A 121,896-nucleotide genomic window follows, 5' to 3' on the forward strand; every position below is an offset into this window, starting at 1 on the left:
ATTGGGCAGCTGGGTCCCGAGCCCTCCCGCCCATCTCGGCCCATGAAAAGAACCGTTTCATTGAGGACCAACTGGGCGAACTGGGCTCTGCAGTCACAGCTGAGCAGCGGCAGAATTTTGGACCCTGGCCACCCCAGGAAGCAGAGAGGAGAAGTGTGGAGGCAATGCATTCCTTTCTCCTTCAGTCTCCGGGCTTTCTCCTCAATGAGGCTCCTGTTATTTGGGAACGCTGCATGTGTGTTTGTGCGTGTATGTGTAGGAAGGGCTCCAAAATTTTGAATCCCTTGTAATGGGATATGCAACACAAAATATAATAGTCTGTAGGACACGATAATACGAAGGAGTCCTGTATCAGAATCGGGACCATGTTTAAGAAATCTCAGAACACTGGTAAACCACCATGATATCCCCAGAAAATGGTAGAAACAAGAGACTACTCTGAGTGTAGCAAATACCAGAAAGGGCAGGAGTAGCTTTGTTCTCTCAGTGCCGCAATCCCGTTTCGCCTTAGGAGAAAGGAATCAGACTTCATACACCATATACGCAAGGGGAATTTGATAAGTTTGACAGTTAAGTGCAACCTAAAACGTTAAAAAGATTCAGCCCTCAGGACAGACTCATTCAGGTGGGCTAATGTAAGGTGAGATCCAGAGACAGCAGAAACCCTCTGACTGCAGGACTCCAGCTTCAAACCGAAATTTGCAGGAAACTGAACGTACCCCAAATCTGCAGTGAGGAACAGCTTTTGTTCAGGTATCACATGTGCTCCAGCAACTCCCACACGCACCTCAAAGACTCCACACTCAACACACTAACATTCTCAGGAGATTGCAACAAAGTGACAACATGCTATAATGTTACAGAACCATTGCTAGACTATTGTATAGCTGTGGTTGCATATAATCAGTCACTGAAAGCATCACAGAAAGGCCAAAACTTTGCAAGACTGAGCAATTGCTCCAATAAGCCTCAAACAATGTAAATGCAGATTAAAAAGGAAAAAATAAAGTTTTTACTACATTTTAAGTGGCGTTAGGGAAAAAGGCACCAATATAGTTGCTGATTACTATCTTCAACATAGGTGGCAATTTTGGTAATGGCAATGAATGCACATGCACACCCCTTAAGCTGTAATATCACTGCATTTGTACTTGAACTAAATGAAATACAAATCAAGACATATTATTTAAATAGCTTCCTCTTTATTGACATGTAATGACAACACAAAGTTGCAGTTACACATACGCATCTGAACTTTAAACAGCTGGTACAACAACGAACATGAAGTCCCCAAAGAATATCCCCATCTCTCCAGGTGAAATAAAGCCTCTCCTCTCCTCACAGATCAGAGAATACACATCCACACACTTGTTCTTGCATACAGTACATATGTAAGTCATATTCCTTTATTCATACCTGTGCCTGTGTTTGTGCTTGTGAGCATGTGGAGGTCTGTGTATGCATGCTTTTGGGATCATACAACACAATCAATTCAAGCATACAACACTGTGCATTAAAATGCATCCCATGACAGCATTTAACATTTGCGCTTCAACAGAACCAAAACAGTTCAAAACTCCCTTTCTGTGTTGCCACAACAAATTCTTTCCAAGCTTATATCCCTTTCTATTGCCTCTCAAACTTGCAGCTCAGCCCTGGCCTCCTCTCTGCCCTCAGGGTTACAAGGGTGTGTAACTGTCACACTCTAACCTGAACAGACTCATACCTGCTCTCCAGCCACGGTCCTCGGCTACCCCACCCGTCCCCGACCCTCCTCTTCACTTCAACTACTTACGTCAGCCACCTGTTTACGACATTACATGACACTCTCTCAAAGCCGAACCACTCACAGGAAAACAAACAGCGAACACAAGGTTGCCTCTTTCAGAAACTGTCTACAAAAATAACCTTAAACTTTTGGGACATGAACTGAGTGTGTGTGCACGTCTGTGTTTGTGTGTGTGAGTGTGTGTGTGTCTGTCTGTGTGTGTAAGTCATCATGCGAAGAGATTGTGCTTTGTTGAAATGACATTCCAGACATACTTGGAGAATACACATGCACACTTGCACTGCAACTGCAACATAAACTGCATTAACAGTCTAAGCCCCAGGTTAAAAAAGTGAGTCTATAGAAACTGACCCTTGTTCACAGTATCCTTTTGGGTTTTTTTCCTCTTTCCTCCTCCACTAATCTACACAATCATGTGCGATCACTTGCTTCAAAACAGACAGCAGTACCTGGCCCACACTTGGGTAGGGAACCCAACAGCCGCACTGCTCAAAGGCAATTGTTTCCAGACAAGAACATTCATTCTCTCTCCACAGCAAGTTGTTCACACTTACTGGGCTGAAGGCTTTGTATCCCTTTCAACGTTGATTCAGTACCTATTGCGCTACTATCACTGATCGTTAGCATCTTCATTATTGCTTTCATTGCCAGTCTTTTCCCAGCTTTTTGCACAGAGTTCAGTTTGTTTGTTTCTCTTGAGGTTAGCAGTCATCGTCACACGCTGTGAGGAAGTGCTCCAGAGTTCCTCAGCGACAAAGACTTCTGCTTCAAAAGCGAGCCTAAATGGAAACTGGACATCACTGAACTAAACATAAAGGTGAGAGAAAAATAAACGTATCCCTCCGTCTTGCAACACAAATATACAAAAGAAAATATACAACTTTGAGCTTCTGAATGTCCGAGAGGTTATCACTTAATAAATAACAAATTAAAAAAAAAAATAGGTAGGAAAGAGTGAGTCTCTTGTTCCCTTGGCGCCCTGCGGTCTGTTCCAGCTGATGACAGGGGGAACTGGGCGGGGGGGGCTACACGTTGGAGACGCTGTGCGCGTCGCGCGCCTGACGGATGCCGTACAGCCACTTGATGACGCGCGCGTTCCTCTCGATGACGGAGATGCCGTAGGGCGCGCGCTCGGCGGGCGGGGCCTCGTCGTCCTGCCCCGGGCGGCTGTGCTGCGACGGGGCGCCGCACTCCGAGCTGGGCGTGCTGACGCTGCGCAGCTTCGACACCGACACGATGTCCGAGTTGGCGCGCGTGAAGTGCTCCACGCCCATGCCCTCCACCTCCTCCGGGTCCAGCCCGCAGTAGTTGAAGAAGCGCTCCAGGTCGGCCGTGGCCCGGGAGTAGCGGTCGCTCAGGTCCGACTTGGAGCGGTGCAGCGACGGGTGCTTGCGCACCGAGCCCGGGCCGTCCCGCCGGGAGCTGCGCGAGCTGGTGGAGGACAGGCGGGTGAAGGCGGGCGAGGCCGGCGGGATCATGCTGCGCAGAAGCAGGGGGCTGGAGGGCAGGCAGGACTGCGGGAGGGGAGGGGGCGGGACGGCGGGGACCGGGGACGCCTGCGCGGGAGCTGGTGCGGCAGGCTGGGGCTGGGGCGGGGGCGCCTGCGGCTGGGCCACCTGCCGTTTGGGAGGCTGCGGCTGCAGCGGAGTCCTCTGCGGCTTCCGCACCTCCTGAGGCCGTACGTCCACCCGGCGCACCGTCACTGTGTTGGGGGAGCCGCTCCCCGGGGAGCCGTACCCGCTGGGGACCGCCATCCTCACGGCCCGGGCGGGCACGGGAGGGGGGCGCTGGTTCTGGTCGTCCGGCATCTGTCTGTTGAGCGGAGAGGAGGAGGAGGACGAGCAGGAGGAAGAGTTGCCGGTGCGCTGCTGGAGATTCCTCTCCAGGCCGTGGGCGGGCTTGCTCTTGCTCGCGGACAGGGCCGAGGGGGAGGAGGGGGGAACGTCGCACACGTTGATGAGGTTGTTGAGGATCTCCAAGTTGAGGGGCGCCCCCCTGCGCCCGGCACCGCAGCTGCCCTCCGCCTCCCCGGGCCGGCGTGGGACCTTGCGGGCCGGGGGGCTGTTGATCTGGCACTGCAGCATCATGCTGGGCGACAGCAGGGGCTTGCGGATGATGGGCGGCTTCACCGGCTCCTGCTTGGTGCTGGCCACCTGCTGGCTCTTCACGTACTTGGCCTTGTCGGCCTCCAGGCGCTCCACCGCGCTGGGCTTGCGCGCCCCGGCCTCCGGCGCCCGCCGGAAGTAGTCGGGTCCCTTGTTGAGGATGCGGAAGGGCATGGCGGAGGTGAAGGGGGCGCCGGCCATGCGCCCGTCCGAGGGCCGCAAGGTTTCAACAGGCATGCTGGAGAGGGGATGGGGGGTTGGCTGACCCAAGTCCTTTTTGTGCTCAGAAATGTCCCAATTCAAAGGGGGCTCCGGTATTCTCTACTTTTCTTCCCAGGCTCTAAAAGTTTCTTATTGGCCTTTCTGCTGCCCCTTCTCTTCCTTTTATTCCTCTTCTTCTGGTCTATTATCTCGGTTCGTCCAGGCCTCCTTCACTGAAAGACTGCCCGTCTCACAGGGTCAGGAAGGGTCGCATTCCACATCAGTCGGGCTCAATGGCCTCGAGCACCAGAGGTTAACAGTGGCAGCTCCCTTTAAGAAAGCCGCCGGCGGACTCCGATGCCGATTAGGGCTGGTCGAATCTCCCACGGTCAGAGCCTGGTCTCCCTCAGCTCCTTTTCAAGATGCCGCGCTCTTCCGCTGGCTTGCTGGGGCTCGTCAGGCTCTCTCCTTGAGCGGCGGATACGGGCTGGAGCTCCTGTGGAGAAACAGAAGACGCTGTCAAGCAGGAGCCGAGCGGCACACTGAGCCCTCTGCCTCCACATTAACAAAGCACACTACAGCCCTTGACTGAAGACAGACACCCTTTTTAATATCAAGTCTGGCTCCTCCCCCTACACTCTCAGATCCTCCACATGCTGTGTGTATAGGCGACCAATCACACGGCTGCCACGACTTCTCAACGGCCGGCTTAGTGACTTAGGGGTGGGGGTTGGGGGGTAGGGGGCTGGAGCTGCCTTCCTATTGGCTGTGGCAAAAGGATTCCAACCAATTACACCCCCTCCCCCCACTGACAACAAACACTCCCACTGAATTTTCATTCAAATCAAATTCTTTGAAAGGCAGGAGCAAGAGAAAAAAGGAAAAGAGAAAGAGAAAGAAAAAAAGGGAAAACAGCTGTAGTTCTTTACATTGAGCTGTACCAACCTCTGCACGGTTAAGAAAACAATTATTCCGTACAAGAACATTCATTCTGTTACATTTTTTGAATGAGCTGTAACTGAGCAATCATATATTAACAGTTCAAGACAGTACATAATAAGCGCTTCAGAGTATGTTAATATATACTGTCTTGAACATGTTGCTAGAAGTCCCTCCACCCAGTCCCTCATATTCCTCTAACGGATGGGAGAATCAGCTGCCTCGCGTAGATGAACTATTTTTACTAAAGCCCCCTGGACCTTTTCCTTCACTATAAACAAAACAAAACTCTCTTCCTGCTTCTGTGTCAAGCGAGAGAGGGTAGATTAGACCTCTCAGCTCCATTTTGATCCCCGGCTTCAAGGGAATCAAGTGCCGTCTCGTTGCCGTTACACTATTAAACCTTCGGATTACATCAGACCCAGAGCTGCTCGAATTTTCATCATCCGTGCATTTTAATTAATCTTTTTATAGACTGTCGGTTTCCAAAGACCACAGCCCCCCCCATGAGGACAGGCAAAACAGCAATGACTCCATTTCATCTTCTGCGTGTGTGAGAAAGTGTTTTCAACACCTATATCAGGACTTGCTGCACCTCCTTGTCACCTTTTAAAAGTAGTACCTGAGTAGTATGACAGGACCCACAGAGTCAAAAACTATCCCTTCTTTTTTCAGTAGTATCTACATACAGTATATTTCCACTGCACCAGTATCAGATAAGCAAGCCAATTTTGGGTGGCTTTTAAACGTACAAAGTGTTTTTTCTGCCGCGCTCCCCTATGATCTAGGAGATAAATGATTCATCGCGGTAAACAAAGGCCCCTAATCTGCTCAGAGGCATTTTGAACACTGCGATGGTGTAAATAGGGTGGAATCTGGATCAGCGCTTGCTTCCCCTCCTCTACTGTTCCGGGCTAACCAGGTCAGCACACGCTCCCTGTATGTCTGCTGCGAGACTCCTGGCACAGAAACGCCACTTCAGAACCATTGTCGCAGCAGCGGCTTTTAATAGAAGCCGCAGTTGCTCCAGGCCGGCTGGGCTTTCGGGGGCGTCTGGGCCGCGCGGCGCGGGCCTCTATGTCGGCTGCTCCTTTTTGATGCCAGTGTCATGTTTTTTGCCCCCCTTCCCCCATGCTTCTTTTTTTAGTAGCACTTACGTTGAGCGCTACTATGGTGTCAGATGTGCCGATAATCTGATATAAACGACTTCCAAAAACTAACCGGGACTGCGTACCTCAACTTCATTCTCACTTCCTTCCCCCCTTTAAAACTCGCTGCTCCGTCATGCCAAACATGCTTAATCCCTCCACACCCTGTTTATAAACCTCCTGCGCAGTTTACCGCTACATGTGAGCTGCTGTGTGGTAAACACAGGATGTAATCATGTGTCCAACAGGACCCATTGTGCCAGTCATTCTGGTAAGCCAGCCCTGTTTTCAGTGTTTAACTAGGAAATGGACTCCCACACAATGCAACACAGCCTCCAAACCCTAAAATTAAATCACATGGTAGCTTTTGTTTTTGTCAGCTGCACTTGCATGACCCATGCATTTCAACCATGGCACACCAACAATAACAAATAAAAGTGCAAAACATTCCTCTGAATTGCTTCAGGTGCACTGTACCATTGTCATGTAAGAGGTCCTTTTAAGACACCCCCGCCCCCGCCCGCTTACCTTTTGGCCCAGTGCAGCCAACCACAGTGAGCAGGAATGCAGCCTGCGTTTGGGACCCTGGCAAACTGCGAATAGTGCTGTCACAGCCCTGCCCAGGCAGGAGAGGTGTGAACGGATCCAAATAAAGGCTCCAGCAAAGTGCCAACTGCACAAGAGGAGAACAGGAACGCTTTCCAGCGGAGACAAGTACACCTCCAATGTCATGCAAATACAGCCAAAAGTTTTGGAATGCCACTCCAACGTTCGACGATGTCGACAGAGGTCTGGTATGTCGGTGGGGCCACGAAGAGAGCCCGCAGCACCACAAAGCGTATGTGTGTGCACAAAGTTAAAAAATGATTCTGCAGTAATGTTTTCCAGTCTGTCTGTGAGCAAGGTTCACCGCTTTACCCATTTGACATCACGTGTAATGACACACCGAATGAGGTGCTCACGGGGAAAAATGACCAGCCACGTGCAACTCTTTTGCCACTCCAACCCTGGGAAATGCAGCCAATCCTACCACCCTTCAGCTGGAAAACTGCTGAGGGTATACCTCACCACAGGCCTCTGCTGGAGAAATGGGGAGTAAGAACTTATAATTAAAGGGAGCCGCACAACTGGAAGCAGTTTGCTGCTCTTATAATATCTATCTATTGCCGCCTGGACATGACACACACCAGGCACGGGCCCGCGACAAGGGGGAGGGGATGAGGGTAGATCAGGCGTGAGCTTTCATAGCCCACGGACTCGTTTCTTGCAGAATACAAGCAGAAGATGAAGTAAGCCTCTTCAGCAAATGCAATGCATTTGTTTTTGTAAAGCAATGCAGATGGAGTTGGCTGTGTGTGTGTGTGTGTGTGTGTGTGTGTGGGAGAAAGAGAGAGAGTGAGGTGGGCCACTCCTGCTGCCCATTGGAACACTGACCTCTCCAGGCTCTCACATGCAAAAGCAACCAAAACAAACACACACCATTAGGGCAGGAAACAGAGTGGGCTTCTGTGGCCAAGCTTCACTTCCAGTACAGTGCACCCCCCCCCCCCCCATCCCACCCATTCTTTTTTATTTCACCATGTTTGTATTTTACAGGGGTGAGGAGGGGGGGGGGGTTCATTTCTCAGATACAGGGCATGTGTTGGAGTCCGTGGGGGGTGGGTTATGAAGGACTGTTAGGGAAAACATGATATACACACTGTCAACCACAGCGACAGAGTGACTAAAAAACAAGCCCTTGGCAAACTGTGGAAATAAAATCACTTTTTGTGTTAATTAAAAACCAGCTTCTGGTGCTGTGGTGCTATATTAAATTAGCAGGTTCTCCAGGACTGCACTGTTTGACAGAGTGACTCTCTGCTGCGTGTGTGAACAAAGTCACGCCAACCGTGTGCAAGTCTGCTAGGAAAGTTCTTTTCGTTTTTCTCCCTTAACAGTAACGCTGGGTATCTGACCTCTGAGAAAATGACTTATCTGAACAGTGCATGATCCCAGCAGCAAGGCAGCATTTTGGACATGACTTCCCGTGAGGGATTCAGACCCGAGGTTCAGTGACCTAAGCGCCACTTTTCAAGGTCTCCAAAGGCCAGCAAGGTCATGTTTGGTGGCACATGAGCTGAGACTCTAGGCAAAAGGTCCTAAAGGTCTTCAGCTGTAGGAGGACCCAAACCAAACAGCAAAGGACAATGCAGCTGCTCCCTGGGACACCCCCACTCCCCCCAAAAACTAAACCCTCAACAGGACAAACTCACCTATGAAACGCAGTCATCTGACCACAAAGCTTGTTTTTGCAGCACAGAAACATCCCCCCCACCCCCAATTACTGTCTGCGTTTCTGGCCTCTGGACATCCTCAATATTCATTTTCTCTCACATTCATCATTAACCGCTCTGTGTGGTTCCCTGCAGAACCCGACAACTCGAGTCCCCTCCCCCTTCCTGGCCCCCCAGCCCACACAGGCACCCATTGGTCAGGCCTAACAGAGTCCTGCGTGCGCGACCCTGGACAACATGCTGCCTAAAGCTAACAAGATAATCAGATCCGAGCAGGTGGTGCTGCTGTCCCAAGGGAAATAAGTCACTTATCACAGACAAACGGACGCTCTCGTCTGCAGCGTGTTTACTTTTGGTCTACTTAATTGGAAGAGACGAAGAAATAATACAACAAAAATCCTGCGGGCATTCTGCACGTCGTCTCAGCCCACGGGCAGCGCAGCCATTACCTAACAGCACCTGAGAACCACACGGAAGTCGAGCACCTTTTCCCACGAGTCGGTCGGCCACGGCAACCGCACGAAAGCATTCTGTGCATTGCTCTCATTCCTCCCTCCCCCAACAACACAGTACTGGAGACAGGAGAGAACGACGGCATGGAGGGGGAGAGAGAGAAAGAGAGAGAGAAAGAGTGCAGCTGCGCTCTCAACAGGTTATTGATCCAATTTAATCGGATTACTCCACATAACTTATCGACAACTGGTCAATGACCACGGTCCTAATAGGATGTTGACCCAGCCGCTTTTTTTTTGTCCCTGCCTGGCACCTCTAGCTTCGGCATACAGACAGGGGGCTTCCACACGCCTCACCGAGCGAGGTCGTCCAGCGGATCTGTCTGACGACAGAGCTTTTCGGCCTGGAAAAACTCCCCCTGCTATTAATGCATTCCAAAGACACACGGGCGGGCGCATAAACACGCACGGCTGTGTGTACGTAGGCAGTGGCAATGTGTTGTTTTTGCCCCTTTCCCGCCCCCCTGCGCTCAATCTGCACCCAGTTTCTATGGAACGTGTCCACAGCAGTGGCAACAAAATCATTAACCCCTGGCCCGGGGCATAAGCTTTCTGCCACAGGCCGACTCCTTGTAAAGTCCGAAGTACCAGTCTGACAGCATGCTGGGAGCAGGCTGGTTTCGTTTGCTTTGCTGTCATCCAGAGGAGACACACTGGTGCAACCACCACAGCAGCAAAGGACAGGGGAAGTACAGAGCAGAGAGGACATGTTCAATCCAACATAACTTGTAACCATTTGTTCTTAGGTTACAGTTCCACAGTTTTGAACTAAAACAGCCACAATGTCTCTAGTGTTCCCCAAAACAGCAATACCAAAACTAGTCAAACTGGCACCAAAAATATTTAAGACAGCATTTATGAGAACTGCATTTCCACATTACCAGACATGGAAAATGCTGACATCAACATGACACTGAACACATATGTATAAACAAGACAAAAATGATTTTAAAAAGCCTTAATTCAGCAAGTGAGACTGTCCAATATTATCAAGGCCAGATGTACAGTATTTATAGATAGAAAAATTCCAACCTCAGGACCACAGGAGCCAGAGAAAAAGAAATTATGGCTGCATTATGCCAAGTACGATTTTTGTCACCTTAATTTTGAGAGGCAGTTGGGAACAAGTCTGTTTAGTCAGACTATGACAAATACTTCCCTTACCAAACATATGCAAGTACATACACCTACATGGCAACAGGAGACAAGAGTCAAGTCCCTACATGTGGAACATGTCAAAATTCCATAGCACTGTAACAAAAAACGAATGCCATGTCAGAATGTAAAATATATATATATACACATACAAATTTACATTCACACACACACACACACACACACTAATATTATATATATATATATATATATATATATATATATATATATACCTACATTATCAACATGTATACCCACACATACACATATAGATCTAGATACATAAATACAGACACACACATGCAAGTGATAGTTTTCTCAAGTCTTCATGAAGTTTGGAAGTGAGAAATAACACCCCATTACACATACACAGACACCATGCCAAACACCATGACACTGTTCAATTCACTCCTCCAGCTCTGACTTACTTGTGTGTGCGTGTGGAATCTTCAGCAAAGGAGGAGAATTCCAGAAAGGAACTCTTGCCCCTCAAGAGTCCACACTAGTTGACGAAAGCTCTTCGAAAAGCAGCGCCCTGGTGAGTGTTGAGCTTGTGTGTGCGCGTGTAAGTCTGTGGGAGAGAGAGCACACAAACCTGTACTACCCTGCAGGGCGCTCAGCTAAAATACTCCTCCTCCCCACTTCTGCCGAATCAGGAAGAACCACTCTGAGGCCAGGAAGCAGGTCCCTTCCCTCTAGTCACATGACTTTTTTTTTTTTCTCTTTTGGTGTGATTATGTAGTCCCTCCTTTACCTGCTACTATCGCGTGGGTTGAAGGGCTGTGAATAAGCAACTGTTCCAACATTCCACAGTCCAACCATGGTCAGTCATTGAACTCCCCCTTCCTCCCTGGTTCAAACACATGCACACTCACTTCCTGGCAGTCCTCTCCCGTATTTTTCAGAAACCTTTCCAACATGCGCACCTTCCTACCCTGAGGCAGGAAGTGCTGTAATTGTGGTCACTCTCCCCTGGCTGCGTAGTATAAACGCTACACTTCAAGTCCTGTATGGGGAGTGGGGCTTGGGCAGTGTGTGGGAGAAAGGAAAAAAAAAAAATCCAATCAAAGTGTCACTAAGGAAGCCACTAAGGAAATCCCCTCAGGAAGGCTTTTTATGACATACCTGGGAAACACAATAAAAGACTGCAGACAGTGTGTCCACCTAATTTACGGTCAGCTGTAAACAGGCAATGGTTTCCGAACACTGAGAATTACGGTATGCGTTTCCAATTTGGGGGTCATACTGTAACACTTAGATAAAGTTGACTGTGTGCATTTGCACAACATTGACAGGTGTAATGCCAATCTATTGCCTATGGCCCTTTTCAGCAGACTAAGTGAAAGTATAACATATGTGAATGAGCAAAGCGGTGACTCATTCCAAGGTTATTTTTTATACTATCAGAGTCTCAATATCCATTAGAGCATTAACAGAATGTAGAAAACTCATTTTAACATAGTACTACCTTTCATGATTCCAGTACTGCATCCATCTCTACAAACCTTCCTGTGAAGGAATTCAACCTAGCCTATAGTTATTACCATGGCTAATTTCCTGCTAAAAGCATGCCAACATCCTTACCTGGAAGCAATAATTTTCCCCGTTCAATCAAATTCCTTATTCAGCAGTAAGAGTAGTTTGAAACAGCTGCTGTCCAAGCACTACAAAGACAGGCCCCTCTCTAGGTAATCACAACAACAATGGATCAATAAGAGGGTGTCGCATTTAATGTACAGATGGCAGAGAGCAGCAACCTAGTGGTCCGTTTTGTGATCTGACCACATTATGAGGTTAATACAGCTTAATGTGTCCTACTATTTAAGGTGCTCATAGATACATCACTAAGGCTTATGAACCCCTCACGAGAGCGTTATAGTGAGAGATGATGTTGGTCCCATACACCCAGTGTACTCCTGGCTTGAGGACAAGTAAGCTTTTGCCTGTGAAAGACCAGCTGAATCCTGGGAAGAGTGAAGGTAATGGTGGTGTTCAGGTCAGTTACAGAAAGAGAAGCTTTAAGACAGTAGGCACATGTACTAGAGCACAATAATACAGGGGAAAAAAAAAAAAAACACGGGTAGGTGGAGAGGAGGGGGGGTTCAGAGACTAGAAAGGGAGGACTGCCATGGGCAGAAACTGGCGATAAGAATTGAGTCAGTCTGACATTGTGAAACTCTTAAGTTTTCCTTCTCCACTGACACACAGCAGAGGAAATACAGGACTTCCACTCTAACACACACACTAATCCTGTCTGGTCTGGCGCTTCCCCATCAGTTCGCATTAGTCACAGCACCCCGTCGGCACAGGACTTGTAGTGGCATCACAAACAGGAATCAGAGCCTTACTGGGAATGCCTCCCGACTCTAGACGGGATGGGCAACGATGATCCACTTTAAAGTTGTTTCTGCAACAACGGCAACATTGCCAGCTACTTGATAACACTGCAGAAACAGTCTGAATGATATATTCACCTCTCACGCCTGCAGCCACACATCCTTGTGTGATTTATGACAGATTAAAAGTGCGTGGAATTCAAGCACTGAATGCAAAAAATGAAAACTGAAGTTAAACTTAAGGGTGTTGAGCTCTGAATATTTTTTGCCCACTGTGCCTCCAATGTGCTCCTATTGCTAAGTTAAAGGGCATACTTCAAAAGGGAAATGCAATGTCCTTTGTCCATGTACCATTGTCATATGTTTCCGACATCCGCATTGTGCTACTGTTTGTTTTCGCCTCCTATGTCGTATCCATGTAATTAAAGCATTTTCAAGTTATTCTGTTGTAGGTCAAGCCCTAGTAAGGAGACGTCCAGCCAAACTGGCCCATAGCGGAAATGACTGACACACCCAAACGGCCCCACTATCCCACCACAACCTCAACCTGAAAAAACCTGTACACAATACAAACCTGTAGTGGATTAGGTGTGGGGCAATCTCCTCCTTTCCTTTGAAATGTGTACCACTGGCCTGTGGGAGCGGGTACTCCCCAAAAAGAATGACCCACTATCCCTTGATACCAACCCACAGCAGTAATACGCTGCCATAGGACACCCTGTAACTTTCTCTAATCATAGAAATAAGAAGTAAAAATAGGCAGGGGAAGACTGTGTATAGCAGGCCTCTAAAAACACCAAACAAGACCACATCAGCAATGCTCTGGGCTAGCTATACGGCAAATGCACATTACATCATAGTCGGTGACAAAATACAGAATTTCCAACCACCACAGGCGCCATGTACATTTCAGTGAGCCCAGTACAGGGAGTGCAATGTCATGGTACGCCACATCACCACTGGATACTCACAGAACAGAAGCCTGTTTCACATCCTTGTAAATAGTTCAGCATGAGTTACGTAAAACACAGTACATTCATTTGGTTCCATCTCTCCATTGGTCCACTGCTGCTCTTAAATCACCCTGAAGCGTGTTCACACACATCTCTCACTAATCTTATGCTTAAAAACCCCCAGCAGACCCCCGGGGTAATGAATCCCTCAAGGCCTTTGCACACCAAGTCTGTATTTTTCATATATATATATATATATATATATTTTTTTTTTTAATCCGTCATTTGATAAAAGTCGTTACGCACAGAAACCTTACACACTGGGTCCGATGTGTTTTATTATTCTATTCGTTGCGAAAATTCGCAATACGAGGCAAAATGGAGTCGTCAAGCAGTGAGGATGATTTTGTGGTCCTTTCACTTCTTGAAGAAGTAGAAAGTATTGGGTCCATCCAATCCTGAGAATGTGTCAAGAGGAGGGAGAGTTTCATCTGCTGATAAAGGAGCTGCGGAATTATCCCGATCGTATTTCAGGATGTCAGTGGTCCAGTTTGGTACGCTGCTACACTGGAACCAATTTCCGCAATCCAATTGATCCTGAACAGCGGCTGGCAGTATGTTGGGACACACACACACACACACACCCACACACATTCCTCATGAGTTTAATAGGCAATCCAAATTGTGGAATCGGAAAAGTGTGCGCTAGGTGATCAGCGTTTCGACTGGATCCGAAGTTATATTCAGGGCAAGGCCTCAAAACGCTGCAACATACAATATCATTGTTGTCAATGAATTTGATCGAAAAAACGCAGAAAATCAAACCTGTTCCGAAAACTTAAATGACGGACAAACGTTTCGGAGTCAGTGTGTAAATGCGATTGACACAACGCGAGGTCATATTTATTTTTAAATGTGCGACAATTTTGGATGGAAAATACGGACTTGGTGCGCCTTCATGATGTCTTTTCACCGCATCATTAAATGAAAGGTTTCAAAAGCATTTCACAAATGGTAAGAAGCTATGGGGAGGAGTCGAGGAGAAGAGTCAATTAAGTCTGAGACATCCACCATTAAAATGTTCAAGTGTCAGTGTTCCATTTCAAGATCTAGATTCCCACAAATGAACCATTGGAGCAGCAATTATTCATCAAACCTGGTGCCCATCAGAGGCTAGATCTGATGAAAAAAACGAAAAAGAGACATGATCTGCTCACTGCTCCCAGGGATGCCTTAGTAAGTAGATCCCCATTTGATCATTTTGATCATCTTGCACATCACCATGATCTGGGCTTGGTAGCTGTCTTGGTAGCGCTTTAGCTACCAAGGAGGAGCTGGGCTTGCGCCAGTCAGACACTAAGAAAGGTGTCATGACACGATAAATGGATGACGTGGCTGAATTTTGGCATCACCCTTTGTTGCTATGCATACCTCTATTGTCAACTTTTGTGAGAAATGTACACATCCTTCTGTTACTATGAACAATTGCTTGTTAACGGCACTGAGCTGAACTCGACTCCAGTCTAGGTAATCATTCCTTTCAAACTCTTGGTAGGAGAATTTAATGTAAAAATCTACTGGGGCAGAGAGCCAGTATCTGCTAGGTCCATAGATGCACGGGTAATGCAATTCTCCACAATGTTCACTTTAAAAAAAAAAAAAAAAACTTGGCAAACCAACCCAAGTCAAAAAGCACATCCATGGTTACTATCCATTTTGTGTGGTCTTTGGCCTCTCACATAAGAGTGCTGCTTTAGTTCCAAAACAACTGCAAACAACTCCCACCAGACCCCATAAAAAAAACTAAGTATCCTTCCGACTCCAATTAGGCTTTAGCTGCTCAAGGGAGCAAGAACTCCACATTAGAGATAAAAGTCGTCACTGGTTGCCTAAATTGCTGATGAAGGGATAAGCTGCATAAATAGTACTGTGGTAATATGCTTCTGTGCTGTATTACTTACACTGGAGTATCCATTTCAGTAAAGATACAACTGAGGTACAAAGATCTCTGAAAGATACAACTCTGAAATAACAGTCTCTGCAACTGAGGTCAGTCCCCCCCCACCAAAAAAAGATATTTGCTTAAACGGTTAGGATTTGTTTACAGACAGCTGATGAAGTGTGGCCACAGGAGAAAATTCAAATTTCGGGAAGATGATTCGGGAAGATTCGGGAACAGCACTTAAACAGAGTCACTGATACTTGTTCAGAAATGAGGTTATTTTGTTGCCACGAGCAGGACTACGTGGCAACTGGTCAGAAATTCAAATGTGTGATTCAGTCTTCCATTTCAGTCAGAAGACATGAATGCACCTGTAGACTAAAACAAACAAACCTGCACACGAGCACACGTGCCTGTGGGGCTGTTGCTCCACTCTGAAACGCCCATCACCTGAGGCAGAAAACTGAGGACAGCTTCCCCTCCCAAGGCCTCACACTGCTACAACACACTGAGGGGTCAGGAGGACTGAGGCCAGGAGTGCATTCTCACACCACAGACACAGAGCAGTCCTGGTTACAGGGCACTGAATGCATAAAGGGTAGAGAACGTGCAGAACAAAGGGAATCTCATCTACTGTCACTGTGTGGGTTTATCTAAATTCAGTGTCCCTCTTCAGCTGTTCCTCTTTGCCTTGATAAGCATTCACCTCAGATATTTAACCAGTTCAAATGAGATGCTGGTATGTCTACACTTTTAACTGAAAGTTCCGTTTTGGAATCTGCACTATACAGATGAAGGCAGATGTTCCTGAGTATTTATTAATAGCATTGCCTTTCTTTTGTTCTGACTTAACTCACACTGCCAATTCTTCAGAACTGCAATACATTCCAGGTTGCTCTGCCTGTGAATATTAACTGCGGCTATCACAGGGACAGTTACGCAATCACAGAGAGGACCGCAGTACAGACTTGCACTCTGGTCTCCAACTCATTGTTAAAGCACTAATTTACTGCAGGTCAGTGGTGGACTTCACCACCATTCAGTTGATTAATACATGATGAGACAACAGGTGCACTTGGTCTGTATCAAAGGGAAAAGGAAAAAAATTCTGCTGCTATTGCTGGCAACACTGTGTGCAGACTGGGATGTCTTTCTGCAGTTTGCATGTGCCTATAAACATGTATGTTAAGTCCTACATGTATGCGTGTATGTGTCTATGTGTGGGTATCTGAAAGCCTACATCACAAGTATGTGCATGTGAAGTCCTACATGCATTGTTCTTCTGTGCATGAAGTCCCCACATCTTGGTGGCACTTGTACATATCTACATTTTTGAGCACACAAGTGTGTCTTCACCAAAACACTTAAACCCTACTCCCACTCCCACTCCAACCAAAGGATTAATACTCATCCCTACTGATTTCAACTGCAGATATTCTGCAAAAAAGGAGGGTTAACAAGTCCAAATAAACCAATACTACTTGCCCCACAAAGTACACAACCACACTGCAGATCAATAACCTCAACAGGCCCAAAGAATGTATACAAAGTGAGACTGGCCTGCTGCCCTCTCATGTGCGCTCGGAAAGTGTGGCGCATAGGAGAGCCAGTTATTCACCAACCCACTGCCATTGTTTACCCTGTAAAAGCTAAGTGGAAAGGCATGAGAGATCTTGCTCACATTTCACCAGACCCGATGAGCTTGATAACCAGTGTGTGTCTACCAAACCATTGCAGCCCATATGGCAGATTGTTGCCTGTCTTTCTGTTATCACCTCCTGTGGAGTCCACTACTGGATTTAATCTTTGAACAACAGTGGACACAGTGGAAAAAAGTGGGAACTGGGGCAAAATCCACCTTCAAAAAATGGATTAAGAATGCAGTCTCTTCCTCCTCCCCATCCTCACTACTTCAAATTGTCTTCAAAAACATCACACAAAAAATGCCTGTTAAGATGATTTTTGCAGGTTTCTAGTTGAAGCTACCTTCAGGGATGACTGTACTTAACATTTTTTCCTGTAGTTAGATTTTTTTTTGTCAGAGCTGAGGTAGGTCAGTTTTCTTTTTGTTGGAAATTGCTTTCAACTGTAATCTCAAAACAATAAGCAGATTTGAAATTTTATCAACTTTCTAAATTTTGGCATTAGCATTTCTTGATGCACAGGAAATTACCTCCTGACAGAGAGGCATTCACAGGTGAAATGTTGGAGTTTGTATCACAGTTAAAAAGTTAAACACACTGCAACTAACAAAAAAAGTAAAAGTCCATTGTATCAAGCTGCAATAGTATTCTTTTCCAACACTCAAAACGAGCAATAACTGTGAATGGTATGCGTTATATTCTTAATCTTACTGGAAACAATGTTATATTCCAGGTCTTACTACAAACGATATATGCTAAATGTGCAAGTTGATACTGTGGTTCTGTATCATTTATATGCCTTTAAAAATAACTACACCATGAAAATAAGAAAATGAACATTTCTGAGTGTTGCCTTTGACATCAAATGTCAATGCAGCTAAAAAAAATCCAAGAACAAACTTCACTGTGTATTGTTAAACAATGGTATGTGTGTTTCCCTTCATATCTAGGGTCATGTTAAACTTTTACACCTGCAACCCAGTATGTCTGCTCACTTATATTGCTCAATATTTTTCAGGCTTCATAAAGTATTTGAGCTATGCAAATGCTGACCACTACAATGCAAGCGAGTTAGGCAATGTCATTCAGCAAGAGGAAAACCTGCATTTCAAATTTAGTAATGGACTAAGGAACACCTCTGAGCAATTGTAATTCACTTGTACATGTTATGTTGTGTGCATTACTTGATATGTCAGTGCGTAAGCAGAAGAGTCCACTGCCGGATGACCTACTGAGATATAAACACCATGTTCCAGAACACCTTTCCGTGCCCGCCTGCTGAACTGAAGTTACGGCATCGCTGGTTAAGCTTACCTCTGACTGACAAACACAGAGCAGCCTTTTGAATCTGCACCTTGGAGCACAACAGTAGAATTGTACAAGACGCTCTTCAGTCCTGGACACTGAGACACTGTACACCAACCGCTCAGTAGGTCAAACCACCGAGAGAGCCGACATGTAGGACTACAGAGTTGCAGTAACCGGATACCTGGTGGCCCGGACATTTGAGGGTGAAAGGAAGGGACAAGCAAGAGGGGACGAGGACCACGGGACCATGGCGTCGCCCCGCTGCTGACTCTGGAATATATATTAGCTCCACCTAAAAAAGCCCAGGGTGAACCTGAGCCTCTCAGAGCTGGGTCACCCACAGCCCCATCAGAAGGGAGGAAAAGGGGGGTCCCTATGTCATTTCAATAGCCTCATTTAACCACTTTACTTTTACAATAACAAATATAATAAATAAATTTGTTCAAAGTCCTACTACAGTCCAAACAGACTGAACACAATGTGTTTTGTGACAATCAATTTTGAGACTGAACCACCAATATCACAGCAGTGTATGGTGATGCCACACAGTTAAAGAACACAGGCAAAATCAGCACTGGTGTCATTGCAGGAATGAGTCAGTGCATAGTAAATTCCCCCTGGGGGTCTGTGGACTTCCCAAAACCCTTCCCACCCCTGTGACGTACCACTACGGTCCCTCTCTCTCTTACACACACACACATATACACTCACCCATTGTTTTCCAAGAAGGCAGACCAAAGTCCATGTTTACACTGGAGCAGCATGCACCCAAAATCCCTCCACCCCCCATCCCATAAACAACTCCTTGCTCTACCACAGGTTCTCAAACAAAGGTCAGTCTAGTTCAGGAACACAGTTCAGGAATACTGCTGATGTTGGAGATAAAAATATATTCTTACAGCCAAGGGAAGCCAAGTTTATGAGTACAAATGAATATGAATCCAAACCCACCTGTACAATGCTAGTCAACATTTCATTGCAGTACTCAGGAACTCACCACTTACTACATATAAATGCAAAATTGTTGAAGAAAATCAGGTATGTGTTGTTATAGTACAGCAGAAAATAAAACCAAAAGTAACATGTTCACTAAACAATATGGCTTATCTTCACCTGCTGGGGTGTGCACGAAGGTTGTTCCCTCAAATGCAAAGACAACGGAGCTTGCAGTTGGTCCAGAATGGAATTAAGGGTCACCCTACTGGTCCCTGCTTGGCAAGCTGCAATCCACTCTCCAATTACAGGTTCCCAAAACCGTGTGAGGACTTCCCTGGCAAAAATCCTTGTTTCACAGAGAGAAAGAGTGTGTACAAGTGAGACTGAAATGAAGACGAGGTAAACAAGTTGAATCATAGTCACTACAACTAAGCTACCTTTTGTGCCATGACTACGGCTTACCGTTCCTGTGCGATTTGCGCTCAATCTTGCAGAAAGAGGGTAAATCAGAGTGGTGTTCAGAACTGCTCTGTCTGATGTACCCAACTGTAAAACTTAAGCACACACCAATGACCTGTCAATTCCATAAATCCCTATCTGTCTTGTGCTGTGATGTCCACATGGTTTTAAATCCTTTTTTTTTTTTTATTTGGATTGCTCTCAGTACCAAATGCAACACTGAAGCATGATGCAGTCAGGCAAAGCAGATTATTATCCGGCTCAGTACTGCAGCACTGCCCAGGTTATTTAGAAAAAGAAGAATTTTTTTTTTTTTTTTTTTTTAATGTGACCCGTTTAGTCTATTTTTTTTTTATATACTTTTACGCAAGCCTGTCAAGGGTGACGTAAGCAGAGTGGAGTGCATAACTTTGCTCAGAGTGCAGTAACATCTGCTCTACTCTTTATTCAGATCTATTTCATGGGCTTTGGCAAAGACAGGCACCATCACTAAGAGACAGAACATATCACATCCAATTTGGGAAATGAGGGAGTGCTCAGGATATCCAATAGGGACTATGGACCTCTGAGCACGCCAACCAATTTCAGGTGCATGAAAACCTGCATGCAACAGCCGTTAGTATATCTGCATATATGCCAATTGCCTAGTTTGAAAAGAAAAAAAATAAATGAAAGGAACAGATACAGATGCTAAGTAAGCAAAATGCACCACCTCATACACCACAATAACAATGAAAGACTATGTTTTTACCACGTTGTTGTACTAGTATGATACAGATGGCTGTTCTCTGCTTTGATCACTTTTACACCTGATTAAAGATGTCTCATTTAAAAACTCATGGTGGAAGCCCTGAAGGCTTTTCAAAGGAAGGCAGGCCAGCAAACATGTCAATTCAGGAAAGGCCTGCAGTTTCTATGCCAATTTCTCCCGGGTCTGTGCTTCCTTCTTTATGGGAAACACCAGAATGTTAACACTTCCACAGAAGATCTTGTGTAAATACACCAGGGGGACAATGAGAAACGATCATTTATCTTACTGAAACAACATTTTTTTTTCCAAATGTTGAGGAAACATTCACACCTATGAGAGGAAGCTCCTTCTCTTGGCTAGCTTAATTGTTTCAGTCTGATGACATTTTGTGGAAACCAGTGGCTTTTTGAGGGTGTTTACTTCTGTTTCTGTTTTTAACAACTGATAACAGTGTTATTGTTCTACTACAGGTGAAGCGGCTATTTAGCTTTGGTTGCCATGAGAGCAGAGGGGTCATTAGGTTCCACGGTTTCCCCCTATCAAAATTAGCTCGTTTCGACCTGTTAAGAGCAGTTAAGTGCCTTACTATATGATATCGTACCAAGACATCAACTCACAACCTTGCATTATTTAAATATACCCTTGTGCTTTTTGCTACTGTATCACTATTCCTCCTTGCCCAATGCATTTCATTTAGTGGTCGTTACAGTGCTTCTACGATGCACCATGTGAGGCATCCCACGATGAGTGTATTTTTGGGAATCTTATCACGTGGCACAATACAAATTTTCGGTACCTAGTTACCTATAGGAATAGCTATGGCTACTATTGCATACGATAGTTACCTAGTTAGGTAGCTAGTTCGTTAAATCGTGAGTAATGAATAGCAACCGAACGTCTTTTGCAGACGAATTTCTTTTACAGAAGTTAAAACAGTTAACGTTTGTTGCCCAGTGGCTGAAATGAGTACATTCATGTTTGTACTCAACAAGCAAATAGATGCAACGTGCACCTGCTCTCCACATGCGGGACGGTCTAGATTGAAGAACATTCCCCGATTTAGTTACCGAACTAGTGTGTCTTTAACTAGGACCTAGTAAATCAATGCTTAACTTGCTAGGCAACTTAAGCCAGTCTTAACGGTTACTTTTCATATAAGCAAAAATTGCCCAGGATAAAACAAACCAGGACCCCGAGCAAAAACTTACCTAGCCTCGCTAGCTAACGTAACTAATTTAACCAGCTAGCTACGTCAGATAACGTCGCATACCTCAACAATAAAGCTGTTAACTTCCGTATAAACTGGGTGGATAATTAAAAAAAAATCGATAGCTAACATTATATTGCTTAAGGTTACGACAAACTTCAGTAAATCAGAAAAGACAATATTTTAAAAGTGCCTAACTGCAGAGAGTTAGCCATACAAATAAACAGCCAGCGAATTTCAAATGCCTGCCTTGATTTCTCATTTGCCATCTTACTAGCTAGATACTTACCTCCGGGCCGAGGCACAGGCAGAGACGGTTTATTTAGCTAATGCTGATACTTCTGTTTGCTTACGTTTACTTTTCTCTGATAAGGGGTCTGTACAGCACTGTAACGCCAGCTAAATCCTCTTGCATGAATCGCAGAAATTCAATTTCTGCGCGGGTGATACCAAAACGTGACTAAGGCATTGTAATTTAAAAACACAAACACTAGCTCTTTTGTATATTCATTTACCATATAAAGCATCTGTATTGACACTTCATAATGTCTAAGGTGTGAATTATATACAGATGTCTCTGAGTTGTATTGTTTCCCGGTATGTGTTTAACATATTTTTTCCCATACTGACAGCTTATTACACCCCTAACATCAGATGCGTATGGTAGGTGCAGTATCAAGCCATTGGTCCGTCCCAAGTTTGGAAGACGCCCGAAACCACGGCCCGAATCCTAGGAAACGCACGCTCACGTGTCTGGAAAATGAGCTGAATTTTGCACATGTAGCTCTTGCAGCTAATAGTCGCATGAACGGAATCAACCAAACATGAACAAACCAGTCCTGTCCAAGACTGTAAAAATTCCATCCTCTCTCCCTCTCCCTATTTGTGATTTCCAAACGAGTATTTAACGGGCTGTGGCTAGGTGGAATCCCTTCGTCGGACTCCAAACTAAATAAAAGTGACGTTATATCGCTATAATCATATCAAACGCAACCTTAACGCTTGTAATGGCACTTCATATGTACTGAAATGGCGTTGTGGTATTCAGTTATGCAACGACAATCTTAGGCACAGCAGTCACTGCTTAATTTGTGTGTGCCTGCAGGCGAAGTGAATAGTGCTGGCCTTAGGGAATATAGCAAGTAAACTCCCTTCTTCGCAACTAAAATACCGGACCCCAGGCTGTATCTATCTTCTCTGATCTTAGGTGGTTGCATAATTATGTGTGTGAATTCGTCGTTAGTTATTATATTATTGAAAAATTTACCTGATTTTGTTTGACGTATTTATGATACTTGATGTCTTCTACTTAATAAGAGCTTATTGGGGGAATTTCACACGCTAACTCTTCATATGTTCACTATAATGAAAATGTCTCCTTTGCAATGTTAAGGTTCAGAGAATATGGTCATTTTATTAAGTAACTCTTACATTTACATGTCTTTATCTATATATATATTTGGAAATGGGAGTAATGTCGGAAAACCCTTGAGAAAAGTATCTCCACATGGAATTGTTTTGGTTTAGGGTTTTGTCTACAACATCTAGCAGATTCAGAGACATTACATCTCTGTATGGACAAATTACACCATCTAACTTTTCTCAATCTGTCTTCCTACTCATGCTCTGAACTGAAACTCTGGGTTCAAGCAAATAAGGGGGGGGGGGGGGGGGGTTCACTAGATCAAGCAGGTTGTTAACTCACCATGTACCACAAATGTGACTGGAGGTTCATCTTTCCTACCAGTGCAGAGTGCACACACCACTGTTTCTTCCTGTTCCATACCAGCCAGAGGGAAGTAGGCCTAGGCTTGCCTGTCATGTCTTTCTATGCCTCCCTTAATTATCAGACTGAGCTCTGCATTAACGTTCAGCTGTAATTAAACTGCATAACTCTCTGGGTTTTCATTCCATTACCCGTTGGACAACAGCCAAGAAAACAGTGAAGATTAGCTGAGGCCAACATAGTTTTACCAATGGGGATGTCAGGAGTGCAGTGCGTTTTTTTAAGTATGTAATTTTCATATTAAATATAAGATCAGTTTAATTCCAGACTGCACAGCACATTATTTATCTAGTTTAAGACTTGATGATGCCGCAATAAATTTCTTCTTCGTGTGTCGGGGAGAACACTTGCTTCTCTGTCTCTCTGGGAACAGTAATATGATTTCTCTCAGCTGAAACCTCAGCATTTATTTTTATCATCGTCATTAAAAGGTTAGATCAGGGTAAAACATTTGGATGAGAGGGCTTGAGAGTGCATCACACTGAAAGATGATGCAATCAGAATGTGCGTCACATCAAAAGGATGACAGAGGTAAATGAGGGAAAGTACTGTATATGTGCGTTTGTGTCTGTGTGCAATGAGGAAGGTTCTAAGGTCACAGTTTATAACTCAGGAAGATAACTTAGGTCTCTCTTCCTTCTGGAAAAATGCAATAAATTTCATAAGAAGTTATGCCCTGAAAAAATGAATACCGAGAAGCAAAATGATACTCAAAAAAGTGATACTGGGGTGACAGTGTAGCATAGTGGTAAGGCACAGGACTCATAACCAAAAGGTTACTGGTTTGATTCCCTGCTGGGGCATTGCTGTTACACCCTTGGGCAGGGTACTTAACCCAGAATTGCCTCAGTAAATATCCTGCTGTATAAATGAATAATGTGTAAAAATTGTAAGTCACTCTGGGTAAGCATGTCTGCTAAATGTCTGTAATGTAAAAACCAGCTACAAACTCCTGTTTAGTGATCACAGACCTTGATGTCTGCCAAGAAAGTTTTGCCTCATTACCTTTTATCAAGTTCACAGATAAACCACTATAGGAAGAAATGAACCAAGAACAGTGAGTGATTAAGATAGGAGAGGGAGAGGAGACAGAGGAAAGAAAGATGGCTAGGCCCCCCTGCCCCCTCTTCCCCAGCAGTGAGCTTTTTAACCCCTCATTAGTGACACCCACCATGGCAGGAGCAACTGCTGCTGCCCCATTGTTCACAATTTAAACTGTCCCAATGAGCAGCCACACAGCCCCCTGGGCTCCACAACAGATAATGCACTCCCAGGGGCTTGCAAAAACCGGCTGACACTCTCTCCTTTTATCCCACCCCCACTCCACTCCAAGCTTGCTCCGTCTGTCTGGGGAGTTTCTGAGGAGCTTGGTGACAAATCAAAGCAAATCATCGTGGTCTGGCTTTTTGTATTGTACCCAAGAATGACTATTAAAGGAAAGTACAGCTGCTTAGAAAGGAAAAAAAACATCCTTGAGCTTACATATGAACTTCACTCACAGTGTTATATAATTTTATGGCCTTGGCATCATGATGATCTGAATGTGGTGGTAACTCCTCTTTGAGCAGTGGCAGAAGTGAGGACATGCAACACTCAGGTATTGCTGTGGAAGTGAGATGAATAATAAACCAAAATAACATGTCATAACATCTATGAAAAAAACATTGACTATTGCTCATTTCAGTTTTCCATTTGAGGCATGTACAGTTGTCCTGCTACCTATCATGTCAAGCAGTTTCTTAGGTATGAGTTTTCTCTCGCAACTGGCATGTAGTGGAGATTCATTAAAGGAGTTGTTTTGTTATTGTGAATCTAATTATTGCTGTAATGACTTCCAGTTAACTGGAGAGGCCCTCGTCTATCACGCTGACGTTGAGCCAAGCAAGCCTGGATCAGAGAAGAGGAAATTCCTGCTTGGCCCCCAACACCATGAAAGCTTCCTCCATTCCCCAGACATGGCAAGGTGCTTTAATTCTCACACACAATGACTTCTTATTCTCTCTATTCAGCAGCAGCAGAATATACCGCCCTCTTCTTCTCAGGAAATTCACTATAGGCCACGCCATTCATAATGACTAACAAAACAATCTTTTCCATATTTATCTGTTAATTTTATCAAGTCTGAAACAAATATTTAAACCCTGAGATAAAGTAAGGACAATAAAAGATACATTAGCATGTCTGTAAACATTTAGCAAGTTTCTTTGTTAACACACAGCTCGTTCCATCACAGATCTTCACCTGTAGTTTCTCTTTCTTTCTGCTTTTGGTACCAGTGATCTATTTCATCTGACAGTGCGTAAAGCGTGTCCGTGTATTGGTTTTACATTTATCACTTTCTCCTCTCAGGCTGTACTCTTTACTAAGTGGATATCTTAGACTAGATCTGTAACCATTTCAGTGTATTCTTATTCTTATTCATTTCACTGAACAAAATATTTTAAAATATTTAAATATTTTAAATATTTAATAATTTTTATGAATATTCATTACAGAAGTGACCAATATAAACATATGGGCAGTATAGCAATATATATATATATATATATATATATATATATATATATATATATATATATATATATATATATATACACATACATATATATATGTATATATATTTCCCTAAAAATGTGTTAACATAGGAAAGTGCCATACACTGTAAATGGCTTGTTTTCTACCCTCTCTTTCTATCTGTCACAATACTTTCCTCCAAATGATGCATGCCATTCCATCATGAGAGAATACAGCCCTTGATGCTTGACCATTAATCAATTAAGTGAAGCAAGGAGTGAAAAAAATTTCAACTTTCCATCTCTTCTTCTCCCTTTCTCAGGCATGTGGTATGACTACTTCTCCACACGCCCCCATGATTTTCAAGAGATGTAATTGAAAATACCTTAAAAAAGAACTTGTCAGATCAGTGCGCTCCGAGTGCGGTTTCTTCCTCTTTGTCTGTTTGTCGATGAACATGGTTCTATCTACCTCTTCAATCTCATGCAACTATTTATAAATCTGGCTTCCTTGTATTCACAGTGCATTCTGGCAGTAATGTGAAGGCCAGCCTGGGACATTGGTATTCAGTCTTTGCTGTCAGGCCTCTCGAGTCAGGCTTCCGTCTCATTCAGAGCATGGTTGTTTTTAACCCCCCCCCCCCCCCCCCCCCCCAACTATAGCTGATATTTATAGTGCTCATCTTCAGAACGACAGCTTTTCGTTTTGTTTTGGTTTTTTTGTGCAGTCATTTTGTTGAGGGAAATGGGACACAGTGTACTTTGAAAAAAAAAACTTTTTTAAAAAACAAAGTTCAAGATGACAATTCTGGTCTTCTTGATTTCTTTTTAGGAAGGACAGTTCTCAGTGGTTGTCAGCAGTAATCAGTCCACAGAAATTGAATGCAAGTCTGCATATAAAAGAGGCATGTCATTTTGTGTAAATTGTAGAGATCTGTTATTTCCAGTTAATGAAGTGGAAATGCTCTAACATTATCTCAGAATGAGGTAGGCATTATTGCCTCTTTGACAGGAAATAACAGATCTTTAAAGCCTCCTTTAAATGTCAGGATCCTTTTGTGTCCCTTTATACAGACTAATTTTACATCTTTTTGGTTTGATAAAGAAGTCCATGGATAGCTGTCCTTTCTCAGAGTAGCTGAGAAGGTCATAAACATCAGCCTCTGTAAAATGGCAATATAAACTGGGATATTTCAGGGAGATGTATTGTTGAGCAACGCAGGTACTGTTACTCTTCCTCTTTCCCTCTGAACTTCTTAAGGGGTCTGCACAAACTAACAGCAGAGTGGGGTCAGCAGATGTTGGGCCAAGGAGCTGCGTGCTGAATTAAGCAGGGCACTTATTCCCAATTGGCAGCGGCCGGACGCAGCGAGGATAGGGAGAGGGTGGAGGAGAGGCAGTCAGAGGGGCCGCGGAGGCTCGAGGGACCAGCAGGCACGCTCGTCAGGGTCGCCCGGGTCAAGGTCTCGGCAGCAGAAGGTCAGGTGACTGCTGAGCTGCGACAGATGGAGATTTACAGCCAGGATGCAACTGCTCTATGGCAGGTTTAGGTGGGACAGGCTGGGGTGGGGTGGGCTTCATCTGCTGGTACTGACAGGGATGGATGATGATGATGGGTCTTCTTCACTTCTATATCAGCAGTTCTGAGCAGCAAGCCTCCTCTTCCCCCCTCTCTCCTTTGGTTTATTTTCTTTTTCAAAACCAGTCAATCAATCAATCAATCAATCAAGATGTGGTATAGCCCCTTTTCAGTAGAACCACACTCACAGAACACTGAACAGAAAAAAATATTGCAGAAAAGATCAAAAAACTAAAACTTTAACATAATGATCAGATCATGCCAGAGATGGCAAAACATTACAAAACATTGCCGCTTTCATTTTCCCTCTTGGCTCATTTCTCTCCCTCAGGCTCCCCCCTGTCCACCTTTACTTCCTGTTTCCTCCAGACGACCAGCTGCTGTGGCTATCCCTCATTCTGAAAAACACCCTAAGGAGGAGGAGGAGGGTTGTAACAGGCAAGACAGAGGGAGGGATGCGTGAACGACTAGACGACGGGGGTCAGAGGTGAGGCCTGCATGCGCCAGGCTCATTGTACCATTCTCCAGTGATGTCACGCCCCCCCCCAACACACACACTCACTCCAACCGTCTCCCCCCCGCACTTATTACTGGGTCAATCATCAGCGAGAGAGATCAGAGCCCAGGGGAGCAGGCCCAGAACACAATGGAGGCCAGAGGAGATGGGGGTGTAATGATCATTGCCCACACCCCGCTTAATTCACTAGTCTGGGCCTGGTTACATGCAACACAGACGTGCCACACTGTTATTCTCTGTTTCTCCTCAATTTTTGTGACGTCTCCACAAGAAATGAACATAACAGAATTATGGATTATAATGTCTCTACCCTGAGGATGTGGTATCAGGACAAAGACTCTAAATCTGCACCACAAAGTGCACACCTTTCTGATTGCTGATTGGGCTGACATATTTAGGGTGTTGTGTTCAATTGTTTAAGTGTGAACCATGCACCCATTTCTATTCAGCATATTTACTGAAGCAATTTAAAGTACCTTGTTCAAGGACACAACACTTCAATGTCCCACAAGGTCCCATTCTGTGATCTGTTTTCAATGTTTTATTATGCACAGCACATGCAACGCACACATAAAACTGCTGAGTTGTAGCAATAATAGAGAAGTATTATGGAATAGTACAGAAGAATGTAAAACACCATGCACATAGATTGTATCAACAAATTAAGAGAAAATGTATCTCTCACTCGTTCCTTTCCTGCACTAGTGTACCTTGAAAAGACAGAGAGGATTGTGGCAGAGAGGGGTGGAGGCTTTTGCCGCTGCTAAATAAATACACAAGGGCACCAGTGTGGAGACTAGGACAGACAAGCCTTGCACAGAGTTGGCTGCTACAGTGAAATCTGAGACCATACCACCTGCAGGAGAAGTTACTGAGAAACTGGAGGTTGTCCTTAGCAGTTGTTAGTAAGAAGAATTATGAATGGGATACATACAGTATGGCAGAACTAAGCACATATGGGCCAGGCAGCTGGAATGGTTCAACAATCACAGCACTGGCAGAGGTAAGGGAGAGGTGCAGTTAGCATGACCAAAATCGAGGGCAGCAAGAACATTTGTCTCTGTCAGTGGGATGCAACACAGGCTGCGGCTGTCAAGTGACCTATAACAGTTTGAGATATAGTCAAATTTGGCAATTAATCCGAGAACACATGGAAAAAGGAAAACCCTCTGCTACTTTGAATTTTGAAGTAGTGAAATTGAACTGTGTATCACCACCCCTATTGCTTGACATCCACTTTAGTGCCGACCCCTGCCAATGACGGTTATGGTAACATTTAATGCATTATAACCAAATAGTCCACCTATTTGGTTATAATGCATTAAATGTTACCATAACCCCAGGACATACAGTCTCCTCAAGTGTTTCTTCCATGCTACCCAGCTATTTCTGTCCACTGAAGGTCCTTCTGTCATTTGTAGTGGTAGCTGTTTGCAAATGAATGAAGTAAACCCTCATGCTCTTGTCACAGCTCTCCTCTGCTTCTGTCCAGCTTGTATTTTTGGCTTGGCACTCATGCCATTTTACCATTATCCATGGCTCTCTCACTACTTTCTACATAATGAACTGGTCATGAATAATTTCATCGTTGAGATCCTAAAGGAATCAATTGCTGGCTAGTTGGAGGTATGAACGAAGAGCACCATCTTTGTATAAGTTAATGTCTGTGTGTGTGCGATGTGTGTGTATTTGCAGACTGGTGCTGTGCTGTGACGCTGCTGGACCGGTTCAGTAGGTTTTTCTTTGATCGTTGGCAGGGTCACGCCTCTTCTGTGGCTTTGTAGCCGCAGAGCTCTAGAACAGTCGGCAAGTGTTTTTTATTTCCCTCTTCAAACAAACAGCTCTTCATACTGCAGATGAAAGACAACTAATTCCCTCAGGGATTCCTCTGCCCTACATATCTGACACCTAATGGATTCGTTCCTCCAGTTGCAATGGATCCAGCAAAGGGTAAAGGTGCAGGCTGCCACAGAGTAAGCCTTACCTGGGCACCAGGGCAAAGAGACTATACCAGCCTGTAACTGGGGTTTCTGAACTATACAAGCAAAGCCTCTTCTTCATCACTCTGAGGCACAGCACAGAATCATACCTGAATAATTAATGCCACACTGTTTGAATTAACCAAGAGCTGTAACTGAATCAGCAGCATTCTGTAGGTAGAGTGTACATATATGTATACAGTACAGACCTGGGTTGGAAAGACTGCAAGTACCATTGACAGAGTGAAAGTCAGATATCAGTTCATGCTGACATGGGCCTCAAATTATTTCATGATCCAAAAGTGGAACAACTTGATTATTGACAGTTTTACATGTATAACCTCGTCTGCAATATTCTCTTTAGACCCAAGTCCCCTGATTGTTCCCCTGTCCCTGTAACATCCACTGGCACATTAATTATTATTAAAGTATCAGCTCATTATATCAATGGCCAGTACTCAAGACAACTTGCTAACAGTGCAACTAATACAGTATATAATGTAGAAAAGATAATGGTGCACACAGCCCATAGTTTAGCATACATGTAGTGAGGTAATGAGGCACAATGAGCACAACTCATATACCCCAACAGTAACCGCTATCGCCATGACGAATGCAGCTCTAAAAATCAGAGCCATTCTGAAAAATAGCGCAAGCATTTCACATCCACGGCTCAATCACTGAGACGTTCACACAGCTTAACAGCCCACATTTGTTTGCGGTCCATTACAGCCAATTCAGTAAAACCCCATTTAATTTTCTTCACGTTTGCTCCCCTAAGCCCCTAAAAACAAAGTGTGACAGAGAGAGCTTTGTCTTGTAGATTAATCGGGAATGAAGTTAATGTTGAGGACGGCTCTGGAGTGCTCCCCTCTCCGGCTATTGTGTTTCAGGTGATTTATCAGAGGAAGTGGGGTGCACTCAGACACCAAGAGGAAGGCCCAAAATTTTAGAGGCAACACAGGGCACACTCTACACTGACCATGACCAAGAGAAAAACAAACACCTTCTGACGAGAGATATATAACCAGTCTCTTATCTGTGTCTTTTCAATTTAACTTAAATAGGCCATTGTTCTTCAAATTATTTTTCTTGGCACTTTTTTTGTAATTTATTTGCAAAACAGGTTTGGCCTTTTTGATTGAATGTTACTGTTATTAGAAACAAATCTGAGCAGCGACTCAGCAAATGATAAACCATAGTAACAAAATGGTAATGAAGGACATCTGTTAAAAGCAGGCGGTTACAGGATAGAAATCATCCTATTTGTATGGACCCTCTTCACAACATGGTGCTCAAAGGCAGCCAGAGGAGGCAGAACTGGACACAAAAGCAGCAAAACTGCAACAAAAATAAGCCTCCTGCCCAGGAGCGAGGGAACCTGACCCATTTTCACTCCCAGCCCTATGTGGTTCCAGGGTAGCGGTTTGGGCACAATGGAGTTTAAGCTGACAAAAACAAGCCCAGCGAGAGATGAGCCAGCAAGCCTGGGCTTGTCTATTCCGTCAGGGCTATAGAAACAACAGGCCACACAGTCTTTCCATTTAACTCCTATCTCTGCAATTTACTTCCTTTTGCATTGTGCCCACAGCCCAAAACCACCCACTCACTCAATATCTGCCTCAACACACGATGGGCCCACAGAGTTTTCCCCATCTAATGTAATTACACAATAATTAGAACCTTCAGAAAGAAATCAGGTGATGTCACCTGTGTGCAGGTAGCATACCTGACCAGAAGCATCACACAGTTTAATGAAGAGAGGTGGTAAACTTCAATATGAGCAGTTCTGTTTCAGCAAAAGGGTCTCTCAAACTGTTTTCATTTAACGTTTTGGCAACATGTTGGAATGAGTGTCATAAATTCTTAAAGGTCTTAAAGTTATAGCTACTTAAGACACTAAAATAGTCCAGGAACAGTAGGACACACCCTAAGCATAAAAGTATCATATTGCAGTTTATCCTATCCTGTGTATTTCACTTGGAACAAGGAAGTGTCCGTTACTGATTTGTTGAATAGAGATAATGTCCATGTGTGCCAGTCAAAAGTCTGTGTGTGTGAGGGCAATTTATTTGCCGTTGGTTCAGTTAGCAAGCTGGGCGTTGGCTGGATGTGGGGGAGGCCAGATTGACTTTGAGATGTCAGTCAAAGGCTAATTCATCCTTCAGTCCTGATTCCTTTTTTATGAAAGAGACAGAATGGAAAAAAAAATGACAAATGGTATTCGTGTGCCCCCCTCCCATAAAAAATCTCCAATTCTAATGTGCTGTGCAGCGTGCAGCAGTGTAGAGCAGGGGCTGCGAGGACAATGGGGGCAGAGACAGGGCTGACACTGCTACCGCTTCTGCCTCATTTTCTGTGAATGAATCAGGGGGCACGTGCCGCTTGGCGGGGGGGAGTCCACAGCGTGCAGTGTCTGCGCCTGCCCTATGCTTTGTCCTCACAGCTGTTATTGTCACGTCAAACACCCACAATAATCTAAACCCCATCCGGACACCCCTTCTGCACGCGCGCACACACACACAAGGGGACCCTGAGCAGCAGACACATGCTTGAAAAGAGTAATATTGTGCTGTATGTCTCAGCTTTCCATGCAGCCAGGCCAGAGCCCTGCAAAACACATCCCCCTCTCTGCCCTGTCCCTGCCTGGGCTGCAGCCCATCCTAGCAGCCGTGACCTGGATCTGGAGGCAGCAATGCTGTCCCTGCGGCTCGCCGCTGATGATGGCTTCAGGAAGGGGCCGCTACTCCATAGCTTTTTCAGCGACATCCACAAGCAATGTAAAAGGGATCCCTGGAGTTATGGGGGGTGAAGGGTTAAAATGTAAATACATTTAAAGACTCTGAAACACAGTATCTACTTTGTCAGGAAATTATCTACTGGTACAAAATGTAATGGCATCAAACCATAACTTTACCACAGCTGTTACCACAATAAGTATAAAATTGCATGTTAATGCTTTAACTGACCCATTTTTTGTGAGCAGGAGTGAATGACAGCAACATTTAATGCACAATCTCCTCTGTTCCGGTGTTAGATACACGATGTGCCAGCTTTCACTTTACTGGATTTTTTAGTAAACAAGAACAAAATACAAAGTGATTTACCCTAGCATTATGTGATGCTTAAAAAATAGACAGCACATAATGCTAGGGTACTTGATACACAGATTTTGAAACTCATTGTTAAACAAAGAAGGTGTAATACCAAGTGAATGAGCTTAATATCTCATGTGTCCTACATTTGCTGTGAGCAATGCTCACTCTCAATGTGAAATAAACTTAGAAGAGTATTTATTTCTCTCAGTGAGGTTCAGAAAGTGCACATAGATTTGGACCAGAGCAAGGACCATAACAATGCACACTTCCACCAAAGCATCCTAGAAGTGTCTGGTGAAAACATGCATTTTTCTATGCCCTATGTCCTTTCTATGTCCTATGTCACGTGCCTTATATGTATTGAATGTACATAAATGTTCATCAGTGCGCTGCTGTTGTAGACCACCCACAATTTCGTTGCACCCCCACCGTGCAATGACAATAAAGTCTATTCTATTCTATGCCATATAACTCATATGGTCATGTACTGTCATATATACTGAGCTTACATTGCATGATTTGGCCAGGATTTTACATCACCGTATGACTTCAAGACAGTTTTTCAAGATTTGGATGATATATGGACATTGTTTCTCGAGATCCTGGATCTGACCGTTTGAGAGGTTCAGCATCCTCCCCCAATAATTGCCTTTGCCAGTTCCCAATAATGCTATATGCTTTTGATATGTTTCATACTTAAATGAAATTTCAGTATTACAAATTATGTCTCCTCCTGCCAAAAAAAAAAAAAAAACGTGCTATGAGGCAATCACCCTACGAGCACTCTTAACAGCCAATAGGAACCCTGGGTAAATTAAAACATTGAACAATGGCCAAGGAGAAATTTGATAGTTACAGCTTGGGTAGGAGTCACATCATGACCATACCACAAAAGAAGATGTCCATGAACCGACCTGCCAATTAAGTGAACAATAGAATGTGTTAATAGTCCATTAGCGCTCTGTTGACAGTACAAATTATGGAGTCAACTGTCCATTTAGATGTGCTAAAGTTTTGCGTTTGACACCCAATGTGATGGTGTCTGCATTTGTTTAGTACTGAGCTAAACGAAAAATGGCATATTGACATTAATCAATACATTTGTAAAAAAAAATGAATAAAGAGATGAGGTGCCAAATTCCCAGTCGTTTAACTGACAGCATACACTCATTTTCACTGAGAGACACAAGTACATCTACATGAATATTTGCTTGCCTTGACATCCACATTCCATTTTCAGTCTCCAAGATATGAAATCACAACAACTGAGCCATATTCCTTTAGCGACCACCTTAATGCCATAAACATCCCCTATTATATCTATCTCTTATTCCCTTTCTCTCAAAGATGATAAAATGTAAACGATACTGAGCTACAGCCTGCTCTTTCTGAGAGGAATAAAGTAATGAAAGAGTGATGTGGTATAAAAATAGTACAGTGTTATCACTAACAAGTGAAAAGTGAAACAGAATGTAAAGTGAAAGTTTGTTTAATCTAGATTACTTTCAAGTGAATGTATGTGTTGGAATGCTTCCCTGCCATTACTTGCCCACGTGGAATTTGACCACTGGGCCCTAGTACAGACAGGCCTGAAAACAACAGGAACAGGCCTATCCCCTGCCAGCTCCCACACAGAGCAGAGAATGGCCTACCTTCCATTCTGCTACCACAGTGAGAGAAAAATAAAACGCCAGCCACAAATGCATCTACAATAAAAACAATCTGCACAAGGTGTACTCCTAGTTGTTCCTTTAAAAATGTACTTTCTGACCTTTGACCTCAGAAATCGCTACCTTTCCCTGCCTGTCCTGTAACTTTGCTGGTTCTATTCTCTAGAAAACACTTCCACCTAGTGGTCATTTTAAAAGAATTCTGTCCAAATTTGCAGAGGAAATCCAGTGAAACCTATCCTAGCTGACTCATCAGTATACCAGTGGCACAAACTGCCACCTAGTGGTATTATTTAATAAAACACCCATTGTCTGACGTGGCAATTGAATTCACAATTTTAAAAATTGTGAAATTTAAAATGTTAAAATAGCGTTCCTTAAACGTTGACACATTTAGTGGTCCCTTGCACCTGACATTGGAACTGTTTTTTTTCTACCAAAATGGATGGTGTTAGAGCAAGTGTTGGGTTATCTGATCCCTAAGTCTACCTTGAGCCAGGTAAAAATTGCAAAAGTGCTTGCTAGTTGAATGAAGCTAGAATTTCACTGCTTCAGAAATAAGGAGCCACTTGTGTGTGAGTGTTACTGAACCTCACCCCATTTTTTTATAATTTAGCAGTCAGGATAAAGGAGTTGCTGGCTATCTTGTAATGCAGACTGAAGACCCACATCTTCAGGCTGCACCTAAGCTTCTCTATAATGCACTTAAGCTATACTTATTTATAAAATGCACTACAGTGCGCGCACACTGACTGTCACTACATTGTATAAGGGGCTGATGTGTATTTGAACGTGGTCAGACGTGTTCAGTTTGTACAGTGTGTACAGTTTTTCATGCTGTTACAACATTGTGAAATATATGCCACATAAATTGCCCTGAAAAAGGGCACACATTATAAAGAATAATAATTATTAATATTAAATAATAATATTAAATATTAAACTATAAATAATAATGCTTTTCATATTGGGGCAGCTATTCACAGGCCAAGGATGGGATCTGATGTTTTTCCACTGATAATATATGCAGACAATATAGTATATGCAATATATACCACTGATAAGATATGCAGACAAAGCCAGAACAGATAGATTACAGATATTTATCCATGAGAAAGTGCAAATACATTATCCATTCACCAGGTAAGTGTTTAGCGCACAGTATGTGCTCATGTTCGATTAGGTAGTAACGCCTGGAACTCTAGCTTCCAAAAACAATAGTAGAGTAAATTTCCAATCATGGGATGGAGGTGATTCACCCAAAGACTTACACTGTAAAGTGCTTTGAGGTCATTGAAATATATAAATGCAATCTATTATTACTGTGTAACAGTATGTAATAGTGTAGTAGATACATTTATGCACTACATCTCAAAATTACTATTACCACGTCTGTTATTATTATTACAACAATTATAATGGTTTATTATGTTGTTGTAATTGTTAGATGTATTGCATAAACGTATGTACTGCAGTAAAGCAGTGAAATATTATGAAATATTATGCACTGTTTGCATGCAGTATGAAATGATTTTATGTTACTGTAACTGCACAAATGATGCTTTTCAACTCTGATTCTGAATATATCTTTCAACTACAAGCAAGCATATTGTCCTTTTTCCACTTTACTCTTGTTTTAGGCCATTGAAGACAGAATTAGAGGCTAAGTGTGTTAACACCACAGAGTTGAAAGGCTAATCTGTCCTTAAATTACCCTCAGCCTGCACCCACTCCCTCCTCCCCTTGCAAATTCTTGACCGCCGCTTGCCTTGTGAAAAACACCAACAGATGGGAACTCTGCCAACCCTTCTGTGTCTGCGCCAGGAACGGCTCTGGTCTCTCTCATTCACTGCGCACTGAGAGTCAACAGCTCGCCTCAGGCTCACTCCCTGTATGAGCACCTAGCCTCGAGTCCATGGTCAGTAACAGCTGCTTCAACCTCTGCGGAGATGCAAGGTGGGTGAAGGTTGGGGTGCAGAGAAGCGAACACGCAGGCAGGAACTGAGGCATGGTCCACAGCTCAGCCCGCCAATCCTCATCTGCTGAGGGAATCACATGATATAAAACTGTTTACTTGTGCTCCCTCGGTCTCTCTCCGTCCCCGCTCCTCCTCCCTGCCCACCCATATACTTTCCTGGCCAGCCCAATCCCCTGTCGGTGACAGGAGCCAAATCTAGCTGCAGAAAGAACGAGAGAGCAAGGGAGGCAGCCAGAAAGGAGCAGACATTCTCACTTTTGTTCTTCAGTTCTGACACCTGTGTGATCAAGTCTCATAGGAGCAGTGTGAGTACCTGATAACCATCACATGCCCAGGGTTTCTGCAAGTCTAGAGCAAATGGAGTGTGGTGATAGGGGAGGGGAGAACTGAGCTTTTTCACTAACCTCTGCTACTCAGCTGGGCAAGGGCAGTTGACATTTTGACATTAACTCGACAAATCTGTAAATGTATTATAAACATTAAGGAGCAAGCTATATTAAAAGAGATATGCATAAAAGCAAAGAGAGAGACAATTCTTTCATATTTTACAATGTTTTATGAGATATTTTCATCAAATTTCATCAAATTTTCATCAAATGTAACTTTGCTAAACAATTAATCCTTCAGAATACAGTGCAGCTTGAATTATTTGCAATGATTATTTGTTTAAATCTACACAAATAAAGAGAAACCACCTCTAAAGTCCATATATGGGCAATAATATAACTCTCCCACGTTACTAGTCTCGGCTTGAAAGCAATCTGTTACATTTGGCTAAACTAGCATACAGCACCACACACAAAGAAGGGATTTTTGGTTACTTAAAAGTTTCAGCCAGTGAGGAAAAGTTAGTTTTCTTATCAGCCTGTCTGTTTGTCCGTCTGTGGAGGTCATTACGGACTCTGCTCCATGGCTGACTTCCTGCGCCGTCCTGCTTTTGACCACTTGCCAGATTCCCCCAGTTTTACCGCTTTGTTTTCTGCATGGAAAATAGCGACATGAGCCGCAAGTCTCTCACAGAAAATAGGTCCTGCAGCACGTATAGCAGCATAGGCAGGCAGTTAAGAACATAAGAACATAAGAAAGCATTATGACGAGAACAAGCCTTTCAGTCCAACTGATCTAGACTGAATCTATTACCGCATTGACTTGGCTTCGAAGGATATCAGGGTCCTCAACTCCACTATAAATCCCAGCATGTTATTCCATGCATGTGTAACTCTGTGAGAAGAAGTAGGCTCCTTTCATGTATCGTGTTTCCCATGAACTACTTTACCATTGATATTCGATTCATCTACATTCTTTATAGTCAAACAGAAAGCAAATAACAGGCATGTCTTGTGTAGTGTTTGTTTTTCACTTAATGTATGTAATGGGAAAGGCATATGAGGCAACATGTTTTGAACGCTGTGTGTTAACATGTCCATTTCATTTTTTTTACTGTAAAAACAAACAGCTCTAAAATGCATACTCCCATGGGGAGCTTGTCAAGTAAGAGAAAACATTTTCAATTATTTATCAGCATTTTTATTGTCAGGTTTTCACTTGCTTTTGCAACATTGGGACATACAATGCAGTCATTGGGAGGCCGGGAGCTTAGCAGTGTTAAAATATGAACTTAAGCAGAGGGTATGGTGTTCTGGCATTTAATTCCTCTGCATTAACGGTTCTTGGGAGTCAGCCATTTTCTATTACAGAGATATCAAGTGCTGGGAGGGGTAGGTTCTAAACTCCAAATGTGCATAATGTGCCACCTCCCACCATTAGCCCTGTTGTGTCTTCAAGGGACCCAAATTCTCCTGAGTAGGTGCTGGATGATGATGGTTCAGCATTATATCCATTGGCTTGATCATATAGATAAGTGCTGGTTAATGAATCAATCAAAGTAAGCTTAGGACAGGTAATTTCATGATTACACAGCCTGTCTAATGATGCTTATTGCTAGGATGTAGAAAAACCAAACATGGAAAATCATGATGACAATGGCCACTATCTTAGTTTTTCCAGCCTAAAAAAGGTGGAAAAGGAACACTATATATTGACAAAGTAGGTACTGAAACTTTGAAGAGCACAGTAAGACTTCAAACTACAAGCGCACATCTTGTGTAGTGTCTTCTGCTGCCCAAAATGAAACTTTCTGCAGGCAGTAGAGTCCTTGGGGACCCAGATGATCTTATTGTGTAAACAGAAACATTCTGTTTGCGAGTGGTTACACTTCTTTGGAGAGACGGGTGGCTGAGATTACTACGAAACTTCAAGGTGGCTGGTGTGCAACTATACATTTCTTTGAAGAACTTTAATGACTTGGACACAAACCAAGTTGCTTTCCAAAATGCAGGGAAGGTGGATGGTGCCAGTTCTTTAGTGTCAATACAGTGAATGGTAATAGCATGCTGAGCGGTCTAGGGGACTTGCCTGTTGACGCCTGGCCTGTGTCTCCCTTCTGGAAGGCTAAACTTGTGTTGTCCAGATGTCATTTGGATTATGGTGAGGCATATGAATTTTGAATTATGAACTGATGATCACCCTTTCAGGTTGTCTTAATAAAGGCTTTGTCTGCTCACCATCTGAAACTGAGAAAAACTGAATGTTATGGAGAAGAAAGAGATCTTTAAAAAATCTACTTGTGACTTTGCCTTTTGTTTTAATCAGGAAAAACAGTTACTTGAGAGTGTGTACTGATTTCTGCTCCATTAATCTCATATACTTATTAGTGGAGGGTGTATTTTTCAGTATAATGGATCTGACTTCTGGGTGCTATAGCATCCCATTACATAAGAAGAAATCCTCTGGATTTACATGAGAACAGCTGTCTACTCCAAGATCTGTATGGTTGTCCAGCCACCTTTATGAGAATGACGCAGACTGTGATGTGTAGGATGATGTAGCTAGTGATCCTGAAAAGGTGGAGGTAACTCCTCTCCACCTGTTGTGCAGGTTGTTGAGAATAAATGAATATAAGCTGACTACTCCATCTGCTATCAAACTCCATTCTCTGTCTTTGGCATGGTTGTATATTAAACACATTTAATTGAGAATTGTTCGGTGATTACTAGCCCATTGATTGGTTTGATCACAGGTTGGAGGAGACCAGATGAAGGCAAAGTGTTAAAAAAGTATCAGTTTATTCTGATTAAACCAGTAACTGAAGAGGCAAGCCAACTAAATCCTTCAAATTGGACATGGAAATGGCCAAATCAGCAGCACAGATGAAAGAAGTAAAAGCAGCACAGCCAAAACGCAGGTGGCAGTTGCTGCAGATTGCGAAAGGGTTTTCTCTGAGATGAACAATGCGGTAACACCATTACGCACACAACCGAAAAGTGAACAGGTGTCAGCTCTCACTCTCATTTGTTTAGCTGGTCCTCCTTTGGAGAAGTGGGATCCAACAAAATACTTCAGAACACACGTGCTGAAATGTAGGTCAGTTGGCCACCTAGCATGAAAAATGAGTTGTATTCTGCAGAACTCATGATTTCAACAAAAACGGAGTCTTGAGATGACAAACATGTTTAGTACTAATTTGAATCATTTTCTTTTTCTCCTTTCCACTTACTATACTTTGCTGAATCTTAGGGCTTAGGTCCCCTTCTAATTCCCAATTTAATTTCTTTTGCTGAGTATGTCAATAATCATTTCAGATGTACTGAACATAAAATGATTATGCTCATTTCACTGAATAACTGGCAGATGAGACATGGATTGAAGACATAAGGCCCTTGAACATTCAACACTTTAATGATTAACACAAAGAAACAATTAATAAGCATTCAGTTTCTAGGGGACAGGTAAAGGCTCTCCTTCACACTGCAACATACATAAATGTTCTTGCTGTACTACCCTGTGTAAAAGTCACCTCTCCTCTGTCCTCTGAATTGTCTCAGATGCTGCAGATGTCAGCGTGCCGCATGGGAAGCCTCTTGTCGAGGCGCGTGATGATGGCAGCAACTAGCTCTAATGTCAGGATGGCCAGTCATGGACATGGTAAATATGCTTGACTATGAACTCTTGGTTTATTCTCCTGTTATCATTTCTTCACTGTCAAAACACAGAAAATCAGTGTTCAGTTAGTTCTTGTTGTTTTTAATATGCAGAAAACACAGTGAAATTGCCATATTTCCTTGTGCCTGTGTGCACACCAGGTTTGTTTGTGTAATTTAATGTTTACCCCCATGCCCCAGCTTTGACAATATTAGTCAATATAATTACATCACTACAGGAATTTCTAAACTCAAGGGTATGTTCTGAAAATATTTTATCATTGGCAATAGTTTGTCAACAGGAAACCAAAGCTTTGTGTTACAAAGGCTATGCCTTACATCCAAACAGATGTCAATTTACAAACATTGGTCAAGTGCCTGCTTGATCTATGTCATTTTGTGTTGATCTCTTTGAATTTTTATATTCTAATAACAATGTATATGTCAATCCAGTGAAATACCAGAAAATTGGGTTATAAAATAGTTATAGGCTATCTGGTTTTGTGTGTTTATCCCTGCTGAAAGTTAAATTTTTACACTCATACCCCCTGTGTCCCCCCGCCCGTGTTTCGCACTGCAGAGGTGTCTCCACAGGCAGACCTGTCCCTGCCGATGTACTGGGACCGCATAGACATCCCACTCCCTGACAAACCATACCAAGACTCCCTCACTGCGGCCCAGAAGAGCCTGAAGCAGAAGGAGAAGGGCCCCTGGACTCAGCTCTCCAATGAGGAGAAACTTGCTCGTAAGATTGACCACATCCCCGTCCCTCAGCCCCACATACGCTCAGCATACCTTCAGCTCAGTGTCAGTCTTTACCCTCAGAAAAGGGCCACTTTATTGTTGGTTTCATTCTTTCCTGATGTCTTTGTGTTGCCCCCCACTGTTCCCCTGATTCACCTGAATTTCCACTCTCAGTTTACAGGCTGATGTTCAGGCAGACCTATGCAGAGATGAAGCGGCCCTCTAGTGAATGGAAGAGCGTTATGGGTGGCATCTTCATCTTCCTCGGGATCACGGGCCTTGTGGTCCTTTGGCAGCGGTATTATGGTGAGTCAGAGATGCAGGAGCTATAGCAATACCCTCCGTGTCTCTTTCCATTAATCAGTGAAATATGAGTACGGTTATAACGCTTAGTTGTCTACAATCTTTCATTATATCAGGGTTTAAGGGCAGAATCCATCTACAGTGCCACTGAAAGGTTTTGACACACCTGATTAAGATAATGGGAAATATGCATTCAAAGACATGTTGATTTAAAGACTTATGCTTAAATGCTTAAAATTTGTTTCTTAGGCATCAAGTTCACTATTTATATTTGACTATGTATGAATTATTTTTTTTTTAAATTTCTTGCTGTTTTGAATAATCTAAAATAAGAGTTTTGATTGGTTTCTAACACATTTTTGGTCACAAAATAATTCCATTTGTGTCATTTCATAGTTTCTACTACTATTCTAAAATGTGGAAAATGGTAAAAAAAGAAATTGTCCAAAGTTTCCACTGGTACTGTACAGCCATACAGAGGTGAAATAAAAATGAAACTGTACATCAGCAGTTATACAGTCAACTGGGCATTGATGGCCCTGCAGTGCTTCACGCCAAAGTGACTTCGGTCTCTCTCTTCTGAACCTCGTTCTGCAGTGTACCCGCCGCGGCCACGCACACTGGAAGAAGAGTGGCAGGCCAAGCAGGTCCAGAGGATGCTTGACATGAGGATCAATCCGGTGGAGGGCTTCTCTGCCAAGTGGGACTACGAGAAGAAGCAATGGAAGTAGAGCAGGAAGAGGAGGAGGAGGGAACCTCGCTGCCTATGGAGTTACAACCCCTACTCTTAACATCCTCTTCTCCACCATCCATAAGACTTCATTAGTTTCTGTATCATCCTCGGGTTCCGTTCGATGCACTTCACTTAATTCCTGCTTGGTTGTCTCTCCAGCAGCATGGTTGCATTTGATTTGCTATAAATTGATTTCCCTTTGTAGCCGATTTCTCATGTAGCTTAGATTCCATTATCCTCAGGTACTCACACAGTCTGATACAACTCCAGTTGTCACCACATAAAGCTAACTGTAATTTCAAGTGGCGGTAGTGTTCTACCGATAGGGAGCAGAAGATGACACGTCTCTTGAAATCAACATTGTCAAACTGTCAGGGAAAATTCTGTGGTGTTGCCACTTTGAAAACCGTCCACCGTATTGAATGTACAGAGCCGAAAGCATCTTATAGACAGTAAAAGAGTACATGGGTGTGTAACCAAAAATAAAATGTAAGATCTCAAAAAACTCTTTGTGGAATCTTTTGGCTCAATGATTGAGTTGATGGCTAATGATGCAAATGTTCATATTTCAAACATTTTGATGTAATATTCAACTATGAAATGCACCAGCTGCTTCAATCATTTACCATGCTGTTTCATGAAAGTTAAGTATTTCTGTTTCATGAGTTTGTCATTGTTGACAACAGTTTCAATTATTTCAAAATAATGACAGTCAGTTAAAATTGGAAGTGGCAGTTATTTATGTACTATAAAACATATGTTTAAAGTAGAACCTTCTGAAATGTATTTCACAAAGACCCTGCACTTCACCCAGATGCGGGTGTGTTTAGATTAACTGGGTCAGACGATGTGAGAATTTGAACATAATTAAACTGTTGCCAGATGGAGAATTTGTACAAAATAAATCAAATCCATTTTTTTGAATGATGTCCTTGGCGCCCAAAACCACATGAAATATTCATGGTCTTTCTTGGAATGGATTTGGTTGAAGCAAAATAATGAATATTTAACGTTTCCTCTTTCTCCCTCACTCTTACTGCATAAACTAAACACCTAACCTTGAGGACACAAAACAGAATTTAAGGCCATAGGGAGAAGCCAATACATAGGCACAAGGCTGTGAACAATGGAGTGAAGGATTTCTCCTTTCAAGGGAAAACAGGTTACAGGTTGAGTAAGGCCTGGGCAAAAGTACACAGACAAGGTTTTAGGGCTAATAATAACAGGGGTCATGAAAAGCGCTAGGTTCAGTCTCGGCTGATATGATCCCTCATATTCTGCTCTGATTGTTGAAAGTGCTTTCACCTCTTGATCTGTACAGGCATGAAAATGAAGCCCTGTTCAATGAGCATGCAGATTTCTTTCACTTATTTGCCCCTCTGGAAAAGGGTAACAGCTGGAGCCCCTGCTTACAGCTTACTCAGCAACCTCACTCCTCTTCAGCACACTCTCAAATGTGCCAGAGGAGTCTTTGGTCTATGCACACAAAGAACCATGACCCAGTTCGTAACATGCAACTGCAAAACGTCACAAGGACGTCTTTGTTGAGACCATGAAAAGCAAGCTGTTTTTTTGTAAAAGCACATCTACAAAACAATTCATAAAGCTTTCATTTTTATGATGCTGAAACAAGGGGTGTGTCTGCAGATGAGTATCACTATCACTGAATCACCTATTACTGAACAATTCCTCTTTTTATGGAATGCAGGGTGACCATCAGTGATGCTTTCCAATGAATACCTCTGCCTGGGGTGCAAATGATATTGCACAGTGAACCATCTGAATTGATTTTAACCAAAACCAAACCAAGGCATCAGAATTTGAACTTTATTGATTACTTGACCAAATGCAAGATTACATCACTGTTTGTGTATATAGTATTTTATCTCTATATTTTACATTAAAATTTTACAGTTTTCTTATCCATATACTGTATATATTTATATATACCTTTTTTCTTACGGAAAAAAAGACATCCACAGTTGCAAGGAAAGGAATGCTTTTCAAAAAATATTAATGCACTTCATAGAATTACATACATCCTTCTTTAAAAAATGCATTAAGGACTACTGTTGTAGATAATACATAGGGATGTGGTGAGCTTGAGGGTGGAAATATCTGGCAACTTTTGTCCCTGCGTGCCATTTTCAGAATTGTCAGGAATGACACCACTGAATGACACCTCACTCAGTATAAGTGCAGTGCATGGGTAATGCACCTCTCTCCTTCCACAGAATACAGGCCAGGGTCACGCAGCTTGGAAACATGGAAACAAACAAAACAGGAAAGATAGCAGGGATTGGTGCGGGTGGAAAACTAATGCAAGAAAGCAGAAAGCTGGAAAAAAGTAGACGGACATTAATCCGTCAAGTGGACCCTCCCTTTTAAACACCATCTTAATTCCTCCAGTTTAAATCTGAATGCATACCATCAGTACAGGTTCAAGGAACTATATAACCGTCAACCTGTGTTATGGGAAAGCCAGGAAAACGTATTTCACTTCTGCCAATCCCAACCCACTGCCACTTTTTTGCTTTTAAACAGAAACGTGATATAAAAGGGTATTACAAAACAATGCTAATCTGCATTGTTTCAAAACAAACAGACGTGATGCTCCGAACACTCAGTTTACTCTCAGTCATGAAGAGAGAGCGCGCTACTAGAGTATGCTGGCAACAGAATGGAACAGAGATGGCAACCTGTGAGCACCTGCATATTACCTCTGTGATAGAGGTGGGTGTCAAAAGGGGCTGTGCTAAACGTTTATAGGACCATGAGTCCTACAAGGGAGACACATCTATGGAGAAATATGGGTGCGAGACGGGCAGCCTTAATGCTGCTAAAATGAGGCAACTGGTCATCGCCACTCTCCTGTATGGGAACAAAACACTGTAAGTACACTATTTTTCCCCCAAAAGGTGCCTAGACTGTATTACTTTAATTCAAATAGTAAGCCAGTCTTGATTTGTTATATGTATTTGAATGGTGAAAAAAGACCTCTGCTGAGCAGAGCCAGCACCAGTCTCTGACTGCAAAATACTAGTTTGCTCATGGGCAACACAGCAGAATCTGTCTTATACTAAGGCGTACAGGGGGTGGTGTAAAGCCAGCAAGAGTTCAACGCAAGGGGGACCACTAGGATAATGCTAATTAGGAATATTAACTGCATTTATATTGCACTTTTCATCACATCTCAAAGCGCTTCAGAGGGAGGGATCCTCTGCTCAGCCACCCCTGACGAAGGCCCAGAGCTCAACTCCATAGCTCTGTGTTTGGGTAAATACAGTTTTGAGACGTGGCTCTATTAAGCTTGAACTTGCCAGGCGATAAAACAAGAGTCCAGTATATTCAGTAACATGGATCTCTTTTTTTTTTTTGTTTAACCTTTTTGGATTCTTTTTTTCATTTGTTTTGCTTTACATTTTACATTTAGGTAACCTCTTTTGTTCAGTCTTTAAAACAAAAGACAAATCAACAAAAAAAAAAATAAAAAAAACAGTATATAACATTATTAATAATAAATTACTGTTTTTCCATCACGTCTGACTTGAGTGTTTGGAGAAGCAGTCAGCACAGGGGTCCTGTCCATCACAGTGTTTCTTTTTTTTGTGTGGGGTTGAGGGAGCGAGTGTAGAGCAATGCTTCAGGCCAAAGTACAGACAGACAGACAGACAGACGCCTTGCCGGTCCCAAGACTCCAGTGTCCAAAGTTCACAGTCTAGCAGAAGAGGGTTCTGCCCTGCTTCTCATCTGGTGTGTCTGTCCCTGAACCCCCGACACTCATACACAGCGGGAGGTGGCGTGCTCTGCTGCTCTGCTCCCCTGCCCCCCCCTCGCCCCCCCGCCCCACTCAGGGCCCCCCTGGCCGCAGCTGCGTCCCCTCGGAGGCGGCGATGTGGAAGACGGAGCCGATGCGCAGGAAGAACCGGCGCAGGACGGCGCGGAGCTCTGGGATGAGGTCGAACTGCATCATCTCGCACAGGTGAGGGTAGTAGCAGGAGGCATGGGGCTTGAACTACAGAGAGAAATACAACGTGTTCCTTCAAACAGACCAGCACTTAGCAACATCTGTGAAAAAGCAGCTAGGAATTGCAAAAAGACATGGCCATGGCCTCGTACCTACTGCAATTAATATGCCCATCTGTAATCATTTCAAAAATAATGTTTAGGGATGGGTTTTCAGTTTCAAGTGCATATGTGATAAATTTAGCCTGATTCATGGGGCCTTTGGTGACTCTGGAGTGTTTATCTCCAGATTTCTACTGCAAATCCACAGCCAAACCTGAATATCACTGTGGCTTCTTCAACTGAGTAACACTTTAAATATCAAGGACAGGCAGCTTCAGCCCCAGGGGCTGTTCAGCTTGTGTCATTAGGGGTCTCATTGACTGAAATCAGGGTGCCATGGAGAAACTCCATAACCATTTTTGATCTTTTATTCACCCCATTTTGATGTGACACATGCCAGCCACCTTGGTATAATTTTCACCATTACCTACTGAACTATATAAGGAAGGAGTGCAATATGCATTACTCTTCCAGGGCAAATCCCAGTCAGCCAGACAGACTGGATTGGTCACACCCCTGAGAATGGCTAAGAGTATGGATGTGCAGTTGTAGAGGTGTTTATTACAAGTGTACAGGCACACAGTTAACCAGTACAGGTATAAAGGCAGGCAGATACGCAAGCATATGGATATACAGACGCAGATGTATACAGGCATAGAGCTGTGCATATGTAAAGGCATACAGTTACGCAGGTGTGCATTACTGGTGTTTGTGACGGATTTGCAGATGTACATGCGGCTGGGTACCTTGTCGTCCGGGAGTCTGAGGGTTTTGGTGAGCAGAAGAAGCAGCAAGCTGGTCCAGGCCTCACGGTGGCTCTCTGACGTCAGGGTGATAAAGTAGGCCAGAGCCTCGCTGCACACTCTGGGGGAGGTGAAACACTGACTTGCATTCAGGTGCTTACAGAGAACCAGGGATATCACCACAGATCCCTCCTAACTTTAGATGTGCACTACATTTATTTGCTTTCCATGAAGAATACTAACTACCTAATTGTAATAAATGTAACAGAAGTAATTACTTCACACATGCACTAGGTATACATGTCCAACATTACAAGTTGGCTAATCCTTACATTAATGGTAAGCCTGCATTTAGTGACTGAGCCTTTAGTAAGTGGCCCCTAACCCCGCCCTTGTTTCCCCCTTTCCCTTGGCTCACAGCAGCAGTCGTGTCTGGATGTCCGGCCAGGAGTCCTGCAGCTTCTGGTCTGAGTACATGCGGAAGAGGATGCGCAAGCTGCAAGCCAGGCTGCTGGTCTCCTGCTTCAGCAGGTTGGGCTTCGACTTCCCCTTGAACCCTGGAGACGGCGGCGGTGTTTAACCAGTTTCTGAGCGGCTTAATTTGTTGCTTCAATGTTCAATGCATTTGCAAAGTTATCAGATGGATAATCTGCTAACCAGTTTCTCCAGGTTGATTTAAGATTTGTTTTTTTGGAGTGAAATTAACCTATTAATGTACCTGACACAAGAATATATAACTATAACTATAATATAGTTTTGTGAAAGGTGACTTATTTTTTGCCCTGATATCTTTTTTATTAATTATATTTACATTCAAACATTTAATTGTAATATATATTTTTACGTAAGCTTTTCAACATTTTTCTATTTGGGCCTATCTACATATCAACATCTGAAGTCTGAATTTACAGGTTTAATGGCTGACGTTCAGCAAGTGAACAGAGACTCACCTGCCCTCCAGAGTGCTGTTCTCTGCTCGTTGTTGGAGTTGAAGTCACGGGCGAAGGTGTGCGACTCCAGCAGGCAGTCCAGCATCTTGAAGAGGTGGGTGGAGGAGAGGTGCTTGTACATGCCCTGATCCCCTGCGCCACCCGGGCCAGAGTCTGCCTCTCCCTCTCCCTCCTCCAGCGTGTCCCTCTGGAGCAGACGGCATGATGGGATCAGAACACGGGCGATCTACTGACTAAATATACTGTAGTGTCAACATTTTTCAAGTTACCACACAAAGTCTCACATTTTGCAAAAGACTGCCCATGTCTAAACAGCAATTAATGACTGCCTGTTGCAACACCTAGATATGCATCTGTTAAAGTGATGCATATACGTAAAATTAATCAACACCATATTCATCTATGTTGCCGTAACAACCAAGTTTTTAATCTTTGCGCTTGGGAGTTTGGATGGGTTAACCTCAACCAGATTAAAAAAAAAAAAGCACAAACTTAAGAGACTCTGGACAACAGCATGTGAGGCTGAGGACTGGAATTACCCATGCAGAATGTGCACAACCTGGATTACTCCAGCAGAGTGCAGTGTGGTATAGAGGTAAGGAGCAGGGCTCGTTATCCAAGGGTTGCTGGATCAATTCCCTGGTGGGGCATTGCTGTTGAACTCTTCGGCAAAATGCTTAACCTGAATTGCCCCAGTAAATTTCCAGCTGCATAAATAAATAATGTAAACTCTATAAGCTCTGCAAGCCGCTCCGGGTGAGAGTTTCTGCTAAGCAACTGTAAGGTAATATATAACAAACAGCTGCATGTGCGGCTTAAAAAAGAGGAACAGATGGGAAGGAAGTTTTCTAAAAATGAACTATGAAACGTGAGCGGAAGACTGCCTTCACATATTGCTCATCAGTGCCGGACCTGTGCAGCGGCCATGTTGTCTGCATCCTCCTTCTTGCTGGTGGAGGGGTAGAACACAATGTTGTCGATGGTCTGGATCAGCTCCAGCTGCACCACGCACTTTATTAGCAGGCAGGCAAACAGCTTCTGGTCTGAAATTTCTGCCACAAACACACAAAAAAGCTTAATTTAACAAAAAAGAGCTTTCTTAGCATAGAGTCATTAGGGAAGACAATGAAAAACAGTGAGGTAACAAAAGCAGAGTATGTTGCAAAAAAAGACTTAACTGCAAACAGCAAATCCATGATCTAATACAGGTACAAAGTTTGACACAATGTCTTATTCTTGTGCCCAATAACGTGTGCAAGTCCTTTGTCGGATCATGAAGACAGTTAAAAGTGCAATTCTCATTTTTTAGTAGTGAGAGACGCTTCATGCTCATATTCAATATATTTTTTACAAACATAACTCCACACTATGCATTACTCCCAGGAGAAGCCTTGAGAGAATCCATCAGCTTCTCAGGAGCTTACACAGGCAGCGCTTACTAATGCAATAGCGTCTAAGGATGTCCTTTCCCCGGAATATGAAAGGAGCAGAAGGACGGCCCTGACTTACTGGCATGGGACTTTCCTCTCCAGGTGTCATCGCTGGCGGTGGACATCTGGCTCTGCCCTCGTTCTGACAAGGTTCTCTCGAAGCTGCTCTGGGACTGGGAGTCCACCTCTACATCCTGCGGACACAGCGCACAGATGCAGTCAAGAGCAGCCGCCGAGGCACGGACTAGCAGAGAGGCTGTCAGTCACACAGGTAAGTACAGATGTAGTCAGACAGGAGCGTAGTCTGAAATTGGCACAAACGGAGATCAAACGCACGCACAGGAACACAGGCAGAGAGAAACGGTCAAACACAGGCTCAGTCATCAGGACATGGGGCATACATACAGTACCAGTTATAAGTTCAGACACACCCACTCATAGAAGGGTTCTTCTTTATTTTTACAATTTTCCACATTTTAAACAAATGTCAAATATAAGTCTTCAGATCAAAATATCTTTGAATACGTATTTCCCACTATTTTAATCAGGTGTGTGCAAACTTTTTACTGGTGCTGTACATGGGTGTAGTCACCCTCATTTACACGTTTATCCAAACTATGTCACATGTCAGACAGCCCATCTTAAGGACAAAACAACATTTTAAGTGCTGTCGAGCCGTAGTTCCTCATTGTGTGGGAGTGTGACACGTGTGCAAGTACCCACCATGTGTTTACCGTCACCAGCCTCCTCCTCCTGGCTGGCCGGTCGCCACGTCAACAAGCTGTGGAACAGAGCAGACACGCATGAACAATTCCACTTGTACAGCTTTTCTACTGAGAGATGTGCAGAGGTTTGTGTCAATGCTATAGATTTTTTCGCAGACACAAGGCAGTGAACATCACAAAGATACGGTTATTTGAATTCCAACGACGAATCGCATAGGTGTCTTTATTTTGCTTCCGTATACTAGTAAATGTCGCTGCAGTATACTGAAAAATCACCTTAATGTCTGCAAATGAGTATGAAGGCATAAAGGAATGAGAAGGTTGGAAGATTTAAAACCAGATAAAGAGGCAGTGTGCTCACGCATGCGGGCTGGTGCTCTGGAATATCTCCAGCATGCAGGCGCAGGTGACGTCCCAAACCTCCGGACTGAACTTCTCCCCGTTCAGGATCACCAAGTTCTCCAGGCAGTTTGTTCCGGACCGAGCCAGCTGCTCGTTATCTGAAATGAGATCCCTACAGGTGTCACACTCTTTACCTTCCACTGTTATATGGTCTGCATTTTACCTTCAGCTGCTCTGAACTGAGTGTTACCTTCAACTCATTCCCCATGAAATACTGTCTTGCAGGTGTCACATTCTGCCTCCTACCAAATGGCACTAAGGGCTATAGGTCCTACACTCCTCAATCAAGCAATGCATTACACAACCACAACTTTAACTGAGCACCTTCCATGTAATGTCAAAGTGTGATTCTGAAAGGCAGACTATACAACTAACTATACAACATTTATGGTTTATTTCACCGCCATTCACTTTATTAATGTAATAGGTGTTAACTGCTCCTTTAAATCCGTCAAGATACCAACCCTCCCGCATATGTCTATATGTAACCTATGTCACATATAAAACAGGTGTGAGCTGATAAGCAGACGGACATGCTTATGTAACACTTTTGCTGTAATACAGGTCCGTATCAATGGACAGGCAAAGCCCCAAGTGCAGAGTGGGGCTGTGAGGGATTCCCACCTTGTCGGACACACCACTGCAGCTGGGTGAAGAGGTCGGCCAGCAGGACCTCACTGAGGGGCTCGTAGAAGTGAGTGAAGACATCACAGATCGCGTACAGCGCGTGGTTGCAGGTCGTCGTCATCCACTCCGTTTTCTGGCCAGAGAGCAACACGTGAGCCCACAAGCAAACAGGTCTTGCATGGTGGAGTTTACAATCTAATGCTCGTGTGCGCTTGTGAAGGCACTGACTAGTCTAATCTGTCGGCTGGCTATCTGGGAGAGAGCTGTGACAGTGACAGGCTTACTTCGGTCTGCTGCTCGGGAAGCTTCATGTTGTCGAAGATGCGGAAGATGATGCGGAACAGGTCGTGCCACCAGTGCTTCTCGAAAGTGTGTCCGTAGCTCTTCATGATCTCAAACATCACTGTAAGACCCCTGTGATACACAGGGGAAAACACACAAATATATAATCATATATGTGGGTGCTCTTGGCAGTAATTTATAGTTTATATAGGGCAACATACAGAGAAATACATCCAAGTATGGGCTACAACAGAAAGTGTGATGCTGATCTTAATGTTGCAAATTGCAGGCACTTCTAGTAATTCTGTACCTGTGAATATTACTTCACAAGTACAAGACTGTTAGTGTTGGGAGAGAAGAGGTGATCTCCCACCTGGTTCGCACATCCAGTTTGCAGCGGTTGATGATGCAGGACAGTTCAAAGAGGATGGGGAACCAGCCTCGAACCCACACCCGATCCCCTGGTGCCACGTTCATGTCATCACTGGTATATTCCCTCAGGGCCTGGGAGGGCAATGTGGAGCATGCTATCAGCTCTTTGAGTCTAAACACTGATCAAAGACTGACAACTTCTATACATTAACAATACCAAGATTTTAGGTTTCACATTCTGTGGCCCACATATTCAGGCTTTAATGCAGGATAAGAAGCATGTTATGCAAATAATAATTCTGGCAAATCATGCAATGTGTGCTTATGAGTGTCCCATATGTGTCCCGTCTTGGTGAGACACAATAAAACGACACACAAAATTGTCACAATATGAATATTTCAAATAACCACATTCTCATCTGAATGTTACGTGTTCAGTACGTGATAAGTATTTTTGTCAAAGAGAAGTCATCCGTATGTATTTGAATATAAGTAAAAGAGGTCTGCTGACAGGTGGTGGGAGAAGAGAAGATGTCATGCTAACCTATTGTCTGAGTCACTGTTTGTTACTGTGAAAGGGACGACTTGATGATCTAACAGGTTTTGGTAGTTTCTGTGTTGAGACGGCTCAGCGCTCACCTGCGGTCGTTCAGACACGTATTTGGCGCAGTGGCGTATGAGCCTGATGGCCTCCATGCTGGTGTCTGGGAACGCAGCGTTGCACACAAACTCTGACAGGCACTTCACCGCATCCTGGAAGGAGTCAATGGCAGCTGCAAAGTGCTGCTGGAAGGTGTTCACTGTGGGAGGAAAGGAAGAGGGAGAATACAGAGGGAGTCAGTGAGGATGGCAGAGAAGGAGTGAGAATAAGAGAGAGAGAGAGAGAGGGAGTCAGAGGAAAGAAAGAGGAGGGGATTCACATTACAGAATGAAAAAATTATAAACCTGTTCACTGTCTTGCACTGCCAACAGGACAAATGCTGGTATTCCAATTTATTAGTATGCAGTAACACCTTTTGTCCAGCACATGAATGTGTGTGTAATTTCTAAATTCTAAAAGGGACTTAATTCATCTTCATATAATTATACAATATGAACCATTACATTTATTAGGGTACTTTAAAACTCTCTTCCTGTACAATTTGGTCACATTTCACACCATATTTGACTCACTATATGCACCTAAATCCAAATTATGCAAACTAAGTGACAAACCTGCTCTGCAGGTGATGTCATAGTAAGTCTGTGTGTGATCTCAGCAAAGGACTGATCTCAGCAAAGCCCAGGCCAAATTTTGTGATTTTATGAATGCCACATGTAAAGCAGAACATTTTAGAATACTGGTCACGTATTTAAGGATTGGATCCTGTAGGTGTGGTCGTCCTGACCTCCTGCAACAGTCAGACCACTCGAACCCAGCCCCAATCCCTCTGTATGACTGCAGCACTTACTGACGATGTGTCCCGTGGTCTGGAAGGCGAGCTCCACGATGGTCTCCTCGTGGTCGGAGGCAGCCTGGTGGAACACGGAGAAAATGTTCTTCCAGCCGGAGCGGATGTTTGCCGCCTGGGAGTTCACCATCTGGGTCACACAGCGGATCACCATGTCCCTGATGGTGGGAGACCTGGGCACGGGAAAGAGGGGAAACTTTAGCATTGGCACGGCTGAATGAACAAGCTATCAGGGGCACTGCAGTGTGGAAGAGCAAGTAAAGCTAAGGGCTGTGGGCTAGGATCCTGGGAGAGGGACTGCAATAGCACATTTGAGAAACCTAGCTTACCTTCCTCTGAATACACGGGAAAATGGTTCTGATACTGCTCACATGCAGACGGAGGCAAATTTGACACAAAAGATGCAAAAGCAAGCTAGCGTGCATCCATAAGCCTAATGTGCAAGGTAACTAGCCTGTTAGCTGCACTCAGAGTGACTGACAGTTATTCTTTTTTCCCCTCTCCCACAGCATTATTATTCAGCATAATATATGTTCTACATGGAGTCTGAATAAAAAATAAAAACATTGAACAGAACTATCTAAAAGTAGTGCAGACTGTGACAGATCACCACAGCAGTACTTGTTTGCCTCATTAGATAGCTCAAAATGGTACTACAGCCATACACAATAGCACTATGACTGTGTACAACCAAAATTAACACCTCTTTTTCTGATTCCAACTTCAACTAAATTTCAGATAAGCATGGTAAATAAGAGGACTGGTCATCTCTTCAGAGATTATTTCAAACTTGAATAACGTTAGAAAGCAAATGAACACGTTCCCCCTCATCTTGTGGCCCTGTCCCATCCCTCCATCCCTCCCTCGCTGTTTCTCCCTACCTGTTCTTCTTCATGATGTGTTCAAAGGGCCGCAAGAAGTCCTTCTGGAAACGGAAGTTGGCCAGCTCTCCTTTTTCCAGAAACTTCATTGATAGCTGCCGCAGGGAGTCCACCGCAAAGATGGCCACGTCCTTGTTGGGGTTACAGCCCACCTGCGGAGGAAAACCACACACATACATAGGATGACATCTGAATGGCCCTGAACGTCTGCGCTGACTGCGTAAAGGAGGTTCCGGTTCTAGCTGGGAGAGCCCCATACGTACCTTGTTGAAGTGGTCCCCGATGACCTGCCAGATGCGGGACCACTGCAGGCGGATGCGGTTCATGTTGTAGTAGGAGATCTCCACGATCTTCTGCAGGCTGAACATGCGGGGGTGGTGTGGCGAGGCCAGCTCGTCCATCGACACCGCACACAGCCATCGCACAAAGTCCACTGTGGCACGAGATGCAACATTCTCAGCGCAAGATGGAATATCGTCGCTCACAGACACCAAACACAGCACACAATCGCACACCACAAACACTCAACACTGCATGCTCAACCACTGAACAATGGCCACTGTTCAGTAACATTACAGTAACACACCTTCAGCAGTGTCAGCACACTATGAAGAAACTCAGCCTCCAGAGACCATCCATTAACACACCCCACCCCCCACATACTGTATACACTTCTCAGCACTGCAGTATGAGGCATACCTATGAGCAAATGCATACAAAAGGAATGCAGTCCAAGGACACACATACCTATCGCATTCCCATCCAGCCTGGTGGAGCCTGTGAAGATTCTGATGGAGACAGTTGGAGAAATGGCACAAAAATGTAATTCCAAACAAAAACAGCAACTGATTTTCCCCTATTAGGGAAAGCAGGCTTCATGCGTCAAGTGTACACTTGACTACTTTGTAGCTACAGAACACCAGCAAACCGAAAAATGCATTCAGCTGACCTGCATACTTACATCCTGTGAGAAGGGCTGAATATTGTGTGACCTACTTTGCTACCAGGCATTCGCTCATTATAAAGCAAGACATTTCTTCCGCCTCCTCGGTGGAAGCAATTAGCCAGCCAAATCTTGTTAGAATATGTGAGTGCTCTGGAGATTCAAAGCAGCCAGAGTGGAACCATTTTAATGTAGGGGCTCATCACAGCTCACTGGCCACCCAGTCAGCCTTTTATTGCATTGTTATTGAATTAATTGATTATATTTTATTTATTGAATTCAATGCAGCGATTTTTCTTTTTTTCAATCTCATTTCTTTCTGAAGGTGAATAACATTAATTTACACATTACATTATAAATATAACATTTTTCTTGGAACAATCTGCTAAAACTTTGGAGGCCATGGTGCCTACAGCTTTTTGTGTTCAATGTTTGCTGCTTGAATGCCTTTAAACAGTGAAATGTTGTGATACCTGTCAACTGCCACCACCACGCTCTGAGAGCTCGTCTCCCCCACAGACTCCTGGATGTGGGCCATCTGCTTCCTGTCTTGACCCCCTACCAAAGTACCTGTTGCCAGAAAAAAAAAACACAAACTTATTCTTCTGATCCCCCCACATCTACCCCTGCAACTGAACAATGAACCATTCACCCCACAAACTAGCGCAAACACAGCCTGGCCCCCCACCCCTCCGAAATCCATGATCATTATGTCTGTTACACCCCACAAACCATGTCTGCAAAATCAATTTACAAAATTTATGAGCACGAACCTCATCAAATGAGCATAACTATGGTAACACACATCTCATGTGTGCTGTTCTTTTTTTCTTAATACACCAAGTGTACAATGTCAGAAGGCTGTTACAGTTATGAAGAAATATAAGAGTTCATATCCTTGTCAAACTGGCACTGTTCAAATCACTTGCTGGCTGTTCTATCTTGTATATGCATCCTTGGTGACATGACCATGACCTACCTAGGCCCAGGGGCATAAACTCCTCCCCCCCCGCAGGGAAGCCCTTGATCCCAGCCTCCCTGTCCCGCACCACCCCTGATATGTAGCGCGTCTTCACTCCTGTGCCTATCAGCTGTGCTAGCTCCAGCTGGCTGATACACCGGAGGATCTGTACAGAGGTCAGAGGTCAAGCAAAGGTCAATCAAAGGACAACTGCCATTCAAAGTGCCACTGCCAACCCTCACCGTCGTCCCGCAAGGTAGCAGGCCAAACGCACACTTTTCTGATACATTAAATATCTGGCAAATCGTTAAATACTCAATGACAACAGCATTTCAGAATATTTGTCATTCTTCACCAAACAGGGTACAAAGGTGCCCTAAAGGAGACTTTTAAGAGACACTTTTCTAAATTATACCACAAAAACAGACTGGAGGGAGGACAAAAAAAAGACTGCCCTACCTCGTGCCAGGAGTTGCCCAGGTAGTTTCCATCGGTGTGGGCCACGGTGATTAGGGTCTTAATGGTGTCAATGTTCTTCTGCTTCATCTCCGTAATGCTTGAGCTGGCAGTCAGGAGGGTGAAGCGTGCCAGGGCCTGGATGTAGGCATCCCTCTCCAGCTACAACCACAGAGATATAAGGAGGGAACTGGGACACACTGTACTACACTGATTGAGGGGGTGGGACTGGTGACCACTATAGTCAATCTAAAGGTGTCTGGGTAAAGATGACATATGATGCATTTTATAATGGTATATAAATCAAGAAGATGAGTATGTGTGTATTAGAGCCTGCAGCAAGGAATAAAGACTAACAGTGACAAAACACCAGAGAGAGCATGGGGTTAAATTGGTAAGATGATGATGTATGCAGTCAGAGAAACCACAAACAAGGGCCCGTGGAGTAAGGTTAGCCTATGTCACACAACTATGTTTTAAGAACTGAGCATATACAGTATAGGCTCATCACATACAGGTATGGTTTAGGGGGTAACTAAGAAGATATACAATGAACAGGGAGATGATCCGGCAATATGCCTGTTCATTTGCGGAAGTGGATTGTGACAGCCAATAAGCTGACCTGCAAGTTGAAGATGCAGGCGATCCGGATGGCACAGCGAATGCCCTCCAGGCAGAGAGACGCCACCTCCTGGTCATCGCAGTCCTGCAGTCCCACACTGAAGGCTGCCAGCAGAGGCGTCCAGGCAAGCTGGAACAGAGGGGGACTACAGTGACCACAAATACTTCCTGACAGTAACCACCTCGAGAACAAAGGTTTTATTTTTTTACACATGCTGCTCATCTCTTTGTTCTGGTTGGTTCACATGGGGGCCCCTAATCCAATCCAAGGCAAGTATGCACTGGTTGTGAGATAATAACCTCACATCACTTCACTTCCTGTTACAACTAAACACAGTGTGGAGGCAGAACACTAACCCTCGAGTGTGGCAGGATGTGTTTTGATGTAGTGCTTAATGCACTCACTGCTGTAGGGCAGTTCTGAAAGCACTAATAGCTTTAGTGTATTTATTTAGTGTATTAGGGTATTTGTGTGAAGTCTGTGGTAACCCTGCTGTAAATTACAAAAACTGTTTTACGTCTCATCCAAATTAAGCCATTAACGCTGTGAGGGACAGAAAAATCCCTGGGGCCCACACAACTGTGTCATGCAAATAAATACTGCGGTTAACAAATACAGTTGCCAGCCCGTAGTCATTATGATGATGACAATGCTGTACCTTAAACATGGGCCTCACGTGCTCCAGGTGGGTGGCGCTGAAGAAGGGAGCCTGGGCGTGGCTGACTGCTTCCATCAGGGCCTTTGCCGTTTTGGCCATCTGCTCCATCTCCATGTTGTACAGCAGACGCCGCTGCTTCTCGCTGGCCACGCCTGCCCAGAGGGTGGGGACACAGCACCACAGTATTACATTATCCATTCCCTCTTATCCAGGTTTACTGATAGCAGAATTTGGGCACTTACACCTAACACTCTAGATTACATCTAGCCATTTAGACCGATGGATTATTGACGGGTGCATCTGATTATCAGAAATGTTGCTAGTCCTAATGGGAAGGCTATACAGTATTGCATCTTGTATGACCTGTTTTGCTGCTGTGTAACCTATCCCTGTACCACCAGCTGGCTTTGTACCCTTCTTAGTGGAGGTCATTTTCCATTTTCCTCTCAGGGTGTGTGAGTAATTAGCCTGACATTGAAATAAATGAAAGTAACCAACAACCATTTAAGGGGTAATAAATGAAGAATTGTAGGATGGACTAGAAGAGCCAGGAATATCGAGGTGCTGCCAAAACAGGAAAAAAAGTATAAAATACTCTGGGGAACTCAAAGAGCACCATCCATCAGTGATGCCCCCCAATGATGCCAAATCTATTTATCACAATTTGTTACATGTATGCATATAACACATATAAAGGCACCAATCCTATTCTCAGGGCGCATATACACAGTAGCAAAAGAATCCATGGATATTCTGTTTGTCTTATATAATCAAGCACTTGGTTATATGTGGATATTACTGGTATCTCAAGGATGGAGGACCGAAATGATGTTTTGGGGGGGTACTCATGCAAAACTAACAATCTTAATAATGGGGACCAGTGTATTTATAGGCAGTTATACAGCATCTGAGGTGACTGCATAACTCAGTCTTGTGAATTCTGTGATGCACACAAACTTTAAGTCACAAACAGCCTGTCAAGCCCCAGTTGTACACAGACACAAACGACACTGATCAGGCCCAGATCTCCCAGCAGCCTGACTCACTCTGCTTGCTGGACTTGGGTGTGATGGAGTACTCCTTGCTCTCCTTCATGGCAATCTTCTTGCCCGCGATCTCATCATAGATGGAGGACAGGTACTCCTCTGGCAGGTCCTTGCTGTCGTTGATCCCGTGGTTCATTTTGATGTACTGCTCCTTTGTCATCTTGTTTTTTACCTGGGAGACATGGGAGGTGGGAGGGACGAGGAAAAATGAGAGAACAGACACGGAATGACTTTCATAAACAGTAAATTACACTTTTACATTGCAATGAGTGAACGCTAGAGTCAATGCATAAACCACAGCATGAATGAAGTAAACACTGACTATATGAATGGGAGGCGAGTCTGAGAGGCCCACCTGAGGGCTGTGCAGATCTGTGGTCAGCATGATGATGGAATATGCCAGCACGTAGGCCGTGTCCGCGCTGGCAAAGAGCGTCTGTCTGTGGCGGAACAGGGACAGAGGGCTTAGACAGTTCAGTTACCCTCATCAGCATGATGCTGCTCATGTGACAACGCTGTCTACAGTTGAAATGGTGAACCATTTTATACCAACATTAGCAGTGCTTGGAACTGTGGCAATAAGAGCAACAACCACAGAAAAATCCATGGCTGTGCACATGAATCTTGGTTCTTTGTAAGGGCTATGCCTACAACAAGAGCACCCAGCATGTTATCAAACACTGACCTTTTCTATCAAGCACAACCTTAAGTTCTAATGAACTCAGTGCTGAATGTCAAATGTAAGTATAAGACTGGACAATTATTGACAGAATGACCTTTGGAGCCATGATTAAAAAAAAAGTAATCCAGAACTATTCCCCGGTGCCCCAGACCCCTCCTCCCTGACCCCACTGCAGGCCTTACCCCTGGTTACACTCCAGGTATCTGGCAGCAAATTTCTCCATTAGTCTGTCAATCTTCTGTGCCTCTCCCGGCAGCCGGAAGCCCTCCAGGAACATCCGCAGGGCGGACACAAAGTCCCGCTCGCAGAAGTCCAGCTGGTCCACGTAACAGTACATCACCTCCTTGTTGAAGCGGACGTTCTCACCCAGAAACTCACCAACCTGCGTCTGTGAGGGAGATGACCCAGGGAGGTGTTACTGAGCGGGATGGGGGGCAGGCTTATAGGGTGGATGCGAGAATTAAAGGGGTCTCATGTCTGGGGTGGGGTGGGGAGTTAAGAGCATGGTAACAAAAGGTTTTTGGAGACCCCCAGTCCCCACATATAACAGCAGGTCTGCTACGGGGTGTTAGGGAGACCTACCATAGAAGGAGATGTGAAGGGAGATGGTAACAAAAGAACAGCACAGGTACTGATATTTGCCTGAAGAATCAGTCTAACCTACATACGTATTAATACATACTGCTTTTGTTGATGACGCTGGTCAAAAATGGGATATGTGCATATGAAAAATGGAAAAAGGGCCACATTCACTCTGAGAGCATAACTGAAGGAAAACCTCTCCCAGGGGGCTGTGCGGGGAGCAGTCACCGTGTCGAGCCGCTCCTCTTGGTGCAGGAACTGGGCGATGTCCTCTGCCGTCACTCCCAGCATTCCCTGCTCCTGCAGGTACTGAACGCCCCGCTTTGGCTTCTTGTTAAATCTGACAGGAAAGGAGGAAAAGGAAAATCAGGAAAGCAAAAAATATATATGATTTTGCTTCAGTGACTGCATATGAAACTATGAAAGCATGAGTATAAACTCCCAAGAGAACATACATAATTTATATCACGCAGCACAAAATTTTAAATATCTCAAGTTCAATACATTTATTCATTTATTTGAGTGACTATATCCCCTGGTTGCCACCATCATCCACTCATTTAAAATGGCACTAATTTCAAATTGCATTGATGTCGTGAGTGACTGGGGGACAGGCTGACTCACAGCTCGATGCCATGCTCGATGATCTCCTTCTGCTGTTTGATGACCTCGTACTGCTCCGGGTGGTCGGGCTGTGAGGGCTGGACCCCTGAGGACACGGTGGAGTCCAGGGAGCTGGCGCTGCCCCTGCGGGAGGCCAGGTGCTCCGGCAGCTTCCCCTCCACGCCCTCAGCCTCAGCCGGCCGCTCCTGACCTGGGTCACACGCTTCAGTGTTAACAATCACGCACAGAAGCACAGGGGCACACACACACGCACATTGAGACACACAGGGTTGCAAACACACACACACACATGTAAAAACACACAGGAATATACTGAAACACACAAACGCAGGTAGATGCATATACATACAGGAAAACATATCATGCATATGCACAAACCCAATGGTAGACAAATTCCCTCACCGAGGTTGGTCTGCAGGTTGGGGTTGACATACAAGTCTTTGCTCCACTCCACCATGCATTTCAGGATAGACACCAGGCACTCCAGACCCTTCTTCCTCAAACTCAACTCCTGCAAAACGCATCACTTTCTGTTAAATGCCAGATACTTCATAACTTCATGCTACATAAGCACACATTCAACACACACTGAGAAAGGGCAAGTCTGTAGAGGGATGACTCCCAACTCTTACTGAACGTATAGATGACATGAAGTGACCAAAAATGAAATATTTTCTGTTGCAGTGTATAAATGTAGAACTTTATTAGACCTCTAAAAAGTACCTGAAGAGGTGTCATGCCCAGCTCCTGACCGCTCCTGCCCTGTGCGATCTTGGACAAGTCGTTCACCAGCCGCTCAAAGATGTTTGCCGCATTAAGGTCACAGTCATAGTTGACATAGATATCCACAACACACTGAGCATCTTAGGGAAGAGCCAGAGAGACAGGAGGAGGGAGAAGGGGGCATAGCAAAAGAGACCTGATAAATGCACTGTCACAAGATTACAGGTACACTTCCATTCTGAAACTTGTGTGCAGAATTAGGAGTTATTTTAGGAATTAAATACTAAGATACAATAACAGAATACAAAACAGAAGAAATTCAAAGCTTATACAGCAAAGTATCTAATAACTATACATATAGTGATAATGTGGCAAGAAAGCATATATAAAATGACTAGTTAGAGGTGTGTGTATGTGAGGAAGGCAGGAGGCAAGTGTGTGTGAAAGGCAGGCAACCCTTGATCACCTGCACAAATCCTGGTGAGGGTCTGAATAACCATCCACTTGTGTTCAAACGAGCTGGACGACGTTTCCAGGATGGTCAGGAAGATCTCCCTGAAGAACACCTGCAACAGAGAAAGAGACAGAGTTTCCATCAGTGAAGATGAAATTAACTGCCATTACCTCACGCTGCCCACATTTTCCCCTCAGTATTACTGTCCCTCATTACACTGTCCATAAATAACATCAGATTAAAGGTGGACATGAACTGCAATCTGACTGTTAAATGGTCTACCAGCTGGTCTGTACCTCAATCTGCATCTTGAGGTGGACCTTAAAGTGCGACAGCAGGGTGAGGAAGATGGCGAGGGAGAGCTCGAAGACATCGGGAACGGAGGAGACACCATTCTTCGACAATGCCACGCACAGGTACTGCTTGATTGCGTTGACGAACATCTCGTGAGTGCGGAAAACAGGCCCAGCATTCTGGAGCACTGACAGCAGCAACTGCAGGGACACCACCTTGGAGCGCAGCTCGTGTGACCTGGGGAGAGGATGGGGCGGGGGGGGGACGAGAAGGGATTGGCAAGAAATATCGGTGGTAACATAAAGCTACACAAAAACCAATAACCGCAAGCACTTCAAACATAACCCAAATAATATCTGACTCAGGAATCAACAAGGAGAAGAAAGTACTTCACAAATACTTAAATTTCAGAAAAACGTAAAAAAAAAAATATATATATATATATGTATATATTGTACAAAGTGGCAATCCTTAGTAGTCATAAGTCAGAATAAAAAAAAAGAACTATGATAGCTTATACAAATGGGCACCTGCCACTAACTGCAACAAATAGTTTCCTTTACAGTTACGCGAAATTGGTAACAATAACTGGTACATAAATGTATTGTCCATAGGCTAGTAAAGATATAATATGTAGCAGAGCATAACAGAACAGTTAGTTCATGTACATTGCTTCTTCATTCTACTAAACTAACAAAGGCAAAGATTATTGATTAGGGAACAGTAAGTCACAAATTTCAATTCATGACTAGACAATCCGCATGAGATAATGCTGCTAGTAAAACCAAATCAAACAGGTAACAACAGAAAAAGTAGTTTGCAGATATTAGCTGCTTCGGGGGTTATTAATAAAATATACTTTAACCTGGCCTAATGTGGTAGTGTAAGTTCACATATACAACACCAGTTCAATGTGAGGCCTTGAGAGAGGCTCAATAATACTTGTAATCACTGTGAAGTTATAGAGTGGATCCTGTACTCATGACAGAAGAGAGATTTTAAGAAATAAAATAACTTGGGTGTAGCTGAGATGACTATGAATCATAATCATTTTCAGAATCGTGGCGCTCTCACTTGGGGTCTGGGGGTCCGTCTGCGAGGGGCTTCATGGAGAGCTTGCAGAGTGAGCGGAAGACCAGGAAGGCGTCTTTCTGCAGAACGTGGGAGAAGCGGGCAGTGGTGTGGCCACCCTGCATGGCCTCCGCATCCTGGGGGTGTGGCGTGGGGCGGGGGTGGTGAAAGAGGAAAAGAGAAACCAATCAACGCAAGCTTCTATCAGGGAGAACCAACTCCTGGAGTTTCCGTGACACACCACTATTGTTGTTTCCCGACTACTATACGAACACAGCAACTTCTATTACAAGGTTTCAACGTACCAGAATATCTGCGGAGGACTCAGAAGTGCGGTCGTCCACGATGCCATTGACCTGCTGACTGGCTGCTCTGCCAGGTAGGGGCGTGACCTCTGGGTGCTCACACTCAGTCTGGGGGCATGGCTCTGACTCTGGCACTGAAGTAGGAGGAGGTTCAGTCAGAGAGGCAACACGTGGACACTTTTCTCCCATGCATCAAACATAGAGACAGGGTCACTCGAACCGACGCAGCACTCCAGCTGATGTATATCTTAAAGTCTCATTCAGTGTTAAATCACATCAGAACAGCTTCCGTGACAGAATTAGAATTGCTTTCCTGTCCAAAAGGACTGACTGACTGAAATGCATTCAATCATTGCATGTAATGTGTGTGTCCAATCTGATCATTCTTAATTCATTTTCACATGACTGCGTTACTCAGTCAAGTCTGGGTGAAACCCCTTTCAAGCAAACTCAGGGTTGCTCCCTGAGAACAAAAATAAACCCCAGGAAAGTGACTGGTTGAGGACACCAACCATCAGACAAATGCACCATCAGCAGAACTTCACAGAGGATCAATTCTCAATTTCCCTTTTTAGCAATAAGTACGATTTTCATGTAGAGGATACATTTATGAAGAAGACATGGTAATTCTTATTGGTGCGTGTAAATGTGTGACTCATAATCAGTTCACCGGTCAGAAAGCACTCGCCTTGTCCAGTCTCTGGCTCTGGTTCTGGATGGCCCTCAGCTGCTGGAGCTCTCTCAGGATCCGCCTGCTTCCCCTCTGCCTCCGCGTCCTCCTCTGCAGGCTGAGCCACGGGTGGATCCGGCTCCCGGACCTCTGGAACTTCAGGAACAACTGGATCTGTCACCGTGCAAAATGGTATTAACCTTCAAAGAATACTAATAATATGGAAAAACGGGAGTTGAAGTTATAAAGTCAATATCCTTATCATTATCCTTCATGCGGGGGAGTGTTATGCTGTGTACCTGTGGCTGGTAGGGCCAGGGTGTCTTGGCTCTGTTCCTGTGCACTTCCATCCTCCTCGGCACTGCCTTCTTCTGACTGCCCATTGACAGGGGGCGTGTCCCCTGGTGCAGTGGGCGTGGTGCTCGGTTCAGGGAGGCTGGGGGCGGGTGACACGGACCCATTTTGGTCCAAGGTGCAGTTGGGTCTGGGGGATCCAGACACACGGCCAGGGACAGGGGAGGGCTGCTGCTGCAGTCGCTGCCTCTCCTTCTCCCGAGCTTCCAGAGCCTGGAAGAGCCAGGGCAGGGGGATAAGAAACTGGACCTCCTGCATGAACACCTGATAATATGGTCTTGTATAATGTCATGAAAATACACAAAAGCTTCCGGTACTTCAGCTAATGCCACTGTTAGCATACCATATGCTCCTGACCAATTCTTGCAGAATTTAAGTGCCTGTTCAGAGAGCATTCTGTGTGGCACTATAACCATTTTAATTTGTCATCGGCAATTCCTGCGCACAAATATTTTAAACCATTACCCCAAGGGTTCCAAAATAGCAGATGGAAAATGTTCTTGTTTGATTCTAATATGGCTAATTCACATCCCAAGAATTTCTAGTATATTTTCTGGAGTCTATCCAAAACTGGTTTTACTTCATTACTGCAAATGTAATTAGATGACTCGTATCAAAAAATGTTCCAAAGTATTTACATTTAAAAAACTGCACCTCCCAAAGGGTGAAAGGTTGGGCCAAATTTGAATTAAAACCAGGCCAGCCACAAAGAAAGACCCTTTGACCACTAAGCCAGTTAGACAGGAGAAGGGTGTTCTGAGCTTTGTTTACTGTTACGGTGCTATGAAACGGAGGCTTAGGACATTAAACCTTTTCTCCTACTTACTGTATTTCACCTTTCCTCTGTCTACACTAATCCAGTTTGTGTCTTCAGATGTCAATTTTGAATGAACAACCATTTTAGCAGTGCACTAGCATTGTCAGGCCTTGTTTTAACGAATGACACAAGACTGTTGAAATCTTACACTTTTGGTTAGCAACACATGAAGATCACAAAAGACCTGACACCCGTCCATTGAAACGATAGTTAAACTTATAGAGTGAAGCACATGTCCACGTGGACGGACACTGACTGCCTGCGTTTCCATGCGGGTGAATATGACGTTGAGCATCTGGGTGAGAGTGGCCTTGGCGGTGGTCTGGTTGATGAGGTTGCGGCTCGCCAGGTAGATGTTGTAACAGGTGCGGACTGTCAGCAGCACTGTGCCCTCGTGGATCTCAATGTGGGGTGATGTAACCGCTGTCAGGAGAGCCTGGAGGGGGGGGGGGGGGTGAGCATGAGTATCAGAGGCAGTAGACAAGGCCAGGAAATGGATCCGTACACAGACATGGGATCCCGCAAGTGCCAGGTGCCCCTCACAGATCAACACAAAAGTGAGAGCAATGACTGGCAGAGACTGGGTGGTTAGAGAGGAAATGCAAGACGACAGAAGGAAATGTACAGCACTCTGAGCAATGTCTGATATGTTTTAATCATGGTAGTAGTGCTACTACTATAAAAAGCTGTAAATGTAAATAAAATTAGCTTTAATGAGGACAATGTGTGCTGTTCTGTGGAAACTACACTGTGTGAAACTGAAGTTAAACTACTCTGAATGACACTTATCTGTGACTTCACTGGAAAGTAATGTAGAGTTTCATTCATCAGTCATTCTGAGAAGTTTACACAATGGTGAATGTTTAAAGAATATAAATTAATTACACACTGGCAATAGGTGTACAGTAACTTTAAAAGCCACTGTCGGTGTCACACGTTCTCCAGGGTAACTATCTACCCAATAATCTCTTTATCAACATAATATAACTCCACCTTCTTGCACCATCTGAGTGGACTCTGCTGTACAAAAGTGGAAATAAGTGGGCTGCGAGGTAAAAAGGGGGTTTTGATTTAGCATGGAAACCTGAGTAAGCTGTTTGAAGAAAATGTGATATAGGCCAAGTTGGGGCATTGAGGGAGTGTTAATATCAATCAGGTTCAGTGTAGCAGTAATGAAATGCCACTCGGGCCACTCCACCCTCATAAATCAATTACAGATTAAAGAAGGACCATAAAGAAATGAATATGACCAATAAATGAACAACCCCGCAGCATTCAGGTCAACAGAAAGCACACAATGGTCTTTTGTTTCACAGTATCGTTCTGGATTATTGACTAGTAATTTTCACTAAACAGCCACGCTATTTGTACAGGTTTTCAGTGTATACATAAAAAGAAGGGATGTTTCTGTAGGGATGAAGAAAAAACGCTAAAGTAATAAATCTGCCCATTAGTACTAAGAATATTTGTTGCTTTTGAGAGTTCATAACCCAGCACAGCGGCCCCACCACCATTCCATAACAACAAAATTGCTCTGTCTCCAGTCGGTCTGCTACGGTGAACCTGGGGGACTGGGGGCTCAACGAGATGTGTACAGTGTAAATGTAGCCTATTTAAAACAGCACAAATTAACATTTCATTTATTTGATCCATTTTGTTCCAAAACAAGCCATTCTGCTTTGATGATGGGTTTTAAAAAAGGTGCTGATGTAGTTTGTGAGGATGGTGTCCCTGGTTACCTTAATGATCTGTAGTTGCACACCCTCATCTGTCTGCGGGCCCTGGAAACAGTTACATATGGTCTCCACCAGGCGGTCTATCAGCCGTTTGCCCGGAGCACTACTGTCCGGCGCGTTGCCTGTGATGTGGCCATAGGCAATCAGCTTCTGCAGAGGGGCACAGAGAACAGAGCTTACACAATGCAGGAACTCCAGGGCCAAACAATGACACAGAAACTGGTACGAAGAAGCACAGAACAGCATCCCTACACAATCATGTTATATAGCTCCATGCCTCAAAGACACATTGGTCTGATATATGCAGGGTTTCATGGAAACCAATGACTTTGACAGAGTTCCAGTATTCAGGCGTGTGTGTGTGTGTGTGTGTGTGTGTGTGTGTGTGCACAGCTGTTGACCGAGAGATGAGAAAGTTTATTTCAAAAAGGAGTGCGAGAGGAACTATGGCCACAGGCATACCTGCAAGCAGTCCAATGACGTGCTGACGATGCGTGGAGACTTGGACTGACACGCCAGCTCGAAGGGCAGCACATATTTATCTGCCTCAATGTAGTTGGCCCTGGGGGCGACCACGGTGCCATCTCTGGCAAGTTCAAAAATCAGACATGTTAGACAAACAGCTAGGTTATTTATTTATCGCTGTTATTTTTATCTATGGCTAATGGACAGACCTGAAGATGGTGTCACTAAGCCAAATTAACTACGCTGTGTGAAAGAAACTATTTCAGTTAGTTTTCTGGTTGAAAAGGCCCAAAGTACTGGAACCCTGTGCAGCAACAAGAAAAATAACTAAACGTTCATATACCATGCTGGAGAGAGCGTAAATGGGAATGTTACATAAACAGTTCTATATGTGCCTTTGTGCTGAGATCATATGCTCTAGAAACTTTTAAAAGGATGTCAGCAGCATTATTTGTTTTCAAGCTTTTATCCAAGATGAAAAAAAAACCCTTAGACTGGAAGGTTAAGAGATCAGGAGAAGGACAGATAAAGAAAAGGAAGGAACTTACTTTTGTTTTTCCAGTTCAGCTTTGATTTCATCTGCAAAGAAAACAGAATAAGTAAAAATTACCAGTAAAGCTGGGGTTGCACAAGCCTGCCTTACTCACTCTGCTCAAGGCTGGACAGTGCAACCAGCCCATTTTAAAAAGTAACTGATTGAGAAAGCTTTAATTACTTTACATTACTCATTTGCTTAGCAGATGCCCACATCCATGGTGACTTACTGTTCACAGTTTATGTGTTGTACTTTTTCCATCTTGATGTTTTATGGAGCAACTCAGGCAGATCCCTTGTGTCTTGCAGGAGTGCAAGAAGCACCTAGGGAGCAATTTGATCCTGCAACTTTCTAGCTTGAAGTTCAGATCTCCAACCACTACCCCACACTGCAATCATTTTCACTAAAAGAGGGGAATGACTGTTGCCCTTCGAGAACTGAGTCAGACACACCCAGCCCTACTGGGAACATCATGAGTACACTACAGCACACAAAGCAAACAATATTTATGTCCAGACAAACAAAAGCACAGGATCTACAGCAATGTACTCTGGATCATGCAAATGTGGGTCTGAATCCTTCATTGAACACAGCTGCTGTTCCCTGCAGGAACACACTTCAATTACTCCCAGTAAAAATCCAACCTTACCAATGGGTTACAGGATATGATAACCAATCTGGCAAGAATCCTGCCCTCTCTCCCTGATGGATGCTGTACAATCCATTGGTTTTGTCTGACTTCTTTTGATACTGGTATAACAGGTACGATAGAAGGATCTTAAAGCACATAGCAGATCAGGGTGTTTACAATTCAGGGGTCAGAGACCAATTACAAAAGACCCTTAGAGGCTTACAATTTAAATACACCATGGGTATTCGATTTCTTAAGAATGTAAACATGGAAATTTGAAAGAAATTACACGGAACTCCTTTGAGGAAACGTTTTACATGAGCAACAGGAAAATACTTTGCTTCAGTTCACTTACTTAGAAGATCAAAACATTCACTTCAAAATAAAACATTTGTAGCTGAAGAAGAGTTTGCAGTCTGTTCCACTCAGCTTACTGACAGCATCTCTGACCTGCACCATGCTGGAAGTGCACAAATATTGACTTTCACTGACAGTAAAATGGCGAGTATGACAGGTATTCAGTGGGGACTAGAGATATGCTTCCATAGTCTGCTGTACACTAAACCAAGGAAGCCACTGTTGTGACACAATGTGTTTCAGTCTTAACATGATAAACACTATTATGAACACTATTGTAGCAAGCAATTCTCAAGCATTTAAAATAACTATATAATTAGACTAGATAATGTGCCACAGCTTTATAGCTATTTAAATTGCTTTGACTTTCCACACAAACCACATAATTAACTCTACAGAGATATTAGAGTCATTCCAGGAAGGTATTCCAAGAATTCAGTGGAACCAAGACCGCAACCTCTTGTCCCCTGGAGAGCTACAAGTTTCTGCACCCAGTAAAAGTTAAAACTGAATTTCACCACCAGAGTACTGTAAGAGAAGTCATGTTCCTGGTAAGCCATCCACCCAACACTAACATGAGACCTGAAGTTTAAAGGGTCCATTTCCTGGGCTGGGCGCTACTATCATTGTGCAAAATATTGAAACTAGTGTAGAACAAAAACTGTAAGATTTAGTGTGACACTAACTTAACAAAATCTTTAAAGTGCTGAACTAAGATTATGCTGTGATAAAGGTTTTTTTTTTTTTTGCTAGTATCTGCTGTATCTTAGAGGTGAAACCCCTTCCTGTGCACCCCGTGTTCCGTGATAAAACCAATATAATGGAAACTGCATCTGGAACAAGAGACGACTGAAAGCCATTTTCCTTGCGGAACGTTAAATAATAAATTTTGCAGACCCGGATCAGAGCACAAGCTTTTCAACTTCGTGACAGTTAGTTAGCTTGCATCACCTGAGCAAAATAACCGGAAGTGCCACCGTAGCCCAGTGAACTGGAATTTCAAGCATGACAGCAAACTGTAACATTACCCAATGAGTGCTTTTTGATTTACTGAGTAACTTACGCACAAAGATTATTATATGTCTCTTATCTACTTTCAAGGCAATGTGGTTGACATTGTTTAAAACGGTCCGCCCAAGCCTCTGCCACGTAGATATGACATGTCACTTCTTCTAGCTAATACAAACAAGCGAGTTAGTTAACGTGAACTTCTGCTAGCAGAATGAATTAAAATGCAAGGTAGGTAGTTAGAGTTTGTTAACATTACAGACACACGGGTCGTCTGACAGTCACGTCAGCCATGAGGACTGAGCAAAACTATCCGCTCATTGGAAAAACAGACGTCAGAGCCTAACTGTCTGGCCACGTTAGTCTACCTGGCCAAACTGGCCAACATGAAGCTATACAAGCTAGCTTCACGATCAGCAATGACCATCTGAAACTTGGCTAACGTTACCTGATGAGAGTTCGGGCACCTGGATAGAAAGATAGTTGGCTACCATTGTTGCGAGCCCAAATTCTAGTATTTATACAATATTTTGCGAAGTAGCTGCCAACATTACTTGCTTGCTAGTTAGCTAACTACAGTCATTGATTGGCTGTCTATCGTAACTCCATGAATACCACCCGTCTTCTTACACGTCATACTGTGAACAAGTTTGCATTCTGTTGTTGTGGTGCTTAATATGAAACAACGTTGAATAGATAAATGATTAAAATAAGATCTGTCTGTGAACACAGATAAAAGTAAGCTGGCTGGAACAGGATGTACAGGTAGTTAGCTAGCTAATGTTAGCCAAATATTAATGTAGCTCCACAATGGGCCTGTTCTGGGTTAGCTAGCTAGCTAGCTATGTAGGCAGTTACACTACAGCTGACTTGTGCTTGATCTGTGCCTACCTCACATTCTAGCAAGCTAGCACCAGCTTGTCTTATGTGCTAGCCTGCTTCACATGACATTACATGATACGGAGAGGCCCAAAAACGCCCACGTTGCGGAAAACAAATGCATTTTGCTTAATAAAACAGCCTCGTCACGTACATACTGCTTACCCAGTGCTACCTGACAGGCTTTACGCAGTTGGCTGTGCTGGGTCCGCTTCACCTCCTTATCCGAGAGGATTTTCTCAAGCGCTCTGGACAGAAACATGCTCTTGGTTTTAGTACTTTCTGTCTGCTGTTGTTGCGGTTCTGGACGTTGTTGCTGTAGCATCTCTGGCAGGGCGCTCGCCTCTCTTTCACACCGTCATTGTCGGTAGAGCCTCTCTCCTATGTCGGTGTCAAATATACAAACAAAACCGGGGCCGATGACGAGCGTCGCTCTGTCGGAATCGTTGGGCTGTGCTACCTCAGCACTGTGCCGCCATGTTGGGCTCACGCAACGTCACGTGACTCTCAGCTGCTTCCATTGACGTCGCCCGTGTGAATTGAATGACTGTCCCTAGACTGGCTGCTTGCAGTTCACATTTCAAGTGAACTTACAGTTTTGGAAAATCTAAAAATGACGCCTTCTTCTTCTTCTTCCTCCATCTGGAGCGAAAGATGTGTTGTCGCCCTGTCAGTCAGTCTGTCTTTTCACTGAATAGAAGGATACTGAAGAAATGACCGTTATTGTCGTGTCTTGGTTTACCCGCTTATCCAATTTAAATACAATTTTTAATGATTTTTGAAATCATTATATTTTTGCCACTGTTATTGCATATTACTGAATTTATACTCTGAAGTTTTCTGTTTCTTTTTTCTTCTTTTTTATTTTGCTCTGTTAATAAACAGGCAGGTGCGTTATTTTTGAATGGGCTAATAATGCTGTGGTTGTGTTAACAATTTTCTTCGGCACACTCTTGAAATGCCACATATGGGTTCCTAGTTACAGTCTTGATTATAACAGGAGGGTACCTGTTGGACCGGATAACCTGAAACCACGGATACCGCAGCCGATAGAAGAGCTGCCAAGCATCTTTGATTAAAACATGACTGTCCTAGACACCAGATTACTACTGGCACATTTGTAACACTCAAAGAGGGTAATATGCAACCATCATTATGAGGATATAAATCGGGCAACGTAGCCCGATTTATATTCTCCTAATAAATATTCTCCCGATTTATATCCTCCTAATAAATATTCTCCCGATTTCTATCCTCCTAATAAATGCAGCATGGTGTCCTGCAGTAGAATGAGATCATATGCTGACAGCTTCTAACGATACAGATTTCAATTAGCAATAGTCTAACAAATATGAAGTCCTTGCAGTTACCCTGGATTAAATTTGTGCAGAAATTTTTTTTGTGTGTGGTATAGCTGTCTGGCATTGTAGAACATCAGGAAGATATACTGTACCATGTGTGCACACATCCAGACAGCCATATTGAATATGGACTTTTTCTTTGACAGTAAAAAAAGTTACACAGCTAGCCATATAAAACAGGTGCAAAGTATGTTACAATGGGCTCGTTTCAGCTACCAGAGTTAACTTTTACATTAACAGATTAACTTGAGTTGGTACTTCTGTGGCTCAAACCATGTGTAACCAAAAGATTCTGCTCAGTAAGGAATGGGATGTCTGAGGCAGGAAGGTTTTCTCACAAAAACATAGCAGTATGAAATAGAAAATTATGCCTGTAATATGCGTTGTTTCACTGGTTTGTTCTCCACTATTTTACTGCTCAAGGCTGAAAAGGCAATACAACCGTTCGAACAAAGGCACTTTTTATGAAATCACTCTGTCACACCAGGTTAGATTAGTGGACTAAGTACTTCACTGGTAAAATTCACACACAGCTTGGATAAGACGTGTCCTTGAATGTTAAAAAGCTGACATGCAAAACAATGCAAGAAATTTCCTGTGTATGTATTAATGTCTTTGAGCAATATTATTGTATTATTAGTAATAATAATGTTATTATTTGTATACGTGATATATGATTGTCCTCGCATTCACATCAAAAAAGTAATTTAAATCTATTTTCAATATTTGTAATAAACCATGAATAAATAAAACTTCATGGGATTTTGCATATGGGACAACCTGATATAGGCAAATAATCCACACAACAAATATCTCCAATTTGCACTAACCAATACCAATGTGTCAGGGGTGAACTAGGTAAGTAAGACATCTCATTATTAAAGATGATGTATTTTGAATCCTGTTTCAGACTGCAAGACAGTTATCATACATATGCTTTAAATTAAAAGATACAACTAAACATATTGTTCAGCTTCAGCTCACACTGCAATACCCTATGACAAACATTTCTCTCTTCCAGGGATGCTCTCATTCAAGTTGAATGTCAAGATGTGGCTTGCTGTTAAGTCAATTCTGAGCTGATTGGGTAAATGAAAGTTAACTGCATTGAGGCATGGCATCTGTCAGGTTACTGTCTAGCAAGGTCTCAAGCAATGGACTTTTTTTTTATAGTGAAGCTATTTACTTAAACCTTTAGTATTAATATTCAACATAGTGTTGTTGCATACTTCAGCCACAGGGTGGTGATATAAGGCACAGTGACTCAGAAATACACTGTACCATTACCATCAAATCTGCCATACAGTAAACTATTATCAGGGTGCATATGCAAATAAGAGACATATACTTCATATTATAGCGGACATTTTTGACTTTCTCTGTTAAATCGTTTACTATACACAATTTCCATGCTTTATTAATACCAGTCGTGTGACACAAACTCTAAAAACACTACAAAATCCAGAGTTCTACTTATTAGTTTATTTTGTACAGCTCATAGAATTGACTATTATAGATGTTCATCTATATATTTATATTTTCATTTTAAAACATTTTCATTAAATGTGATACAAATGTACATCATAGAGAATTGATAAGAAAATACTGACGCTTTTAATACAAATCTATACCTTAATTTTATGTGGCAAGCAAAATCATTGCTCTTTATTTAAAAAAGGAACTGGCAAAAAGAAAGGTTTAAAAGCCCATATTCAAACATTTTCTGATACATTCTGGTCTCTTCCAGGAGTAAAAGAAAATTCACAGTTAAAAAAACAGCATTTTTGTAAATATATTTCCACTACTCCCCTAGCAGAATTATGAGAAGATGCTATTTTCTCTCATCACCTGTATGGGCAAAAGGCCTTTCGGCACTTCTTAAAATGAACATTTAAATGGAGTTCACAAAGAAGAATGATTAAGGAAGAAAAAAAAAACACAATAGACGTATAACTACCAAAGCGGGTATAAGCCGCAACATAATTAGAAAATAAATTAAACATAGCAATTACAAATCCCAAAACTGTGTAGTGAAAATGAATTAACATTGGTTTGAAAATTTCCATTCAAAATGTCGCTTATGCTTTGTCTATTGGACCTCCTGAGATAAGTAATCTCTCCAAGCCCTTCAGACTAACCAGCTTAGCACACATGGTTGTGTTTGTCTCCTTGGGGAGGTAAACCGACTATGAACAGGCGTACCTTACACCACTGATTCTCACAGCAGTGATTACGATTCACATCAGGTAGGTATGCAGACGAGATTGCTGTGGTTCTTAAGGCCACAGACCACAGGCATTTGAAAACATACAACAGTAATCTTTTTTTTGTGTACATTGTCACCATCCGCCCACCCCAATACCTCTCCTCCTTTCTAAGTGCATGAACTAACCAGAGTTCAGTTGTGGTAACAGTTTACAATTAAGGGGTGTTTTTTACACAATTAAGTTACAATTGTGATCTTTCAGACCAAGGTGTCATATATGCTGATGACTAAGGACAATTGGTTTCCATTCCCAATCCTCAATTTTTTAAATTCATCCACTGACCCAAGGGATCAAAGAGATAACCATGACCAAAATGTATCCTACAGGTCCCAATAAAAGAATGGCATGAATGCTGTTGTTATAATAGTAAAAGTAATACTAACTAGTAAGGTTACAGAAAAAGGTGTGGGAGTCGGATATATTGGATGTGGGAATCGTGCACTTGGATGAGAGCTTTGTTGAATGATACTACCAGAACTTCCACCCCTATCCCTGAAGGATGTCAACATTTTAGGGGATAAGTTCTGAGGAACCAGTCGAGTTTTCATGAGTAACAAGGCTTTCAAACAACCACATGTCCAGTTGCTGATATAGAACATGAGGAAAATGGCGACATGAAATGGGAATGAAAAAAATGGGATGAAAACATTCATTTAAAACAGTCATTTAATTTCCGCCAAACTCTCTCCATCCTGTTCTGCTGTTATAACAGGAGGTCATGGGAGAATATGTGCACTGGTCTCCACCTTGGTCAAACAAGTCAGCGTGCACACAGGTGCCCTTGTGGTGTGTGTGTGAGAGCAGAAGAGAGGGTGGGGTGGGACTGTGGTACAGAGGAAAATGGTGACAGTTAACAGCATTGCTGTGGTATTTGATATACATTAACGTACACATTACAGATTTATCAGAGATACGGAGATCAGTGGTTAACAGTGGCACTGTTTCTTGCCTGGAGTTCTCCCACAGCTGCACTGTGTATTTGGTTCTAAGACTGGTTCTAAGATACTGCAAATTTAAAGTGCTTGGGTACAGTTTGTGTTCTATTGCTTGCTGTTCAGAGTTTAATGTTTGAAGAGCATGTAATTGTGCAAAACCTCTCTCTACGGCTGAAATCGTCAGCCTGTGTCTGGAAACTATCATCTACGCAGGACCACAGGAACAAAATTTGTAGTATGGTTATGGTTTGTCATATTAAGAAGTATATTATATGTAGACTAAACAGTTTGAGAACACAGAAAGGCATACTTCAGGACCAATGGGGGGAGAGGGCATACAAGCTAACATGTCAATTCTGGCCAGTGAAGCTTAGAAAGGGAAGGTGCTATGCCCTTGGAATGAAAGCTTATCCCTTTCACAGGAGTCCAGGTTCTGTATGTTGCTCATGCAGATACAGTTCATCTTTCAGAGGCTGGACAGTAGCCCTTGTCATGATGTTACAAACAAAAAAGCTGATACTGGAGGAAAAAAAAAACTTGGGATTTTTGGGAAACTTGGGATATAGGATTCAGACCATTTCCTGATGCAAGCACCTGAACACATGTCAGAATAATCTTCCTGAAAGCACTGACCCTCCAAAAGTTTCATTTCTTTCACATCATAGCCGGGGTTTGTTTTTAGAGTTGGTTGCGGTGATCTTGGATCGTTTGCTTGGGGCAGACATGTACCCGGAGCTTAAGCACCGCAGGAATGAAAAAAGGGTCCAAAAGGTCTTCTGTGCACCCATACCAAATCATGCTACAATATACCATTCAAAAAAAAATTCCAATCACATAAGAACAGCTGATTTTAAAGATTAGTGGTTTTGGAAATGGAATAACTTAATTGCTTAACATTTTTAAAAACAGTTTGTTTTCATGAACATAATTAAAAGACAATATCGCTTGTGTCCAGTTATATGTCCAGCTAAATCCATGATCCTTAATTGTTTCCTCACCCATACTACGATTATTGCAGACCCTACTTTTCTCGGTCGTTTACACTATAGTAATTTATGCTATGGAAGTAATTTGTCATCACAATTTGCATGCCGTAATCACATGACTCATGAGTCGAAAGTACCAAGGCGATACCAGATTGTCAGAGTAAACAATGTCCATGTACAGTAGTTCTTTAACTGTTTGTTGCCTTTTGTCTAATGCCTTAACTCGGATGTTAGGAGATCAGAAGCTGCAGGTATGTGTACTCGTCCACGGCTCCAGACATTGACGAAGCGCTCCCATCGTCCTCCATGGGAACACGGGAGCTTCCTCTTCATACGAGGAACAAGCGCTCTGTGGTTCAGTACTGACAGTTTGAAGTTGGTGCTGGCGCACCTCTGCGTGTGTGTGTGTGTGTGTGTCTACAGTGTGATGACGGTTCCGTCCTCCTCCAGCGCCCCCCGCTCGCCCTCAGGCGCGCTCAGTGAGCCCGCGCTGCAGCTGGCGGTCAGGGTGCCGTTGGCCCTCAGGCCCAGGTGCGGCTCGTAGCGCGGCAGCGAGGGCATGCTGCAGCTAGCGGAGGCGGCGCGGGGGATGGGCTTGGCTTCGCCGCCCACCTCGATCACCAAATCCTCCTCGTCCTCGTCGCTTTCCAGCTCCTCGGGCCGGAAGTTCTGGATGATGTGCGTGGCGGAGGCAGAGGCCGCGGCGGCGGGCTGGTAGCCGTAGCGACTGGCGCCGCTGTCGGAGGACCGCCCCGAGCTGCCCGAGGCCCCCCCGCTGTTCCGCACCACGTTGTTGCGCTGGTTGGCAGGCTTCACGGTGATGATGAGGTTGTGGCTGTTGGCGATCATCATGTCTGTTACCTGGTCCAAAGACTTCCCCGACACCTCGATGCCATTGACCTCCAGCACCTCGTCGTTGACGGCCAGTAGTCCCGTGCTTTCCGCCAGGCCGCCGGGCACCATGCGCGAGATGAAGATGCCGGGCACTTTCTCCAGCCCCTGCGGTGTGACGCGGACACTGGAGCCGTCCCTAATGTAGAAGCCCAGGGGCTTCTCCTGGCCGTGCTTGTAGAGCCGCACGCGGCGGTGTGTCTCCGGCAGGATGTCCACATCAATGATGGAGGACACGGGCCGGAAATCTCGCGGCAGGCTGATGATCACCGCTGGCTTCTTCCGGTTGTTGTCGGGCCGCAGAAGGACAGCCGAGAGGACCGTTTTCTTCCGGGTCAGAGAGTCCGTCCCAAATGCAGAGTAATCTGCCTCTTCTGAAAAGCAAGACAGAGAGCAAGAGAGGGAGATACGATCAGGTCAACTTTATTTGAACAATTTAGGTAAATCAAAAAGAGGAAAACAAATGCACACAAATAAATTATGACAATTTCTACAAGGAAAAAACATAAGAAAATTAAATTCATTTTACCATTATATTATGCTGTAAAAAATACAGGGCTCAGTAAGGAAGGGGTAAAATCCTCCAATTTAAATCTCCACTCATCTCACATACAGTTACCAACTTTCTAACCATCTGTGAAACTGGTCAGATCTGCTATCAGCTAATACTATGCACATTCAACTTCAATGCTTGTAGAGACCAACCCCTTAAAGACCTTTTTCCAGGTTTATGGACCCATTCTCCTGTGGGCTTACACCAGCCAAGTGACCAATTTGGGAGGCAAATTGATTGTCTTTTTGAAGAAGATGTACTTTGGTCCAAAAATAAACTCGCATAAAAGAACTCCTGCCCTAATGTCTTGGACAGCTTGTGACAAAATCTTAGAGCACTGATGTCAAAACTATTTCACAATATCTGGAAAGCTGGTCTGTGGAGTATAGTAGTTAACATTTAGGGAACTTAAACATATAGGTCATTTCCACATGCAACAGTAAAATCTCTAACTGCAAACACACTAACCACAAAACAGTATTTGGCACTTTATCTAGGTGCGATATGCAATTACATGATGATTTACCTCCTTTAAGTAACAGAAGTTGTCTTTGAAGTGATTAAACTGCTTTTATCAAATTGCACTCTCTCACTGAAAGGCTTGAAGCAGCATTGGAAAAAAAGAACCATGTGACATGGTATATAAGAAGGGGTCTCAATTTCTAATGAATTCTTACCTCACAGAACCACATACATTAGCTCACCACCTACAGTCTGCTTCCTAAAGACAGAGCGATTGGTTTCACACCAGCAAACTTTGAGAGAACAGTACTATAGTTTGCTTGCAACTGATCCAAGACAACCCTGTACAAACTCTCGTCCATTTTTAGTGTATACTTGGTGCTAAATCTGCTTTTGCACTTGTCAAAACAAACATAATTTACAGAATTTAATTCTGTTTCATTCAAAGCACCTCTTTCAATTAAACCAGGTGTGAGAGCACTCCTAAAATCTTCACCCGCCAACAGTGTACTGTATATTGGGGATGAGGGGGTCCTCTGCATTGGGAAGTTACCAGAACAGAAGCCTAGGACACTGCAGCACTGTATGAAGGAACTAATTCAACCAAATCTTTAGTCTGACTCAGACAAGCATTTGGACATATAGTAAGAGAGAGAAACTGGTGGACCTGATGGAAACATCCTGTATGAAACCCTTGGGTTTCACAAAACATGCTGAAAAATTAAGAACAAATAACAAAGTCAATGGTGGACCTGACTGAAACCCAGTGCTATACAACAACATGTAAAAAAGGTGAACCAAGAGTTGCACCAGAGATTAAAGAACTAATTCATTTACATTTATATTTGCCTATATCCAAGAATGAAAGGAGACCATCATGAATACATTTTAAAAATATATGAAGTAAAAACTGTTCTGGAGTGATAATGTTGTTCTTCTCAGGCAGACTCAGTGGGAGAACCTGGTGGAGCCATGTGGGTAGATGTAAAACATCCATCTGGAAAGAAGCTCATTTGTCTCAACATACTACTAGACCAATTGGGATCCCATTATTTCAGAAGTCCTCAGCTTGCTATAAACAGCACTTTAGAGACTCCAGACATTTCTTTCTGGAAACCACAAGTCATCACAAGTCAAATTAAGTCCTACACATGAAGGGTGTGAGAGTTAAAATGGAGCCCAGGGTGATCTTTCTCATCAAGGTCAGCAGTTTTGACTTGTTCTTGCTTGGCCACAAATCAGGGGAGAAATAAAAACAGATTTTATGAGAGATAGACAAGACAGACCATTTTTTTCTGAACTCAGCATTTTTAAAATTCCCAAGGTGAGTAATGACAATTCAACTTAAACACAGCTTGACGAGTTGATGCTCCACTTATTCTTTTTGTCCGGTCACAGTTATTTTGAGAGCTACATAGATGTCATCTCTGTGCATTTATCTGATGAAAATGTAGCTTTAACAAAACACCAAAGCAGCTGTAAAAACAGACAGGAGAGGGACTTTAATGTAGGAGCCATTCTTCATTTTTAGGGAATCTAGAATGGGCAGCTGCCTCGAAGGACAAAGAGGGGTTAAAGAAGTGAACCGCATGTCATTTCATTGCCCTTTGCCTAGTGCCCATTCTCCTCCTATGTGGAATGCTACACACAAATGACTGGACTAATTAAGTCATTAAGAACAGAGGTTGGTGCAAACACCAGTATACGCATAGCTCTCAAGGAAATCCCCAGAGCCTGGCATCACTCCCACACAACAGCTACAGTACCTCTACGTCAGAAATGTGTTGTCCTTGTCATTTTACCGGTTTGTCTGCTGGAACCAGATACCATCTGAAAGTCATTAAAGGCCATGTGCGAAAGTGACCACTAAAACACCAGCATACGTCTGTAGCGCCTTTGTAATCATAAGGCACCTGCCAGAACATGCCACTCTTCCTCTTCATCATCATCTGACGTTAATCTGCCAGAGAGTCGACCCTTTCTTTTATGGTGAGCATATCTACATTCCACACTGTCTTACTCATGAGCAATGCATCTGGACTTTCAACTGGCAAGGAGGGAGCCAAGGCCAAAGGTTGGGCTGTCACTCTCCTCAGCCTGACTGAGCAATGGCTAACTAGAAGCTGGTACTAATAATTAACCTGCTTTCGTCAGAACCACCTGTCAGTCCAGCAATGGAACAGTGACATTCCTCCAGGTCATTCCTGTTGTTCCACCTCTGGCTGCACGTTAACAATGATGAATGGAGGCCTTCTGCCTGTTGCTTCACTGAGACATGCAACATGAACCAGCATTTTGTAGTCTCACTACTTGTTTTATGTTTTGCAGCAAGAAAATAGTGCATTGGCAAAAGGGTCCATTTGCTTTAGTGATATGATAAGCAATAGGTTACTTACTAAGCTTGAGTGTGTGCAATTTCTAATGTACTGTACCTGTAACTGACCTGGCAAAAAAAAAAAAAAAAAAAAAAAAAAACTTAAAAACTTGGGTCAGCTCCAACTGCCACCTGACCCAGATATGCTCTGTAAACCAGGCATGAAAGTGAGGGGCAACAAGAGGAGCTGATATCACCCTAGCCCAGGACATACACAATTAGGTATTTGCATTAAAACATTGCATAGTTGTAATGTTATGTGGATGTCGGGGTGAATATTTGATTTTTTCCCATTCCCTTTCTCCCCCTGAGCACTGTAAACACATACTTATTGCTGTATAAATAATGACTCATTGCATAAAGATCTGCCTCCACTAGCAGTTTCTGGAAGGACACTAAATAAATATGAATGAACTGTCTGATATTTTATGATGGGCTCTTCTGCTGCAGTACACATATATAGATTGTGACAGAGTAAACCCAAATTTCTCTTGACATTTTTTTAATCATCAGCTTTCAAAGATCATGAAGCATTGGAGTCATGATCAAATGGAAAAATCAACTCTATTGCCAACTACACCCCCACCCCCTACATACACAGAGACACAGACGCAGGCAGACAGACAGACAGACAGACAGACACACACACACACACACACACACACACACACACACACACACACACACACAAACACACACACACACAAACACACACACACATACACACACACACACCGTTGTGATGGCCAGAGGGCCAGAACCCGCTCAAGTGTGAGCACGTTGGTGGCAGGTACAACCAGGGAGCAGATAACAATATCTGGGACCAGGTTATACCTCATTCCAGTGCTCTCACATTCTGACAAGTGCCACCCCCCCACCCCCCCTCAAAAAACACACAAAGGCTCTGTTGTGCATGGGAGAGAGGGACAGAAGGAATCATTTTTAGTTTCCCAGGAGATAAAAGGAAAGATATGCATCATCCCTGACATTTTCAAAACCCCTCCCATCTTTACACACACAGGTATGGCTGATGTCTGACCAGTAAAGCATGCCTGCAAAGGTTTACCCCCACCCCCACCTCATCTCTCCCTCTCTATAGCTATTAAAGCATGAAGCCACTAGCAATGCAGTTACAGTTCATGGTGAAGCCCAAAATAGGAAGTGAATGAGAATCTCCCATGCCCCTCAGGGCCACTCAAACAGCAGACTTCTTGAGAGACAAACTTCCTTCACAGAGAGAGGAAATGGAGCCTGATCCTTGCTAGAGGCTTCCTATACAGCCATCTCCCATGCTTGGCTACTGATATACTCAATGACTTGATCTGATCATCATCTATTATAGTATTAAAAATAGGCTCTGCTGTCCATCTAAGGGGAGGAGCAAATACTTCCTTTCTGCTGTGCCCATTTGATCCAGTTCATTCCCTAAATGAACCTGCAGCCATGTTATACATCGCCCTACATGTAGGTATTTTTCCACTGCTGTCTCATCAGCCAGGTCTACCCTCATGGCATTTACAGAGCCACACTCACCTAGAGAAACCTGGAGACTGAAACAAACAGATTGAAACTGGATACACCACAAATTAACATGACGTTTTTTTCAATTTACAATGGATCTTCTCACACCACAACAAAAAGATGCATGAAGATGCTGAGGAGGGATTTTTTTTTATCTAAGACACACAAAAGATAAGAACAAAAGTTCCCTGCTCTACTTCCAGTAAGTAATTCTGCCTGCCAGAGTGATACAGACTCAAGGGAGTGAGAGTACTCAGTCCCAGAGCACCAATCTCCCGCTGTGGGCATCTCTCAGTCCAGGCTGAAATGGTCCAGCTTCTCTCCTGACCTCATAATACTACCCTGTTACACAGCTACAGAACAAATATTCCCAAGCTGCACTGATTACTTTATCACTCAACCACAGAGCTCACCTCCACTGACCACATTTGTTATTCCACTCCTGCCTTCCATCACCAACAACGATAAACCATTCAAATTGCTTTTTCTACAATTGCTTTTGAAAACTTACCCTTTTGGCCACAAATACGGTCATTTCGTTAAATAAAAATACTGTTTCAGAAAAGGAATTTATTTAAATCAGTTGCATGCTTAAAGATTGTATAAGCATTTGTATGGGACATGCACACATATTTACAACCAAAACTACAAAATTTTATTCCAATGCTTACGCTCAGCATCTTTGAAATGTACGGTATGTGGCCATCTGGTAAGGAAAGGATTGCACTCTGCATGATTCATCACCCTTATCAGGCTATAAACCAATACTACATAATATTTGTCAAGGAACTTAGCTGCATTACTCTTAATTTAAGATAAGCACAAACATCCTGGCACAGACATGCATGCATGGTACTTAATGCCTCTGAGGTGGTCACCTAGAGGTCACTGGAAAAATCTCAGGTCTTTGTCACGCAGTTTTCTACATGTGCTCCCACTGTCCAATCAGATCATGTGGAAATTGGAGGCATGACTTTTCTACCAGTGACCGGACCATGCGCCCATGTGGAGTATAGCCTTTGAAGCGCCTCCGAATAAGTGCAGCAAGGAAAATGTCCTCTGTTCCTCTTAGCTCCTCTTTGATGGCCTAGCTAGAAAGCCAGAAGACCTAGTGTAATTTGTCGAACTTTCCTTTCGCTGTTGATCGCTGTTAGGGAAGAAGGCTCTTATGGGTACAAAGACAACCGGATGAGCTACCATCCCCTCAAATCTAACGGACTGGCACTCCTCAGTAACTCGATGAGCATCGTTGTTTAAGACTGGCATCGTGGGTAGCCTAGCTGATCTTGTACGAGATGTGTTAGCCACATCCGTGATTCGTACAACGATCACTTTCCCTGTTATAACTGTATTACTACATCGGTTAGAGTAATTTACGAATAGTTAGGTTAAACTTCCGTCGAAATAAGATAACTTGTACGGCTACACACACCTCTAATTAATGTTTTGTCAGCGAAAGTCAAACTACGGTTATCACTTCATGATCTCCTGTTGACTCCTAGTTGCTTAAAGCCCAAACCGACACCGAATGTTATCTTTACACTCCCTTTTAGTATTTTTTGTTCTGTAATAAACTTATTTGTTTTTAATTTTGGTTTCTTGTCATTTCGTTGTCTGTTTGTTTAGTTACTGTAGTTTATTTCGCTTTGTCAGTGTTTGCATTGTCTTAATAAACTCGTTTTATTAATTACATCGTCGTCTCATCTATGCTATGACTGAGGACATGTCAGCTACACATTGTACGTAAGTGCAAATGTGTTTCGTGTATTCATTTTGAATTGTTTTTTACATGCCTTTTTTTTTTTTTTAAACAAAAAGGACATGTAAAATGACCGAATCTGTCCACTTTACATTTTGCGCATTTATATTTGTATATTTTATTTATATTTGTGCTTTTTCCAACTAACGATATTCTTTAAAATATTCTCCACCCTATTAAAGTCTAGAAACGGATCAATGCTTTCAGGAGTCTCTTCTTTCCAAACACTTTCCACCAATATCCCGGACATCCGGCCTTTTACAGGTCCTGGCAGCATCAAAACACAGGGATGGGGATCTCAAGGTAACACAACACCCGCAGGTGACACAAGGATCTGTTTACAGCAACTTTACTCCCTTTTCAGACTTGCACGATAGTTACGGTCAAACTCAAGTAAAATATAAGCAGCATCAGCAATATTGCTGCAATATAAGCAGCAATATTATAAAACTAGGATTTTTGACAACCCACAGTCACAAAAGTACTGAGGTAAAACTGTTGATATGTTCATTTTTGGAAAAATGTGTATAATTAGGTTTACTTTAAAGAATAGCATGTTTGTTTATTATCACCTGTTAGCAATGATAATGCTTAGCTAATGAAGACTTTTTGTCATAAATCAAACTATGGAAGGCAAAAAACAAAACACTATGCACAAACATTTTTTGTTTAAGGCGTTCTTAATTGTCTGTGTGCTTGTGGTTGTATACTGTATGTAGTGCGCCCACTTGCCTGGCCTTGCCTACGTGTGTGTGAAGGTGTGCTCTCTGGCTGAGAATAAGCAGGTCCCCCGGTGTTGCCTCCTCTGCAGCACAGCCTCTCCCTTTAAGAAGCTGGCCAGAGAGCTCCCACACGGTGTGTACCAGGCTGCTCCAGGCACCCTGCGCTCCAGGAGGAGTACAGCCTAAACCCATCTGGAGTGTCGACAAGGGGGATCATGAATACATTCAAAGAAAAACAAAGGGAAAAAAACAGTTTCGCAAAAGAGGGAATTCCTGAAGTGTTACTATTCTGGGAGCAGTGTGCATATTTCCCTGGCACAGGAAAGATAAAGGGAGCTCTGCACTGATAACTGGAGCTGTTGCAGGAGGCAGAAAAGGGGAGAGGGGGCAAACAAGAAAGAGGCAAAGAAGAGAAACAGATCAAGAGGACAGGAGAAAGAGGGAAAGCTACACAGCTGAGTACTTTTCAGCTGAAGTATTGCCCTATTTACGAATGCCTGGATGTAGAATTTTGGCTGTAGTTAGTCAATGACATATAAGACTATACTTTCCTATACAGTTTAAGTAATGGTTAACACATATTAAGTAACATATTCACTAAATGAAATGTCAAATCAAGATGCAATCAGAATCTTCACTGAGAACTTCACTCTATGCATGATACACTACTTTATTGTAAATGTCTATAGAAGTCATTTCGAACAAGCCACAGCCCCATCATTGATTAAAAAAAACCCATTGTGAAGGTGAGGTGTAACAAGAAGCTAGATTAGCTAGTTTGCTGGATGGCCTGTTACACCCAATGACCTGTTGAAAATTGCACTTGCTAGAGTACAAAGGTAGTAACACAGCTCTGTCCTGCTGTTAAGTATGTACCTGCATCCCATAAACATTTTGCAAAAGAAGAATTTATTATTGTTACTACATTACATTATATCCCACATTGTATAACTGTAATTCTACAATGTGCTGGATTTCCATATGTTATGTAATATTGTAATGCATACAATCCAAATTTTTATACAGAGTAATAATGGGCAAATATTTTTCCATTTTAAGAATTTCCTTAAAATCTTTTTTAGGAATGAAACCCTTTCATAAACAGAGAATACATGCACCTACATGAATTCATTACACCAACTGATGACCTCAATAAATGAATATGCAAGCCCCCAATACACACAAAGCCTGCCGTTCCCGTACAAGGGAGACTCTTTGTAGTCATGTTACACACCCTCAGGTGACACCAAGGAGACTGTCTGGTTAACCTGCACCTTCCACGCCCTGCTGTTGTGTGTGCGCTGATGCATATATGTCAACACGTAAACATGTTGAGCTTATGAAAAGAGCACGACTCAGGGCACTGAGGGCCGCAGCACTGCTGGGTAAACCCACCAAGCAAGTGCAAACTATCTGCAGGGTCCAGTTAAAACATGTGCATCTGACAGTCTCTGCATCACTGATGTCATCATCATACTGTGTTGCACTTAAAACATAGCGGTAATGCAGCTCTTTTCCAGACACAATACACCTACATGAGATCCTCCTTTCTTTATTGGTGATGGTGTGTGTGTGTGTGTGTGTGTGTGTGGGAGAGAACACAAGACTTCCTACAAGCAGCAACTCTTTCCATCTGCCTGTCGTCACCACTGCAGGGTAGTTCATCAATTCCTTTCATGCTGACTATGCACTGTGTCTCTCTCTCCCTCCCTCTCCTCTCTCCCTCTCTCTCTCAGACCTTCTGGCTGTCCTGGCTGAGCTGCGGCCGCTGCTGTTGGGCCGAATCTGTGTCTGCCAGTCCCCTGCTCCGGCCTGCGGCCCCTGGCCTCCACAGCACCTGGGATGAGGTAGGGGCAGGTGCGTGGGCCACCTGCGCTGAGCCCCAGCTGGGCCACCCTGTCACTCAGACGTCTGACCAGAGACCTTGCCTGGGTCTGGCCTGCCACAGACTCACTGCGCCCTTCAGCCTCAGCCTCTGCAAACACAGGGAGCCTGACTATCAGAGGGGTCAAGGGGCAGGGCGGTCACAGGTTATGAGGAATAAATGACATTAGAAAACAAGCGTGTCATTACCTACCATTGTCTGCAGTGGTAAGGTTCTAAATGCTGCTTGCTGCTTTCAACTGACACCAGAACAAAGACAAGATTTTTTTCTTATAGAGATCTCCTATTTCAAGGCATAGCCAATACAACAGACAATAACACATTCTCTGAATGTTTTACAGGCAATAACAAGTTCACAGAATGACAAAGAAGAAACACTGAATTTACCTGAAGATGTTACCTACCATAATGGAAAATAATAATTGTGGTACTAATCAGAGTGGTACTATAACATATACACCACGGCTTCAATTGCACAAAAGTGCTATTTGATTTGCTATGAGCATCATAGCCAAAAAGGGAATCTGAAATAGTTGCACACAAGGGAAATGTAAAACAGGTAGGGTAGATAAAATGCAGTTCAGTCTGAACACAGATAATAATTCAATCCTGTAAGATGCAGCCACCGGGCTCACTAAAACATTTCCCCTTGTTTCTACTGAATAAGGCCAGTCTAGTCATTCCATTTCTGTGAATGAGCACCACTCTAATGTCAGAATAAAGGAGTGAAGAGAGGGGTGAATAGAGCTGGAGAGAGTCTGGGTACAGACAGAACTGTGTGTTCACCATCGAGGGCCAGCGAGAGTGTTGCTGTGCAGCGGGGGGGTGGAGGAGGGGGGCGGGAACAGAGAGTTCTTTGTGAGCTGTTTTTCCAGTCAGCGGGTTATCAGCTCTGCAGCGAGCTCGAAGTCAATATCCTTCACAAAACTGCACGCGTTAATAAATCACACTCCACCACGGAGATGTCTACGAAACATGACACAATAAGACTCAAAACCCCAAAAGCAACCCGGAGGTAAACCAGAGAGGACTCAGCCCTTGTTAATTCGTCCTATCTTTGCTGCGCGCAAGGAAACGTCCAGTCTGCACTGTGCCGGCCCTGTCAGATAGTATGTGATGTCATACCTCCACGGGGCTCTGCTCTGCAGTTCAGATGAATGTAAGATTAAAAGATGGGAAGATGGGAAATGTACAGGAAACAGCAAAGGCACAATAAAGAGTGATGGTGGATGCAGGAAAAAAGACAGTGCAGTGTTTGCAGAGATACAGAATAGGATGGAAATTTGATTTGATATATACATAATACCATCCAAAGAGGGGTCCTGAGAGGACATGCACACATGAAACTGCTGGAATTAGTCTTCTAGAATAACAATCTAATTAAGCCATTACAGTCATTTTATGAGTTTGGAGTCATTTGTTAATCATCAGAGTGCATCACTGAAATTGTAGGCCTATAATCCACTCAACAGATGTGAAGATTGAGCTGATCAAACACACTAGCAAAAAGCAGCATTATGAACAAAGCAGGTGTTCTTCATCAGAGGGATTCATAAATCATCAAACTGACACATATATGCTGAGTATATGATTTTGTGCCCCAATTTAGGTCTTTATAGCCATTATGAGCTTGCCACCAATATTGAAATTGCAATTTCAACCAAAATCCCACATGTGAACAGTGAAATGGTACCCTGTCTTAACACCTTCGATGCTGTAGTGTATCAGATCCTACAAGCAACAACACTTGTTCTTCCAAGCACCTTACAAGCTGTAAGGTGATACCAAATAGTCATGAAATTTTCACGGATTCCTGTGTCAGGTTTCACAAACGGCAAGGGACTATCAAAAGCCAATCAAAAATGAACAAAATGCAATAACAAAACAAAAAAAAAACAGTGAAACTCAGACAACGATCTGTTTAATAAGAAAGATCCAACGGAGAGCACCCAAGCACCAGCTGGAAATACTGGACACTGGACAGAAACTGGAGACAAAGAATGAAGCAAAAGAATGAGAGTGTATTTAATCTGTTCACAAACAGCTACAACTGTAAACAGATGAGCACTTGGTGACTTCATACTTCCAAGAATTATGGTAAGTGGCATTACATCCTTATAGAGCGGCAGCAGTAACCGGCGAGCAGAACTGCACGACTCTGAAATCCTTGCCAACTCCTGAGGTGGTGGGACTGAAGTAAGATGCTCTGATTCCAAAACATGTGCTGTGGCTCCTATACTTCTCACAATGTACATCAGGTTCACTCTGAGTGCACGCACTCACAACCTTCAGGAATCAAAATTTATATATTACACACAGTAAATATAATTATAGTCAACATCACTTCTCAAAAGTTATATATTAGTTATAAAATATTTGGGGATCTGCATGTGACTGTGTATGTGGGACTATGTGGGTTATGGCTTATGTCATTACAGTTTGCAATCAATACAAATCCCAATAGTCCTTGTTCCTAGTCGGGTTGAGGGCAGGTAATACAATATCAATAATCAATAATCAATAATCAAACTGTTTACAGTAATGCACCTCCTCCGAGGACAAGCTGGACCAGCCAGCAACCTGCACAAATTACAAATCTACACATGGTGTTGATGTGATTCTGTGACAATGTTTCTGCATTGTTTCTGCAGACAGTCCTCAGGTTAGGAACAACAGCATGCTCACCATCTCCCTGAGCACAGCTACTTCTTCATAGCAAACATTTGTTATTTCTCATCACATAATCAACGGCAACTCCATCCTCCCACTCAGTGCCAACTGACCACTCCAACTCATCCACAACTCTGTGACTAAATAGTTTCAGTCCACACCTACACTTGGGCCACCCTTTCCTCATCTCACCCCCTCACTCCCTATGGAGCAAAGTAATAAGTAATTATGGCCGTGGTTTATACTGGAGTTTCAGCACAACAGAATGTGTTTTTATTATGATGAGTGGGCTCCATGTTGTCTAACAGGCAGTTGTACGCAACAGATTGCATTGTACTTATTTGCCATTTCAATTATTCCCTGCACTTTTTAAAGCCCTGCAGAAGCAATAAATTAAAACAATATCAAACAAAAGAAAAATGCATACATAATCAAGTTTCTTAAAAGCTTAGTCTTGTTTTTACATGAAATAATTCCAGTGTGGCTCACTTTAGCTACTAAAAACTATTACTTCTCCCCAGAGCTGAGCAATGAATCTTCAAACATGCTCTATGACTCAAACCTACTCCCCACCCCCTTGCAACCTGCTCCTTCTCTCAGCCTTTATGCTTATGGGCTAAAAGTTTCACTCTTGTGTACAGTTTCCTGTCTTCTCCAATCTCCAAAGAAGGAGTGATCAGAGGCTGGCCACATTCCACATAGCTGAGTTTCCACCTCCCCCACCCCAATCCCCACACCTCACTGATTTCCTCTCTTTCTTTATCTCTCCTCCTACCTCTCCCTCCCTCCCTCCCTCCCTCCCTCTCTCTCTGCCAGCCATAGTGACGGTTCATTGATCACACAGAACAGGATCAGGAATTGACACTGTGTTTATATTACTTCTAAATGTACTTGTGTCCTTGGTTTTTTCATGTTCTTTTGCAGATTACTTCATATAAACATCCAACACCATACATTCTCATTCAATTACATGGGACAAAAGGTTATGGGATTTCTTTTAATGTGTTCAGGTGAACAATATCCACCTTCACTCCCATATGTGCACATGCCAAGCTATGACAGAATGAGTGGACATGGCTTTTCTTTACAACCTCTGTATCTGACATTCTGTCAGTCCTGTCTTGCTGTGCTTTCAGCTGTGTTTCCATCTCATTTTTCAAGTGACTTGAGCTAGTCATGTTGGGTAGAGAGAACAGCAGACATTGAAAACACTGGCATTGATCAGACATTTGAAAACACACTTGTTAACACAGAGGTCTACACCAAAAGTGAATGAGCATGGTGTGCTATGCTACACTCTGCGCTTAACGAAACCCTGCACACAAAAGAACATGCATACCTAACATACGCAGTTGACACAATTCACTGAACTGCAACATCCATTCTAGTCAGGGCAAATCCCTCTCTCTTTTTTTTTTTTTTTAAACTTGTTCATGCCTGAATATGATTTTTGGAAGCTTTCAAATTAGGTGGCAATGTGTGATAAAACACATATTTTTTTGGGATATTTGTTGTGATGTGAAATTGGGATACGTTTCATCTTTATGTATGCTCTTTTTGACTTCACAGCTGTTAAATGTAAAGTCCAAGGGCCTCTGTCTGTCTGTCTGTCTCTCTGTCTCTTTATCTCTCTCTTGAATACAGGGATGCACAGGCGAACACAATTCTCATCTCCTGTCTTCTACCTTGTTCTCACTAGCCACAGTCAAGGGAACCTGACTTGTTCTGCATTGGCTTGGAACCCTTGAAAGAGTTATCTGTGTGTTCATTTAATTTATGCAGTTAAAGTTCACCTTGGATCAATTCCAGCACTGTCAGCGGTCACCTGCCCTTCACTCCGCCCCTGCACGCAGGCTGGTAATGCAGCACGACAGAGAAGTGCTTACGAATTGAAAACTTTTTTGGGAGCGCATGTCTGAATGGGAGCAGCCTTCAAAGGGAACGCTGAAACCTAAGGACATAAAGTAATAGTGCAGGACATCAAAAAGAAAAAGTTGGGTTGCGTGTTCGGTACTTAGCTACATCAAATTTAATGCATGAGTATGCTGCCCATGCCCAGCGTTCTGCTGTGCCATGTGACTGTAGTTCAGACCCTGCAGCTACATAAATTGTAGAGCAGCTGCTTAAGTCGGCACAACAACCTGTGTAAACGCACCTAGTTTTTAAGAACCTGTCACAGAAACATCATTCACTATTAAATCATAAGCGTAGCCACTGCTGAGTACATTCTCCACACTCTTCCTCCATATTTTGTGATGTTTCCTGTTGCTCCTTGCAGTAAGGGAATATAACAAAATGAAAAAACCTTCCTTTGCTGCTTTGTATAAACATGTAGGAGACACCAAGGAGTATGAGAAACATGCCAATCCCTCATTCAAAATCATTGCACAATACGGCACAATGCTGCCACACCTGCTCAGGCCACTTTGGGCCATGCGAGTATAATATCAGAGTGAACTGAGAGAGACGGGTCCCAGCTGGGGTGTCAAGTAATGTAAACACTACAAAAAGCCCAGGCACTGCTGAGGTATAGCTGAATCTGGAACAGTGTAAACAGTGCATTAGACACCACCACCCCCTCCCCCCACTGAGTTACAACCTAAACTCATGCAGACCAGGACACAGCAAATGGCCCTAACCACAGATACAAGCCTCCTGCATGCCTTGACTGTGTCTTCTCACAACCAATTCTCAATCACGACTCAGGCCATAAAGACACAACCATGTCTTCTCCTCCCAACAGTCACAACACAACAATTAAATTATCATCATCATCATCATCATCATATTTATGTTTTACCATAAAATAGACTTAGGTAAACATTGGACTGATTTGTCATGTAACTCTCCAGGATGAAAACGCTTGTTCTTAATAAATAATACATCTTAATAAATCTCTAAATTTACTACTGTTCACAAATTTGTACATGGAAGCTTAGAAGCTTTCAAATAGCAGGTGTGAGGGTAGTCAGGGGAAACAACTTACTATCAACATTCTGTTAATGCCTACAAACAAATTTTAAAGAACTTTAACCTGAGATACTGCAATGTCATGAATGCTGTCCTGGTATGGCAAAATGGTTGTTTATTTCCTCTCTTTTCTTATGTGTAGGTGTGAGGGACATATTCTGTAAAGCGACCACAAAGCTCCTAAGTCACGTGGTCAACAATGGCACCAGAAATCCACAAGAAAGCATGCCAACAAAAACACACTACTTTCTTGGGAAGATTCATGTTAAAGAACTTAGACAGCAAGCAGGCATGACACATGACACAGCTGTTGTGCAACGCTGCTGGTCTAAAGTGACGCTGGGCAGACTTTATTAGCTTTTCGCTCATTTAAATGCAAATGCCTAATGACTCCCAGCAACTGCTTTAAGAGCAATGTTTGGCCAATGACAAAGCAATTCTCAGTAAGAGCAGCAATACATAAACCACTGACTGACTCACCTTTGCTATAGGTCAGCTAGACCTGAGGTGAGCTGGAGGCATTTCCATAGCAAATGTACCTAGGCAGACACCATGTTGGCCAAACCCACACACAACAGTAGGTTAACCCTGAGTCAAGGTGAGTCAGGTGGAAATAGGTATGCTTATCCTGTGGTAAAATATCATAGCCTGAAAATGTGTAAGTACTAACAAGAGCACAAGCATTAGGAATTCTTCCTCCACCATCCAACAGCACACAAAAACATAAATTTGGACAATACTTTTTTTCATTTACTTAAAGAAAGCACATTGTAGTAGGTCTAAGCAGAACCAGGCGAGTTGAACACTGAAGGGGTAGCAGCACTTAAATAGTAAGAAAGACTTTGTATGCTGAAATGCAGATATGAATTGGGTCATATTACGGCGTCACAAATACAGCTAAGGTGGGCCTGTGGAAATCAGGCTACAACCTGCTACTATGATATACACACGCAAACTAGCACAATCCAGTAAACACAGTGTAAACAAGCTTACACAGTCATACATGTAAAGGGCACAGCAAAGGCTGCACCAAGAAGGCAGCGGGTATTAACCAACCTCATAATCATCTGCAGCTCTCAGGCCCACAGAAACCTCACAGCCACTGATACTGCAGAGTGCAGTAGCTCTCGAATGCTACCATGGAAACGGGTAAACAAGCAGGGCATTTGCTGGTGGCACTGCAGAGATTCCGGCATTATGTAAGAAAAAGTGTGTGTGAATATGCATGCATCTGTAGGCATGCGTAACTGCATTTCTGCGTATAAGATTAGATAGCTCTTTTTTTCCAGGTATAGCTCGAAACTAAGTAAATTATATGGATACATAAGGAGAAACAGGTGATTACATTACCCAACCCACCCTAATAGGAATTCAGTGAAAGTGATTAAGACCACAGACTGGGATGAAGATAAGAACCACTGGCCTGAAGAAGGCTACATTTCCTCAGGCTACTGGCAGTACAATCTCCCTAGAAATCAGCCTACAAATACATGAATACACACACAATACACACAAATAAATGCACATACGTTTGGGTTTGCATTCACGGAAACACACACGTGTGCACACACACTGGTATAAAATCTAAGAGGCTGGTTTTGCTAACAGATACAGATACACAGAGAGAGTTGCTAATATACAACAACAAATGGTCTACATTTCACACCAGCAAAGTGGTGCATGTGACTGGTACCAAAAGCACTGCCATATAACAGTACACTGTTCAACATCAGAGTTTGAAAGAGGTAGGGGAAAGAGAAAGAGAGACAGGGTGTGTACACATGTGAGAGTGGTCAAGCATGCCACAGAGACAGACAGAGAGAGTTAAGATAAACAGCTTGGCCTCCATAAACAGCTCCATCTCCCCTGGACTGAACTTAGCATCATGGTAACCCACTGAACGAAATCCAAAAGATCGAGAGAGAGAGAGAGAGAGAGAGAGAGCGAGAGAGAGAGAGAGAGAGAGAGCGTCCAGGTCTCAGTTACCATCTCAAACCATCACTTCTGCTGGCCTTTAATGCTGCAGTACAACTGCACATCAGAACTTGGATTTGTAAGTAAGTGGAGGTGGGAGGGGGGCGGGGTAAAGGTAAAGGTTATACACTAAAGCTTATATTAATGCTTACAATTGATTACAAAGTTAATACCTACTGGGGCAGACAAAAGCACCTATTTGGGCAGAGAAATTTAGGCAAACAGACAGGAGTGCTTGCTATGATATGCAGCTATCTCCACCAGGTTAAACCACTGCCCAAGTTTTCTCAAACCAGATGGAGGTAACAGGGAAGCATGGACACACACAATGCTGACTCTGGACTGAAGCACAGTCCCACTGGAGACACACGGGGAGCGACAGCCTCTGTGCGCCCACAGTGTGACGCTTGTAATCGAAACGTAAGCATACGGCATTACACAGTGACCCCTGTAATCCCCTTCTGACAAAGTGGCTTAGCATCTATAGGTCATATGGCAGAGTGAGAGAGCTTAAATGCGCAGCCCCTGAAGTCATAATCTCCCACTATTGCTCAAATACACTGAAACAGATGCTGGATCTGCAGTCCAACCGTTTCATCCACAGCCTTGGACTGGACAATAATTCAGTAGCAGCTGCACCAATAAGACTGCCGTGTTGAGTCTTCAGCAACAATATTACAGCATGCAGCAGCAGCATGAGCTTTTGGGGAAGGGGGAGCTTTGGGGTCTCTCGATGTAAAGGGGAGAGGGGTCTTTCATGCCCTTTCATTCCATGTGTAAAAAGACCCATCCTTCCCAAGGAAGAAGACACACAAGCTGGCTGACATCTAAGTCCACTGAGTTAACACACAAACAAAAAAGCCGCTGGACTGACAAACTTCCCATTACTTCCTTGATGCATCTAATTTCTCACTATCAAAATGTACAACACCACAGTACTGACTTGTCAGTCAGGCAGACAGGTAGATGTCCTTGTTTATGTTCAAAAGCACATCTGTATCTCTTCTATTCTATAACTAAGCAGAGCACAGAATCTTCCAAAGATTTGCTTTAAAAAAATCATAGTCTTTATTTCAATCCAAGACAGCATTTACAATAATAATAATAATAACGACAACACCCATATGACAGCAGACCACCCTAGAGTCACCTGGCCCTTACCTTTCCTCTGAAGGAAGAGGCGTAGCAGTGGGCTAGCGGTGGAGATGGCCTTGTGGTAGTTGTCATCGTTGTTGATGGGCAGCAGGTCTCCGTGGACATCGGCATAGCCCACCAGCAGGTCTACGTTGGGAATGCGGTGCACGTGTTGCAGGAGTCCGTAGAACTCGTCAAATCTACCCGGTTTTGAGCGGTCCAGGGAGAACCGGCGGAATTCGGCACCAAACTGCCACAGCGGTAGCGCACAGAGAGAGAGAGAACAGGATTGATAACAAATATGGTTATAAGTAAATATATAAACACAGGCACACATTTTTAACAAACAGAAAAAACAGATTTGCCCCATGAAAGCTCAGTAGAAGTACAGGCTAAGGGAACTGCCCAGGTTGCGGCCAGGCATTAGGCAAGGACAGAGAGAACAAAGAACTGAGACAGTAGACAAACAAAAGACTGCCGTCACCTTGTATGACTATGCCATAATTATCAATTGGATACATAGAGCTAAAGGGATGAAATTAACAGAAACCATCGCGGCCCTTGTTGACACTTCGTCGGGAACGTGCTTCTCTGAAACACTATCAAACGCATTCCGTCCCCAGGAACTCCCACTGGCGAACCAGTCACGAACTGTTTGCTTCATGCGCTCATTATTCAAACAGTGCGGTTTCAAACGCCTTGGGTTATTCGCTAGGAAAAAAATGTTTTGCAGGGACATAGAAAAACAAATGTGAAGCGCTGTTAAAATCAAGCTGCGTAAAGCAGGACCTGCATTAGACTTAAGAACCGTCTTTTGCGGTCACAACAGGAAGTCAAGATTACCACGCCGATGATATCCAATTAATAGGCTAACATGACATATCGCTGTATGACGACTGCAAGCTACTCACGTTCGATGTTCTGTCCTTTGGAAACGGGACATTGTTTTGTTTCTATTTCTTTACACATGCAAGACATATTTTGAAATTCAGTGTTCACTGAATCAGTAAAATTTTATTTTCAGTCTTTAACGTTGTTAAATTAGTTTATTTACTGTAAAGTTCTGTGGCGTATTTATCCCCTTTCTAGGGAGTCATTACCTGGACTGTCACCAAACTGGCTGCAGCGAGGAAAGAACGAAGGAACGAAACTAACGCCGCTTTACTCTACAAATAAAATACGTCCATACATAAAGTGCATCACTAAAAGCTTACTTCAGCCTTTGTCTTTCGTTTCTAAAAATGTTTTATTGCGTGTTCGACACTTGGTTTCCAGGCAACGATCTGAGCCTTAATTTCTTTACAGTAAGGTTAATACATGGCCAATTACATATTTTGCTACATTTTGCTATATTTTATTTTGAACGTTACCAATACACTCATTTTTACTACTCAGTTATTACTTTGTTTACGATAAAGCCATGCCCTTTTAATATTTTAAAGCAGAACCTATAACAATATACTGCTTGGCAAGGGGATTTAAGTGCATGATCTCGGACTGTAACCGTTTGAAAGGGGGGAACTTGGGGAAGGGAAGCAAATTTACCAAACTAGCTTAGCCGTACCCGATGCACCTGCCAGCGACGTTAGAGGAAACAGGTAACTTGCTACGGTAATACAAACGCAATACGCAGGCCTGTCAGAAACCGAGGCCACCGTTAACTTCTTTTACAACTTAGATTCCATTAATTGGCTGACTATCTAATTCAAAATTATAGTTTCACCCCTTGTATTTTCTTGGCACAATATAATATAGCTAAGCTTGCTGGACAGCAGCTCCTGGAATAAAAGTTAGAAGAAAAAATGCTTAGCTCGCTAGCTCGCTACCAAGCTGGATACATGTAAACGATAGCTAGCTGGCTAGACCAGTTGGTTTCATAAGTTTTTATATAGCAACAGCTGAAATAAGCATCAAGCTCCAGACAAAACTAATTCAAATCCAGTGAGAGGAAAAAGATTAAAAGCTAACCTGTTAGCTGGCTAGCAAGCTAATTGTTCTGTGGCTATAGCAAGCTCGCTAGGATTGTCCACTGTCATTAAGCACGGTGTGTGATTCTGAATGCTTTCTGGGGTAGCTAAGGCTGCGTAATAATACGTGACATGTTGTTAGCTAGTTAGCTTTTTGTGTAGAGAAAAGATGATTTAAAACACTAACTTGTCACACGCTGTGACAACACCAAGCTTTCTAGGTCTCTGTTTAAAACAGAACAGCACCTGACAACCCCTGCTAAACCCCCCGACACACAAGCGAGTCTTAACACTTGCTCTTCCTTCACAACGCATAGCTGGCTGACAACCTTACGTTTCCCAGGCGGACCGCAGAGGCGAACCCAGGGTAATGTTAACATTAGCTAAAATTTACAGCGAGGCAAAATCACGATGCTTTAATAGTGCACGTTTAATGTCCAGCAAGGTGCTGAGACAGTGGCAGCAGACACACTCCACACCTACCTTGCTCTTCACCTCTACGGCGCTTAGAGATCGGTTGCTCGGCACTCGGTGATTTTTGTTCATCTTTCACTACCAGGACCCCCACTGTAACTCACTCTTGCCCTCACCGGGGCTGCCCTCGTCCGACTTTCAATCCTCCTTTTGTGCCTTAATTGTCTCTGTATACTATCCCAAGTATGTGTCCGCGACTTGAGCCGGTAGGGTAGCTAGATCTTCGCGTTGTCTTCCTCTGGGGATATCGACGTCTCCGCCTTGACAACAACCTGCTCTCAAACTCTCTTCTCCTATCCTCTCATACACATACATACTCAGCCTTACCGTGACGCTATACGCACCCAGGAAACTGCTCCCGGCTACAGCCTCGTTTTCATGACGCGCGCCTCCGCCGAGCCACATTTGCGAGTGCTCGTTCCTTTTCGCTCCGCTCGTTCTCCCCGCTGCAAGGCACTGCACGTTACTGCTTTGCATGTCAGTATTACAATGTGCACGGCCACACAACTTTGTAGATTGTCCCACTTTCTGTGACTACAAAACTGGAAGATGTTTGTAAAGCAGCACTTTGCAATGGGTTATGATATTGCATATAATGTTGGGAAAAATGAAGACTTTCTCTCATATTTTCAACATTGTTTCATGGTTTCTAATCTTCATTTTCTGCAAAGTCAGTGACTATGATCATTTTTATTTCACTGTAATTCATACACACACGTCTTTATTCATTGCTTGAAATAGATTATTGCTCAACTATTAATAATTATTTCAGGTTCTCTGTACTCGGTAAAGCTAGCTGATATGTAAGCAGGTTGATGATTATTTTTCCAAGAAAAAAAGAGCATATGACCACAACTGCATAAAGCGGCAGTAAAATTTACAAATATATCCTTTTTAAAACATGCTGTAATCCAATTTAATCATATTGTGTAGTTATCTAAAACATTGTTAGTCCAATCCTACATTAAATTTCCATTGTCTGGAAAGGGTAAATGCTTCTTGAACTTTATAGAAACTGTAGAAACCTGTATAATCATCAGTTTTTGAAGATTACACACAAGACTGATTCAGAAATCCAGTGGCAGCATTCATTGCCTTACTTAAAGCCAGAATGCTGTTTGAAAATTGACCTTCACATATTGAATATCTTTTGTGAAACAGAATAAAGATTTTTTTAAAAGAAAATTTAAAGATCTGAGAAGTCTAGGACACCATTGATTTTTGAGGACCCTGCCATGTTGTGCTGCATGAATTTGTGGTTCATGGCAAAGTTATGAAGAAGAAGCCTGTTCAGGAGTCACAACACACTCAAAAGTGGTGCAGATTTGTAAAACTGCACCTAAAGGACACTTGGGACCATGTTTGAAGGCAGATGAAACAGAGTTTTACAGACACATTCTTCGGTATGTTTAGTGTCAATATTTATCTGATTTGTTTTGGTGTTTATTTATAGATTTTGGTAATGTTATCAAAAATCAATAAATGTGGCATTTTATCTAAATAGTTATAATTAAAACATTATGCGATGAAACGTTTCGGCATTTCGGGTCAAACTGGCTAATTTCCCTAAATTAAATCAGCAAGTAAACAATTAAAAACGATTAAAAGAATTTCTGTCACGATAAAGTGGTATAACCTGCTTATTATGGTATAATGGTGACATCTTGTGGTAATGTTTGTAAGATGCACGCTACATTTGCATTATGAGCTTCTAAAAACTGAAAAAATAAGCCTATGATTCACATGACTAACTCAAATGATAAGCACGCCTTCGTGAGTCTTCTTCTCTTAGGAATTCTTAGGAAGATCGATGTTATGTTTATATGAAGACCCCTGCAGTTAATGTGGAATTTACAAATACTACATCCTTCATTTTCTTGTTAAATAGAAATAAGTTGCATCGTTAAGTTGCAAGTCACCGCATAATAAATTGGCACATGTGAATGGTTAATATATGGGTTCGTGTGAACTTAGATTGTAGCTTTGGCAACAGTATGTGCAAGGCACATTTGAGAAGTGGTTAAATCTGTAGTTTGTTTCCTGTGTAGGTTGGAACACTGCTTTGTGTCAGTAATGCAGCCTCCCTCGCGGCTGTGCTGGAGAGAGACGCTCGCATCTCCACGCAGCTAGTTCATTATTTTCACTTAGAAATTTGAGGAAATGCGACGCGACGTTTACGGATAACTTTATTTAAAAAAAAAAAAAGGCAACAGAATCAGATAACACAATGTCAATCATGGAGCCAGCGTGGAAAAAGCATAAGCCTGCTGACAGCGGTAATACCCAGAGCTGCGTATTTCGAGACGGACATATAAAGAGTGGGGCCTCGCCTGATGAGGGCCAAGCCAAGGAGCTACGTGCATTGGGAGTTTCTGAGGAGCAGCTAGTAAATGACTTGAAGGAAAATAACGCAGAGGTGAGAATGCAGTTATACACAGTGCAATCTCCTTTAACTTGCAATGTCCTCCTTTTGACTGCACACTCTTCCTTGGGCATGCTAACATGAATATGTAAAAATGTAATCTGTGCTAGAATGCCCCTTAACACACGATCGGCGATAATGATGGATCATTGATGATAAGGATAAAAACGGTGGTAAAAATAATAAAAACAGATGATCATCTTCCCAGCTCAATCACGGTCAACATTTCTTGATAGGATTGTTGCCTGCTGGTGGCCTGCTATGTCAGTGTACAGTCGAGGCATTATGGAAATACGAAAGATCTTAACACTGTAATACTTACCTGTTATCGCTTTCCCTCTTCTTGTTACCAAGGTTTGGGCGTTTCAGGACAGCATGGATGAGATGCTGTCGAGACTGGACGAATTCTGCGATGTTCTCGACGCAGTAAGTGAAGGACCGATTTCGCCCTCTCCACCGTCACCAAAAGTCAGCCTGCAAGAGACAGATTAAGGATGCATATGACCCTCAAAATCATGCATGTTTCCGGGGTGTGGGTATCATATAGGTGTTTCGTAAATTCAGCGTGCAACCACGTAACTTTTGTGGTGCCAACTCCTAGTCCTGACTCCAACTGTTAGCTCCTCTTAGTACAACACAATATGCGATGTGAAGGAACGTCAAGGAAATGTAGTCACTCATGCCTCTTCGTGTAGAGAGTAGCTAGCACTGTTAGCTAACTATATTGATTTACTACTACAGTTTGTGAATTATTGTTTGCCAGTTTGTCTTCAACTAGTTATCCATCTAGCCAACTATGTAGTACAAAATGAGTTATCTTAGTACGGTGGTTACAAGTATATATTCTAGTGTGGGTGTTAAATGATGACCGAGAAAGCATTCTCAGTCAAATTATATAATCACAAGGCTATAGAAAGTGTTTTGGGCTACGATTTGGTAAGTTTCTCGCTACAACAGTTAGTCAGTATATCTCATATTACGGGGTTGTTCTATTCGAAAAAATGTTCGAAAACATTTTAATCCCTTAAATTAGAAATCATAAACAATTTCATTTGCCACTGAGAATTGTAATTATCCCATAAGGTAGTTTGTGGACTAAATATGAGTGCTTTTTATTTTGAAAGCAGGATACATGTGACTGTTCATGAACATAAATCCAGGGCATGCACTGTACTGATCAACTGATATTTTTATCATACTGATAGACTGAAGTGTGGAGACGTTACTATAGGAGCCAGAATTGTCGATCAGTGTCATGCTCACAGTAAAACTGATTATACAATTTAATGTTTTTATTATTCATTAATCTTTCCATGTTTACATGCCGTGTGTTTTATTTTACATTTAAGATTAGGGGAGGTGATGGAGTGACTTTTTTGTGAAACCTGCATTGCAGTTCTGCTTTTATGCCTGTGCTTAGATGACATGGATAACCTGAATTCACTTCATTAAAAAGGGCCCCCATGTTTGTCTGCGTAGCATTAATTCAATTTTTAATGGATATATATTTTTTTTTTTCCGCAGACTGGCTTATGGGTTACATATGAATCTCGGAAGAGCACAGAGACCAGCACTTTAATATTACATTACATATTACATATTACATTAATACATCCGCAAAATAAAATAAAATGGATGCACTTCTTATTAACATATAGCCTTCATTATTGAGAGAGTTAAGGTGGACATTTGTGTCGTGTTCTAAGTTAGTTAGCTGGGTAACCACCTAAATCACGGAACTTTGACCAGTGTTGAATTACAGGGTGAGCAAGATGGTGCCCACAAAAGATAAAATAAATAGGCCTATATCTTATTCAGCTCCCACTCGTGGGTTAAGTCAGCATTTCTCAGGCAAAGAAATATAGCAATAGCAATCAATGTTTATATGACAATTGCTATTTTTATAGCTTGTACATGATATTCGATAACCTTCTAAACAAGCAAAAACATCTTTGCATTTAGTTTAATAAATCAGAACAATTAACATGTGAAGTACATTTTGAAGGAAATAAGAGAAAGTCCCCTTTTACACCAGCAATGGGCATTTAATTAAAAACTACAAAGTAAATGAATGAAATAATTTGAATTTGCGTTCTTTATAGAACATCTTCAAGTCAGTGATGAGACAATCGTGATCGGAGGCAGGCAGATTACAGGTGACCTTTGCCTTTGACTCAGTTTCGCAGCCTTTCCTCCGAACTGCTGTCATACCAAGTGCCCCTCATCCTTGCCAAGGCAGCAGAAATGAGAAGCATCTATACCCGCATTGACAAGTTTGAGGTATTATCCACAATAGACATACCTTTACACTTCGCAATTCTTTGTCAAGGACTGACTGCATGAAGAGTTTACTGTTTGTGTGTGTGTGTGTGTATGTATGTATGTGTGTTGGTGAGAATATGCTTGGTTGTCTGTGTGTTTTTGCACTGCAAGCACTAAAATAATGCCACAGGATCCTGTCATTTACTCTGGGCTGTTGTGTGTGAACCTGTCTATTTAAGGCAGTTTAAGGCAGTGGCAGCGGGTGACACTACCTTTAAATCTATCATTACTTTCAACCTGTTCCCCTTTATCCTCCTTGATTAACGATAGAACAAATCTTTCACAGAATAATCAACATCAATTGCGTAATTAGAATAAATGATTATGCTCGCGAAACAGCACAAATTGTCTGTAGTTTGTGTGCTTGCAAATGTTCGATGTTGTGAGTGGCCCGTTTGCCTTTTGGGGTGTTTTGAGTGAAATGTATATTTAGGGCTTTTCTGAGCAACCTGTTGCCTTTATGGAGTTACTGTGTGACCTTTGCTATTTGGGTGTTTTGCAGGCCTTTGTGCAAATGGTGGGCGGCTGTGTGTCCACATTGGAGCTGCAGGTGCAGCAGGTGGAGCGTGAACAGAAAAGATTTCCCCGCATGCTACACGGAATGCTGCAGCCCTCGCAAAAGATCTCACCAGACCACCAGGTCAGTTAATCCCAGCAACCCAATGCCTGGCAACGGCGCAGTAACCCTTAACACTATACAGGTGGAACAAGACAGAGAGCACAGGAACCCTAATCCACCTTATTCTCACATCACATAGACCAAACCAAGTAAAGGTTGCTGAACACAAAGACATATAGATGGGCAGATTTACCTCTCGCTCACGTATAGTTCCCACATCAACCACTAGGGACAGTGAAGTGCCGGGAAGTGCTGTTTGCCTCCAGGGGGCGCCTGTAATAGAACAACCACTGCCATAGTGGCCCCCCTCCCCCCTTCCCTCCTCCTGCACTACTTGGCGCTCTTGCTGCACACAGCACTGCAGATCAGGGCCTACAGACCAACTTCCCTCCTTAGAGCCTGCCCCCACCACTCCCTGCCGACACTCTCCTCTCTGTTGTTCAGAAGCAAACCTAACCAGTGAATTCACCACTTCACAGAGGTTATTTCCTTTCATTTAACGTCACTTTACCCAGACAAGAGGGCTCAGTGTGCCACTGGATTTCATTTGGCATCAGAATCAGTGCACCCTGGTGAGGCAGCTTTGACACTCCTGCTTTCCTCTTTCCAAAAAAGAAATTGAACTTTTCTGCCTTTTTTGCTTCAGAAAGAAGAAATGCAGCATCCCTTTGAACTACCAACACTCTTCAGGACTGAAGAATGTTTTCCTCAAAAATCCCAAGAAACATGATATCCAAGGAACTCACACAGTTATTGTCAACAATAGTAAGAGAATCTGTGTGGAGAATGTAGACAGCTTAAGACATTTTTGTTGGACTGGAAAAAAGCAGTTCATTCAACAGTTCATTCTCACTGCCAGAGTGAAAATATGACTTTATGTTAAGTCCATCAGCAGCTACTTTTGCCAGAAAAGTATAGAATTTTACATTTTTGTGCTAACAAAAGTGCCATTGGAACTTATCATAATAGAGGTTTGGCAAGTGGGTTGTGGTGACACCATATTTCATGTACTTTACATTTGGCTGTATTTTCTTGGTGTTCTACTGTGTAACACTGTAACTATGTGTAACACCTTTAACATGGTCCTTCCAGTCACTAGCAAGGGTGTAGGACAACAAAAGTGGTTCATGACATGCAGCAATGACCGCAGTCTGTCTGAGACTGAACAGAAAGGAAAACTGTTCATTAACCTGTGTCTGTGTGTTTGCCAGGCAAAGGGCAATGGCATGGTCCCATAGTTTGCTATGGACTGAGTCAAAGTGGGCTCAAGGCAGCATGGTGTCAACTCTGTTCTCACACCTGTCATTTCAGAGTAAAATTAGGGCCAAGCACATTTACACTCAGACCCTAAACCAAAGGAAAACATTCCAAATGTTTCCTGTTGTGTTCTCTGTAATAAACCTCACCATGTGGAACCTTCACTCGTGTGCTGGTAAGGTTTTCCAGGAGACCAGAAACGAGCAACACTGTTACCATTTTCTACAACCAAGACTTTTTGTTGGGTTTTCCCTCAAATCCAAGCTGGGACATACAAATGCTAGGACTGATGTAGTCAATGGCAAAGCTGTGCCTAGTCTCTTGACAGGTGTGAGCCTCTGTGTAGATCAAGTAAAGACCGAGCCGGGGGGAAAACTGTGAGAAGCACAATACAGCACTTTATTGTTCAGAAATGCTTAAACGAAAAAATACAAACAGAAATAAAATATCACAAATTAACATACATACAGTGAGTCATATATTAATAATGAGAAATGTTCACAACACCGTGGTAGCAGGTGTCAATTCTCTAGAAAGTAAAACTATTCAAAAGTGGTACAGCTCTTGTCAAAGCTGCATTTCAACACAGTCTAGACTACAAAGTACATACTCATGGAATAATGAAACTGGTAAAACTGCTCTGTCACTTAGACATGAGTTACAGACGGAGGGGTGTTGGTTGGAATACAGTTCTTGCAGAACCAAAGATATCATTTACTGCAAAAAACAAACAAAAACAAAATAAGCAAGGGATTATGTTCCTTTAATTTGCGTTTCATATATAGATACATTATTTTGCAAAATACTATGGTTTTGTAAAAAACAAAAACATGATACCAGCCACTAAAGCACTTTAAATCCATAAGATAAGGGGACAAAATTTTAACTTATGATTCTAGCTTGTGCACAAAAAGAGTAGCAAATTTATAACGGATGCACTATAGCAACGTGATGAGTCTCTTCGAACAGTTCTAAAAGACTGTACAAATATACACTAACTACCTGTATTCTGTATGACTATATGAAAAAATTAGGGATTAATTTTTTTTCATCCTTAAAACTATTAATAATTTGTAACCTGTCGATTTGCCACATTCCAGTGGCAAAATAAACATTTCAGTAAGTAAATATTGGAATACCTAAAGGAAAATAAACTGAAGGCAAAACTCAAACTTTTTTGTACCATTTGGTTGGTGCATTTTTAACATTGTGTTATTCCTGCTCAGAAAACAAGCAATGACATATTCTTTCATTCCTGCCACTGTTGAACATTAACACAAAGCAGCTAAGTTCGCCTTTGACATTAACTTGCTATGTCGTTGGATGGCTTAAGGGTGAAAAGCCAATAAGGAAGATCCCTCTCCCTCAACCACCCTTGACCGTTTCAAGTCTTGAGTTCCGGTATAACAGGGCTTCGGCATGATCAACTGTGGTGGTGGTGATGTATATATGTATGTGTATGTATACGTTTTTGTACCCCTCATGCCTGCTGGCTGCTCAGCCCCACACTTCCAGACAGCACCCCTGGGCCCGACTCCTTGCCCCCAGCCCCTTGTTCGAGCATCGCAGCTTCCTGCCTGCCCTTTGCCTCGCCCTGGCTGCTGTGGTCCTGACATGCTGAGGAATGGCTCTTCCCCAGCTTCGCTGCCACCTGCTCCTTTTTCCCCTGCCTCTCCAGCTTGGCCGGCCCATATCCATTCTCACCATGAGTCGCTTCCCTCGCCCAGGGCCCTTCCTCTGAGTCCGAGTCACTCGGGGACCTGGCCTGGTGGGCGTCTCCCTTCTCCTGGTTTTGTCCCACAGTGAGCCCGTCGTCACTCATGGAGTTCTCCTTCATGTCCTCCTCCTCCTCCTCCTGGGTGTCGACCTCCATTCTCTGCACTGTCTCATTACTGCTTCCCTCCCCCCTCTCCACCAGCTTTTCAGCAGAAACAACTCTCTCTTGAGGCCTTTCTTCTCCTTTCTCCTTCTCCTCCTCCTCTTCCTCCCCTGACCCACTGTCTGAGTCCAGGGCTATGGGTTCTGAGTGCTTTTCAGTTCTTTGTTTTAAGGTGCATTCGATTGTCTTGATTTGGTCACTTCCGCCAACATCAGGTGTGGCCACAGCCTTGGCACTGTTTGGCCGCCGTGGCCCTTGGCTGCACTTCACATCCTCACCTTTCGCCCCCTGCTGACGTAAAGCTGCTGCTGCAGCAGCCACCGCACTCTCCTCCAGGCGGCGGTTGATAGAGTCTGCGGACCGGCCCATGGCGGTTTTGGATGTCCGTCTCTCCTCGTCGTCTTTACCCTCGAAGAACCACTGGGGGTCAAAGTCCAGCCGATGCTTGAGCCGGTTGACATCCCGCATGTTGAAGCCAAACAGCACCGCCACATTCCTGGTCTCACAGTCCCGAACACACTTCCTGCGCCTGTTGGTGAAGTGGCTGGCAATGTCTGACTTCCACAGCCACAGGCTGGCGGCTAGTTTCTCCACCTCTCGGCGGGATGGGTAAGGCTGCTTGTTGAAGTACTCTGTGAGGAAGGCCTTGCGTGCCTCGTAAGACTCATCCTCATGGCCCTTGGGGTCCAGCGCCAAGACCACCGGCTCCTCGGGCCTCTCCACAAAAGTCGAGGCACAATGTTCTTGGTCCAACTTTCGCCTTTTCAGGACGGCTGGGTCCGAGTGCTCAAATTCACGCTTGAGGGACGCCACACCAGTTGTGTGGGTCACCCTTGGGGGCGCAGTGGGCTTGTCCTGCCCATTTTGTGTCTTGCCCACCCCACGGCAATGCACAAGGTGCAGTGTGATGGTGGAGGCCGTCATGTTGCTAGTGTAGACGCCCAGGCAGTGGATGCACTTGTAGGTCAGCTTCTTCTCCACAGGATGCACCGTCTGGATCACCTGGTGCCTCTCCCTCAGGTGGTGCGCCAGTGCATCAGAGATGGGCCCTTTCAGGATAGAGAAGCACAGTGGGCAGAGAGTCTTGCCCACATCCTTCTTGTATGGCACAGCGGCCTGCGGTGCGCTCTTCACGGGCACATCGAGGTTGTCGGGCATCTTGGGCGGTGCCTTCTTGCACTGGGCGGCGGAAGTGTTGTTCTGGGCGTGGAAGGCCACCGACTCCTCCGGTGCATCCCGCATGTTGTAGGTGGTGACGATCAGCTGGATATTCTTGGGGTTCCCCTGCTGCAGGGTCAGGTCGAAAGTGAGTGGGGAGTCGGTGCGTGGGCCCACCACCTCATCCGGGTGGACCAGCCGCATGTGGGCCACCATCTTCTCCACGTCGTTGAAGGTGGCGCGACAGTGGGGGCAGGACAGGCCGTGGATCAGCATGTGGTTGAGGAGGGTGTCACTGGGCAGGTAGCGGTTGCAGTACAGACACTTGCTGGTGAAGTTGTGGATCTTCATGATGTAGTTGGCGACTGCTGGCACTTTCTCTGCCTTGTGCTCTTTCTCAAAGTGCGCACTATATACGTTTTCGGGAAAGAGCTCATTGCAGATGGTGCAGATTTTCCACTTTTGAGTGTAGGAGGTGCCAAGAATGGACGTGCTCCCCTTCTTGGCAGCAACTGAAGCCACAGTGGCGGCGGCAGCCTGCACTCGCGAGGGCAGTGAAACGGGCTTCAGTGTGGAAGAGGAGGAGGAGGAAGTGGAGGAGGTGCCTGATTGGAAGCTCCTGCCTTCTACCAGCCCCACTGCCCCTGGACTGCGCACATTGCCACCAGGCAGGTGCTGCTTGACAGTGTGCGACTGCTGTGGGACGGACACCTGAGCGTTGCCGGGCAACGTGATGCGCACCTGTTGGGTGCTGCCAGAGAAGGTCTGTGTCGTCCCGCCACTCTTTAGCGCATACGGACCCTGCTTCAGATGGACCCCTGACAGCAGCCCTCCTGTGGCCAGGCCAGCCTTCGGGATGACAATCCGACTCAGCTGCTGAGTGGAAAGTGGGCGGACGCCAGCAGTAACAAGCGCTCCTTTCTGCGTCACACCCAGGATGCCTTTCTCCTGGGTCTTTGGTGAGAGGAGCATGATGGGCTTAGACCTGGGCACCACCACGTTGGTGTGGCCGATCATGGCGGTGACCTGGTAGCCGATACGCTCGTGATCCTCAATGACGTGCTGCACCAGCGCCTCGTACGAGCGGGGGACGAACAGGCAGCGCTTACAGTGGAGGGCGTCGTCGCGGGCAGTGCTGGGGTTCCCAGCCGCTGCGCCGTTGAGAGACTTTTCACCGGGCTTGGCTACATAAGGCGCAGCCACGTGCTGGAAGTGTTCCCGGTAGATGTGCTTGCGCACCACATTGTACAGTGGGTCCCGGTAGGTGCACTTCTTGCAGTAGTACACCGCCTGCTCCACACTGTCCGCAGGCCTAGGCTTGAGGTTGCCGTCCAGCCGTGCTGCATCTTTCAGGCCGGCTTGCCCACCGCCCACACCCTGCCGCACCACATTATTGGGCATATGGAACAGCCTGATGTGTGTCTCCAGGGTCTTCTTGTTCCCATTGTAAGTGCAGTAGGGGCAGTTGAGCAGAATTCGGCTCTCAAAGTCTTCACTGTGGACATTGCGGAAGTGGCTCTTGTAGGCCGAGAAGAACTTGGAGGAGAAGGGGCAGCCTGAGCAGCAGAAAGGCTTCGACCTGTAGTCCTGCGCCACCCAACCAAGGTAAAGAAGTATGATTAAACTGGTGCAGCACAAAACTAAAAAACTGATTTTTCTATGGTATGAACCAGCATGTACAATAGGATTAGTCTTTCAGTCATTAGTTAGAAAGTGAGTTTGGGTATTCACAAGCAAAAAAGGGAAAGCAGTATCAATGAATTATCTACACAGAGTATGTTGGTGTTGTAATGCAGAAGGCAATAAATGTCAGTGTGCTGACAGGTATTTAGAGAAGACCAAATGTCAGTGTTGGCCACATAACAGAGATTCCATGACTCTTCAGTGAGATTTATGATTTAAAAAGTGATACACGAGTGACTCCAAGTATGTAATGCTGAAAGGTGGTGTCAATGTTTCTTACTCTAAAACTGTATGAGAGAACGCAAACGTAACCGACCTGGATTTTGGTTAATGAGGGATCCCAAGCGCATACATCGTCCCAGGTAGTGTTCTTCACATAGAAGTCATTGGGGACGAAGTCTTTAAAATCCTATGTGGGGGAAAATAAAAAATACAGTAAATCTCTACGTAAATCAAATAAATAGGGGAGAGAGAGGTTCAGCATTTTTTCAGGACCTCCTTTTTATAATTTGATCAACAAAAAAAAGTGTTGACAGATGGATTAACAGCCAATGAGATCTATGGGACAGTTTTTTTTATCTGTGCCACTAAAGCTTCCTCTTGACTGACACTCATGAGTGACACAAGAATGGTGTACAAATCAATTAATGCAGATACAGCAGACAAAAAGCCGTGGCACTGATGTATAGTTACCTGGAGGTGGTCCTTGCAGTATTCCAAGCCGATGTCTCCTAGAACCTTCTTCACATTTTTTCTGGCTTTACGTAAACTGCCGAGGTTGTTCACTGGAAGCTGAAACATACTTTTCACCTGAAATCAGAAAACAAAAATTTGAAACCCCTTAATGTCTGCGAGTAGAGGTGTAGCCTGGGCCAAAAAAGGGAATTTGGGAGATTGGGAATGCACTTCATCTCTGATAACTAAGGGTCAAATAACCTCTCACAGGAGGTAGTACCAATTCCAAGCAACCCTGTGTGTCACACCAGAGTACACGAGGCCCATACTATCATATACACAAATGACAACCAAACTCTGCACTCTACATATGGTTAACAATACCAGTCCCTTGAGGAGAAGGGCCTGTGCAGCACAGGTGTCCAGATGAAGTAGCTAAGTATGAATTATGGGTAATCATTTCAACAACCAACACCACCACAACCCACATCCAAAATTCAGTTTGCAAGGTGAAATACGCTTGTGATCTCAGTCTGCGAAGGTCTAGGTGCCAAACGTCAGAAGGCTGTAGTAGGCAGAATGAGGGACACCAACTGCAGTGTCCCATCTGAGACTTGCTAGTCAATAATGCATTTTAACAACACCAGTCCAAGTGCCATTTTGTCTGAAACACTTTTCCAAGTGTTTGGACTCAGTGCTAGCAGGTAAACTTTCATATGAAATGCAATGATTTTTTTTTAAATCTCCTGGTTAGGGGTTAGAAGTGGCGTTTTCATAGCGTGCAAACAGCCATGGTGCCCCGTACTCCTCGACCTCCAGTGATGCTGGCATCACCAGGCTGGGATGCCTAACTGGGTATCAGCAGCCATGGAGAGTTATGGTACAGTACTACTGTGCTGTACTCAGAGGCTGGTTCACTGGCTGGCTGTGTGACTTGCTTGCTTTCTCCCATCGCTTGTAGATGGCGCTAGGGAGCGCCTCTGCCTCCCTGTTATGTAAGCTTCCCGACTCTGCCTTTGCAGCCTCTCCCCGTGATCACAGAATGGCGCCTCCTATTGAGTCAGCAACGGTGCCCAACATCTACGACATGTCTGCAGTGGTTTTTTTTTTGGGTGGGGGCAGGGTCTAGCTTGCCCTGCTTAGGGTAGCTGGCACAGCACGCATACACACAATATACAGCTGTAGCGTGGAGTCGCACAGAGCCGACCGGGGTCGTAGTGTTTAAATATTTTCCACCCTGACAGCAACACAGAAAAAAACAACGCTGTCTGCCTCTGACACAAACTTTTGAGTATTCAAAATGGCACAGCCTCACACTACTGAATAAGGCTAAGCTTGCTTGTCATCTTTCACAAGTCCATACAACCCCTGCACACATACATAAACAAGCAAAACAATCAGAAGACGGTAGCGGGAAATATTAAAATTGAGAAAAAGTTGTCCGAGGGTGCAATATCAAAATAAACGCCCCGTTTTATGATTACCACTAATATGTATAGCATGCGAGCATTTTTGGACCACCTACTTAACAACAAAGGTGGTAAAAAGTAACAACTATCTACAGGCTTTCCCTCTCATCATTTATCCCTGCGAGTAGGAATACATGGTTATACGGGTGTGGAGAGCCGTTGCCACGGAAGAACTGCTTTCTCAGTCGCTGCAACGTTAGGCTCCATCAACAGCTAGCAAGCAAGCTAACATACCTGCAAGCACGTCGAGGCGCAAAAGATCGGTGGCGCACAGAGCTATCTATACATACCGCTATGCTTGCCTTACATTTATTAAGACGGAAAGGCTGATCTATATGACTTGTGCATTAGCAAGTTCACATATTCAAATGTAGATAAAATAGCTAGCTAGTTACTGTACTCGGTGGCTAGTTAGCTACTGATAGCCAGCTACACCGCGACATCTAGCTAGCTAGCTAGTTTACAAACAACAGGAGTCACAATCATCTGAGCTGTCAACGTGGTGGTAACTGATAGACTGCAAATCACTTGTAAGGCAAATGTATAACGTTAGCACACTGGCTAGCAAACTAGCTGCAGATGGAAGATTCGAAGAGATGAGAGCGAGGGAAAAACATTCCATCAATTGTTATTGTAATCGCTTGTGTCGACCCGGCTCTCTCCTCCCCTGCAACGTTCGTCTCCAATTCCTTGTGGCCAGTTTAACGTTTAATATGATTTTCTCTGAATATGCAAATACGGCACGCAGTTAGTGCCAATGATTGAGGCAGCTATCATCACATTCCCCAAACTGTTTAAGATAACGTTAGCCAGTTAACACCAGAGAAAAGGGAAAGCTGGGTTGCTAGTTAGCTGGCTAGCCAGCACAAATCCTTTGTCAAAAGAAAACGAACATCAGCCACGGTTTCAAGTGTCGGTTGCCTCTGTCTAAAATCACTAACTAGCTGAACATTCACCTGGTTTCTAACTACACAATTTCTAGAATTCGTGAGAAAATACATTCACGCTACGAGATTAATATGTAGCTAGCCAGCTAACTCGCAGAGCAACCCTCTCCATTTTCAGCGACCTTACAAAGAGGAAGAGGGACACATCGTTAACGTTAGCGGGCTACGTTAGCTGGCTAACGTTACCTAGCCTGTTAGCCGCTGAACGCTAGCTAGAGCTGGCAAGGTGTCGTTGTTGGTTGACTTTACCTGCCTGAAATTCGGTACTCCGTTTAAGGCTATTCGTCTATACCAAAACCTCGCAATGAAGACAAAGGGTGGCCGGTGCTCTCACTCTCCCTCCTCTTCCTCACACTGGGCAGCCGGAGGAGCCACTTCGCCGTCTGATCTCCAGGCGGACACACCACACCGAAAGAGGGAGCTCGACTCCGTTTACTATCCGACCCGGAGCTGTCCTTCTCTCTCTCTCTCTGCTCGGCTGCCGGGATGAAGCGGCTACCGCTGTAACACATCTACATGGATAATCCCTCACTAAATAACACGCTCATGGGCATGCAAGAGGGTAACCCAGTGTGTCGTTACTGCAAACGTTACAATGAGCCCTATATCTGATGTTTGTTAACACTATTACTATTCACAATCATTCTTTCTCGCTCTTCTTCCACAGCCAGTTTAGACGCTCCAATCCAGAACCTGCCCCGTCCAAAATGGCGTGCGAAAAGACCGGAAGTGACACATGTGTTCAATTAGCATAATAAACCTCATTGTACCGACAGGGAGAGCAGTTGAGTTAACAAATATTTGGGTAAAAGAATCTGTGACGGGTAAAGCTTTACTTTACCTGTTTAGAAAAAAAACTCCCACAGCAAACTCTGATTTCAGTTTTCGCTTGACTATATCACATTAGACTCTATCCTCAAGTGCATGCGAGGGGGATACGCTCTGAAATTGTGCGTACCAATCAGCAGCCAACAGGGGGCGTTATTGCTTCGAGCTTGGTTACCGTGGCTTGGTGACTAATTCAAAATGGAATGATGAACGCATGCGTTGAAAGCCACATCTGGCGCCTTCCCCTGGCGGACGGTCGGATGTATACAGTGCCTCACAACTTCCCCGGCGTCGGATGGATGGATGCGTTCAGATGGCGGCGCTGTGTGTATCATTGTGCTGGGCTCACCCGGACTACTTTCCCTGAAGTTAAGGTGTGGGGCAGCGCTCGGGCCCAACGCTAGAAACCCCGAGCCATGGCTGGTCGTAGCTCACGTGTAAAATCAGTGTTTCGATAGCGGTTGATCCCCACTGGTTCTTGGGTCACCTTTAAAAAACATGGCCTAAATGGCGTTTGATGTTTAATGGCCGTGTGACCTCAACCCAGTTTTGTTTAGACTGGAGAACTCTCTCCATTTGCTTGAATTTGTTCCAATTCAAAACGTAAACTGAAACGCTGCGCTATCAAATGATTTAAATTGCTTGTAAAACTGGGTCACAAATGTGTTATTCAGGTATATGTAACTGAGAGGTTATTTGGACATGACCATATTCTCTTGAAATAAATAACAGTCAATGTAGCCAAGTCTCCATATAAGAAAAAAGAAATTAGTTTTCCTATTGGTTGCTAGAGTAGAAGAGAACTGCTGTTTTTGTCATAAACATGGTCCCACTTTTCTCCATCCAATGTTAAGATTGTATTTCACTAAATGCTGATCAATCTTACTACAATACTAAACATCATTGCAGCAAATCCTCAGATGTGCGAATCACTGTAATTTGTGTTTTCACCCACAATGTTATAGTATGATTAGCCCACACTGCAGATTAGACATGTAAGAAGAATCTGCTGGTAAACATGTGACGAGAGATAAGCTACACTGTGGCTGTCATTCACTGTAATGTGAGACCCGAAGGCATACACCATTTCAAAAAACTACACCATCTCATACTGTGATTGTTAACATTCAATTTACATGGGTGAAAACAAACTTGCTCCTCAACACTGAGTTTTCTTCACATTTATAATATTTAATTACAAGTTTGTTACCTGCAGAACAGCCTACAGAGTTTGAAAGAAGTGAGCAGGATTAATTTGGTGTATGTATGTTTCAGTTACCATTGCAAGATCCAGCATAAAGAGGGGTAGCTACCAAAAGGTGGGTGGACCGAAAGCTAGTGACTTTATCAGAATAGGACCACTACAACACATGTTTACAGAGTCAGGGTGCTTAGCTTCCAACATCAGGATCAATGACTATTTTCATTTTGTAAAATAAAACAATGCAGTGATCCAATAATGTGTAACATTTATTCTGTCCTCTGGTTTGCGGTAATCACAGTTCAGCTTAGCTGATGCATAATGTTGAGTGGGCAATACGATTATTTTATTTACTTTGAAATCCCTCATACAATGAAAACAACTATTTCCACACAGCTATTTGTAGCTACAATATGCAGCACATGAAACAAAAGAGCAAATTTCAAAGAAGCAGGCAATATGAGACTTGCTGTGAAGTCATGGAAATGAGACGGAGACACTGACTTAAATACTCATGGATTGACAATATGCATTAATCTATTGTTATTATTTTAAGCACTCGGTACTCACATCGATTACTTTGTATTGGACTGTACTCACAAAATCTCACAGAAACTTTACAACATCCTCATGTCTGTTGACATGTTAAGCAATTAATCCCCATACAATTTGGAATTAGGCATTTTAAAGTTTCTGTTTGATTTGTGGAGGATTAACCGATTTGTTACTAGAGACTATGTTTAATGTCTTTCTAGAATTATCAATATCAGTAAGAGTACATATAGTCCTCCTCTTACATGGCTGTGGTCCTCTGACTTGCTACACAGTGAATACAGGCATCTGAGGACTGCTGAGCCTCTTCATGGGCAGGGTGATCACGTGCCGTCAGTGACTCATTGATCCAAGTCTCTTCAAATGCTGTGCTTCTCAGGGCAAAGGGTTTGAACTAGTTAAAATCTGTTAGTTGACTGGCAGCATGTACCTGCTCCACCCATTAAGTGGTTCATGAAGCCTCGCAGACCGACCACAATCCACAACACAATCCAGTTCAGTAGCATGCATTTCCTTAAATCCTTCATGAATGACCACATTTATTAATTTTGAATGTTCAGCATTTGAGTACTAATTGAGTACAATATTGCAAGCGTCATTATTTTGCACCTACATGAAATCACAGTTATTGTCTACTGCCACTGGATTTCTTATCTCTGGACACACATACAACTTGTACAAAACAGAAAATTTGTAGAAACACTGTCCACCCTTGGTGAGTTGTGGCTCTGTGTAACACATGAACGATAAGACCAAGGGGAAAAACGACTACAAAAGTGCAGGCTCCCAGTACAGGGTTATATGGGACTTCAGAACTTAGGACAATAGGACATTAGTGTAGAAAGCAATGTGATAACCTGGAATCATGGGATGGACAGGTGGTTATGCCAAATGGACACAATCAGCTCCTCTTTCACAGAGGGAACATTTAACTTGCTTCTCCATCCTTTGTCCTTATTGTCCCATATTGTCCTGCCTTAACTACCATTTTCCAAGACATACAGCAGCATCATACTATCCAGGAAATGAGACAGACACATCATGTAGTGGCGAAGAGAGTCAGAAGACCTTTCAAAAATGAGACAATTTCATTGCCTCCCAGTTTGGACTCTCCATAAACACGATCCACAAACGAGATTGGAACCTGTAGAGGAAATAAGAAATTCAATTAAACTCACATGGGCCTCTGGTTAGATCTTCAAGTGACTGGCAAAGAACAGAGAGATGTATATGGTCCACTATAGAAATTTGTGCTCACTGAGAACTGAGAATACATAATAGCTGTAATAATAGCAGCATACAGAATAGCAATACATTAAAAACACAGAACTCAGTGTACAAGAGTTGACCAAAATTGAACCAAAGCTTTCAGATCCAAGGGGCTTCACCTCTCCAATGCTGTAGCCCAGCTGCCGAGCTCTGACTATCATCTCCATCTGGAATACATAGCCCTTGGAGACACACTGCTCCACCAGCTTCTCCAGTACTTCCTTTTTGTAGAGCCTAAGAACAAACACATCAAATGCCAGGTTGAGGTTACAATGTATGATCGCCTGACCACCAAGACTGTGCAGTGGCCTGACCACGTGGGCCATTAGGTGCTTCCTCGCTCAGGGACAAAACCAGGAACAGTAGCCAGCACCAAAAGCATGACCCCTGGAAGTTCCAGTGTTTCTCTATTATATTTATTAAACAATAATTCTGGTCCATGGCATCAAATTAGATCCCAGCCCAAAAAATGAAATACAGAAGCTTGCTAGAGACAGAGACAGTGTTGGTTCTCTGCAGAAATATGACTACAACAAATGGTACAGATGCATTGCCTTGTGTCCATAGCTTTACCCAAAAGCAGATGTTGAAGTAAGTACTTTCCACTTCAGCTTTTATGACTTCATGTCAATGTTCAATCCATTAGCAAAGAATTTTGTACCTAACAACCTGACACTTTGTATTATATAGACACCAACAATAAAATGTGTGTTTCAGACAACAAATTAGATGTGTTCACAACAGCCCTTTATTGTGGCAGTATGGCATATTATTGTATAAACAGATGACACGGATCAAAAAAAAGAAAACAGTTTAAACAGGTTGACAGCCAGACTAATGTCACAGATGAGGATGCATAGCTACATAAGCCAACATCAATTACAGCTTGTCAGAAAACAGCTATCAAAGAAAAACAACCAGTTTTCACAGATACTGTTGGCTGGACCCATCATCTCCTACAACTTCCTTTCAAAAGATGAAACTTAAAGCTTGTAAAAGGCTTATAAAATGTAAGCATCTTTTACAGGTAAGACATAACTGTAACAGAAATAGACAGCTATACAGAGTTAGTGAGCTGTAAAATCTTTCTGTTCCAGATGCACTGACTACTACCTGGGGGACGTAAGGCAAGGGACTAATGTGTCATGGAAGGACATTTTAATAAATATTACTAGAAATATTTTTATTTAGATATACAATAGAAATAGGCCTACTCCACTATTACATGTGGCACACCCCCCATCCTCCATGATATTGCTCACCTACACAGACCCTTCTACTTCAAATAAACACAATTACCAGCACTTGATCAGAGACCGAATAAACATTACCAGTCTTCTAATTTGAATCCCTACCCCCCTGCCCTGCCATGTGAACACAGCCACTCCCCTCACCTGAAGCTGCCAGTCAGGTCAGATGCTCCAGGTCTCAGTAGCACCTGGGTGAGGAAGTTGGCTCCTCGACTGTGAGAAGAGAGAGAGAGCAGTTCTTACTACACATCTACAGAGCGCATACAGGCATTCCATTATACCTACTGCACAATGAATAAAGAGAGACACAGCGAGATGGGATGCGTTCTCCTCTTGCTACCTGATGAGTTTTCGGCGCAGATCCCAGCCATATACACCCCCATTTCCTCTGTACCGTGTCCCAGAGACCAGGTCAAAGCCTCCTTCCTTCTGTTTCCTAGGATACAAATACAAGCATATTGTTGTAACTCCTGCAGCTCCGACCACGCTTTTTCAGAACCCCATCCTGGTGGCAGCAATGCACACACAGGAATGATGAAATTGTATATCAGTATTGTGCAATGACTTAGATCTAATCTATACTATTCAACCACAGAACTAAAAGTGCTTTAGCAATATCCCACACAACCATTACATTATTTGCTGGCTTGGCAGATTCCCTCATCCATGGCCACCAACAGTTACTTATCCACATCAACACTGATTTGAGGTTAAAAGCTGCCATTTGTAGTTGTCACAAAAATTAAAAATGTCCTGTCTCCTACAATCTACTTGTGATCATTGTTTAGGAAGTCCATTTTATTTAAACACTGGGTCACAACCTACTTTTTTTTAAAGTATCAACACCACAAATTGATCTGTGGCATGACTGATGAACTGATGTTGAAATATATTCACGAGGTCATCTTCACAGCTGGCCAACTGCAGCATGAAAACACCCAGATGTATGTGGTCTAAACATTTTTTAATTACACAGCCATGGAGACAAACTAAACACTGTAGAATATGGAGGATGGTTCATCAGAATGTATGCAGCACATAAGCACTGTGACATGTTATGACCAAAACTTTGTTTATTTCTTTCAAAGTAACTTAAACTCAATGTCACTTTTTAGCTACATCTAGGTGGCCAGAGAGAGATTGCCAGATTGGGGAATTTTGCAGGGCCACTGGGATTAACACCCCTACTCAATGTGATAAGTGGCAAGGAAATCTTTCATTACCATACTAAATCAGGACTAAGGCTGACTGTCTGAAATCGCACTCCATTATCAGCACAGTGTTTCCATCACTGCACAAAGAGAATGGTTTATACTTGGCAAAGATGGAACAGTGCCCCTACTGGTCCAACCACGGGTACTTTCAGCAACCAATGAAAGACAGAACATTCCAGTCCCTAACCAATAACAAACCCTCATGTACATTTGTGTAAAATATGTAGATACTTACTGAATAAATTCTGGAATAAATTTAGGCTGAAAGAAGAAAATAATGTATTTAAAATGCATGAATCACACTTCTGTTTCAAAGACAACAGTCAGTAGCATTTGCACAAGATAAATAAGGAATCACCATTTAAGCACTATCCACTACAGACTACACTTTAGCAAACATTTCACTTGAATTGTAAAGACAGGGACTATCCAGGTGTCAGCAGCCAGGCACCTTGGAAGCCCTGAGAAAAGGTGTGACAGTGAAGCCTCCTGCTTACATGGTGAGAGAGATCTGCATCCATGATAATGATAAAGTTCCCAGTGGCATGCTTAATGCCATGGATGTAGGCAGTCCCTGCAAACAGAATTAAATGATAACTTAAGTTCAAGGCCTACATGAGAGTACATCCTGCAGTAAATAATAAATCAAAATCTATATTTTATACTGCGTGCGCAATAATTCATCAAGGTTTATGACATATAAATTGTCTCAGTTTCTACTAATTAAAGTGATTTAATTGACTGAATGGGAACATTTTTCCATTTTACTTCAACATGAGATGGTCTGTGGCTTAATCGGATAAATGCATTAATGCTACAACAACAAGAAAAACAATGACAGCTGAGGGTTTCAGTTATTCGTCTATCATTCAGCCCACATAGGTAGATCTTCACAATGAATGCAACTGCAGGTTGTTCCTGTGAATGACTGTAAACCCTTTTTTCCCAAAAGATGCAACGTTAAAAGCAGTGACAATGTTTGTGGATGTGGGCTAGAAGGGGAATTATTCCCAAAAACACTGGACAAACATGAGATTGAGTCATATATTCATACTATATATGCATGCATGTGCATATTTACTTTTATACTTTTAGACAATATAAATATTTTGCTAATTTTGTGGGCTAATTTGTTTCGTGAGCCATTCAAAGATATGTCCTAAATTCGTATTTTTTGTGGAAAATAATTAATGCTGACAGTTTTTTTTTTATATAAATAGAAACATTGTCTAGAAACATTGTCTAGAAACATTGTCAAATCAGGTCATCAGCAGGGTGTACCTGCAATTACTGTAGCCTACTCAAGAGCAACACTGACAGTTATAAGAATGGTACAGCACAGGGGTGAAGTTTGCGCATACACACGAGAGGCTCCACTTACCCAGGCCTAGTTTCTTTGCTCTTGGTCGAAGAAGCTTAAAAATTAAGCAAAAGATTCAGTAAAGGAGGACACTAGGACAGGACGTAAATCTGTATTTGTGTAAACACACTGCAAATTATTAAAAGCAAGAATAAATCTGAGTGAACATATATTTTGAGTACAAAATCAGTATTAATCAGTCTCATGACGGCAATCCATTTCTCTTAATCTGGATAACAACAACTACACAGCAGTGTGACAGCGGAAAGCAGCAGTGCTTGTAACTGAAAAGTTTCTGGTTCAACTTCCCGCTGGGGCACTGATGTTGTACCCTTGGGCAAGGTATTTAACCCACAACTGCCTCAGTAAATGCCCAGCAGTAAGGGTAAAATTACAAGCAATATAAGTCGTTCTGAAGAAGAGCGTGTGCTAAATGACAGTAATGTAAAGCAATGTAACATAAACATGACGCCTTTTCATCTCTGACTTACGATCTTGTCTTCGCCATAAATCTTCTGCAATTGCTCTGCAACCTCCAGCGTCCCATCTGGGCTTCCGTCATCAATGACTATTATCTCATAGTCATATCCGCTGCATCAAACACACTCTTACTATAATACAGCAAATGGTGTGGCTATATCACAGCCATCAGACATACAGTATTCGTATCAACACTTACTTAAGCCATTTCAGTTATGTGCCAGTTGTTATAGCATACATTAACTCATCATGATATTCTTTGTAAACCTCGTGTGGAAAAATACCCATTTAACACTAACTTAGAAGTCACACATTTTTCATTTACCATGGAATATACTGAACCTGCCACTTGTTTTACTGACCTAGTCAACAGCCTTAAGTAATCTTGCCAGCCAACTTGCCATCTACCCCGACACGGTAACCTATAAATGCTTTGAGTTAGCTAGCTAGGTGAGTAGCCAGACTACAGTCCCTTACCGCAGGGATTTAATTAACCTGAAACCCTGCTTTTCTACAACAAACAAATGTCTTTTTAAATTTGCTAGTTAGCTCTATACACTTTCGTCTGGTCGGATGAAATAGCTACAGCAGCCTGACTAGCTGGCTAACCGCTAGCGTTAATCTGATCCTAACGACAGCTCATCATTTGCTAACGGGCAGATCCTCGGAATGAAAATGAAGTTCCAAAAAGTAAGGAGTGTAGGAGTTATGAAAACTAACCTTTCGCCGAAGTACTTCACCAATAGCCACACTATAAGAGGCAAATTTTCCCTCTCATTGTACGTAGGCAATAACACTGAATACTTATCATTTTCCCCGCAGCTTTTGGATGAAACTTTACGAAGTGCCATGTTGGAATGTAAAACCGGATGTAAGCGTTACAGCAAACGACATCCCTCGATTTCAAGGCAAATTACTTTGGTTCCGAACCTTGTACCACAAGAGGGCATGCATAGGTCACTACTAGCTGTATATCAGATACGAAAGATGTAAATGGCATGACATTCAAACACATCAATTGTAATCAAAGCAAGCGAAATGAAAGCAATATATGGTTGAACATGCT

At 43.4% G+C, this 121,896-nt stretch overlaps 7 protein-coding genes across 7 annotated transcripts; 2 read left to right on the forward strand and 5 right to left on the reverse strand.

Moving 5' to 3' along the window:
• Nucleotides 1-1,199: 1,199 nt before the first annotated feature.
• Nucleotides 1,200-10,737, reverse strand: wu:fa11c10 (protein FAM110B). The gene is made up of 2 exons (XM_036532415.1): nt 10,551-10,737; nt 1,200-4,591 (listed from the first exon to the last, which is right to left on the reverse strand). The coding sequence occupies exon 2, from the start codon at nt 4,129-4,131 to the stop codon at nt 2,815-2,817; it is 1,317 nt and encodes a 438-aa protein (XP_036388308.1). The 5' UTR covers nt 4,132-4,591; nt 10,551-10,737; the 3' UTR covers nt 1,200-2,814.
• A 26,193-nt stretch (nt 10,738-36,930) lies between these two features.
• On the forward strand, nt 36,931-43,042 carry LOC118780709. The gene is made up of 5 exons (XM_036533357.1): nt 36,931-37,082; nt 40,662-40,761; nt 41,338-41,502; nt 41,676-41,807; nt 42,402-43,042. Exons 2-5 carry the CDS (start codon nt 40,662-40,664, stop codon nt 42,533-42,535), a joined length of 531 nt encoding a protein of 176 aa, XP_036389250.1. The 5' UTR covers nt 36,931-37,082; the 3' UTR covers nt 42,536-43,042.
• Nucleotides 43,043-46,387: 3,345 nt separating this feature from the next.
• On the reverse strand, nt 46,388-71,836 carry arfgef2 (ADP-ribosylation factor guanine nucleotide-exchange factor 2 (brefeldin A-inhibited)). The gene is made up of 39 exons (XM_036532816.1): nt 71,507-71,836; nt 68,480-68,510; nt 67,929-68,052; nt 67,470-67,616; nt 65,987-66,166; nt 64,859-65,126; nt 64,578-64,733; nt 63,890-64,023; nt 63,588-63,721; nt 62,516-62,750; nt 62,232-62,331; nt 61,766-61,905; nt 61,445-61,553; nt 61,043-61,232; nt 60,647-60,758; nt 60,019-60,224; nt 59,510-59,594; nt 59,155-59,326; nt 58,109-58,260; nt 57,451-57,579; nt 56,832-56,990; nt 56,391-56,538; nt 55,885-55,981; nt 55,216-55,256; nt 54,732-54,901; nt 54,469-54,620; nt 53,588-53,760; nt 52,776-52,936; nt 52,138-52,268; nt 51,767-51,896; nt 51,480-51,615; nt 50,815-50,953; nt 50,452-50,509; nt 49,808-49,922; nt 49,211-49,350; nt 48,299-48,485; nt 47,767-47,905; nt 47,352-47,469; nt 46,388-46,552 (listed from the first exon to the last, which is right to left on the reverse strand). The coding sequence occupies exons 1-39, from the start codon at nt 71,664-71,666 to the stop codon at nt 46,388-46,390; spliced, it is 5,523 nt and encodes a 1,840-aa protein (XP_036388709.1). The 5' UTR covers nt 71,667-71,836.
• A 5,016-nt stretch (nt 71,837-76,852) lies between these two features.
• Nucleotides 76,853-98,575, reverse strand: pard6b (par-6 partitioning defective 6 homolog beta (C. elegans)). The gene is made up of 3 exons (XM_036534115.1): nt 98,255-98,575; nt 95,832-96,054; nt 76,853-78,155 (listed from the first exon to the last, which is right to left on the reverse strand). The coding sequence occupies exons 1-3, from the start codon at nt 98,315-98,317 to the stop codon at nt 77,308-77,310; spliced, it is 1,134 nt and encodes a 377-aa protein (XP_036390008.1). The 5' UTR covers nt 98,318-98,575; the 3' UTR covers nt 76,853-77,307.
• A 1,868-nt stretch (nt 98,576-100,443) lies between these two features.
• Nucleotides 100,444-104,597, forward strand: LOC118780114 (biogenesis of lysosome-related organelles complex 1 subunit 4-like). The gene is made up of 5 exons (XM_036532426.1): nt 100,444-100,661; nt 101,022-101,093; nt 102,846-102,947; nt 103,492-103,629; nt 104,255-104,597. The coding sequence occupies exons 1-5, from the start codon at nt 100,473-100,475 to the stop codon at nt 104,336-104,338; spliced, it is 585 nt and encodes a 194-aa protein (XP_036388319.1). The 5' UTR covers nt 100,444-100,472; the 3' UTR covers nt 104,339-104,597.
• Nucleotides 104,598-106,064: 1,467 nt separating this feature from the next.
• adnpb (activity-dependent neuroprotector homeobox b) lies at nt 106,065-113,369 on the reverse strand. The gene is made up of 4 exons (XM_036533787.1): nt 112,926-113,369; nt 110,279-110,395; nt 109,902-109,994; nt 106,065-109,489 (listed from the first exon to the last, which is right to left on the reverse strand). Exons 2-4 carry the CDS (start codon nt 110,384-110,386, stop codon nt 106,346-106,348), a joined length of 3,345 nt encoding a protein of 1,114 aa, XP_036389680.1. The 5' UTR covers nt 110,387-110,395; nt 112,926-113,369; the 3' UTR covers nt 106,065-106,345.
• A 1,390-nt stretch (nt 113,370-114,759) lies between these two features.
• On the reverse strand, nt 114,760-121,690 carry dpm1 (dolichyl-phosphate mannosyltransferase subunit 1, catalytic). The gene is made up of 9 exons (XM_036533631.1): nt 121,551-121,690; nt 120,842-120,941; nt 120,372-120,405; nt 119,488-119,564; nt 119,226-119,251; nt 118,117-118,212; nt 117,921-117,989; nt 116,646-116,760; nt 114,760-116,401 (listed from the first exon to the last, which is right to left on the reverse strand). The coding sequence occupies exons 1-9, from the start codon at nt 121,679-121,681 to the stop codon at nt 116,297-116,299; spliced, it is 753 nt and encodes a 250-aa protein (XP_036389524.1). The 5' UTR covers nt 121,682-121,690; the 3' UTR covers nt 114,760-116,296.
• Between the last annotated feature and the right edge of the window lie 206 nt (nt 121,691-121,896).

The sequence above is a fragment of the Megalops cyprinoides genome, chromosome 7 (genome assembly GCF_013368585.1).
Source record: "Megalops cyprinoides isolate fMegCyp1 chromosome 7, fMegCyp1.pri, whole genome shotgun sequence".
Taxonomy (NCBI): Eukaryota; Metazoa; Chordata; class Actinopteri; order Elopiformes; family Megalopidae; genus Megalops; species Megalops cyprinoides.

Coding starts and splice junctions, on each gene's coding strand:
- wu:fa11c10 (XM_036532415.1), bottom strand. CDS start 4,131: ATGCCTGTTGAAACCTTGCGGCCCTCGGACGGGCGCATGGCCGGCGCC.
- LOC118780709 (XM_036533357.1), top strand. CDS start 40,662: ATGCTGCAGATGTCAGCGTGCCGCATGGGAAGCCTCTTGTCGAGGCGC. Junction 41,503..41,675: donor CAATGAGGAGAAACTTGCTC/GTAAGATTGACC, acceptor TTCCACTCTCAG/TTTACAGGCTGATGTTCAGG. Junction 41,808..42,401: donor CCTTTGGCAGCGGTATTATG/GTGAGTCAGAGA, acceptor CTCGTTCTGCAG/TGTACCCGCCGCGGCCACGC.
- arfgef2 (XM_036532816.1), bottom strand. CDS start 71,666: ATGCTACAGCAACAACGTCCAGAACCGCAACAACAGCAGACAGAAAGT. Junction 59,595..60,018: donor TACCTGGAGTGTAACCAGGG/GTAAGGCCTGCA, acceptor GTTCCGCCACAG/ACAGACGCTCTTTGCCAGCG. Junction 54,902..55,215: donor GCTGGATGGGAATGCGATAG/GTATGTGTGTCC, acceptor CTCGTGCCACAG/TGGACTTTGTGCGATGGCTG.
- pard6b (XM_036534115.1), bottom strand. CDS start 98,317: ATGAACAAAAATCACCGAGTGCCGAGCAACCGATCTCTAAGCGCCGTA. Junction 96,055..98,254: donor CCGTAGAGGTGAAGAGCAAG/GTAGGTGTGGAG, acceptor CCGCTGTGGCAG/TTTGGTGCCGAATTCCGCCG. Junction 78,156..95,831: donor CCTCTTCCTTCAGAGGAAAG/GTAAGGGCCAGG, acceptor CTTGCTTTTCAG/AAGAGGCAGATTACTCTGCA.
- LOC118780114 (XM_036532426.1), top strand. CDS start 100,473: ATGTCAATCATGGAGCCAGCGTGGAAAAAGCATAAGCCTGCTGACAGC. Junction 100,662..101,021: donor TGAAGGAAAATAACGCAGAG/GTGAGAATGCAG, acceptor CTTGTTACCAAG/GTTTGGGCGTTTCAGGACAG. Junction 101,094..102,845: donor TCTGCGATGTTCTCGACGCA/GTAAGTGAAGGA, acceptor CCTTTGACTCAG/TTTCGCAGCCTTTCCTCCGA.
- adnpb (XM_036533787.1), bottom strand. CDS start 110,386: ATGTTTCAGCTTCCAGTGAACAACCTCGGCAGTTTACGTAAAGCCAGA. Junction 109,995..110,278: donor ACTGCAAGGACCACCTCCAG/GTAACTATACAT, acceptor TCCCCCACATAG/GATTTTAAAGACTTCGTCCC. Junction 109,490..109,901: donor CCTCATTAACCAAAATCCAG/GTCGGTTACGTT, acceptor TGGGTGGCGCAG/GACTACAGGTCGAAGCCTTT.
- dpm1 (XM_036533631.1), bottom strand. CDS start 121,681: ATGGCACTTCGTAAAGTTTCATCCAAAAGCTGCGGGGAAAATGATAAG. Junction 120,406..120,841: donor TTTATGGCGAAGACAAGATC/GTAAGTCAGAGA, acceptor TTAATTTTTAAG/CTTCTTCGACCAAGAGCAAA. Junction 118,213..119,225: donor TTTATTCCAGAATTTATTCA/GTAAGTATCTAC, acceptor TTTGTATCCTAG/GAAACAGAAGGAAGGAGGCT.